This window comes from Corythoichthys intestinalis, chromosome 22 (assembly GCF_030265065.1).
Source record: "Corythoichthys intestinalis isolate RoL2023-P3 chromosome 22, ASM3026506v1, whole genome shotgun sequence".
Lineage (NCBI taxonomy): Eukaryota > Metazoa > Chordata > Actinopteri > Syngnathiformes > Syngnathidae > Corythoichthys > Corythoichthys intestinalis.
In genome coordinates, this window is record NC_080416.1 from 28,825,166 (window position 1) to 28,969,344 (window position 144,179).

The following is a 144,179-nucleotide window of genomic DNA, read 5'->3' on the forward strand; positions in this document are numbered from 1 at the left end:
TAGCCATTAATATCTAAAGCCCTGGCAACAAAAGTGAGTACACCGCATAGAAACTACGTACGTCCCTAAATGTCAAAATTCAGTACTCCTTGTTATTTTCCCTCCAAAATATCATGTGACTCGTTACAGGAGTGCCGTCAGCCTGTGGGGGGTCAGGCTGTTAGTGCTCAGACCATATGCCGCACTCTACATCAAATTGGTGTGCATGGCTGTCACCCCAGAAGGAAGCCTCTTCTGAAGACGGTACACAAGAAAGCCCATCTCATCAGACCATAGGACATGGTTCCAGTAATCCGACATGGTTCCAGTAATCTATGTGCTTTGTTGACATGTCTTCAGCAAACTGTTTGCGGGCTTTGTTGTGTACCGTCTGCAGAAGAGGCTTCCTCCTGGGGTGACAGCCATGCACCGTCTCGAGAAATAGTGCAGGCGGTGAACAAATGAAAAGGTGACGCTTACCATTGAAATGAAGAAGGAAATAATACAGGGTGACCCAAAAAAAAGTTTACACTCAGTTGACTGCTTGTTTAAAAGCCATTGAAACATATCTAAATAGGTTGTCATGCTTAAGTGATTCATCAAGGTCACTCAATGCAGCTGGTAATCTCTCGTCTCTACAATTCCTGTGCTTCTGCTGAAAATGAAGAAAACTTTAGCTGTACCTGAATTGCTGCGTGCCGGTCTGACACCTACTGAGATTGCAGCAAATCTGAGAATATACAGATGTGCAGTCTACAAAGTTAAAAAGAAGCTGAAAGATACTGGAACAGCCTCACGAAAACCTGGGTCTGAAAGTGCCCGATCTGTGGGGACCAAAAAGTTGATTGACAAGGTGATATGTGGCCACCCAGAGTCCAGATCTCAATCCCCTGGATTATAGCATATGGGCAACTGTGGAGGACAGTGCCTGTAAGAAGCCACAAACTTCTGTGGCAGCCTTGGAGAGGTCCATTGTTAGATCTTGGGAAAAGATGACAGCATCCTACATAAAGAAGACCTGTCAAGCGTTCTGCAGGCGCCTGGAGGCTGTTGTGACACTTAAGAGAGGACACATTGAAAAATAGAGTGTACTGTACATGTTCTTTACAATAATGTATAATTTGTGATTAAATTCTAATTCTAAGATGAATAAACATGGCATTTAAGTTGTATTATGGCAGTGTAAACTTGTTTTTGGGTCACCCTGTAGAAATATATGAGTGTGGTGGGCGTGAGTGAACTGGCTCGACAATATGGCCAGTTTCCTCCGACCCCAGTTCGCCAGTCTCTATAAGTTAAGGTGACAAGAATGATTTTTTATTTCCGATTCATGATTATTATTGCTATTACTGTAACATCGGCAAGGAAGTTGCCAGCTTCGTCAGGCTTCAGCATTAATCATTTATTTCAGAACTTGTGCAGCACAACACGACGCCAACAACAACATAAAATAAAAACTTCCCACTCTAACGCTCCTCTCACGGCAGTCATACTGCGCGTTCAAGAACAGCATGCAAAACACAACCGCTGTATTAGAACCAGAGTCGTTACATTATTATTTATATTATTATTAGTCCGATTCGTAATTTTAATGTAATTCTTTTGCTATCGGTAATTGCAATTTGTAATTGTACCAGCAGTATTTACTAAGGATTTAGCATAGGTTTTTAGGCTGTGGGATGAAATGTTTGAATTATGATGTATTCTTATGTGAAACTCCAGCTTGACGTACGAGCATTTTGACTTCCAAACCAGGAACGAATTAAATTTGTATGTCGCGGTACCAATGTACATATAAGTAAATGTAACAATTATCCACAACTAAATGAATTAGAATAATACTGAATAAAAATTGTGTTTAAAATTGTGCAACACAAATTATTGCTTAAATATCCTAAACAAAGTAAAACTGACCCTTTTGCCACTGGGAGAATGAGGTACGCTTTGTGCTAAAACATCCCCCTTCATAGCCTTTCGGGGAATATCATTAGCAGTAACTTTATCTTGTATTTTCTACTTCTCACTGGAATTCACAAAAAGCACCAGAGATCGTCGTACTTTTTTGGTTGACGCGGCCACTTAGCTGCTGCTTAGTAACCAGATAGGTTAATAGCATAATGGCAGCTCTCCCTTTTAGACTCATTGAAAAAAAAGGGGGGGAAAAATCAGCATCTGAGTACAAAGAGGAGGAGTGAGGAAAAAGGGGAAAAAAATCAACAGATGTTGCATGCATCTGCAGTTTTATGCTGTGTCAGTGAATTTTACATCCCAATTGTGGGCTGCTTGAAACCAAATGTATGTGCGCGCGTGTCAAGGCGGGTTAACGCTAGAAAGTTAATGTGATATCAGAAAGTTTTCAACTCCTCCTGCCACAAAGTCGCAAACGTGAGCGAAAGCGTTAAAAGCCAACGGACCATCACATCCATCACGGTGTCCGCATCCATCCACAAATGACTTCCTCTTGCTTAACTTTCAGCAGAAATTGATAACACATTTAGCCCACGGCTGCTTTAGGTTACATGGTAAACATCTCAAGAGTTGCGTGTTCAAATCTGTAATTACAGCGCAGTTAGCTACACGTAAAGAAAACAGTTTTTGTTTAGATTCGAAGATAGGAGCTTGTTGCCTCCCAGGGAAATCTGGAAATGTTTGTTTCCGACATTTTTTCCCTAGTCTTTCAAACACTGCTTGTAAATTACACATTGTATATTTCACCAAATAGGCTAACTAGCTAATAATTCTATTAGCTTAATGCCAACACATATCCTTACCACATTAGGCGGGTTATTAATTAGTTTCCATGAAGAAAGACTACAATTAAAGAATATTAATGAGGTGCTACGAGTTTTTTTATGAGGTGTAATCCCTAATTCCTAAAGTAACATTTCTACATAAAGAAGGGAAAAACATTTTTGATGTTTGACAAATACGTGGCGTTTGTCTCAATCTAGTGGTTAAACGGTAACACTGCGGGTTGTGAATTGACAGAAAGCAATATTTAGATCAACAACTTCATCATTTATGAGTGAATAAAAGATTTTTTTAAAAAGTTGCCACTTGTATCCATATTGAATGATAGCAGTCAAATTATGTAAAATCCCTCCATGGTACGTTTTTGTCCATATAAAAAAACAAGTTTGCGTTTGTCAAAAACATCCGTCGAAAATCTGGTGTCTGTCTCCATCTAGTGGGCAATTGATGACCCATGCGCCAAAACTGGGAGAACTTCAAAACCAGTACGGTTTCTAAACCTCTGTGAAGTTGGACTCCCATCAGACGCAAATTTTGAATGAGGAGCAGAAGTATTTGCACCCCTTGTGATTTTGCAAGTTCACCCACTTAGAAAATAGGTAGAGATCTGAAATTTCAATCATAGATGCATTTGCAATTATAGAGACAATCTATAATTTTTTTTCTTTTTTAATAAATCCGGAACTCACATTGTATGATTTTTCTATATTTTATTTGTGATTTACTGGGGTTCATAAGTATTTGTACCCCTGAGAAAATCAGTGCTAATATTTAGCGCAGAAGCCTTTGTTTGCAATTACAGAGGTCAGACGCTTTCTGTAGTTCTTCATCAGATTTTAAACCATTGCACCGTAGTGTGCTACTGACAGTAGCCTTTGAAACTGTGCATCCAGCTCTCTTCAAGTCATTGACCAGCTCCTGCCATGTAATTCTACACTGAGCCCTCACTTTTCTCATAATGAGTGATACCCCGCGAGGGGAGATTTTACATTGAGCCCCAGTCCGAGGTAGATTATCAGTCTTGTTTAGCCTTTTCCATTTTCCTAATAATTGCTGCATCTGTTGATTGATTCTCACTAAGCTGCTTTCCAATTGTCCCATAGCCTTTTCCAACTTTATGGAGCTCCACAATTTTTTCTCTGGGTTCTTTCGAAAGCTCTATGGTCTTGCCCATGGTAGCAGTTGGATTATGACTGACTGAGGTGCACAGGTGACAATATTGAGCTCCAACAGGTGGTGGGTAGGAGGTTCCTCATGGGGTAAAGGTGGACTTTAAGGTAGACTGACAACTCTTTGTCATAATTATTGCTGATTCTCGGGGGTACAAATGCTTATGAACCCCAGTAAATTACAAATAAATTATTTTTAAAATCATACAATGTGATTTCTGGATTTTTTTTTTTTTTTTTTTGTATGGGGGTGGGTCAGTGATGCTGTAAGGCTGTTTCGCTTCCAAAGGCCCTGGGAACCTTGTTAGGGTGCATGGCATCATGAATGCTTTGAAATACCAGGACATTTTAAATCAAAATCTGTTGCCCTCTGCCCGAAAGCTGAAGATGGGTCGTCACTGGGTCTTTCAGCAAAACAATGACCCTAAACATATGGCCAAATCTACACAGAAATGGTTCACCAGACACAAAATCAAGCTCCTCCCATGGCCATCTCAGTCCCCAGACCTCAACCCCATTGAAAACCTGTGGGGTGAGCTGAAGAGGAGAGTACAGAGGAGAGGACCCAGGTCTCTGGATGATTTAGAGAGATTCTGCAAAGAGGAATGCTGAAGATCCCTCTTTCTGTCTTTTCCCATCTTGTGAAACATTATAGGAGAAGATTAGGTGCTGTTTTGTTGGCAAAAGGGGGTTGTACAAAGTATTAACACCAGGGGTGCTAATAGTTGTGACACACATTATTTGATGTCAAATAATTATTTCTTTATGTGGAATTTTTTATCCCCACTGAATAAATGCACTTGTATTGAAGGTTGGATTTTTCTCTTTTTTTCCATCAAGGTCCCATATTATTTAGAAAAAAAATATTAGAAACTAAAAAACACATAATTATTATAAATCCAATAATTATGGAGGGCACTGTACAACATTTTTTACACCACTTACAAGCACAAATCTAGCACAAACGACTGAAACAGATTTTAGCCATTTTTAAACAAAATGGGGGCCTGGTTGACCTCAGATCACCATCACTCGAAATGAATATCGCAATATCGATACAACGATAGCAGCGCATACAAAATGTTTTACAGCACAAACAAGCACAAACCTAGCACAAACGACTGAAACAGTTTTTAGGCATTTTTAATCAAAATGGGGGCCCGGTTGACCTCAGATTGACCTATTAAAGGATTGTAAATATTTAAAAAACGACAGCAGCACAAACTAAACTTTATACAGCACAAACAAATGACGTCATTTTTATATAAATTTGCGTCTAACAAGGGACCAACTTCACGGATGTTGTTTACTAACCTTTCATGGAACAGTGGTCACTACAGTGGACAGCTCATCAAAAGTTGACACTTTGACCTTTAACCCTTTTTTATGGCACATGACCATTTTTGGTCATTTAAAAAACTTAAATGTTAGCAATTCTGATTCTTTCAGTGCCACTGACAGGAGGGTATGACTTCCAATCCATTATTGTTGGGAGGAGTTACCCTGTCAAATGGATAGGATGTCTAGCGCCGTCAATGGAAACCAATGACATGAAATGAAAATGAGTGCTCTATAATGGGTTATAATATATACATAAAATATAATGTGCATGAAATGGGCAATATATCAATTTTTATTTCGTCTTGAATGGAAAACAGCATAATTAGCAGCGACACATTTTGAATTCGCAGTGCGGGACATAACAAAAAAGCATGACAATATTCCACCAGAGATCCCGACATGACAGCACAGGAATGAACTTAAAGATTGAATACACGATATGTGCGAGCAGAAACGCCAACGCAGGGTCCGTCCGCGAATGATAAAACTCATTCCAGACGACAATGATTGCACTTTGTGTAAAAATAACACTTAAAAATGTATATAAAAAGTATAAAAATGACACTCGATGAGCTTCGGATTGAAGTGCATACTCCCTCTATATGGCCGTTTTGTTTCGTGACAAGATCCTTTTAACCTTTATTTGTGCTCGTTCTGTTCAAGTAATCCCAAAGAGTCTCAGTGGAAAAAAAATGTCTGATTGCTCCAATGGTTCACTGACCTTGATATCCAGTGGTGAGGAGTTGCGTCAGTAAAAAAAAAAAAAAAAAAAAAAACTGAAAAGATGGTGATAAGATGGCCTTTGTATGGGTCTCAGGAGGCAAGTTTGGAGTAGCTCGACGGAGAGAATTTTCGCTTCAGGTACTTGATGATATACAGCGGTAGGCAGCTGACCAGCGTGATGGCTGACACCTTCCACAGGAAAGGCCACGTGATGATGAAGGCCAAATCTGACGGTACACAACAACAAAAACTCAACACTTAAACAATAGTTAACAAGCATAATGTGATGTGAAACATTATTTAGTGTTGAAATGTTGCAGCTTCAAACATGAAATTTATCAAAATGCATTTCTGCATAGTAGTCAAAAGCAGATGGAAGGAATGTGAACGCAAGCTCGTGCCTTTTAGCAAGCTTTGTGTGCCACCTAGAGGATAGAAGAAATACTGCATGTAACAGCAGGAGGACGCACATCATGGTTGGTACAGAAGGCTTACGTATAAATGTTTTTTTTTTTATTTTTTTAAATTACTTTAATATTGCGAATATATAATATTTTGCAAATAAAAATGATTATGAGATGCAAATTATTAAAAAAAAAACGTTGAAAAGTCCTAAAAATAAAAAGGAAATGTATTCCTAAAATAGCATTGGGATTATATAAAGAATTACCGTACATTGAAAATAAAATACTGAAAACAATTAACCCTTTCATGAATGAATTATTGTTATTTTTCATTATGTTTAAGAAAACATTACATTAGGCTACTATCAGGACCTAAGGTACTATTTAAAAAATCTCCACATCACACATCAACATTAAAAAAAACAAAAGCAAATAATATATAAAAAAAAAAACAAAAGCAAATAATAGACAGTGGTACCTCTAATTACGAAACTGTTTCTAGAAGTAGTTTCGTGAACTGAAAATTCCGTAAGTAGACATGCTTTTTCCATGTAAATGCCCTAATCCAGGGGTGAGCAACTTTAGATACTCAAAGAGCCATTTTGACCATCTCCCGCCAAAATGAAAATACCAGGAGCCACAAAGGCCCTTTGACAGCTAACATTTTAATGAGCTGCAACAAATTATTTTTTTTTGTAGTTCATCTATAGTTTGCTTATAGTCTGCACCATCACAATTAAATTTAGAATTAGGTTTGAAAACTGTACAATCCAATTTGAATCCAAATAAAATACTCGTTAGCTCATTGGTTGCCACTGACGGTGAAAGGTGTCCAACCGAGTTGAAATGGATTGGATGTCTACTAGTGTTTAACTCATTTCAATTCATGGCAGAAGCAAGAAAAGACCTTTCACTGCCCCTCGACATTCCCATCAAAGTCAATGCATTGACGTTAAAATGAAGTTATAACTAGCTTATTGCTCAACCGATTATTTTATCAATGTTTTACTTAGTGCCTGCCATTGATGGCATTAAACGTCCAATCCATTTGATTTTAGCAATGTTTTTTGATGAAGAATGATCTGTAGAGCTGCTGAGATTGACCCCTGCGGAATGCCACAGCTCATAACCCATTCCCAGTTGAAATACACTGGACATCTACTAGTGAAGAACTCATTGAACTACACAGCGGAAGGATGATTGGGCGTCTAACATTGTCATTGGCCCTGTAAAAGTTCACTGCCATAGTCACGAAGAGCCACAGCAAAAGAATAAAAGGGCCACATGCGGCTCTGGAGCCACAGGTTGCAGACCCCTGCCCTAATCCGTTCCAAGGCGCCCAAAATTCAGACATAAATCTTTTATGAAGATAAAAACAATGCATTCACGTAAAGCTGTCGGAACACCTCATGGTTTCAGGAGTAAATGAAGAGGCCGCTGGGATACACATATACACATACAGTAGAGGTCCCGCTTAGCCAATTGGATGTCAGGAAGATGCTAGGCAATAGCCAATAGCCGAGCAGCTGTAAGAACGTTACATTAAGTAAACTCTGGGAGCTGCGAGTAGCATCCAATCTTCTGTTTTTGCCTCTCCTAACCTGAAATTTATTACGAAAACAATACGAGGCAATATTTTCCTATTGAGGCGTGCTGCAACCTAAAAATTCCGTATGTAGAGATGTTTGTAAGTAGAGGTACCACTGTATGAAGTTTTTTTCCCTTTTCCAGAACAACTCAAAACACTGAGCTTCCTCATCACCTGAACAGCAACAGTGACATGAGACAGGAAGTGAAGCTAAATCGTCTACCTTGGCGGAGGTAAAACAAGCAACAGGATGGATGAGAACGCAAAACAGATGCTGGGACGTCAAATGAAAAACGACGTGCAAACGTCACACAGTACAAAAAAAAACAATGGATGACTTGACGAACATCAGACGACCTACCAAGAAAAGCTCCAAGGGACACTCTGCCTATGCCTGACGCAAGCCAGAGAAGAGCAGCACGTCAAGATAAGCCGCCAACAGAACACATGCAAACGTATACAAATAAAAGAACGTAAGGTCTCTAACCAAAGTACTCGTTGAGGAAGGCGAGAGAGGCCAGGTAGCAGCCCAGGCTGAGAAACTCGGCCACCACCATCAGCCAGTGCCACGTGCGCACCGTCAGCGCCACCATCAGGAGCTCGGTCAGGATGAGTGCTGTGAAGGAGATTGCCACCACGTGCAAGAACTCAGACTCGAACAGAAGCAGCGCCCCGTACATCAGGATGCCCCCTGGTGGTCGCACAGATTGAAGGGGAAAAGTCAAAGGCCAAGGAACAAGTCCATAAAAAAAATATAAAAATAAAATGGTTAAAAAAAAAAAATGTTTTAATCTAAACTAACAAAATGCAGTATGAATAAATTTGGGTGTAAATACAAAATAAAACAATCATATGCACATTTTAAAATTAAATCTAAAAATAAAACGGAATGACATCATGAAATAAAAATCATATACACTAGTAAAAATATAACATTTTAGAAACTACCAGAGGTGGGTAGAGTAGCAAAAAATTTTACTCAAGAGTAGCGTTACTCAAAAATAATATTACTCAAGTAAGGGTAGTCATCCAAAATTGTACTCAAGTACAAGTAAAAAAAGTACCCAGTGAAATGAATACTCAAGTAATGAGTAACATTTTGAGTAACTGCTTATTTTTTTAATGATTTTTTTAGATGGTATTTTTTTTCCCTCTCAGCTTATCTATATGAACTGTTGCTATAATGATACTGTACAGTGACCCAAAATCCTAAGCCAAAGAAATACAAACATATATATCATTAAAGAGAGGGGGAAAAAAACCTTTAATGAGCATTTTTCGACAAAGAGCATGAGTGCCCTGCCCTCTAGTGGAGAAAAGTTTCTAGTTTGAAATGTGAATGCTGTAGTGCACAGGTGTCAAACCGGTCCTTAACTCATTTACTCCCAGCCATTTTCACCAGAGCAAGGCCCTTCGCTCCTGGCCGTTTTTCTGGATTTTGACTGATTTTGCAAGGCCCACAGAAAATTCTGTTTTATTGCTATATAAACATGGAAGCCACCAAAAGAAAGATTAGACTCTCTTCTTTCAGCAGAAAAAAAGTAAGTTCATATCTTTTTCCATTCTTTAGAAATCAGCATTAGAAAATAGCTTAGTTTGAAAAATTTTCCAATTTCTGATGAAAAAACGGAGAAAATTAGCTTTTTGTAAACGCATACATTTCAAACTTTAACACAGCTATTTTTTGCATTAGTTACATGCCAAACATCTGAATAATGTTTTTCTTTTACAAAATATCATAATGAACAAGACAAATAGAGCTTTTGATAGCAAAGTAACAATTTGTTTACACATGACTACTGAGAGATGACGCCTGTTGTCGCCGTATCTGCCTTGTAAACTTTTCCCTCATCGTTGTACGTCTCACAAAAATTGATTATTTTTTCATCTGTGCGGGGTCTGCTTGGCGAGCCCGCTGCACGGTGGTCTGTCGTTTTGCTCCATGGTCCAGCGCCTGGCATTCCAGGCGTCCTCTCGGTTGTTTTGTTCGGACGTCCGCCGCCTGGCATGCTGCCGCCAGCACTCCGACCGTGCTGCCCGGCCTTTCATTGCTGTTGAATCGGGTTGCGGGTCTTTACAAAATGCGCTACTGCCCTCCAGTGGCCAGTTTTATTACTTTAAAATGGGTTTGGAGCCTTGTTTTTTGTTTCTCAGATAGCTAGCTAGCAAGCTATAGATTCTTCTCGTACAAAAAAAAAAAAAAAAAAAAAAAAAAACCGCAAAAGACGTATAAATACGTTTTTGGGACAAAGAAGCATTTAAAAATAGAATGTATTTATACGTTTCTGGGAGCAAATGAGTTAAAGGGCCGCAGTGGGTACTGGATTTCATTCCAATCAAACGAGATGAATACCTTTTCACCAATCTGGTGTATTACAAGTGTAATCAGTTGATGGCAGTCAGGTGCTGCTTATTTTAGCAGAAACCTCATTGGTTGAACTGTCTGTGCTGGATCTATTGGAACAAAGACCAGGACCCACTGCGGCCCTTTGTGGAATCGGTTTGACACCCCTGCTGTAGTGCCTTCATAGTTACTATTATGAAATAAAAAGGATCCTATCTCCGGTTTTCCGAGGTCAATTGGTGCCAAATAAAAACTGGGAGAGTTTTTTAAATCCGCGCTTTCGATTCATGTTAAGGGCAGCGCTATATGTAAAATACTTCATTTATTACGGTGCTTTAAAGACGCGTGATTGAACAGGCTTGCGTGATAATAGAAAAGCAAGCTTGCATCTGATTGGTGTAATGGAGTCATGTGATTATTGTTGCGACATCTCACTGGTGAAATTAGTAGTGCTACTCTTGGCAATAACGTCGCTAGCAAAAAAATAACAAATTTAATATGTACAAAAAAAAGAGGAAAAATGTAACGACTCTTGTGTAGCCCAAAGTAGCGGAGTAAGAGTAGTGTTATTTATTCATAAATCTGCTCAAATAAAAGTAAAAAGTATGGCTTAGTAAAAGTACTCTTAGAAGTATATTTTTCTCAAAACATTACTTAAGTAACGCATTACTACCCACCTCTGGAAACTATACACTAAAATATACAACTAAACAAATGATAACAAATATAAAGTTAAGGAAAATTAAAATAAAAAAAAAAAACCGCAGCAATCCATTCTCTGAAACCTAAGATGAAATTACAATAATGTAAAATAATTGTGCTGCAACGATTAATCGATTTAACTCGAGTATTTGATGAGAAAAAAAGATTCGAATTAAATTTTGCTGCTTCGAGTATTCGTTTAATTAAAGTGGCGTTGTAATGGTATATTTTGAAAGTGTTTGCATTGAGTTTTATTGATCTGGGTGGATATACTTCCCTCTAGATGGCCTCATTTCACATGGCTAAATCATCGGTTCATCGATTAATCGACTACTAAAATAATCGATAGCTGTTGCCCTAAAAATAATAATAAAAAGGTCAAATACAGATATGGATACGTGCATATATATAAAATAAAACAATAACATACCTTTAAATACATGATGTAATATATTGAATTAGGAATAAAACTTAAATAATTTAATTGAATTTAAATAATTTCAAACTAAATAAATATTGAAATTTGAAAATAATCAAATACAAATAGTATTACCTGAAAAAAAAAATACAGTAACAAAAAAATTGAGTACATTAAAAATATGTAGTACGCATTTTATTTTCAAGTATTAGATAGACTATTATAATTTTATTAGGAATGACCTTTGAAATAAGCACAAATGACTACAAATGATTACATTAGGAAACAAACCGTGCATTTGCCAAGAATAGAAAGGTTCTACACAATAAAAAGCTCCATATTTGAAATAGTATTTCACAAAAAGGACATTGAAATTCAAGCGATTACACACTCAACTTGTCAATAACTTTTCATTTAGCCACAACACAAAACGCAGCTAAAAGCCTCCACCTGATTAAATAATCACTTCAGCAAACAGTGCATTCCTGCTGGTCAATCTTTGTAACAAATTGCGGTAGTATAATATTTTCCCTTCGCGATCTCATATCATCTTCAAATCCAGCCTTCGTTTGTGGCCTTTAATTAAAAAGGCCGAGCTGTCAGGAAGTCACGCCTGAGTGGAATCGCAGAGCTTTCCCACTGGCTGCACGGCTTAGCCATTACAGAACTATCCTTTTACACGCATTGTACAACGGATGGCGGCTGGAAACTTAAGACACTGAGAAAGGGAGCGTCTGAGAGGGGCCTCGGGGGATTCCGAGAAATTTTATGTTTCCTTATTCTTTTACCTTGATAGACGCTGATCAAAACCCAAATCAGGAAGGTCTTGAAGGAGAGCGAACGGCCCTTGGTGAGGTCCTTGTAGAGCTCCGGGTAGAGGAGCGCCATGTCTGGCTTCACGTCCTGATCCAACACTAACGAGAACACCGGGAACATGGTGTAGATGGTGGCGTAACTGCATGGAAAGTAATAAAGTGTCATGACTCAAGTTTCATTCGTTCCGTGACCAAACTCATTAGGCAACTCGATTGAACTATTTGCTTGCATTTGCCACTTTTTTGTTTCAGTTCAATGAACATTGTGCTGCTCCTTCTGTTTTCTGCACATTGGCCACAAGAGGGCAGTAATGTAAGGGAACAAAGATTGTAAACGACTAATGTAGACTAATTGTATTAATTGTTTTTCACAGAGGATAATAAATTTTAATTTAACTTCATTGCCTTCTTAAAATGTTTAAAGATTAGTAAATTTAAGACCAATTTTTTAGAACCAACAGAAACTTTGATACTTTACTACACCCGTAAATTTCAAACTATAATGCACAACACCCACTGAATTTGACACGAAAATGGCATTTGTTCATAGATAAACCGCACCAGACTTTAGCCGCAGCTGCCCTCACTGTAATATGGGATATTTACACTGAAAGATACTAACCAGTAACACTTTATTTGACAGCGGTGTCATATGACTGTCATAAGACCGTCATAATTATGACATGACACGGTCATGAGCATTAATGAACGCTTATGACATTAGTTTTTCAGTGTCACCTGGCTAATTATCTCACTTTTGAATGGATATAAAAGAACTGAGCTGGACATAAATGGAATTAAGTGACAACATTTGGGTGGCACTTAATGACATCTGTCATAAGCATTCATTAATGCCCATGACAGTGTCATGTCATAATTATGACTGTCTTATGATGTCACTTTCAAAATAAAGTGTTACCTATTAACACAAACAAATAAACAGATAAGCCGCATTGGACTATATGCCGCCAGATTCAAAATGAGGGAAAAATGGTGGCTTAGAGTATGAAAATTACAGTACATTACTCTATCTTGGCGAGGGACTTAGTCTTAAGTCTTCCTCATTTGTCTATATTAGACTGCCTCATTAGTGGCCAAGGCAATGGGAAACAAAATACTCGCTTTCCAATGCAGATTTTATCAACTTGACAGGGATTTCGTCAATACACAAAATTGGTTCCACGCAAAAATTCCAATGTCACAATATAACACATTTAATACAACCCCTAGCAAAAAGTATGGAATCACCCGTCTCGGACGAGCACTCACTCAGACATTTTATTATGTAGAACAAACTTGGATGAAAAACTCGAAAAAATAATGAATTAGTTAAAAAGTGCAACTCCTTGGCATTCAGAAACACTAAAAGAAATTAACAAAAACATTGTGGTGGTCAGTAAATGTTACTTTTACAGAGCAAGTGCAGGGAAATACAGTATGCTCCATAATTATTGGATTTATAATAATTATGTGTTTTTTAGCTTCTAATATTTTTTTTTTTCTTCTAAATAATATGGGACCTTAATGGAAAAAAAGAGAAAAATCCAACCTTCAATACAAGTGCATTTATTCAGTGGGGGAAAAAATCCCACATAAAGAAATAATTATTTGACATCAAATAATGTGTGTCACAATTATTAGCACCCCTGGTGTTAATACTTTGTACAACCCCATTTTGCCAACAAAACAGCACCTAATCTTCTCCTATAATGTTTCACAATATGGGAAAAGACAGAAAGAGGGATGTTCAGCCATTCTTCTTTGCAGAATCTCTCTAAATCATCCAGAGACCTGGGTCCTCTCCTCTTCAGCTCACCCCACAGGTTTTCAATGGGGTTGAGGTCTGGGGACTGAGATGGCCATGGGAGGAGCTTGATTTTGTGCACTTTTGAACTAATTCATTACTCTTTCAAGCTTTTTGTCAGAGTTTGTTCTACATAATAAAATGTCTGAGTGAGTGCTCGTCCGGAACTGGTGATTCCATACTTTTTGCTAGGGGTTATATGCTTAGAAAAGTGGAAAAAGGACACATACCCAACCATGAGGAATCCCTGATATAAGGGAACAGAAGCGAAGTAGAATATAGACGAGAAGACTGCCTGATAAGGATGAAAAGATGAAATAAAAATTAATAAAATAAAATAAAAAAGACTTTTAAATTCTTTGTAAAAACAATCTATGAAAAGGTAGAATTAAAAACCTACCTGCATAACCGAGATGATCATGCCACGGTGCATGACAAACTGTCCCAGGGCTGCCGAACGCTTGTAGCTGTTCCTGCCGTGCACCATGAGGAGACGGCCGATGTGCTTGAATTGCGTGATGGAGAAGTCGGCCGCCAAAGATGCCTGTTTTCCTTCCTGTTGTAACCAGAGAGAAAGAAGTCAAACCAAAATGGCTCAAATGGCTACAGGGTCTCAGATGACATTTACCTTTCCTTCGATTCCAATACCACAGTCGGCAGCCTGGATCATGCTGACATCATTCCCACCATCCCCTGTCACACAAAACAGATAACGGTATACAGTAGTAGTATGGATTTGTTAGGCATGGTCACATTTAAATGTGATTAAAAAAACAAACAAAAAAAACCCTTGTAATTTAAAAAATATATATATCCATGAAGTACAAATCAATTACCCAAGTGAACCAATTTTAAGAAAAATGTAGAATCTTTCATTTTAGTATTTTAGCTTGCATATGATCTGCTTATGCTGATAAAGTTTGGTCTAAATTGATGCGACCAAAATTTAAAAAATAAAGTACAGTGATCCCTCACTACACAGCTTTTGCACCCTCAGTGCATGGCGGATTATCAAATCTTGGTATAGGTATCTTTTTTAAGGATAATGGAGTTCTAAAAACATATCTATGTACACTTTAATTCATCAACATCTGTATGTACACTTACACATACACACATATGAGAGTGAGAGAATAAATCTACAGTACGTATTTATAGATTATTTTATGTATGTTATTATATTAATATTTTATTGTTTACATACAGTGGGGCAAATAAGTATTTAGTCAACCACCAATTGTGCAAGTTCTCCAACTTGAAAAGATTAGAGAGGCCTGTAATTGTCAACATGGGTAAACCTCAACCATGAGAGACAGAATGTGGAAAAAAACAACAGAAATCACATTGTTTGATTTTTAAAGAATTTATTTCCAAATTAGAGTGGAAAATAAGTATTTGGTCACCTACAAACAAGCAAGATTTCTGGCGGTCAAAGAGATCTTCTTCTAACGAGGTCTAACGAGGCTCCATTAATGGCACCTGTTTTAAATAAATAATACTACGGTATAAAAGACACCTGTCCACAACCTCAGTCAGTCACACTCCAAACTCCACTATGGCCAAGACCAAAGAGCTGTCGAAGGACACCAGAGACCAAATTGAAGACCTGCACCAGGCTGGGAAGACTGAATCTGCAATAGGTAAAACGCTTGATGTAAAAAAAAATCAACTGTGGGAGCAATTATTAGAAAATGGAAGACATACAAGACCACTGATAATCTCCCTCGATCTGGGGCTCCATGCAAGATCTCACCCCGTGGCGTCAAAACAATAACAAGAACGGTGAGCAAAAATCTCAGAACCACACGGAGGGACCTAGTGAATGACCTACAGAGAGCTGGGACCACAGTAACAAAGGCTACGATCAGTAACACAATGCACCGCCAGGGACTCAAATCCTTCACTGCCAGACGTGTCCCCCTGCTGAAGCCAGTACACGTCCAGGCCCGTCTGTGGTTCGCTAGAGAGCGCTTGGATGATCCAGAAGAGGACTGGGAGAATGTGTTATGGTCAGATGAAACCAAAATAGAACTTTTTGGTAGAAGCACAGGTACTCGTGTTTGGAGGAGAAAGAATACTCAATTGCATCCGAAGAACACCATACCCACTGTGAAGCATGGGGGAGGAAACATCATGCTTTGGGGCTGTTTTTCTGCAAAGGGACCAGGACGACTGATCTGTGTGAAGGAAAAAAATGAATGGGGCCATGTATTGAGAGATTTTGAGTGAAAATCTCCTTCCATCAGCAAGGGCATTGAAGAGGAGACGTGGCTGGGTCTTTCAGCATGACAATGATCCCAAACACAGCCAGGATAACAAAGGAGTGGCTTCGCAAGAAGCATTTCAAGGTCCTGGAGCGGCCTAGCCAGTCTCCAGATCTCAACCCCATAGAAAATCTATGGAGGGAGTTAAAAGTCCATGTTGCCCAACAACAGTCCCAAAACATCGCTGCTCTAGAGGAGAACTGCATGGAGGAATAGGCCAAAATACCAGCAACAGTGTGTGAAAAGCTTGTGAAGAGTTACAGAAAACATTTGGCCTCCGTTATTGCCACCAAAGTATTGAGATGAACTTCTGGTATTGACCAAATACTTATTTTGCACCTGGATTTGCAAATAAATTCTTTAAAAATCAAACAATGTGATTTTCTGTTTTTTTTCCACATTCTGTCTCTCATGGTCGAGGTTTACCCATGTTGACAATTACAGGCCTATCAAATATTTTCAAGTGGAAGAACTTGCACAGTTAGTGGTTGACTAAATACTTATTTGCCCCACTGTATTGCAAATTATTCTTTAATGTTCTATGATAACATGCATTTACAGTAAATGGTTGTATATACACAAAAAAATATATGTTAAAGGGCAGATGAAGTGTTTTTCGGATTTCGGTGTAATTTGACGAATTTAGACTTGAGACGAGTTCGTAGATTTCTAACGCATAAATCAGAAAAGAATGCGTTTTTTTGTTTGTTTTTTTTTTTTAAGTTTTTTAGCACGACGTCAATTCTTCCTTCCCAAACCCGGAAGTGTGACGCCATTTACAGAAGGTAATAGAAGACATGGCAGACTTTATCCATAGCAGCACCAGCGATAGTGATATTTCCAGCGAAAGTACCTGTTCAGATCGCTTTTTTCATGCCATTAGCGATGACGAGGGCTTCCAGGAAAGATGATCTACACTTAATCCTTACATGTTTGAACCTGACGCGTCATATGACGACGATTTACTCGGCACAGCAGACTGTGGCGATGACGCCGATTGGCGGCTCGACACTTTGTGAAAGGAAGAGTGGTAAGCCTATGTCTAGTAGGGTAGTAGGGTTATGATGCATTCAATACAATTTAACTGAGTAAAGAGCTCAACAATTGAACTCTTCATCTGCCCTTTAAAAATTAGTGGGGTTGACACTAATTCATGGTTTTTCACTTTATGCAACCAGTTCTGGTCCCCATTAACCCTTTAACACCTAAGCCTATTTTGGCCGAATTTGCATGCATTTGATGTTGCCTTTATATTTCAAAGAAAAAATTGTTCACAATGGCCAAGTTGGGTCCCTTTTTTCAGGACACCTTGAACTTCATGTCCAAACTGTTGTTTTCTTCACTGACCAATTTTAATCCACATTTTGGACCCCAAAAAAACAAAAAAATCCCAAAATCTTTTTTCAAAATTTGTAATGTTGACGTCCCACTGACAACCAAACATGCTCGAACAACCGTTTTGAAGCTTGATCATATTTATTCAAGTCGTTAGGATAAACATTCAATAGAAAAAAATAAGATTGAATAGTTTTATGTTTGACAATTCAACACAAACAGCAGGTATGGTCATAGGCGTTTTTGGCCTTTACACATACTATGGTCAAAACAGGTTATATACAGTGCAAAATAGTGAGAAAAAAAATTATATATATCATCTAACACAAAAAGGGTTTGGAGGATATCTCTTTGTGAAGTTAGGTGTTGTACCCATCACATTATCAAAAGTATATACCTACATGCAATCAAGCTTCTCGAACACACATCTACATAAAAATTGAAAAGATTATAGATATATAGAAAAAATATATATAACATCAAAAAAAAGTATTTTAAAAAATATTGACAAGTAGTTCAGTTCAATTCAAAATTTGCAGGCATGTGACCCAATAAAGTTTTTTTTTTTTTTTGCGCAATCAATAAAGCTTGAACAGGTCACGGAGCTGCGTCACACACAACGTCACACAGCCTACTCTAGTCTTTCGCCGTTTGCGCGCTGCCGTCACTTCTATTCGCCGAGACGCCGAGTCATGCAAAGAAAAAGACGACAAATACAGCTCATCTTCCTCCTTGAGTTAATGAAATAATGCATTCGCTTGTGCTAAATGTAGTTTTATATTCATTCTGCACGTTTCAAAGTCGCTGGTTCAAACCAACCGGCCGTTCCTTTCGTCGCATGCCTCCCTTTCATTAGTTGGCGCCTCGTTCGGAAATTTATTAAAAATGATCACATTCGGTTCGTCCTTCTTGACATCAGAATGGCTCTTGGAATATGTAGTCTTTTGTGCTGCGTTTGGTTTTGAAAAAGGACAAGAAATGATGGAAATATGGAGATCGATACATGGTCCATGCAGCGTTTGAATGCATATTTATGAGTGCAATAAAACTATAAAACTCAAATGACATTATCTCCCGTTTTTCTTGGTCGAGTGACTTCAAATAAAAACTGGTGTGAACATCAACTTTCGCACTTTCGAATGAGACCAACCAGCGGCACGTGGGTGACGTAATTACAGCGTGACGAAGCTTCAAAGACGATATGCGTAAACGCGTCGCTGCCGACGGGTTCGGTGTTAAAGGGTTAACAGCGATAAGTAAGGGATCAATACTAAATAGGCTGGATTAAAACAGGGTGCCAGTCTAGTGTGGCTGATCTAGTTACTCAATCTTTGTTTATCTAATTAAAATGGAGCAAGATTGTGTTACAGGTAAATCTGTGTGGCCTGACTCACCTATGGCACAGGTCCTCTTGGCGGTGTGCTGTTGAAGCAGCGTGACAATCTGGGCCTTCTGCGTGGGGGAGCAGCGACAGCACACCACGGCGGGGCACTGGCACGCCAGCTCCACAAACTCGTGCTCATAGTAGCGTAGACACACCTCCAGGGAGTCGCCGGAGATGACCAGGGCGCAGTCATGCTTCCTCCTGAAGGCGTTAAGCTCCAGATGGGCTTCTCCTCGGTTCGTCACCTGAATATTAACAAGCACGGACGGAGTTAAAGGGCTTTACGGGCGAACATGAATTGTATCAGTTTTATGTCCAATTTTTCCATCTTCTCTAGCTTGTAATATGAGGAGAAATTGTGTCTGAATGCTTTCATGCTAGCGGATAAACTGTTGTGTTTGGGTCTCTTGATTGTTGGCCGATTCAAAGTCATATCATGTCAACCTTGGGTAACTTCCTGTTGATTGTATGGCATTCTTGCATCATTTCCTATTGATTTTGCTAACTTACTGTTGGTTTTTAGGCATTTCTGGGTCACTGACTTGATTTTGGGGCATTCCCTGGTCACTTCCTTTTAATTTAGTCACTTTCTGCTGATTTCATATAGTTGAGTTCCCCCAGGACTTCATTGATCTTCTCTCGAAGGTTTGCTGCTCTCTCATTCTCTTCCGCTGCTCTTGCTTGGTACCCAATCTGGATGTTGGGGGGGTGATGATGAAATCACCCCCCACTTGACCTGGCGTCCTGGCTCCCCCTTGCCGTAGCATATTTGTACCTTGGATGAGACACATTGTGCCTCATCAATCTCTAACTGTTATAGGTACCGTTGGAACGCCACAGCCTACCTGAGTATTGTTGCTGACCATGTCCATCCCTTTATGACCACAATGTACCCAACTTCTGATGGCTACTTTCAGCAGGATAATGCACCATGTCATAAAGCTGGAATCATCTCAGACTGGTTTCTTGAACATGACAATGAGTTCACTGTACTCAAATGGCCTCCACAGTCACCAGATCTCAATCCAATAGAGCATCTTTGGGATGTGTTGGAACGGGAGATTCGCATCATGGATGTGCAGCCGACAAATCTGCACCAACTGTGTGATGCCATCATGTCAATATGGCCCAAACTCTCTGAGGAATGCACCCAGTACCTTGTTGAATCCATGCCACGAAGAATTGAGGCAGTTCTGAAGGCAAAAGGGGGTCCAACCCGTTACTAGCACGGTGTACCTAATAAACCGCCAAAAGAGGTACACAGGAGAAGTAGAGGCCAGGAGAATAAACACTGTTTTCCAATAATCCAGCTAAGGTCTACTCTGAGTGGCAGGGTACCAAGACCACAGCAGACCCACCCAGGGCTGAGACTGAACAATACTGGAAGAGTATCTGGGAAAAAGACGCGTCTCACAACACTAACGCCCAATGGCTGGCAGACCTGCAGTCAGAACATCGCAACATCCCAGAACAAGACCCAGTACTCATCACAACAGCAGACATCCAGACAAGACTGTCCAAGATGAAGAACTGGACAGCTCCAGGGCCCGACAAGATTCATGCCTACTGGCTTAAGAAGCTAACTGCACTCCATGAACGCCTAGCAGCACAAATGAACCAGCTGCTGAGGTCGGGGACCTACCCAGAGTGGTTAACCCAAGGTCGGACAGTCCTCATCATGACCCCCAGAAGGGGACAGTACCATCCAACTACCGGCCTATCACCTGCCTCAGCACCACATGGAAGCTCCTATCAGGCATCACAGCAGCTAAAATGAGCAGGCACATGGAGCAATATATGCACAGGGCACAGAAAGGGATTGGCAATAACACCAGGGGAGCCAAGCACCAACTACTGGTGGACAGGGCAGTCGCCAGGGACTGCAAAGCTAGGAACACCAACCTGTGCACTGCCTGGATTGACTACAAGAAAGCCTAAGACTCAATGCCACACACATGGATACTGGAATGCTTGAAACTGTATAACATCAACAGGACACTAAGGACCTTCCTCCAGAACTCGATGGGGCTGTGGAAGACAACTCTAGAAGCCAACTCGAAGCCAGTTGCACATGTGAGCATCAAATGCGGTATTTACCTAGGAGATGATCTGTCACCCCTGCTGTTCTCCATAGGCCTAAACCCCCTCAGCCAGATCATCACTAAGAGTGGTTTCGGGTACCGGTTCCGAAGTGGAACAACCATCAGTCACCTCCTTTACATGGATGACATCAAGCTGTGTGCCAAGAACGAGCGTGACATCGACTCCCTGATCCACCTCACGAGAATATACAGCAGCTACATCGGGATGTCATTCGGACTAGATAAGTGTGGGCAAATGGTATCCAAAAGAGGGAAGGTGATCTCAACTGAAGGGGCTGAACTACCTGAAGGCAACATAACAGATGTGCAGGACAGCTACAAGTACCTAGGGATCCCACAGGCAAATGGAAACCATGAGGAAGCGACTAGAAGGTCTGCCATAACCAAATACCTACAGAGGGTGAGCCAGGTCCTCAAGAGTCAGCTGAATGGAAAGAGTAAGATCCAGGCCATTAACAGCTATGCCCTACCACTAATCAGATACCCTGCTGGCATCGTATCCTGGCCACTGGAAGAGATGCAGGCTACCGACATCAAGACAAGGAAGCTCCTTACAATGCACGGAGGGTTTCAGCTTAAGTCCAGCATCCTGAGGCTCTACACAAAGCGGAAAGAAGGAGGCCGAGGACTAGTGAGCATCAGAGCCACGATCCAGGAGGAAACTACATCCCCTCAAAGAATACATCATGAAAATGGCCCCCAGTGATGACCTGCTCGGTGAATGCCTCAGGCAACAGAAGCCCAATAAGGAGGAGGACCCTGAGGAGCTATCATGGATGGACAAGCCCCTGCATGGTGTGTACCACTGACAAATTGAGGAGGTAGCTGACATGGGAAAAACATACCAGTGGCTGGAAAAGGCCGGACTGAAAGACAACACGGAGGCACTGATCATGGCAGCACAAGAACAGGCCCTTAACACAAGAGCAATAGAGGCTGGGGTCTATCACACCAGACAGGACCCCAGGTGCAAGCTATGCAAAGAAGCCCCTGAGACAGTCCAGCACATCACAGCAGGGTGTAAGATGCTAGCAGGCAAGGCATACATGGAACGACATAACCAGGTAGCAGGCATAGTGTACAGGAACATCTGTGCCGAGTACGGACTGGAGACCCCGGAGTCAAGGTGGGCGACACCTCCGAAGGTGGTCGAGAACAACTGAGCCAAGATCCTGTGGGACTTCCAGATCCAGACAGACAAACTGGTGATGGCCAACCTGCCTGACATAGTGGTGGTGGATAAACATCAGAAGACAGCAGTAGTGATAGATGTAGCAATCCCGAGCGATAGCAACATCAGGAAAAAAGAACATGAAAAGCTGGAGAAATTTCAAGGGTTGAAGGAAGAGTTGGAAAAAATATTTGGAGTGAAGGCAAGAGTGGTGCCAGTAGTGATCGGGACACTAGGGGCAGTAACCCCCAAGCTGGGTGCATGGCTCCAACAGATACCAGGAACAACGTCCGACGTCTCCATTCAGAAGAGCACAATCCTAGGGACAGCTAAGATCCTGCGCAGGACCCTCAAGCTCCCAGGCCTCTGGTAGAGAGCTTGAAAAGAGAGACCATACCGCCAGGGTGGGCGAGACAACAATTTTTTTATTTTTTTATATCTACACACATATATATCTACACACATGTATGTGTATATATATATATATACACACATATATATACATATATATATTTTTTTAAAAACGAGTTTTGGGGGGAACTGAACTTTTAGGCTAATGAAAATACAACCCTGCGTCGTGTAAATTTTTGGTTAGAACATTTTGGCATTGGAATGGAGAATATTGGGTGTGCAATGTGGGGAAGAAAAATGTGCCATAGTTTGGACAAGTAAAAAACACGGAGAAATAACTTACTAACTAACTGATTGAACTCTACCATAAAGATAGGGTGACCGAACGTGCGCTTTTGCCCGGACACGTCTTTTTACATCCTACCCGGTGCATCCGGCGGGGTATTATAAATTCATGAAAATGTTTGGTTTTCATTATTTTTCACGAGACCAATTTGTGTGTGTTGAAACTGATGCCTTGCACAGAATACTATAGTACTGTGCTGCCTGTGACGCGTTCCTACGTACTATTAATTCGATATTTATGCCCGAGGTAATAAGACTTTTTTTCCACGTACTATTACTACGAGAATAGAAAATCGGATTATAAAGTAGGGCTAATGTAGCTGAAAAAGCAGCTACGTACTTCACCTAGCGCGTTGCCGCCTCTGTTAAAATCAACAATATTGAATTTGAAGGCATCTTGTGTTTTAGAATCCGATTTACAAATGAGGAAATCCTTAATATATTGGCTCACCTATATAAAATTATTATCCATAGAATGATTTATCATAGACTTCATAACCTATTGACCTGACACTTAGTCATTCTTTGCTTCACGCTTTACCATTGGGGGCCGAGCTTGAAGCTTCATTTAGTAATAGTCAGCCGAAGACGGCACACGGTCATGTCAAAGCCGGGTTTAAGCTTGGATTTTTGAAGAACTACGAAAGCTGTACCTCAAACAAACAGGAAGGATTGTCTCAGGAGTGATTTGCTTGAGGATTCAATGTAAATATTACATTTTTCGTACCATGCATGCATTTTGAAACTCTGGGGGAAAAAAAATAAAATGGGAGAATGGCTACGGCATTGGCGTTATTCTTCGACATATATACGTTAAATAGATGCCTAATTGCCCAATTTTTAGCTCTTTTAACAAAGAATCAAGACAGTTTTACGCCCATATGTATAAAGAATTCAATGATTGAAGTAAAAAGCTCTTTGCTGTGGACTTGATGTAAGGCGGCACCACAGTGAACTTAAAGACGAGCCGCTTATTCGCCATATTTACGCAAAATACATGTTAACTGCAAGCTTTCTTTTGCTTTTAACCAAGAATGTTTTACGTCCATATCTATAAAGAATTCAGGGATTTAAGCATTTATTCAGAAGCATTTCAACGTAAAAACCTCATTGTTTTGCTATGGCGGCCATGTTGGATTTTGTATCTCTAGATTTTATTTTAGACATTTCTGCGTGCATATTAAAAAACAATCAGCTTTTACGTGTTTTTTATATGTAATATTTCAATCTAAAAACTTTCTGTGAAACACCCTGGTCCTACTCCAATGACAACAAGCAGATCTTCGTCTTTGACCCCATGCACCTTTGGAAGAACATCTACAGCAGCTTCCACAACAACGGCTGTATGGTGCTGGCCAGGTGTCCTGGGGCTGAAGTAAGTGGCCAGCATTATTCACTTTATAAAAAAGATTAATCAAAACACCTATCTTTCTAAGACAAACATGTTTTTTTAGGAGCCTGAGAGGATGAGGACGGCCCGATTCTCGAGCCAGAAGGTGCTGGCCAGGTGGGAGAACTACAAGTCTGTCAAAGCCGGCTACAAGTTGACACAGAAGGTGCTGGCGCGCACTTCGATCGAGAAGCAGAGAGTCGGGCTCATCATGGTGGTCGTAAACCCCAACATGGCCGCACAGGCAAGGAGGAACACAGCGACACACAGAGATGTTACAGAGAACAAGGGAGACCTGGAGACGGGCCAGGCGGTCCTCAAGTGGCCATCTCTCCCCATGGCCCACATGGCGAGGAACAGGTCGAGGTGACCAGAAAACGCAAGGCATAGAAAAAGGCTATGTGATGGTTGAAAGACGAGGTCACATCCTGGTAACACCACATACTAATACTTTGTTGTAATTGTCCCCTAAAGTGCTAAAACTAAACAAAAAAAATTAAAGGCTAAAGTGACTTATTTGTTAAATTAGTATTGTTGTGAGGCAACAGTTTGGTTTGCATTATTTTACTGGAAAAAGCTTTTTGTTACAAGCTGGATTTTCTACAGAAAAGGTATTATTTAGAACATTATTTCAGATGATTTGTACAATAAGAATTGGAAAGACAGCTATTATTTTATTCAAGGATGATTCACTAATACAGAAGTCTTTTTTTTTTTTAATCAAAATATGTTCACCCTATGTAAAGACGTGTATCCTTTAAGCTTTCTTTCTGATAAAAAAGGAGCGAAAGCACTTACCGGTCGGAAAACATGGATGTCCTGGTTTCTGGAGACTAAATGAGAGCTTTTGGCGATACACGTGGCCGTTTCCAGTTTGTCCCCAGTCAACATCCAGATCTAATTAAGCAAAATCAACAATATTTTACGCTTTCTGCGCCATTTCAACTGGCCAAAGTCACCATCTCGTGGCCCACCTTGATGCCAGCATTCCTGAGCAGTTCCAGCGTGGGCCTGACGTCAGTCTGCAGCTGGTCCTCCACGCCGGTCAGACAGAGAAGCTCCATCTCCCGCTCCAGGCTCTCAACCACCGCTGCCACCTTAAGGGTCCGGTCGTGGATGCTCAGCTTGGCTTGGTTGTAGCGACCCTGTGGAGGAAGTCCGCAGGAATCATGTTATGATGTGAAACAAAAGTGTGATGACTTGTCCACTTGTACCTCAAAGTCCTGGTACTGCTCCTCAGAAAGCGACTTCTTAGCCACTACCAGCGTTCTCAAACCTTCTCTGGCCATGTTGCCACACTGACAGAAAATAAAGGTTAATTTTGGGTTATTCCAGAATTTTTACTTCAAAATTATTTAAAAATAAACGTTTACAGCTCGGGTTCTGTGGTATTCATCAATATTAGCTAATAAACTAGCAAAGACTTGATTCGTTTAGATGAATGCTAACATTTTTATGACACGATTTATGTGATATTTAAAATATTTGGCAAAATTACATTAACAGGATTGCAAATCTATACTCATGTTCGAATTCTCTCTGGAGTACTGTAGAAGCTAGCTGTCATTGCTGAACAAGAGGACACAATTATATAAATAAGAATAAAATAGTCTTGTTTTGATCATATGAGTAACGGGGTTGCATGAGGTAGAGTGAGACATTCAATTAAGGCAAGCTATTTTACAGAAATATGGAGAATAGAAGAAGGGGCATAAATTTGCTCTGCCAGTGCTTTGGAAAACTGATGTCAAGTGTCCATTTAATTCACTTCTACCAAGATAAAAAAAAGGTTATGGTAACAGGGTTGCGTGCATACTGTATTGTGGGAAACGTTGGTATTTTAAATAAAAGATTATCCTAAACACACCCTTCTTCCTGCCCACGGCCCGCCCCGCGGGAGCCCTAAAGAGGACAATGTTTAACTATGCGTTGTCATTTTTCTCGGGAACTTTTTGTTGACTTGTGATATGGTGACCTTTGATCACGCCTGGGTCCTTTTGTGCCGTTTGATCGCTGTCGACCTGAATAAATTGTCAACTTGTGCTTTGAAGCCTTTTTCCAGCTTTCAAAATGGAGTCAGTACAAGGGGTTAAGACTAAGGCGAATGCGTGGAGTTTGGCCTTTTGGCCGGGTTGTCGGAAACTCGCCCACCCAGGTCGCTGGAGCTGCGCCAGCGCGGGTCCGGCGGTTCAGCTGGCGCGATTCCGGCAATCTGGCTAAAGGGTCAGATTCCTTAAATTTGTTGCATTGAACCATATTACTTTAGACTGTATTATCTCTGCTTTTACACTCAAAATTTCAAACTGAAGCAATACAAAATCGAATTATAGTAATGTTCCCAACACTGCAATGAATCAATGGACAATAAAATAGCTGCCGGTACAATGCAGAGGACACAGTAAAACAAAAGGAGACGGATGCCGCTTTCTTTTTTGATATGAGGGCTTGATTGGTTATTGACGAGCAAGCCTGACGGGACATCGTTAGCAGCTGTTGTTTGAGAATATGACATACTGTAATTACTCACTATCTGGGTCACTAATTAAATCAAAAGTCGCCCCCGGTGGTATACGACTCAATAATGCCAATATGATTATTATGAACATCGACCTTCGACCGGGTGTCGACTCGGCCTGTTGATCTCTCGATGAACGTCCTGATTAGCAGAGGATATTGACGTCCCGTCAGGGGAAAATAATAGTTTGTTCATGCATTCTTTAGGTCTGAGATCTCTATTCAAGGAATAATTACCTCCTCTTCCAGCCAATCGTTGTACTGCACTATGCTGGACATGGCAACGTCGGCGCCCTTCATGTAGAATGTGATGTCTCCTGTCGACTCCTCCTGGATGGAAAAATTAAGGGGGCGAAAAGTCAACAATAATTCTTAATGATATTATAGCAACTTTAACAATGTTGCTTTTGTTAAGAAAAATAAGTGTCTGACCCTGACAATGATGCCCATACGCTTGCTCTCTGAGGTGAACGGGAAGATCTCAAGGATATTGTAGGACAGGATCTGCCCGCCGGGCGTCTTCAACTGAAGGGAGGCCAGGTCTCTGTTAACCAGGGTGAGGCCCACACTCTCCGTCCACTGCACCAGCGCCACCTGTGGGTACAAAAGCAGATCAAAAACACATTTTGTTAACATTTTTGGTCATATTTTATTTGACAGTGGCGTCATAAGACTGTCACGAGACAGTCATAATTATGACATGACACTAGCATGAGCATTAATGAATACTTATAACAGATGACATTAAGTCTAGGTTCATACCGCAGGTCATTAGGCTAAATCCGATTTTTCTTCATATCTGTTCTTTGGTGTGTTTGTCCAGACTGCCTTTTTCCATTGAGCCTGTAAATGTAGTACGCATGTGCACTAACTCGCAGTCCGACCCACCCTGAACAAACTGACCTACATGCGCAGAAGCATCAAAACAAATGCCTACACATGCTGGTTGTACGTCATTGTAAGGCGATCATACTTTGATTTCCAAAAACAGGACACAAATATCAGATGTAAATAATCCCAGTTTAGTCTTATATTCAAAGTTTGTATGGATTGATAGAACGCATGCACGCACTGTGCGTGCATGACGCACACACATATGGGCAGTTTGCACAGACTCTCGGCCATGTAAGCAATATTAAAATATTGCTCATTTGCCGCACAGAAAGAAAACCAAGCATTCTCAGGTTTATCCTTCCCCAAGTCCCATTTTATTATTATTTTTATGACTGTTGGTATGCCCGCCTCTTCCCTAAAAGCTGAGTTCAAGCTAGGCGCAAACACTAATGCACAGCTCCATCGCTTTGTAGCTCCCTGCCTCTCGCTCTTTGCTGACGTAATTGTTGTATGAATTCCGATTTGGGAGACTTGAAATTTCAAACCGCACACGAAAGTGACATAGATCGAATTTCAAATGGTCCACTTTTATGCGATCTGTCCCGGTCAGACCATCAAGTTAGTCCCTCACTCGAGTTGGAAAAACACAATAAAATTGAATTTGTGCATTAAAACCTATGGTATGAACCTAGCCTAAGTGTTATCTGGCAAATTATGTCATTTAGAATAGATGTAAAAGATGCGGACAGGACATAAATGGAGTTAGTGATAAAATTTGCCGGATGACTCTTGATGACATCTGTCATAAGCATTCATTAATGTTAATGGCAGTGTTGTGTCATAATTATGACGTTTTATGACAGTTTTATGATGCCACAGTAAAATAAAGTGTTAAGACATTTTTTAACTCTGCTGGGACTGTGCTTTTGTTAGCCTGAAACGCTATGAGGGTCATTCCATACGAATTTCAAGTTTGTAATTTGCAAGGCCAAAAGGGGTCTAACCCAAAACCACTTGGAGTGTAGAATTTTGCAAGTGTCAATTTCTCATATAGATGCATCTCTAAAATAAATCTGAGCCATATTAGAGTTCTATAGTTTAATTTTACTACACAGTGAGTCTGAATTTAATGCTGTTTATTCATGGTTTTGAGTAATGCTGCAACGATTAATTGATTAACCCGAGTAATTCGATTAGAAAAAGGATTCGAATTAAAATTTTGATGCTTCGAGTATTCTTTTAACTAAAGTGGCAATGAAATTTGAAAGTGTTTGCCTTTAGTCTTATTGATTTGGGTTGATACACTGCCCTCTAGTGGCAACAGTGAATATGACATAACTCATTTCACACGGCTGAATCCAGATGTTCCCTGCTAAGACCAACGTAGGTTTTTGAGCTACTGTTTTTTAATGCATTCGTAATTTATTTTATATGTATATTTAGGCGCTTTTTGCGGGAATATGTGTTTGAACCATTTTTTAAGTGGATTGTTAAAAAATCCTTTAAAAAGTTAGCATTATAGCATTTAAGCTAGTGGACTTCTGCAAGCCATTTGTTCTTCTGTTGTACTTAGATCCTCATTTATTTATGTTTTTATACCGTTTGAGGCTCAGCTTGGCTATTTTTTATCTTCCTTATCTGATTACTCGATTATTCGAACTAACCAGTTCATCGATTAATCGACAACTAAAATAATCGATAGCGGCAGCCCCAGTTTTGAGTAATTATCACCAAGTTAGAAACAAATCATTCAAGGTGCTATGAAATGGTAACTATGTCAAAACTTAAAATGACTGCATTAATGTAATTTACATTTGGTATTGAATTTGGCACTCAAATCTGGCTTTTTCTTTATCATTTCATAGTTATTCCATCCAAAATAATGCATTGCGGCCACTTTTTTTCTCTGCAATTCTGGTTGTGACACCACTACCAGAATTGATGATCATTTTTAGCTACGCAGTGCTGCGTTAGCTTGCATATGTTGACGGAACACTTAAACAGCAACAAGAGAATAGAAAAACTATTTAAAGCATGCTCGCACATTGCAAAAATCTGAAGCTCATTCTGGGTTTGACATCTTCTGCTTGATATTTTTAGGGGTCGTGGCCAAGGCAACTGAGAAAGGAAGACTATTTAGGATCGAATTTCATAATTAAGGCTTTTCTGTCAGTTTTGTAGAAGGACTTGTGTCCAAAATATGCTCCATTATCATTTTAAAGTCACTTGCAGTCGTATTTTATCGCAACTTTAACAGACTTTCATGTCTTAAAGGGTTTATGTCTGATTGTTAAACAAATCGAGAGAAAACCCTCTGTACGGCGATATCAAAGCGATCAAGGCTGTCCATCCATCGTCTCTCATTGAGCGCCAGATAAGTGCTTTCCTGTCCCCCCCACCCTTCGCTCCATCCTCTATCTCCCCTCGGCAGGAACTGCAAGCCCCCACCAAAGCCCTGGAGCGAGTGTTCAGCTGCACACGACTCAACTCTCAATGGCTTCATTTTCAATTTTGCTCACTCAAAGGTTGTTATTATACTCTGACCTACAAATTGGGACTTCCTGTTAATACCCAGTCATCCATCCCACCCCACTCACACATACACACCCAACCCTTTGAGCTGTCTTCCTTACTCAACACATGTGAATCATTATCCGGTGTGTGAGTATACATGGCTGCAAACTTTCACTGCCGTTGACGATGACAGACGTCCAATCACCTGGCTCATTTTAATCTTCTGCTGCGAAAGATTTTATACTAGCCGACGTCCAATCCATTTGAAGAGGGAGGGTTGCCAGTAGGGAGGGGAACCTCTAGGCACCACACGATACGATACTATTTGCGAGACAAAGCTCACGATCACGATCTCACGATATGGCGATTCAACGATTATGGATATATTGTTCAGGAAATCATTCTACAAAACAACTAAAAAACAGGAAAAACAGGGTATCTTAACCCTTCTGCTGTAAGTGTATCACTAGTAGATGTCCAATCTATTTGAACTCAGAGGGTGGCAGCAAATGAACCCCTCCCACTTCACACAGGCCCCTCCCACTTCTATCGCCGTTGTGGCGAGCCAATGTCAGGCAACGACGCAATGTTGGCCATTTCAATCATTCCCTGTTGATTTTCAGTCAATTCCTGTTGATTTTGGGGCATTTGAGGATCACTTTGTGTCAATTTTATGAATCAATTCCAGTTTATTTTGGGTTACAGAAACAGGAAGTGACCTGGGAATTAAAAGGATGTGACTCAAAGTAAACAGGAGGTGACCTGTAAATGCCCTAAAAAGAACAAAGTAAATGCTCCAAAAATCGGAAAGCATGACTCTGGTTTCGAATGAACGAACGTTCATTCGCCCTCCCCGGTTTTAATGAACTGGCCGTCGAGCGCCATCAATGGTAGCTATAGAGTTAACTACTCTATTATGGTGGAAGATTTTGGTAGCAACTTGTTTCCTTTTTTTTTTTTTTCACCTTTTAAAGCAATATAAACATTGACACCTTTTTAAAGCGATACGTATTAGGGATGTGACAAAATATCGAAATGGTGATATATCGTGATACTTTGTATCCCAAAAGGTTAGCGATATGCTCTTTCCAAGAACCGAGATGTCGTTTTAAAAAGGTGTCAATGTTTGTTTAAAAAACAAAAAACAAAAAAAAGGAACCAACAAGTTGCTACCAAAATTTTCCATCATAATAGTGTCTCAGTTGACTCTAAGGCTGCCATTGACGGTGCTCAAAGCCCAATCCATTTTGACTGGGCACGTTCGTTCATTCGAAACCAGAGCATTCACAGTCATTCTGTCTGATTTTCAGGGCATTTACAGGATACTCGCTGTTCATTTTATGGCATTTACAGGTCATATTCTGTTGAGTTTGAGTCACTGCCTATTCATTTGGGTGATTCCCAGGTCACTCCCTGTTTTGTAACTCATAATAAACAGGAAGTGACCCATAAAATGCCCCAAAATCAACAGGAAGTAACTGAAAATCAACAGGTAAATCACCGTAAATGGCCCAAAATTACCTCATTGGCTGCCACTGACGCCCATAGACGTTCAATCCATTTGAAGTGGGAGGGTGGTTCAAATGGATTGGATGTCTACGAGTGATAAACTCATTCCAATTCACAGCAGAAGCTTGTTTTTCTGTTTATTAGTTGTTTGTAGAATATCCTAGAATGATTTCCTGACCGATGTCTCGATAATCGTTGTATCATCAGATCATCGTTATCGTGAGCTTTGTAGCGCAAATCATATCCAGGCATGAAAATGGGTCAGGGGTTAAAAAGGTGAGAAGGGTGTGGAGGAAATATGTTCCAGTACACTGTACACCCCAACAAAATATTGAGCTCTGTCAACCCACACTGTGTTTCAGCAGGGCCGTGCAGAGACCGGTGGAGGGGCGGGTGCTTGTAGATCAAAAGGGGCACATAAACAAGTATTTAATACACCTTAAAACAACATCACTTCAATTTTAACCAGCTTTAGATAATAATTGGCTGCGACTGTGACATACTTTAATTGGGAGGGGGCAACAGAGAATAGAAATCAAAACTGTCATCAACACTTTCTGCTGTGACTCAGTCAGTCTGCCTCTTTTCTTCCTTCAACCTCTGCATCAAAAACTTCAACTTGTTCATCTGAGAACAAACCACATCAGATGGTCACTGAGCCACCAACAGCAGTTTTCTCAAAACTATTACATACTTAACAACTCTAGCACCTAATGATTAATAAAGCAATGACATAAAATCTTATAGAAAAATAACATTGTAATTGTGTTTATAATTGTTCTTAATACCCGACTATCCTTGCAAACTTGTTCTTACCAGGTCTGCTATTCACCCAGCTGATGAGGTATCCACTGCCTTGAGCAGCCTCATCCAACTCCTTTTTTTATCCCTCAATCTCCTTTCCCTACGAGGCATGTCTATGTAATGAAATATAAATATTAAAAAAAAAAAAAAAAAAAAAAAAAAAACAGACTCCCCGGTGGCTTTTAGTTTTAAAGCTTTCTTAATTTCTTTCTCTCTCAATAACGATGGAGGTAGATTTGTGTTTTTATTATTCAATCAAAAAACAAAGTTACTTCTATCAAAAACAAAGTTGCTTCAATCAAAATACAGTATATACTTTTAATCCCAAAAAAGTCACTTCAATTAAAAAAAAAAAAGTTTTTGATTGCAAAAATAAATTTGAGACAAAAAAAAGCATTTGAAAACTATTTTTCTTGATTGAAACAAATTTTTCCATTGAAGTAATGTTTTGCGTTTGGGCCACATTTTGGCTAGGACATTTATGTCTTTATTATTCAATCAAATAAGTTGCTTCAAACAAAAAAATATATATAAAAAGAAAAACTTTGCACATGTGTCAATCACCGTTTAACAAAGCCTGAGAGGGTTTGGGTAGACTCACTATGAAGCATTTAATAAAGCCAAGCATTTTTTACTACTTTATTCTTGTTTAAAAATAATTCGGTGGGGCAGTAACATGTTTAAAACATCATAATTCTTACATTTTGAAGTGCTTGAAAACCATTTATAAATGATACTTTGGTGAAAAAAAGTGAAAAAACATGTCTTATATATATGTATCTTTTTTCCAATGTAAAATCTGAATAAATACATTGAACACGCACAAAAAAATGGGGGGGGGGGGGGGGCGCTACTTCGCGGTTTTCACTTATTGCGGCGGGTTCTGGTCCCCATTAACCGCGAAAAACGAGGGATCCCTGTATTTCTGAAAAGCTTTAAGAGTCATTCCCACCACTCGTCGGCCCGGTGTTGTGCCGACACCGGCCGTCAGCTCAAGTTCCAGCCGAAAATAACGCGTCTCAGGTGGACGACGGGAGCGATACGAGGCGCCCCCCTCCATCCGAGAGCATGCCGCTTAATTTGACTCAACAGTGTGTTTCTTCGTTTATATTACCGCTAAATACACAAGCTTGACGCCAATTTAACGGGTGCTATTTTTTTTCATGGGAGATTTGGCTAGCTCTGGCAGTGTTCAACGCAAGCTGCAACGAATGACAGTAACTTTTTTATATCGCAAAATGTGAAAACGATTGAAACCATTACTCACCAAATTCAATCTGCTGGCAAATACAGGCAAGTGTGTATGCTGCGCTCTGGTCTGCCCCGGTGTGGATCAGGCCTGCTTTTTGTTTTCGCAGCTTTGCAATGCAACCAAAGGCTCTCCGAGCACTCCCATGTACACACGGAAGGAGTGCGCGCGTTTGGAATAATGGAACGCAGCTTGGGCCGATGATTGGTTCTTGTCAGCGAAGCATCTAGAAGGATTTGCCGACTGTCCAAGTGTCATTTTTCTAAAGAACCGATTTCTCAAGTGCTCAGTTTACGTACTAAGTTAATTACATGATGATGATAATAATAATTTTAAAAAATCTCCCGAACCCCCCCACCCTCCCAAAAATAATTTCTCCTCGGATCTACGCAATTCACGTAGGTCCCCCTTTCCGACTTCAAAACGGCGAATTTCGCCGAAAGGTGAGAGATTGTCATGCCTGCATATCGTATCGTGACGTACCAAGAGGTTCCCACTCCTAATATGTATCTCAATTTTTGGCATGAACATATCGATAACCTCTTGGGATGCAAAGTATCACGAGTATCACCATTTCGATATTTTGTCACACACGGAATGAAGCAACTTTCATTCGCTACCACCCTTCCATTCAGCAGACCCTATCGCGGTAGGATGGCAGCCAATAGACATGTGCCGTCGGGATGGTATGAACTATTTTTTTAAGTCCCAAAAATGCATGGAAAAATCCCTCGCTTGCAGCTGCAAGGCTTGACCCTCCCCCACCGGTTATTGCTCAGTGTCAGTGAGTCAGCTGTGCTACACGATGGCTGGAGGAGGGTAAACTCCTGAACTTTGTCGCCTATCGAAGAAAACGAAATCGCCGGCTACAGAAAAGTTACAGACGGGCGCGGAGGAGGAGGGCCAACCGACATGTAAAAATGTTAGCGGAGGGTGGCTGCTGAGGAGGCAATACCTCCAATATGATTTCACATTTATACAAAAATAAAGGTTAGTAAACACTGTCATGAACGTTTCCCACCAGCTACGAGAGTTAACCCCAGCGTGTTTAGTGTCTAGTGGTGGTAAAACTTGGTGTTATTTTCTCTCTGGCAACTGTGTTGAGAAAGAGTGTGTGTATAATGTAAACATGATACGAGTCATACACATGTGATTTTTATGGAAAATAATTCAATTGTTTTTGTACTGAAGGTAATAGTGTTGGCTGCGGGTTTAGGCTCAGATAAAGGCCTGCATGTATTGTAATTTCATTTAGAATTTTTTTTTTTTTTAACATTAATTTTTACTTAACTTTATACTTATGATCTAATTTGCTAATAATTAAAAAAAATAAAAATAAAAATCGTGTTCGATGGAAAAACTTTTTTTTTTAAACCCAGATATCTCAAAGGAACACATTTTAGAACTGTAACTGCAATACCGTGATACCGGGAAACCGTGATATTTTGGCTTAAGGTTGTCATACCGTCAAAATCTCATACAGGCACATGCCTAGCAGCCAACGGGTGAAAAGCCTTGATTTTAATTAGGGATGTCCCTGATCCAATCACTTGATTAATTAACAAAATAATCCAGAAATACAATGACATTGCCAAAAGAAACAAAAATATATACATTTTATACTCCGCAACACTCCCGGAAAAAGCAGAAGAGCAAGTACTGTAAAGAGTACAGTACAGTAACATGTTTGCAACTTTTGTTCAAATTAAAGAAAAAAAAACAATGCACTTTCTTTCCTTTAAACAAGACATGGAACAACTTATACATGCATTCCTCTTTAGTAAATTGGACTATTGCATCGGTATATTTACAGGTTTTAACTTAAAAAAAAATAAAGTCAGGAAGCTGCAGCTAGTACAGAATGATGCTGCCAGAGTCCTTACAAATAAAAGGAAACTGGACAATATTACACCGGTTCTGAAATCGTTTCACTTGCTTCCAGTGAGTTTAAGGATAGACTATAAAATACTATAACTTCTTGGACCAAAATACATGCTTGATTTGTTTGAGCCCTACGAAGCGCAGGGGGAGGCAGCATTTAGTTATTATGCTCCTCACCTCTGGAACAAGGTACCTGAAGGTCTGAAGTGTGCTAAAACTGTTAGCTCCTTTAAATCAGGGCTAAAAACGCTATTGTTTACCACAGCATATATTCATAACTGTCTATATATTTCAAATTTCAAGTTATTTGATTTTTATTCTTTTTTGTTTGTTTTATTTCCTTTTACGATTTCAATTATTTTTGAATTCACTTGATGATTTAATGTACTTTTTACGTGTATTTCCTGTTTCAATTGTCTTTGCTTTTAATTTTCTTTTTGATTTAATGGGATTTTCACGAATCATTTCATCTCTGTGGATCTTCATGTGATGTGAAGCACTTTGAATTGCCTTGGGTTGAATTGTGCTATACAAAAAAAATTGCCTTGCCTTTCTTTTTGGTATCTGATCGGGACTCTGTATCGGCAGATTCTCAAAATTAGGTGACTCGGACACAGGTGCAAATATATGCGAACGGGACATCCCTAATTTAAATGCTTAGATTGGGGTTTCTCAAACCTTTATGGTCCAGGAAGCAATAATAAGATAAACATATTACTTATGTTCAATTGGTGTTAAACCCTAAATGGCATGGGGAGTTTTTTTGCGGGGTAAAAGTTGTAATGTTATGAAAATAAAAGTACTTTTAAGGGGGGGACAGGTGTTCACATGAGCAGAGACACAATTTGCCAGGATATAAAGCTGTACCCTTACATGAATTATTCTTTTTCCAAGTCATAATGTTAAGATATTAATTCAGTTCCAGTGACATGAAAAGTCAAAAAACCATTAAACAAATAAATAAAGGTTTTAAGGAAACCAACTTATGTTTCACTGCCGATTCTTAATGTATTTTTTCTGTTGAAAGTCTGAGTTTACATAGTCATAATACAATATTGTGTAGACCTGAAGATATCAAAGTGCTCTAAATCGGCTGACACTTAAGTAAATCTACAAAACTGTAAAGTATTTTTCCTCTAAAGAAATCAAATGTATTCTATAATAGGATGTTACTGCTATAATATTATAAATTTTGTTTATAATACACCGCAATTACATAATAGCTTTTAAATGGGGATGTTGTTGGCACTAGCATTATTTACGATTGCAAAGGTCTTCCAATTGGAGAACTGAAGCGGATCATTAAGAGGTGATAGTACATTCAATGATCATGGAAAGACAAAGAAACAAAAAGAAGAACAAAAGACAACACTAGAAGGGGAAAAGGGGCCTCTTGTCACCTCTGGGAGTAAATTAAATATTGATCAATCCAAGTGAGTCAATGGATTTTAGGGGTGCGGCGGTGTGTGAGGGAATTGAAGTAAATATATACATCAGCAGAGACAGGTAGGCAAAATAACAGATTTTGCTTTCCCTTTATCTGCTTTTTGATTGGCGTTCTTGATAATAAAAAAAAAATAAAAATAAATAAAAAAAACCACCAACATCTTGGGATAGCCAATTCATAGACTATCTCAACTAATCAATAAGTCGTTCATATATGCATCCATGTTGAAAGGTACCGCTTCTATAAAAAAACAGCAAAAAGAAATGGCATTCCCTCTTAAATACATATGAACATTTTAATTGGAACCACAGCAAAAAATAAATGAATCAGGACGACGTAGAACATGCCTGATGATGCCTTTGGGGAAGAGTTTTCGTTTCCTTTGGCTGAGGTCATAAATTCTCAGAATGGCCTAGAGAGACCTTTAAATAGCTTAACCTCCTTCAGGAGCTCACAACCTTTTGGCTAGCTGCTCATAAAATGACAAATTGGCACTATTTAGATCATTTGGTAAGACTATACCATTAGATTGGAGGGGAGGTGTGGGTGTTACCTCATCAGGACTGGAGGCCTGGTAGGTGCGATTGTCGTCGCTAAAGTCTTGGTCGGCCTCCGCCGTATCAGTCTCGCCGGATGGCTCATAGACTGGGGTGACATTGTGGCACAACGCGATGGCTTTCACCGCCTCGTGAATGCGGCTGCTGACGCTCTTGCGGACTTTGGGGCCTGGAGTTTGGGATTTCTGGGAAACCGTGGTGGAGTCGCCAGTGCTCCCACTGGTAGAATTCTGACAAGAAATGACGGTCATACTTTGAAAACAATGCTATCATCATCATGATGCAATAATTACACAAAAGTGGGGCCCCATCCAATCAAAAATTCCTTGAAACAAAATGTCATTAACAATTTTCATTTCAATTTTGTATGCTTAATGCAGAAATTATACAAGTACTTGTTAGTATTATCTATAAATGAAGCTGCGTACCAACCATGTTTGGCGTACATGGAACTGCATTTCATAAAGCCGTGTGCCCGCCACCTTTTCTGTATTATAATATACAATTACAGTATTGTCATTTGTCACTGTATCATTTTTTAAAATTTAATAACCATTTGATGACTTTCATTGTCTTAGGTATACAACAATATTCAATATATATTCGAAAATACGTGGCGGCCACACAACTTCATGGAATGCAGTCCAGTGTACACCACACGGTGTTAGTGCACAACTAAAACTATAATTAAAAAAGTCATAAGTTTTGAGCAAAATTTAACGTGTTGCCACTGCAGTGTTGTTTTCGTCAACAATGACGATAGCGAAAATATTTCGGCGGACAATTTTTTTCATGACTATGACGTGACAATAACGAGCTAAAATCCTGGCTTGAAAGACGACAACATAATGAGACCAGAGGTGGGTAGTGAAGCCAAAAATCTTACCTCAAGTACAAGTAGTGTTCCTTCAAAATAATATTACTCAAGTAAAAGTAGTCATCCAAAAAATGTACTCAAGTACAAGTAAAAAAGTATTTTGTCAGAATACTCAAGTAATGAGTAACATTGTGAGTACGTGCTTACGCTTTTGATTTTTTTTTTTTTAAACAATGGTATTTTTTTCTCTCTGTGAACTGTTATTATTATACTATAACCTTTTAAATAACCACTTTAAGCCAAAGAAATACAAAAAAAAACCCCATTGAATTCCGGCGACAGAAAAAAAAATCTACAGAAATGAAGCATTATTCGTCCAAAGAGCATGAGTGCCCTCTAGTGGAGAAAACATATTTCCTGTTATAAAACTAAAAGTGTCATATCTCCGGTTTTCCGTGGTCAATTGGTGCCAAATAAAAACTAGGGGAAGAGATTAAACTGCGCTTTCGAGTTGACGGCGGCGCTCTTTGTCAAATACTTAATTTTTTACAGTGCTTTAAAGTCTCCATGTGATTGAACAGGCCGGCGTGATCATAGAACAGCAAGCTGCTTGAGTCCAATTGGTATAATGGAGTCATGCGATTATTGTTGGTTAAGCCAAAGTTGGTGTCTCTTGCAAGAAAAAAAATGTAAAAATCTAATATGTAGATTAAAAAGGAAAAATGTAACAACTAGTGTAGTCCAAAAGTAGAGGGGTATGAGTAGCGTTTCTTCTTCACAAATCTACTCAAGTAAAAAGTATGGCTTCGTAAAACTACATTTTTCTCAAAAAGTTACTCAAGTAAATGTAACGGAGTAAATGCAATGCGTTACAACCCACTTCTGAATGAGACTAATGCCAGTTTTCGTCTGACGAGACGACGACGAGACATAAATGAGACATGGTTTCTGTCACATGTCTACAATGCGTGACATTTTCATATTGTACGTGGAGTACGTCAGCTAGCATCGGAACAGTGTTTGGGTCGTTTCACTCATGTGCTGCGGCCGCTCCCTCACTCTCCTGACTAGGGGTTTAGGATGTGTTAAGCTAGGCTGTGCTACATCTTGCTAGTTTGGAAACATGGTAAGATTTGTTTTATCTTGGCAAGAGGGCATTTGCAATGTTACTTTAGCCTTTAAAGGTCTGTGCTGAGTGATCATCAGACGCTAAATGTAACGCATCGTGTTAGCGTGACATTTTAGTTAGCATTGGCTTCAGAATGGCGAGTGTCCTCCTAAAACACCGGCCAGTCTAAAGCAGAGCCACTTGGCTTTTCTGGTCAGTATAAGTATTATGGAGAGCCAGTTGGCAAAATTGCATTTATTAGATGTTACTAGTTTGTAGTTGCCTTCAGGAGGCTAATTGCTCATGGCTAGACTTTAAGCATAGCCAAAAAAAAAAGCCCAGACTTCCCAATGTTAAACGCTCGGACAACATTTATTTATTTATTACATACAGTTCGCGACTTCAAGGTGGGTTTAATTGAAAATAGTGTCCTGCTTTTCCTGCTGAGTCTGTATTACCATCACCAAGTTGGCGTTGTCCTTGTAGTTAATGGCTGCCAATGAGCTAACGGGTCTGACCTGAGCATAGGACTGGATGATATGACTCTGGATCTCATCCATGGTGTCGGTGCCATAGGATACAGTTCCAAGGTGCAGCCTCTTGAAGATCATCACGTTTTGTGTCAAAGTGCCTGCGGGCAACATGGATATCATTACAAACACACACATCACATCTAAATTATTTAATGTGAAGCAATATAATGACAAAATTATTGGGACACATTCAACCTGCAGCAACTGGAAAAGAATCTTTGCTGAAAATGCATCACATGACCCACATCCAAGCCTAATCTCATAGCTGATACATACAGCATGTCCTCTCTAATTACCGAACAAAACGCAAGCGAACTAAGTAAATGTACCTACAGGAGATGAGAGGGGGATGAGGACGATGGCGCTGTTTAATGGATGTTGCTGCCGGGATGTGCCACAGGGTTTAACTGGTTCTCTCTGATTGATTGCTTCTCATTCTATTAACCATCAACCTGGATAAATAGGCACTAAAATCTAATCCATCCCTACCTAGATCAGCGAGTTTTAGACAAAGCGAGCAGAGGGTGTTTATCAACCTGCAGATAAAAGAGGTGCCGTGTGCATTTTTGGTCTTTCTTGCCTGTTTTGTCGGTCAGCAGGTAGACCAGTCTGCCCAGTTCTTCCGGGATGGTGCTGGTCCTCACCACTGTGCCGGGAATGTTCTCATCCTTCATGATCATCCAGCCGTAGGCCGCTTTTCCCATGTCCAGATTCACCCGCAGGCTGCACCAGGAGGCAAATGAGCAGTTGTAAGTCATTACAAGAAAATGAGTATGAATGATTTTCTATCACTTAATTGGATGAAGATTTTCATAAAAATTTGAGAAATCATTTATCACCAATTTTTTTTTTTTTTTTGCATTTATCAAATACAGGTATTCCCGGATTACGAATGAGTTCCGTTCCTACGCTGGCGACGTAAATGAAATATTCGAGTAAGTCGGAATTAACCCTTCAAGTGCCCCAAAATAACTATCCAAAAAGTCGAAAAGTATTGTATTTTGTTTAATGATGGAGGATACCCTGCCCTCTGGTGGCCGCGTTGGGTCTGGCTGGACTGTCGCCTTATGACTGAGGAGCAGACTCTTGTCTGACATGGATAAAGGACAGCTGTGCTCTGGTTTGGCCCACATGAGGCTGTAAATTGTTTTATCTAATATATGTTCGTGTAGGCATTTGTAATTAAGTTTAAGCTACATTTTGTGGGGATACGTGTGAGCAACTTGCTATGAGAACTGTAAATACGTTAGAATCCTTAGAATTTAAGGTAGCTGGCTTTTGTTTGGCAAATTAAAATAATTTAATCCACTAAATTTACATATTGATCAAACTACATGGACATTTGAACTTGTTTTGTGTCAAGTGTTATATTGTAAAACTCGTGTCATTTTGAACATAAGTGTACGTATGTGTTTTACAGCTTTACAAATTGTCAAAAGTGAAGGATGTAAAAAGCTTCAAAGAGCACAATTGTCTTGTTTGATATCTGTAAAACTGAACAACTTCACTTTTAGTGAGGACAGAACACGTCATAAAATATGTAAAATGTAAAAAACGTAACGTAAAAAAGAAGATCATGTCAGGTACAATAAGGTACTGTTTATATGACTATAAAAATACGACTGGAGACGAAATGGCGGCTGAAATCGCTTAAGTCAAGTACGCTGGCGGGGACTTCCTGTATTGATGTTTAATTGGTATTAATAAAAATTTAACCAAATATTTTTTTTAACAAAATCATGCTAGAGGGAGCAATCGTGTACTATCCAAAAGTTTTTTGAAACTATTACGGTTGAGTTCAGACTGCAGGCATATCCGATTCAGATCGGATTTCTCCTCATATCAGATTTTTTGGGCTAGCTGTTCACACTACTTTTGGCAAGTGTCCAAATCGGATCCAGGCCTGTTCAGAAAGATCCAGATTATTGGCACACCTGACAGGTTGTTGTGGCAACGAAGGCATCGGGCAGCATAGTAAAGGGACGAACAGTCCAATCCCATTCGAGCTGTTCAGACTGAAGCATCATTGTCCATATCTGATATAAAACAACGTTCCGTATGTGGTGTCAATCAGTCTTGCAAAAATTTGATTTCTGTGCTTTGGAACTGTTCAGACTACAAAAGAGTCATCCAGTTTCAATCTAAATGGGCTAAAAATCTGATTTTAGCTTCCAGTCTGAACAAGGCTTAATAGACCTTTTTTATTTGACATTTAGTTCAACGGTTATTAGCTCAATAAACACTTCAGCATCCAAATATTTTTATGTTACTGGTTTGGTTCATACCATGTCAGAAAATAGGGGAAAACATTAAGCACCGTTTTCCAAAGACATTTATAAACATCTGTTTTTGCTTAATCTGATTGATTACAAGGATTATCAATCTGGTTGTGTTAACTATTTACCGTTGAATGAATTAAGAGGATTTTGAATAATACCCAACAATGGTTCTATCGATTATAGGAATATTTGTGGTGGTGGTGGTCCCCCTTTTTAAGAAGTTTTCCAACTATAAAGGAATCACACTCCTCACCCTACCCAGAAAAGTCTATTCAGGGGTGCTGGAGAGGAAGGTCCGTCGGGAAATCGAATCTTGGATTCAGGAGGAGCTGTGTGGTTTTGGTTCTGGCCGTGGAACAGTGGACCAGCTCTACCCCCTCGGCAGGGTCCTCGAGCTTGCATGGGAGCTTGCCCTGCCGGTCTACATGTGTTTTGTGGATTTGGAGAAGGTGTTCAACCGTGTCCCTCGGGGAGTCCTGTGGGGGGTGCGTCATCAGTATGGGGTACCGAGCCCCTTGGAAGGGGCTGTTCGGTCCCTGTCCGAACAGTGTCAAATGTTTGGGTGAGAGTTGCACTCCACCAAGGTTGCCCTTTGTCACTGATGCTGTTCATAAGTTATGTGGAAAGAATTTGTAGGCGCAGCGGAAGCGTAGATCGGGTCCGGTTTACTGGCCTCAGCATTGCATCATTGCGTTTTGCAGATTGTGTGGTGCTGCTGGCTTCATCAAGCCGTGATTGCCAACTCTCACTGGAGCGGTACGCAGCTGAGTGTGAAGCAGTTGGGATGAATATTAGCACCTCCAAATCTGAGACCATGATCCTCAGTCGGAAAAGGGTGGCGTGCCCTCTCCGGGTCGAGGATGAGACCTTGCCCCAAGTGGAGGAGTTTAAGTATCTTGGGGTCATGTTCACACGTGAGGGCAGGAGGGAGCGGGCGATCTATAGGCTGATCGGTGGAGTGTCTGCAGTGATGCGGACTCTGCACCGGTCCGTAGAGGTGAAGAAGGAGCTGAGCCAAAAGGCGAAGCTCTTGATTTACCAGTTGATCTACGCTCCTACCCTCACCTATGGTCATGAAAGGGGGTCGTGATCAAAAGAACCAGGTCCCATATACAGTGGGGAGAACAAGTATTTGATACACTGCCAAAGGGTTTTCCTATTAGCAGTGTATCAAATACTTGGGTTTTCCCATTGGCAATGTATGAAATACTTGTTCTCCCCACTGTACAAGGCAGAAAAGAGTTTCAGGGTGTCCGGGCTCTCCCTTAGAAATAGGGTGAGAAGCTCGGTCATCCGCGAGGGTCGAGCCGCTACTCCTCCGCGTTGACAAGAGCCAGCTGAAGTGGCTCAGGCATCTGGCCTGGATGCCTCCTAGACGCCTCCCTGGAGAGGTGTTCCGGGCATGTCCCACCGGCTGTAGGCCCCAGAGACAACCCACGACAGACCGGAGAGAGACTATGTATCTTGGCTGGCTTGGGAACGGCTTGGGATCCCGCCGGAGGAGCTGGTTGAAGTGGTTAGGGAGAGGAAGTCTGGCCTTCACTGCTAAAGCTTCTGCCCCCACGACCCACACGGTTTAAGCAGTAAATAATGGATGGATGGAAATTTGTCAAAAAAAAAAAAAAAAAAAAATTCATGAATCATAAGTTGTCGATTAATCGATTGGTTTTGACATCCTTAGAATGAATTAGCTTTTCTGTAGTACCTTATGGGGATGATGTAGGAGAAGAGGACAACAAAGCGAAAGAGGTTGCGGAACCAGGGGCCCACGAAGCCGTGCAGCGCTTCCATGACGATGGCCAGAACCAACTGGGCCAAAAACAGGGCCTTGGTCAGGCGATTTAGTTCCAAGTCAAGTAGGCCCACCTGTGGAAAGATGAGAGGAGGGGGAAAAAAACTATCACTGTATCAAAGATATCGTACATTGAGCATAATAATATGGAGATGAATGTGTGTGTATCACAGGTAATTCTGGTCCAAAAATAATTACATAAACAACAGTCACTGCATTATGACAGTACAGTATAACGTATCACGTGTAATAAAATAGATTATGGTCTAAATATGGGGTTTTAATGACAAAACAAGACTTTTTGCTATTTCCACCATTTATGTTTTTATTACAAAAAAAATTAAATCAATAAAGAGTTAAAGGGAGAATTAACAAACTTAAAGAATTTCTCCTGTTTAATTTTTTTGAATGTTGATAATACATATTTATACCACGACTAATAGAAAAACCTAAGCGTCATTTGCAAGTCATGCAAGGAAAACGTTTCGTATTATTTCCAAAAGACAACCAAAGAAAGCACTTCTTAGTTGCACGCTTTTGTCATGTAAACCACGTGTACAACATAAACGCAGTTATTGGCATTTTTTTTTTTTTTTTGCAAACTACATTGTCACCTTTGAATACGAACAGAGGTCACAGGAGTTCCCATATTGAGATGGCACTAGGGAGAAAAGGGACAAAAAAAAGGGGATGGGGAGTAGCGGGGTCAAAGTTGTCTTTTATTTTTCAAGTGCATCTCGCAGCCAATGGAGCATGTGGGAAAAAGATGTCAAATAAAGAAGCCGGCCGACCCATTTTTGGCAGCGTACACAGAGGGCTTTCATGTGACGCAGCGCTGACAAAAAAAAAAAGAAAAAAAAAAACACCAACATAACATTTCCCTGCGCTCAAGGAGCCACGATGAATAGAAAGCAAGCAGGGAGGGAGAAGGAGAATTCCTCCACTGCTACTGGACCCCCACCAAGCACATTTCCCCCCGAGGACCGGCTCGGGCCACAAGAACGGTGTGACTGATTTATCAGTGGATGTTAAAACTCCCAGTAGCTGAGCTCGGAGTGGGCGGGGGCCACAACTACAAGGTTCATGCTTGAGCTATTGAGAAAAATAGAAAAGGGGGGGCACTGTGGGATTAAAATGAAGAAAAATTAAGACAGAGCACACAGCTGAAAAGCAAAAGGATCGCCTTTAGCCAGAACAATGGCCGTTCTACGTTCTCCAGGCTTGGACGGGGATCGGATGAAGTCATTATACGGCCAGTTGAGACGGGTTGGGGGGGGGGGGGGGGGGGGGCATGAAGGGAAAGGGCTCAATTACCTCAACCTTAAAGATGTGATCAGTGAATAAAAGAACATATTTCACTTCAGTCGTCTAAACGCCATTAAAAGAGGAATGATTTGTCATGCCTTCGCAGCGCTTGGTTAAATGTGCGTGTGAAATCCGTGTTCCTAAAGTACTTGCGATTTATTTGGGTCATTTATGGTGGGAATTTAAGTTTTAGACAATACATGTGAACACAGGTACAGTATCTGGACTTTGTCAAAATAGGCTTGTTAGTTTTTTTCGGGTAAAAAATTTTAAAAAATAAAATCAGGTTTTCTAAATATATTTATCAGGGTCTGCATATTTTTAAACCAGAGTTAGAGTCACCTGATTTTGAGAATCTGCCGATACAAAGTCCCAATCCGATACCGGAATTTTTTTTTTTTTTTTTAAACAAAAGTTCCTCTTTTTCCGGTGTCGCAGAGGATAAAACGTATATATTTTTGTTTCTTTTGACAATGCCATTGTATTTCTGGATTATTATGTAGTTACTTTCTAGCTCTTAAAAAAAAAAAATATATATATATATATATATATATATATATATATATATATATGTATATAAATGTATTGCCCAAAACAGTGTGTTTCCTTGTGCACTGCCAAACAGCTAGCTAACATTGAATGTCTGCCAATAAAACTCAAAGCCTTTGTGAAACTGTGTTTCTTGTGTTTGTGAAACTGTGACAAAGAAACATGTACACATTCAACACAACTGTTAAATACGCGCCGGAACACAAATACCATGTAGACACCAAACTTCACTTGAGCTAAGAACTATAAATATACTGAGTGATCATGCTTCATTGCCACTAACGGCGATATATGTCCTATCTATTGCCGTCAATGGCAGCTAATGAATTAATAACCTACATTAAGGTTGTTTCACAGTTGTGGACCGGTGTCTCAACTGAGGCCGAATGGATATAATTGTAAGCCCTCTGCTTGACATCAGAGTTAGCATTAGCCAAAGCGAATTAGCAACATTAGTCACTTGCTTGTAATGTAATTTTTTAAGTAACACCAAGATAAAGAAGAACAGATACAGTGGTACCTTGAGATACGAACGCTTCGGTACATGAAAAATTCATTTTACGAAAAATTTCCAACGCTTTCTTTGCTTCATATTAAAATAAAAATAGAGATGTAACTGAAAATTCAGCGCCCAAAACCTTCTGCCGAAAATAGCTAAAATTGCATTTCGGTTTTCGGTTAAAAGACCGAACGTTTACCCCCTAATAGTGTAAAGAACAAAGAAAGCAATAAGCAAGCAACAAGAAAACAGTGAATCTTTTTTAAGGAATATGAGGGATTGTAATTGCCTCGTAATAAGCTTTACTAGTTTTGGCAAGAAGCGAATAGCATGTTGTTGTTGTGAACTACATTGAACAACTGGAGGCATGAGACCCATTTTTCGAGTGTCCCAAACTTCCAAGAAAGCGCATTCATCAAGGTTTCATCGGTCGTGAAGCCCATCAAACAGAATGCTACGACGACACCAGCTGTGGCGACCCCTGAAGGGCAAAGCCGAAAGGAAAAGAAGATTTTGCAATGAACTTGAGTAGTCATGTGATAACATCTGTAGAATGAGCTGGAACCTCACAAACCAGTTACACTGAAGCACCACTGGGGGGGGGGGAGCAAAGCATTACAAAGAAAAACAGACTATCAAAGGACATGATGGCAACCTGAATGTTTTTTAGCATAGCTTGGAACGAATTTGGCGATTTACATGTAAATCACGTTTCAATATCCGAAAATATCATGATATGAAAGCAACTCTGGAAAGATAAATGTTTATCTTGAGGCACCACTGTACTTGAAACGCTTTTTTTTGGGGTATTCCTGCTGCACCCCAGAATCACCTAAAGTACAGTGGGGCAAATAAGTATTTAGTCAACCACTAACTGTGCAAGTTCTCCCACTTGAAAATATTAGAGAGGCCTGTAATCGTCAACATGGGTAAACCTCAACCATGAGAGACAGATTGTGGGGAAAAAAAACGAAAATCACATTGTTTCATTTTTAAAGTATTTGCAAATCATGGTGGATAATAAGTATTTGGTCTATATCAAAATTCATCTCAATACTTTGTTATGTACTCTTTGTTGGCAATAACTGAGGCCAAACGTATTCTGTAACTCTTGTGTAACTCACAAGCTTTTCACACACTGTTGCTGGTATTTTGGCCCATTCCTCCATGCAGATCTCCTCTAGAACAGTGATGTTTTGTGGCTGTCTTTGGGAAACACGGACTTTCAGCTTCCTCCACAGATTTTCTATGGGGTTGAGATCTGGAGACTTTCTTCAGCAGAGGAACATGTCTGGCAGTGCAGGATTTGAGTCCCTAGCGGCGCATTGTGTTACTGATAGTAGCCTTTGTTACTGTGGTCCCAGCTCTCTGTAGGTCATTCACTAGGTCCCCTGTGTGGTTCTGGGATTTTTGCTCACCGTTCTTGTTAACATTTTGACGCCACGGGGTGAGTTCTTGCATGGAGCCCCAGATCGAGGGAGATTATCAGTGGTCTTGTATGTCTTCCATTTTCTAATAATTGCTCCCACAGTTGATTTCTTTATACCAAGCGTTTCACCTATTGCAGATTCAGTCTTCCCAGCCTAGTGCAGGTCTACAATTTTGTCTCTGGTGTCCTTCGAAAGCTGTTTGGTCTTGGCCATAGTGGAGTTTGGAGTGTGACTGACTGAGTTTGTGGACAGGTGTCTTGTATACCGATAATGAGTTAAAACAGGTGCCATTAATCCAGGTAACGAGTTGAGCCTCGTTAGAAGAAGTTAGACCTCTTTGACAGCCAGAAATCTTGCTTGTTTGTAGGTGAGCAAATACTTATTTTCCACTCTAATTTGGAAATAAATTCTTTAAAAATCAAACAATGTGATTTTCTTTTTTTTTCCCCCACATTCATTCTCTCATGGTTGAGGTTTACCCATGTTGAAAATTACAGGCCTCTCTAATCTTTTCAAGTAGGAGAACTTGCACAATTGGTGGTTGACTAAATACTTATTTGCCCCACTGTATGTCCTTTATTCGAACTGTTTGTAAGGATCGGATACAGCATATTGCTTTTAGCTTGAGATGTCACGCTACGTCGAAATTAACGGACATTGATTCCTAGCTTGTTCCACAATAACAGTTTGAGGGACGTGCCGCTTTTCGTGACAAAACAACATTGTTCTGAGAGGCCACATCTGACGATCACACACACAAAGAGACGATCCTCATCTGGCATCCCGTCAGGCAGATCATTGTTGAAACTCGATTATATGAGGCCAAAAACATTGTGCTGCGTGACTTTATCGACTTTACCGCCCCGCAATCTCCACTCACAGTATCGGCACTTGTGACATCATCTCCTTGAAATATTGAATTCCTCTCAGACTGGAGCCGGTTTACACAAAACACAAGGGTTTAAGTAACGTTTGGCTGGACTTAAATTGTTGGTGTGAGTGCACAATTCCCATTAAATGCATCCCCTTTTTTAATCTTACATTCAAAGTTACAGTAAATCCCATCCATATGTTTACATTAGAAAGCATGAAACAAATGACAAATAACTATAAAAGAAAAAAAAGGTGCACTCACAGCCAATAAAAACCTTGTTTTTAATCCACTTACAAAGAAGAATTGTGTCACTTGAACCACACCGTGTAAGTCTAACCTCCCGTAGCTGTAGATGCGACATTATTTACGTGCTAAAAAAATTATAAACATGACAGCCGAAACCTCCATCAACCGACCAGCGAAATCATTTTCATCAATCTCTGGGAACAAAACACTCGACGGGGGATTGTGCCGGATTAACTCCTCGCTAGAAAATGTCATTTAAATCCTCCCCTTAGTTAATTTCCCTTTTGGGTAATTAGCCAACGGCGCTGACCTTTTCCCCATTAACAAGAGAAGCTTTATCAGGAAAGTCAAGGTTACCACAAAAAAAAAGAAAAATGAAAAAATACCTTAAGTGTAGGAATTGATTGGTGATTTAGATTTACGGTTTAAACCGTCCAAACTCATTCAATTCGTTCACTGCCACGGACATATATTTTTCCACCAGAACCCAATACAGTAGTTTACTGCCACCTACGACAGTCATGTGAAAAAATTCGGACACCCCATTAAATATTCAGTTCGTGCTTAAGAATTGTTCACAGAAAGTGATTCAATTGCATATTCTAACTTAAGAAAAAGTTAGGACACCCTACCACCTAATAGCTAGTCTACCCCCTTAGGCTGAAATAACTTCAGTGAGACACTTTTTGTAACCATCTACCAGTCTTTGACATCAGTCTGAAGACAGTTTGCCCCACTCCTCAACGTAGAATACTATCAACAGTGACTGACTGTTGAAGTGAGAGAAAACACCATGGTGAGATCAAAGGAGCTGTCTGAGGCCTTCAGAAAGAATATTGTAGACACTTATTAGTCTGTTAAAGGATTTCAAAAGATCTCAAAAGAATATAAAATCAGCCATTCCACTGTCCGGAAAATGGTCTACAAATGGAGAAAATTCAAAACAACTGCCAACATGCCCAGGTCTGTCCGTCCAAGCAAGTTCACCCTGAGAACAGACTGGAAGATGCTAAAAGAACCAAAACCCCTCAAATGTAATTACGGTACCTAAAGCAGGCTCCTGCTACTGTTGATGTGAAAGTGCATGCCTCTACAATCAGAAAGAGACTTCACAAGTTTAACCTTCATGGGAGGTGTGCAAGGAGGAACCCTTTTATCTGCACCAAGAACATGAAGGCCAGACTGAAGTTTGCCAGAGTGAATGTAGAAAAAGACCAGGACTTCTGGAATAATGTTCTTTGGACAGATGAATCTATAATTGAATTATCTGGACACCAAAACAGGGGACATGTTTGGCGTAAACCCAATATAGCATTCCAGGGAAAGAACTTCATACCAACTGTGAAGCATGGAGTTGGAGGTGTCATGGTTTGGGGATGCTTTGCTTCAGCAGGACCTGGCCAGCTGACCATCATAGATTCCAACATGAATTCAATCGTGTATCAGAGGGTGCTTGAGGAACATGTGAGATCATCTGTGAGAAAATTAAAGCTATGCGAAAGTGGACCCTGCAATATGACAATGACCCAAAACATACCAGTAAATCCACCAAGGACTGGCTGAAAAGGAAGAAATGAGCCCTGGGAAGGTAGAGTCAAAGCCCAGATCTTAATCCCATTGAGATGCTGTGGGGTGACTTGAAATGGGCTGTACATGCAAGAAACCCCTCAAACATCTTACAGCTGAAAGTTTTTCTGCATTGAGGAGTGGTGCAAACTTTCTTCAGACCGGTGTCAAAGACTGGTAGATGGCTACAAAAAGCGTCTCGCTCAAGTTATTTCAGTCGTTGCTATTAGGTGGTAGGGTGTCCTAAGTTTTTCCTCAGTTAGAATATGCATTTTTGTTGATAAATTTGGTTTAATGAGTAAAACAATGTTAATTTTGGTTGTTTACTTGCTATTAGATCACTTTCTTTTCCAGAGATAAAGAAAAAACAAGATCAGAAATTGATCTGTGAACATTTCTTAATAAAGAGCTGAATATTTCATAGGGTGTCCTAATTTTTCCACATGAATGTATATGGGTCATTCCAGAATTGGCGGGCATTTTAAGTCCCACCCATCAAGTTTTTAATACTAAAACCTGAAGTTTCTAAATAAATTGACTTGTCCTGAGACCAGAAAGTTTGAAAAGAGTTTAAAAATACCAAAAATAATTCTGGGCTACCCCCTAAAATGCCATTTTTCTCTTGTCAGCAGAAACAGCTTGCTTGTACTTCTAACGAAAAGCTAGTATATGAGTACAGATTTGGAAAATCCAAAAACAACAATGCTCTGTAATGACCCATATACAGTGCCCTCCATAATTATTGGCACCCCTGAAAAAGTTTGGAAACTCTTTGAAAACGGCTGGCAGTGCATTCCAGTCTCTAAATTCCCTATAACTTGAAGACGAAAGAACCTTTACCTTATTTTTGGCGTATGACGTGTTGAGTACACTGCGAGTCTCCTTGCCGGTGTAGATCACCACGCCAATCACAGTCCCTGCCAAACAAACAAGAGGAGTAATGTTGCTCATTAGACCCCCACCACTAAATACACACACACTCATTTTGGTAAGATGAACTGCATGGATGAAACACAATAAGGGCATGGAAAGGTATTGTCACTCAAGTCAGGCGTTTAATACGTTCAGCGCTTTCACACAAACACTGTGTGGAAGCTCATAAAATCCAATCGATACTCCGCCATCTTTACTCGCCAATTCATTAAGGTGGCCTTAAAACAAAGGACTACAGGCTCATTAATATTAAATGAACCAGCAAAAGTTTAATGTGGGAACTAAAAAAGGCCTGAAAAGAAATAAAAAGTTTGAGAGGTGATCAATTGCTCCCCGTGAACAATGATGCTAAACAATTATGCATTAGTGTGAAAACCGATATAGGTTGTGAAATCAACCTAAATAGAGATAAATTTTTATCTTTTTTCTTACACATCAAGCATACAAAATGTTGAATACTTTAAACCAAACCTGATAAGAATAAAAAAATTCACACCAAACACAGTTTGACCTAAGCCAGGGGTCGGCAACCAAAAATGTAAAAAGTGCCATATTGGACCCCCCCCCACCCCCCCCAAAAAAAATTATATATATACATATATACTAGGGCTGTCAAACGATTAAAATTTTTAATCGAGTTAATTACAGCTTAAAAATTAATTAATCGTAATTAATCGCAATTAATCGCAATTCAAACCATCTATAAAATATGCCATATTTTTCTGTAAGTTATACATATATTCTGTAAAATAAATTGTTAGAATGGAAAGATAAGACACAAGATGGATATATACATTTAACATACGGTACATAAGGACTGTAGTGGGCATTTCACTCTACTGTCATTTAAATCTGTCTATGCTGTCCTCACTCCGAAGCGTCTACTTTTTCCAAAGCTAGACAGCTAGTGAACAACGCCTTAATAATCAGACTTCTTCCTTTTTCATCTGATTTATTAATAAAATGGCCTCAAACCATTGTCCTCTTTAGACCGTCGTAAAACTACAAAAAAAAAAAGTACACAAGCATTGCATTAGCAACAACGTTAGCTTAGCACGCTATACAGGTTCACTAAACATAAACAAAAAGCGTCTCATACAAAAAATATAACATTTCGCTTACTAACATAATATGCACATTCTTTACAACAACCATAATTACGGACAAATCTTGTCCAAGGATCATATAAGCACAACACTACAACGTGGGCGTCAGCCTGAGACGTCGTGCAGCCATATTGAACTGTCAGTGTCAAGAAAACAATAAACCATGTCGCAAAGCGACCACAAGAGTTCGCTGTGAGACAGCACAAAAAGCCTTGCTGTAAAACTTACCAAAAGGCAGAATACTGTCTGAGCGGGACATGTGCGTTAATTGCGTCAAATATTTTAACGTGATTAATTTAAAAAATTAATTACCGCGCATTAACGCGCTAATTTTGACAGCCCTAATATATACACACACACTCACCGGTCACTTTATTAGGTACACCTGTCCAACTGCTCGTTAATACTTAATTTCTAATCAGCCAATCACATGGCGGCAACTCAGTGCATTTAGGCATGTAGACATGATTTAAGACAATCTCCTGCAGTTCAAACCGAGCATCAGTATGGGGAAGAAAGGTGATTTGAGTGACTTTGAACGTGGCATGGTTGTTGGCAGTGTTGTTAATAACGGCATTAGAATATAACGGCGTTACTAATGGCGTTATTTTTTTCAGTAATGAGTAATCTAATTAATTAATTTTCTCATCTTGGCAACGCCGTTACCGTTACTGAGGCGGGAAAGGCGTGCGTTACTATGCGTTACTAAGTTGGTTGAATAAAAAAAGTCTGAGAGAAACGGACTCACGGAGACGAGAGAGCAGAGAAGGAGTGGAGAAGACGCGATGCTCGGTGGCTCCAATAATACCTGACTGTAGCCATAGCCGACAAACTACGCCCACATGACACGGTAGATATGATATTATAGAACTAGATGCAATTGACAGACACAGCTGCATTGGCAACATGTTTTAAAGACTACATGCGTTAGTAAACAGCCGCCATCTTAAAGCAGTAGACCTCTCAGGAAGGCTCTGATGTAGAGATCCTTCCTAGCGAACCTAAGTAACTTTAAAAAAAAAAAAAAAAAATTAATCTAAAATGCTCCTAAATCGGCAAAATCTTAACTTAAATCTATCTTTAAATGATGAAACAGTTATAAAACTTTTATGTTTAAAGTAGACAGAAGGGAACTATTGCAATAACGGGAACAATTTTAACAACTTTAATGGTTGATTTACAACTTTAAATGACTTCCACACATAGCAAAGGTTACTATCTAGTTATCGCAATATCGTTGTGTCTAGTTAAGTGGAAGGTAAAGAATTGGGCTAGGGCCAATTATCCCCCAAACCCTTTAAAATTCACATTGCGTGACCAGTTTTTTTTTGAGAAAAAAAAGAAAATTATCACTAGTTACTTTGCCAAGTAACTAATTACTCTTACATTCAGGTAACTGAGTTACTAACGCAATTACTTTTTGGGAGAAGTAATTTGTAACTGTAATTAATTACTTTTTTAAAGTAAAATTAACAACACTGGTTGTTGGTGCCAGAAGGGCTGGTCTGAGTATTTCAGAAACTGCTGATCTACTGGGATTTTCACGCACAACCATCTCTAGGGTTTACAGAGAATGGTCCGGATAAAAAAAAAAAATATCCAGTGAGCGACAGTTCTGTGGGCGGCATTCTGTAGGCATTTCCGCCTAGTTGATGCCAGAGGTCAGAGGAGAATGGCCAGACTGGTTCGAGCTGATAGAAAGGCAACAGTGACTCAAATAACCACCGTAGGCAGAAGAGCATCTCTGAACGCACAGTACGTCAAACTTTGAGGCAGATGGGCTACAGCAGCAGAAGACCACGCCAGGTGCCACTCCTTTCAGCTATAAACAGGAAACTGAGGCTACAATTTCCACAAGCTCATCAAAATTGGACAATAGAAGATTGGAAAAATGTTGCCTGGTCTGATGAGTCTCGATTTCTGCTGCAACATTTGGATGGTAGGGTCAGAATTTGACGTCAACAACATGAACGCATGGATCCATCCTGCCTTGTATCAACGGTTCAGGCTGGTGGTGGTGGTGGTGGTGTCATGGTGTGGGGAATATTTTCATGGCACTGATTGGGCCCCTTGGTACCAACTGAGCATCGTTGGAACGCCACAGCCTACCTGAGTATTGTTGCTGACCATGTCCATCCCTTTATGACCACAATGTACCCAACTTCTGATGGCTACTTTCAGCAGGATAATGCGCCATGTCATAAATCTGGAATCATCACAGACTGGTTTCTTGAACATGACAATGAGTTCACTGTACTCAAATGGCCTCCACAGACACCAGATCTCAATCCAATAGAGCATCTTTGGGATGTGGTGGAACGGGAGATTAGCATCATGGATGTGCAGCCGACAAATCTGCACCAACTGTGTGATGCCATCATGTCAATATGGACCAAACTCTCTGAGGAATGCTTCCAGCACCTTGTTGAATCTATGCCACGAAGAATTGAGGCAGTTCTGAAGGCAAAAGGGGGTCTAACCCGTTACTAGCATGGTGTACCCAATAAAGAGGCCGGTGATCGTATGTCTGGAGCCGCAAAAAATTAAGAGCCTTAAATAAGCCTAATAATGAATGCAAGACATACTGTATGTATCTGTATTAGCTATATTAGCCTGCTATCAGAATGACTAAGTCTGCTAAAAATACATAATGAGCTTTATGATTTAGTGTTTATTTTCCCTGCAGTGCATCCAACACGTGACTACTCCGTTGTATGATGCCACCTCAAGTTTAACTTCATTACAATATTAATGAATTGTTTCATTGCTTTTATTAAATTATAGAAATGTAATAAAGAAATCCGATTTTTGATGTCATTTTTATTTTGAGGTTTCAAAAAACAAAATGGAACATGCATAGCATGCCCCTTATTTGGGCATGTCTTTGATTTTCTTTATTATCTCGGTTTTTATAGTCTGCAAATAGGTTTTCTGATATGTTGATGAATGTCTCCTTCATGTACTCACCATCTGTGAACGGTTTTCCACGCTTTATTATCTCCTGGGTTGCAACAAAACATGCAGCAGTAATGGAGTTTGGCGATGCAATCCACTTCTTAAATCTCTTTTTTCACTCCTCTAAGTTCTTCAGAAGTAATTGAATCACACTTTTTCTCTCACTCCCAACTGGGTACTCCTGCCGGTTTGTTTATAATAGCCACCTGCCGGGCATCCTGCCCTCCTGATAGAAACGTGTGTCGAAGGCTATGACGCAAATCTTCGTTGACAGAAATGTTCAAATTTAATATTTATTCTACACATTTTTACAGTATTGAAAAACGTTAAGAAAGTTTGTGTCATTTTTGTCCTCAAACAGAAACCATATCAAAACAAAAAATATATTTCCCCTCAACCATCTTTTTCCATTTTTAAACATTTTTGAAAAAGCTCCGAGGAGCCACTTGGGCAGCGCTACAGAGCCGCATGCGGCTCTCAAAACATGCGTTGCAGACACCCGACCTAAGCAATTAGGTATTTTTGGTTGTTCAAGTATGCAATAAAAGTAAATATTTGGTGATATTTTACACCGATGCCAATATCTACTGTGACAGAAAACTATTCCAAACATTGGGAAATTAGAAAAGAAGTAGTACAGTCCATGAAAACGATCTATGTCATTACATCACGGTAAACAAGTAAAAATTATAAAAACAAATATAACGACAGACATCCAATTCACTTAAAATTGGAGTGCTGACTTTGGATGCTCATGTTTAAGTACTGTTGACGGTCTAACAACCTAAAATTCTATATTTTTTGACCCGGTGCCAATTGTCTTTATTATTAACATGTAATGGAAACATTTTGAAGTGAAGGGTAAAAATTGATTAATGGAATTTCCATTCATTTCAATGAGGAAAGTGGATTTGAGATGTGTCAAAAATGGTTTAATCATATGCTGTATGTGAAATTTGTTCATGAACGTTGCTATACTCCTTTTATGTCCCATCCCAGGGTTTCTACAGGTATCAGCGAATCTCATTTAATGCTTTTTAAAGCCACTTTAAACTAATTGAATGCCCTTGCACGACAGCAGATAGTTTTACACACACAAATTGTAAGTCGAGTTGTCCGATAATAACTTTTTAACCGATATTGTCCAACTCCAATAATCCGATACCAATATATGCGGTCGTGGACTTAACATTTTATGGCTAGCTGTATTGTGATGCCCCACTGGATACTTTAATAATGATAAATGTAATAACTTCAAGGTTTTCCTAGGGGCGTTCTGTGAGGAAAAATGAGAACTTCAACCGAAGTTATCGAAAAAGTGCCTATTTTGCACCTCTATATTTATTGTTGAAATCAAAATAATGCAAACATCAGTTTTTTTTGGATCAAGTGCCAGTGCAAGTGCGAAGTGCCAATAAGGCACTGTCACATAACATATGGCTCACACAGTGCTTCTGGCTGAAAATAACAGTCACACAGCCTCAGTACAGTGAATGAGGTATGTGGAGTTCATAATTCATTATTTTTCAATCCTTTATTGTTCATTTAATTTTTGCATCATGAATGCAAATGGTATGGTCACATAACAAACCCCAAGCATCTTAGTTAGGCGACATCTAATGCTCAATAAGCGTAACATTTGTGCTAAACTGTGACCAGCCCTTGTACAAAGCAAGAAGGCTTCTACCCAAAACCGATAATGAAAAACCAATGTCGACATTATCCGATATCATTTTAAAACTCTTTTTTTCGACCAATATTATCAGCTACCAGATAACATCAGACAACTCTATTATGTAAAAAAATATATATATCATGTTTACATATGTTTTAATGCCTGAAACATTTAGTTTAATACTTTTTAATGCCAGAATTTTGACAAAATCTATTTAAAGACTTTTAATGCTTTTTAATAATCCGCATAAACCCTGCATCTTGAGCCATCCACGGCAAACCTTTAAGTGCTTATCCTACGAGCAACAACGATGAAAAAGTCAAAGTCTCTTGTGTGTTTGTTCTTCTGGTCAAGGTCATGGCAGTGTAGAAAAGGCGGGGGCTATTGTGGTTGCGGGCAGGTCGCCACAAATCAATGGCGGGCGCAGGAGTCACAAACGCTCTCAACTGACACAAGGGACTTCAAATGGGGATCAAGAAAGCTTGAGAATGAGAACTTGAAAGACGCTCACCCGAGGCTACGACTGTGCTGGCCCACAGCGTGTTTTCAATGCTCAGGCTCTCGTGGACTTGAGGGTCGGCGTCTTCCTATAGGGATTGAGACACAGACAAAAAAAAATACATAAAAAAAAATCAAGACCACATAACACTTAAATGGGCAAAAAGTGTCAGGAGCTTATTAGACGAAGTAAAAATAGTTTCGGAAGAGATAAAACGCTGTCAAGTTCTCCTTTTATGGACATGTATGTATGATGGCAATAAACTAAACTCGAGTCCGGATAAACAACAGTCTGTAGATAATGACTAATTACTTAAAAAAAAAAAAAAAAAAAAAAAAAGATTGCTTTTAGCTATTTATTGGCACTCCAAGTTGAAGTTTACTGTCAGACTAAACAAAGACAATTACACTAAATGATTGAAAACAGTTTCACATAGCTTAATGCTAAAATAACAAACAGCATCTATGCGACGGTTTCAAAAAAGTTTTCATTACTAAATATTTGAATTCAAATGGTAATGCAACAAATGTAGACAGATAGATGATATATCTCTATTCACTTCTTTACCATTGAACGCCTACATTTGGCCTGAGGTGTGAAATTTCAATGTTATACTGCCCCCAAGTGGCCAAGAACCTGGTAGGACACCAGAAGGAGCAGCACAATGTCCATTGAATTGTAGTAAAAAATGTGACTTAAGTTTTTGTTCTTTATGTTCATTACTGTAATGCTGTATTATTTAAAGATGAGGAATGTTTATACCATTTTAAGTTGTATTTTCGATATCTTTTATCCATTTTAATGTAGAGCTGAAACGAATACTCGAGCAACTCTAGTTTAAATACTGATCCGAGTAATTTTATTCACCTCGAGGAATCGTTTAATCTTGCCAGCTCTAAACATCACATTTTGCCCGGACTACTTATAATGCGGGACAAGGCGCTGACGTCACGTGCGTAGAGGAAGAAGCAATAAAAAAAATAAAATGCCTTACTGCAGCCGACAGCCGCTAGCAGGTAGTGTCTGATGGATCTCAGATATCACATGTATGTAGAACTAGATGCGAAATGACCGACTCGGCGGCGTTAGTAAACAGCTGCCATCTTAAAAAAGTAGACTTCTCAGCGCTAATAAATAAGATTAACGTTACTGTCACTCGCTCATGTAACGATAGCCCTGCGGAGGGCTAGGTTTAATTATGACCACTGTCGATGCATAGCTAACGTGTCTTACATAGAGGCTTTATTTAATGGTAAATGCAAATGGCGTTATACTTGTATAGCGCTTTTCCACATTTCAAGGTGCTCAAAGCGCATTACACTACATTGTCATCTACCAACTGGTGGCGCAGCACCAGGAGCAATGCAGGGTTCAGTATCTTGCTCTAGGATATTGTGAAAACGTAGCGCTGTAGAGAGATGAGGGAGTAAAATAAAAACTTAAGAATACTAACTGTCAATTTTAGCTCAGTAGTCATTGCTGGATAAAACACCAAGTAGCACTGGTCCCTAATGTGCTCCAATACAGCAAGTATCATACATCTATTTTGAACACTGCAAAAACTCAAAATCCTATCAGGACTTACAGTTTAGACTAACTCAAAACTTAACTAGAACTTAAAATAGCTTGACACAAATGGAAATTCAATTGAAACACGAGGGAAAAACACCTAACTTTTAAGTGATGTGTTATCAAGTGTAATGACATTTTTAGGTAAGAAATATATATACAGTGGGGAGAACAAGTATTTGATACACAGTTAATGGGAAAACCCATTGGCAGTGTATCAAATACTTGTTCTCCCCACTGTATGTATGTATATATATATATATATATATATATATATATATATATATATATATATATATATATATATATATCTTATAAGATCTAGAAGTTTTTTTGAGTGAAAGCAGTGAATTAGTCTCTTTTTTTATTCTAGTCACATCTGAGATGCAATTGTTGGCTGTTTTCAACAATGTACATCGAAAATAAAGACATTGATTGACTGAAAATGGTTCAATATTAGATGAAATGTCTTGTTTTCTCATGTACATTTATAATTGCTCTTTACCTAAAAAAATATATGTTTTATCCGATTACTCGATTAATCTATACAATTTTCAGTCGATTACTCAATTACTAAAATATTTGACAGCTGCAGCCCTATTGTAATGTGAGAATGCATGAGAAAAATCTACTAAAAAGGTAAACAGGATGCCAAATTTTGACTTCTACAAGCAGCTGCCAAGAATTGCCACACAGTAGCACTTTCATCAATACTGTACTAATTAAAAACTAACCCAAAAAAGTATTAGCAAGGTCACATCAGTGAGATTTCACAGATAATTAAGGTTCCTTGTGAAGGGTAGTGGTGGTCTACTTTCACTGGTCTCTTAAATAAAAGCAAACACGTTAAAATGGTTGGCTCCGGCGTGCCGAGTGCAAGCTCAGCTCAAATGGTTGGCCTGATGTCATAATTATGATACCCAAGCAGCCACATCCTGTCATTCCTCACAAAGTGGTGAAGAAGTGCATGAAAAATAAATGGCGGGGAGGCCCGACGCTTGACCGCACTGACATTGTCATCGCGTCGCCGCGTCTCCATAAAGTGTAGGAAGAGGAGGGTGGAAAAAAGGACCTCTCGTAAATAGGTAAATTCATTTGCTTTAGGTCTGTGGGAACCCAATTTTTTTCTCCCCCCCGCATCCACCCACCCCACCATCCTGCTCTGACTCAAAGCACACGATATGCAAAGGAAGGCCGTGGAGGATGAATGAGTGGAGGAAGTGCTCGCTCACTAAGCCTGGTGTGTGGCCAAGAGTGAAGACAGACCACAAAGGCTGCCTTTGTAGTGAGACTCTCCTCTCTGTGGGGGCTGTGCTAATCTACTATTAATAAAAAAAAATTAAAAAAACTCAGAGCAACAAGCAAGCAAGACAGGATAGATGTGAGTTCCCTCGCTCGATAGCAGTGAGACCTGCATGTGATGTAAGAGGGACATTAAGACAAGACCCCCATTGTTGCCACTTTGTCAGCACAGCGGCAAATATCTGTTGAAGATTTATTTCGACAGGAAATTTATAAAACAAGTGTACCCGTGTGAAGTTTCCCTCAAAACTGTGGATGTCCAGCTGGGGCTTCTGAGCGTAGACAAAGGCGTTGATGGAGAAGAGATCCTAAGGAGGGACAAAGATCATTAGGAATGGGCAATTTGGCCACTTTTTTCCATAAACCATATGACTAACATTAGACAATAGATTAAAAAAAAGCCTAACATACCTGCTCTCAATTTTACCTTTCATGACCATTATCAGGCAATTTGGATGATATTTAAGAATTACAATCCAACTATTAGTGTATTATACAACTTTTTGCCACTATATTATGTCGCACTGGGAAATACAACTTTAATAAATTCTGTGACCAACCTGCAGAGGTGGGCAGAGGAGCAAAAGAATTTACTCAAGTAAGAGTAGAATTACTTCAAAATATTACTCAAGTTAAAGTAGTGAGCCAAAAAGAAACACTCAAGTACAAGTAAAAACTACTCGGTGAAAAGAATACTAAATTACTGAATAATTGCTGAGGTTTGATTTTATTGTTTTTTATGTAAATGGACTTAGTCAAAAAGAAAGTGCAAATTTTGGAATTCTTACACAAATTAACCCATTAAGGAAACATAAAGTCAACCATAAAATCTCATGTGACGGTTTTCTTACGTCTTGCTGGTATTATAGAGTCATGTGAGTTTTGTAACGACGGCTCATTAGTGAAACTGGTACTGTGACTGTGCAGGCAAAAAAAAAAAAAAAAGAAAACGTAATTTTCAGACTACAAGCCGCTACTTTTTTCCTTCATTTTAAATCCTGCGGCTTATAGTCCAGTGCAGCTTATTTTCCGGATGACACAATATGACATCTGTCATCAGCATTCATAACGCTCATGGCAGTTTCATGTCATAATTATTATGGTCTTATGACAGTCTTACGGCACCACTGTCAAATGTGTTAACAAAATACCATAACTAGCAATTAATGAAACTGGAACAGTAACTGAAGAAATAATTAGCATAGAACATGAATTTTGATTGTTATTTACATCTGTAGCACCGCAATGCATGCTAGGAGGCATGTTAGACGACAACAGTGTTAACAGCAGGTGGCAGCAGAGGTTGACTGTCTTCCCCAAGAGAGCAGTGATGGCCAAATGAAGCTTTTTCAAGCAATGAAACTTTGCAGCCAATTGGTTCAAGGTTTCATGGTGGTTCATTTGGTCTTATGACAGTCGTATAACGTCGCGGTAAAATTAAATATGACCAATTAATATCTTTTGGTGTAAATATCCCATAATACAGTGAGGACAGCTGCGGTTTATAGTCCAGTGTGGCTCATCTATGAACAAATGTCATTTTCTTGTCAAATTTGGTGAGTGGCAGCTTATAGTTAGGTGCGCCATATAGTGCGAAAATTACGGTAGTCAAGAGGAAAAAAGAAGGAAGGACGAGCATTTCTTCTCCAAAGATCTACTGAAGTAAAAAGTAAGGCGTGGTAAAACTACTCTTAGAGGTACATTTTTCTTGGAAGGTTACTCAAGTATATGTAATGGAGTAACTACTAGTATATCGAGTCACTACCCACCTCTGCCATAATGGTAACTCAAAGCACTCGTTGCAATGAATGGAAATGCCATTAATCTGTACTAGTCTCCCTGAATCCCTCGCAAAAAAGTTAGAATATGTTTTTAATAAGGAGAACGACATGTTTGAGACTGCTTTGTACAAAATATAGTCAGAACAATTATTATACAAGATAGACAGTGCAAAATGGCCACTGTTGGCAGTATAAAACAGACATTAATATAAATGTGTCAAACCCACTACTTGCTACTACTAAGTTACATACTAGGACTATTAACACCATTTATTAGCTCATTGAATGTGTTCTTGCTTTTTGTGTTAGCATTATTATTGAGTTCAATTGCCACCATATGGCACTTTTATCCCAGGTACTTGTTTCTATAATGGATGGCAGGAAAACGACATGCTGTGAAAATTTATCAAAATTTAAAACTGATAATTCGGGAAAATATTTACTCCATTTAAATTTTACACTTAATGGGTGAGCAGCGGGCACTTTAGAGAGACCCACCATCTCATACACAAACAAATAAAAAGTGAATTTTCACTTCAAAGTACCTTTAGACACCCTGTTAAACAAGCCCCATTATTTGTTTTATAAACATGCAGGCCCAATTTATTGTGTTTAAAGTTGAGAACTCGGCATATTTATAAGCCAATAATATGTTAAGTCTTTAGCTATAGTGGCTTATCTTTACCCCCACTGCTGGAAGGCGCTGTGAGCACCCCACGGCCACTTTCAGCTTCCAGTCAGTCTCGCCGTCCAGTTGGTCGGTCCTAATGTAGCACGCGCCTGGACCAAATAAGACAGAATGGTTAGTTGTTGTTCCATTTCTATGTGTTGCTGCCCTGTGTTTAAGTAGCAGTTTTTTAAATGCTAATAATTACTGAAACATTACTTTCAGCTTAGGCTGAGCAACTCTACGACTTCCGTGAAGTTGGCCCCCATCAGACGCAAATATATATAAAAATGATTAAGATCGTTTGTGCAGTAAAGTTTCATTTGTGCTGCTATCGTTTTTAAGATATTTACAATTCTTTTATAGGTCAATCTGAGGTCAACCAGCCCCCCCATTTTGATTAGTAATGGCTAAAAATTGTGTCAATCTTTTATGCTGCCATCGTTTTTGAGATATTGAGATATCAATTTCGAGTGATGCCGTAACGCATCCCCCTATCTACGGTGGCACGGAACCGCAATGGTACCATTCGCTTCTGTTAGGTTTGTGTTGTAAAAATTTTTGTCTGTGCTGCTATCGTTTAATTGATATTGAGATATTCATTTTGAGTGATGACGTCAATCAGAGCCCCTCCATCGCCGCTGATAACAGAGGAGTGTCCAAACTCGCAGCCCCCCATTTACTGCAAAATAGACCCGAGGGGTGCCATTCGTTTGTGCTACATTTGCGCCAGTTGTTTGGACACTCCTGTTATTTAGAGAGTTGGCATGCTCCATCAGCCGTGATGGAGGGTCTCCGATTGACGTCATCATTGAAAATTAATATCTCAATATCTTAGGGGCGTAACGGTACACAAAAATCTTGGTTCGGTACGTACTGTACCTTGGTTTTGAGGTCACGGTTCGGTTCATTTTTGGTTACAGTAAGAAAACAAAATGCAAAATATAAATGTGCTAGTAGTTTATTACACACTTTTGTGCTTTCAACAATGGGAACATTAGCCTATACAAAGCTAGAATTCTGCTCAAAAATAGAAAATACAATATTCTGAAATGTCGATAATTTGAAAAACAAAATAAAAATAAATAACATTGGCTAAGACTTTTTCTTTAAAAAAATATCTGATGTGCAAAATTGAACAGTTGCAACACTGAACAGTTTCAAGTTTCTCATATTAACTTTATGACTACAGCCTCGAAAAGTAAGGGTTATTAGGGCTGTCAAACGATTAAAATTTTTAATTGAGTTAATCACAGCTTAAAAATTAATTTATCGTAATTAATCGCAATTCAAACCATCTCTAAAATGTGTCATATTTTTTGGTAAATTATTTTTGGAACGGAAAGACAAGACACAAGACGGATATATACATTCAGCATAGTGTACATAAGTATTGTATTTGTTGATTATAACAATAAATCCAGAAGATAGCATTAACATTAACATTCTTTCTGTTGAAGACATTTTCGTTTTCTCTGCAAAAACAAACACACAACAGAGCCTTAGAACAGTAACAAAAACGGTATGATTTACAATGTGTGCAAAGTGTGTGTAGTGTACACATAAATGTGGCCCTCTTCCCTACTCATCCTCTAGCCAGTCGCTGAGGCAAACCAACTTATTTACATTTTCTGAGAGTTGTTTCATCTATATTCTTTTTTAATTTGAATTCCCCACCCAGAGGGCCAACGTGCTTTTCTTCCATGTTTACGTTTAACCGTTACCCACGCTGCTCACTGCACTTCTGAGTGGTGCGACGGCCCTGGCCGTTTAATTGTTATCCTTTTTGATACTGTCAGTCAGCTGATCGTCACGTCCGCCACCTGGCTGCTTCCCCTCCCAACGTGACGTACTCTGAAGCCGGACGGGCAGACGACGTCGCCGCCGCTGATGGGCCACCCGAGGAAGGGTGCCAACTTAAAAAACTAGCCGCTGTCTGTCATGTATCCATTGTGCAGCGCTTTGTTTACATTTGCGGCAATATCGACACTTGCTTTACTGCAGCTAAGCCGATACAAGGTAATACTATTAGGCCGTTGTTTGAGCTCGCATCCCCGCGTGTGTTGTATTGTGCCTGAGTCTTGTTAACCAAATAAAGGCAGCGTTAACAAAAGTAATCTGACCGCTCGTCATTTTACAGCCAACACTCTGAGAGTTCGCATTTGACAGCATATGTGCCGCGTACCTCCTCGCCAGCTGTTTGCTCGCCATTCATTCACCTGTGCATTTGATCGCTATTTTGTTACACTCCCGCTTTTTCGGTGAGGTATTTTGTGTTCATTCGTTATTGGATCGTTTTTGTTCACCACTGTAAATAAGAGCACCGCAGCAGCAGAGGTAAACTGCCGTTTTCGTTCAACCCGTTTTGTTTAGTGTAGAAGCCAAGGTAGTGACTGTCTTTTTGTTATTTCCTTTTTACGATCAGGGTTTACTTAGCCAGTGGGGTTTAAGTGTAGTTTCATTTTGTTTGTTGTTTTGGCCTGGGTTTACACTGAAGCCAGCTTCTTCCGCATTTTGTATATTTTGTTCATTGCGAGTTCAACATGGGAAACAGTGGGATTATGGGATGCATAAGCGGGCATTCCGCACTTGCGTTAAATGCGTCAACTATTTTAACGTGATTAATTCAAAAAATTAATTACCGCCCGTTAACGCGCTAAATTTGACAGCACTTTACATTACGTCAGAAACTCGTTCGGTACGCCTCCATTCCGAACCGAGCACCCAGTACCGAAACGGTTCAATACAAAATACATGTACCGTTACACCCTTAATATCTATTAAACGATAGCAGCGCAGTTTTTAAAGCACAAACGTAGCATAAACGAATGGCACAATTTCGAGTCCATTTTGCAATAAATGGGGGTTTGCATGATGTCATCACTCATAATTAATATCTCAAAAACAATAGGAACACAAACGAAGATTTTTAGATTACAAACGATTAACATTTTTATATAAATTTGAGTCTGATGGGGGGCCAACTTCAAGGCAGTAACTACGCATTTAACTGTTTTTGATTCTGTCATTGACTGCTCTAGATGTCCAATCAATCCCTTTTGACTGGGAAGGGTGAATAAACATTTGTTCATTTATTCACCGTACAGAACTTTGAAAGATTAAATATATATATGGCGGAAAACACACATAAGGCTGAAAAAGCAGTTTCTGCTCTTGCACCCCTCTTTAAAATAAACTGCTGTATTTTAAGGCAAAAGAACTTTTGTTTGATAGAACAATATGTCTATATGCTGCCAGTTTCATGGCGCAACATGCCCGCAGGCTACTTTTTATTTGTCTGTTTTACCCTGGAGACCCCCGTTTACAGAGACGGCGCAAATGCTTTTGTTTCAACGCAGCCATAAAAAGAAGGTAAGAAATTGTATTTATTATTCAAAATGTCTATCATTTTTAGCTTAGAATCATTAATTGATGTCCAATATTTAGGTTTTTTTTTTTAGAAAAATGACAATAAAATTATTCACTCGCATATTTCAAACTTTTAAACAAATAGCGTCACAATGAAAAAAATTGTGTCCGTAAATAGGTCACGGATATCTACCTCATAACTATGGCTTAATCTTATTTTTATTGTCACTGTCGTATTTTCCCTGATATGTTAGCTGATAAATAATCGATACAAAGAAAAATTGAAAAAAAAACTTTTAAAAGGGTAAATATATGATAAAGAACATCCCGACCACTCCTTGATGTCTGCGATTTCTGCATCGCGACCCTTGTTATAGACCCTACTCACGTGACGTCACAGCCACGCCCCCGCGCCATGTTGTCCGGATACTAGTCATGTTAATGCATTAGCGCTTCGTAAATTCCGGCGTGTTTTTCTGCTCGTTAACATTAATAATCAAAATGGTGAAGTCGTGTGTGGCGGTCGGTTGCAAAAACAGAGAAGATAGACGGAGAGACTTGAATTTTTACCGTATTCCAAGAGACCTGAAGAGGAGACAGAGATTGACTGCTGCAATTCGACGAGAAAACTGGGCTCCAAACGACTACCACAGATTATGTAGTAGTCATTTTATATCTGGTAAGATGCATTTAATATATATTTAGAGGGTTTTGGGCTGACAACCACAATTAAGATCATTGCTAGGCTAATCGCCGACAACATACACTCAGACGTTGTGAATGAACTACCTGAAAATATATAATTATAAGGGGATAATCAGACAGTTGTCATACAATTAATTTACAATTTCACTATTGAGGTCAAAAGCCAAAAAATAAATTCAACTAGGGACAATCTGGAGTAGTGCTATCGCACTTCATATTTATTACGTATTATATATGTATATAGTGAGAGTGCTATCGCTAAACCATATAAACATTAAAAGCCCTAGCTCCATTGACAAATGACATGAAATACATTAGACTTGACAGTGGATGTTAGCAAGAACAAAAGATTTTGAATTGAAAATTTCGTAACTCACCTTCCGAGCACAAGATTCCTGCCGAATTTTCGTGTACGAGGACATGTTTCACCCAACCAGCAACGTAGCATTTATAAGCCTCCAAGCTCTTAAAGTTTTTCAAACTTTCGTGAGAATAGGCTGATTTTGTGTGGACAAGATAGTTGTAAATATCAGGATATCAGATGTCAGGCGAAGCCAGCGGGTCGAAAAACATCGATTTAGGCATCAAATACGGATCTGGCGAATGGATAAACTGAAGCTTTTCCACGTAACGCCTTTTATGCAACGGATCCAATGAGTTTACAGCGTCAGATAACACCGGGGCTTCCATGAATTGCTCTATAACTTGCTTGACTAATTGAAAACAATGAGAATAGGTCTGAAAAAGAGGTACAATATGGCGGCCGGAAACAGCGACACGCCCATTTTGTGACGTAGGTGAGTAGGGTCTATATTACGGTGTTTCATCCATAAAATCCCCAAAAAGTTCAGTTGTGGACATTCACAGCTGTGTCTTGACATACGGTGAGACATGCTGCGCAGAGTTTTTGGATTGAAACAAGGCAATTATGCGACAATATCTCGTTTAAATCATGGTGTCTTTAATTATGCTCTCTCATCCTGTCACCTCGAGTTAGGGTTTAAAATGTTTTATTTTTGTTTTAAATGCCCTCCTGTTCAAATTTTTTTCCCTCAGAAAATTGAGATTTTAAACTTTCCAATGATGTATCACACATGCACATGGGACAATTTTAAAATTTGGCCAAATTAGGAGTCTCAGAGTTGAACTTCAAGTCATCTGAGTATTTTCCACCATATACAGTATATGCAACTTGAGTCTGGTCACACTTATCTCATGGCACCACAAGATTTATGAAAATATTATGTAAGGACATCAACTATGCCAACAACGAAGCTCCTTATCAATCTCGAACAGCAGGGGTTAAACATACACGAGTGTCATTTCCTGCGTCACTAAACAGAAAGCCTTGTTGCTCTCATGTTATTCTTCCGTGCTCATAAAGACGTTAATAAACGGACCGGATGGACAGGGCGGCGTAAGATTTCGACCTGCATTAATCTTGGGTAATATTACATATGAAACTGATGGATGTGGGCCACTATCTGACAGGCAGGCTAGAGGGGGGACATAAAGTGTCCCCTGAGGGTTAACTATGATGGAGAGCAAGAGGAGGATTCATGATCCTCGGTAGTTCGGCGTGCGAAAGACAAATATGTGCTTATGCGCCACGCGTGTCAAAGACATAAATATGTCAAACACTCCCCGGCCGAGCGTATTATTGTTATTGTTATATGGATTAACGGGGACGGCGTCCTCAGGAACATTTCCCCTCGGACCCCGCCCTCTCTGATCGGACATGGCTCATTGATTCATTCGCTTCATTCGTCACTCCAACAATGTGACATAAATCATATGAATGGCTCATCCAATCATGTCGACGGCGCAAGAGGGGGTCGGAAGTCACATTTTGAAGCCGACACACTTTGTTAGGAAGCCACAAAAGGTGCCTAAAAGTTCAACAGGATGCCGTTCGTTCCGTCCCTTGCAGATTTATCTCAGTATTGGTTGGAATGACCGAAGGTTCTCAACTCACCGTTCCTCTCTGAAGTCCTCAGGAATATCATGTCTGCAGGAATCCTTTGGTTCTAGGATGAAGAAAAAGGTGGAGGGTTACCGATTGCTACTGCAAATATCGCTGAAATCTTAATTAAATTAAACAAGGTCTCCAGTTGGAGGCTGATGACTGACTTGGGGGAAACTTTCTAGTAATTATTTCACATTCACAGGGGGGAAAATAACTCACTCACTGCCTGCAGTAGTGGATGAAGTAGTCACTTTTTTTACTTAGTAAAAGTACAGATATAGGTGCAAAAAATTACTTAACTAAGAAAAAAATGACTCAACTACTAAAGTGCTTGCTTTATATTTTACAAGTAAAAAGTATAAGTTTTTTCTTCCGATGCAAAAATGTAATATACGTATTTTATATATATATGGCGGAAAACATACACAAGGCTGAAAAGCAGTTTCTGCCCCCCCCCCCCCCCCCCTTTTAAATAAACTGCTGTTAGCCAAAAGAACTGTTGTGCTTGATAGAACAATATGTCCATCCATACACTGCCATAGCAGTTTCATGGCGCAACATGCACCCGGACTACTTTTTATTTGTCAGTTTTACCCCGGAGACCCCTGTTTACGAACACATCGCAACCGCTTTTGTTTCAACCTAGCCACAAAAAGAAAGTAAGTAATTATATTTATTATTTGAATTGTCTATCACTTATAGCCAGGGGTGAAAGTGGGCCAGAACGGTCAGGAACGCAGTTCCGGTATAAGATTCAGGGCCAGAACGCAGTTCCGGGATAAGATTCAGGGCCGGAATGCTGTTCCGGTATAAGATTCAGGGCTGGAATGCTGCTCCGGTAAATGGTGCTCTGATTCTGCAAATATGACGCTGTCAAAACGCTATGTAAAAAAAAAAAAAAAAAAATGCTAAGCTGCCACACATGAATTTCATCTCCAAGAAGAAAACAATCTACCAACATCAGATTTACCTACACAAGTGTTAACAACAAGGATAATAAATTGCTTGTGTAGCGTCATCCGTTTACATCAATATTTATTATTTATTTTATTCCACGGACGGCATGGAGGTTTTCCCAGCTGCTGCAGTTATCTGAGTCTGACAATGATGAGTCACGTCAACGTGCGAATGCGCCTGGACTCATTTATCCGTTGAATTGGCTGACATACTGACATGTGATCAGCAGTGATAGTCAGCTCTGATTGGTTCAAATGTGCATGTTTTATGGAACAGCAAAAAAAAAAAAAAAAGGGTTGTTGATTTGATGCGACAAAAAAGGGCAATGCAACATAAAATGGATCAAATCTTTAAGAGCAACGAAAGAGTTGAGGAGGCTTACTTTTCATATTTAGTTTTATTTGCTCTGATGGGGAGGTTCAGGACATCTTAGCTGTCAATGTGCACTTTGGACTTATATTTGTTCATTTATGTTAGGCAACTTATTCATTTCCTTATGATTTTAAAAAGTCAATGTTTGCGCGATCTTCAAAATACATTAAATTTCACTCTCCATAATATAAGTCATTTGTACTTATTTTTCTGAATGTCTGTTACTTATATCTTTATTCATTCACAGCTGTGTCTTTACACTGGGTGATACATGCTACACAGAGCTTTTGAATAGAAATAAGGTATGTACGCGATAATTAAAATCAGTGTGTCTTTAATGATGCTCGTTCATCCTCACACCTCGATTTACCGGAAATGTAGCGCAAGCCACAAAAAAGTCGTACATTGCAGTCGAACGCTAGCGCGAGAATTTTGGACACAGCAGGCTAACTGACTAGCGTGCAATCCATTATCTTTTCGACCAGTGTTGCCGTTTGGATTGCTTATTATGGGATAATATAGATGTATTAAATACATTGGATGCTTAAATCATAAAGCCTAGGTCCTTAGCTTCAAGGCTAAACACAATTGGATAGGAAGTGTTATGTTCTACCATATACTAGTATATGTTGTTACCTTTATGCATATGGAGCCTTTTATTCTCAGTCAAAGCAGTCACGTATTCACATTCTTTAATCATAATCATAATTTAAAAATATATATACAGTACTGTGCAAAAGTTTTAGGCAGGTGTGTGCACAGTACTGTATATATATTTTTTTAATTATTAAATTTATTAGGATCATGGAAGCTTCCACTTGGGGAAAATATATACATACAGTATATCCTGTATATACATAATATAATAAAAATATACAGTACTGTGCAAAAGTTTTAGGCAGATGTCCTGCCTAAAACTTTTGCACAGTACTGTATATATATTAAAGACCCACTTGCAAAAAATATTATTATTAAAATCCCCTGAAAATTTTTTTTTGGGGGGGGGCACAGATTCAAATGAAGCCAAATTTTTAAAAAATGTATGCAGCAAAGTTATTACCTATACAGCTAACTCCTTGTTTAGCCATGTTTATTTACAAAATAAAACACAGGGCTTGATGAAATCTACATTTACTCAAACACCAATTTCCTTTAAGTCTGTACGTCCACCCACATATCTTAGTGCATGCATATTAATTATCAAAGACTCATCTTGAAGTGTGTGTTATTTATTATTTACCAGGATGGGAGTCCAAAACCTTTTATGAAATGAGAAACTTTCAAAGGTCTCAAAAATGTCTACTTTTCACTCACCTAATTTGACCAACTTTTAAGGTGTCAAAAATGCCGTCCTATTCAAAATTTTCCCCCCCAGAAAATAAAAAAAATTTAAGCTTTTCAATGATGTATCACACATGCATATAGGAAAATTTTGAAGATCGGCCAAATTGGAGGTCTCAGAGCAGAACTTCAAGTCACCGGATTGTTTTCCGCACATATATAAGTACCGTAATTTCCCGAATATAGGGCGCACCAAATTTACTTGTAAAATCTAGGGGAAATTATTGTACCCGTTTATAATGCGCACCTTAATTTTAGCACCAATAAATAGAAGAATACAAGAAAACAGAGCTTGTGTACAGATACAAAAATGTCATTTTACTGACTGGTGAAACACAGCACAGGCATAGCACATTGGTAGTTCAAAACATTACCTTAAACTGACAATATGCACGGTAATAATATGATCTGACAACTTCTCCAACTTACCAAAATCCAGGAGAAAACAAAACAGATGCGACTTCTCTTTTAAAGGCTGCTGTATAACTTGATCGTTTCATCATGATGAATAAATGTTTCCTCCATGGATTGATACGGTAAAATGAAAGTGAGAACGCAAGTAAGAAATCCGAGAGCGCTCATCGCTGTCGACGTGACAGTAACAATAGGAACTATTGTTATTTGGGTTTGAGTTTCCCGAGGAATGGATATAGTTGACGGACACACACAGGAAGTCTGTGTTGTTACGTTTGTTATAGTCCGAGTTGCGGAGTTTTTTTTTTTTTTTAAATATATTTACAAACAGATAGATCCGAGTCAATATTCACAGAAAGAACAAAAAAAGTCATTGACTGCTCAGTTTGATTTTAAACTGTGCAAAATGGAAAAAATCAAGCCAAAACAAGAAAATAAAACAGAAGCTTAACACGCTCAAAAACTCCGAAACAGTTTAATGGTGGATTGCAAGCAACTATCAGGTGCATACCACCACCTACTGGACAAAAGTGTGCAGTACCCATCTGGAGGCGCGCCGCTCTCACTGTTGGTTTTTATTGGTCAATATCTTGTTCACCTGCCTACTCTTGCTTGTACTCGTGTTGTTGCCACTAGCGCTCAATTACGGTATAGTTGCACGGGGCTTATTAATTGCGCAGAGTCACAAAAATGAAACTATCAATTCACAATAGGTGGGTGACAAAAGTAACGTGAAACGCAGGCAACAATATGAAAAGTTGTGGAGTAAAAAGTACAGATACAGTACGTACTCAAGTAAAGTACAGATACACAAAAATGTATTTAACTACAGTAACGAAGTAAAAGTACTTCGTTACATTCCACCACTGACTGCCAGTCAAGTTATAGTATTCACAGAGTGTGTGTTGTGGTAGTTAGGAAAAAGAAAAAACAGTATAGAGGGATCCCTCAATTACTGCTGTTAATGGGGCCCAGAATCGAACGATCATAAAGTGGAAAAAACGCAAAGTACTGTCAACCCCACAGCGACATTTACACTTAACTTTTTGGTAAACTTTAATTCTCTTAGAACTGTTTTCAAAAATGTATATGCTCACCTTCTCAACAATAATCAGGTCTCCCACTTGGATGTCTGAGCTTTTCACCTGGATTTTGCCTACAGGAAGAAAAAAAAACAAGTCAACTCCTAAAATGACTGCACATAAATCTGAGCGGTGTCTTCACTTTTAATAGATGTGATCTATTGATTTGTAGCATTTTGCGCTTGTTTTCCCGTCAACTTGCGAGAGATTGATACTCTGTTTGCGTGATGACGTAACTGCCTATTTTCACGACTCGATAACTCTCATATTTATCACCTCCATATCCTCTGCAAAGTCTCGCACCGGGCAGCATAAGAGGTGTGACGGCAAAACGGCACAGATATCACACGAGGGGATTGGGGGAGCAGACCATCTTTAGCGGCGTCTAAAAATCGATGCAATTACGGCGAGAGGGACGACTTGTGTTACGTGGGTAATTGCATGGGGAGGGCTCGCTGATAGAGGGGAGTATCCGCTATCATCGTGTCAGCAAACAGTCACTCGCTCATTCACTTACCGCGCAGCGTCAGCTTGCTGTACAGCTGCGAGTTCATCTCCTTGTCCCGCTGGTGGCGCCGTACCTCATCCACGGCCTCCCGTACCATTGTGACAGCCATCACAAAACCCTGGAACATGCATGAGACTTTGAATTCAAATAAACACAAAAAATTGGGTTTAGCAAAAACATTGATTCATCAAATAATCTGATAAAAATGTATTTGGTACTTTTAAAACAAAGTATCCGTGAGTTGTAGATAAGAACGCAGTTATCATTGTCGGCACTTTCCAGACTTCCATGCAATACTAAAATATGTGACTGAGTGTGTGTGTGTGGTGACATGGGAGTCAACAAGCGAGAATGTCCAAATCACTACCGAATCTGTTAAAGTCTTCATCTTCAATATCATGACTGAACAATTCTGGAATGGTGTACCGCACGCATGCTATTTTTAGACTGTGACGTCGTATCGTAAAGCGGAAGTAAAGCCGAAGTGGGACATTGTAGACCCGCATAGAAACAACGTAATTTGTGCTACTTTTCGCCGGTAATCTTTCAAAAACGAACATGGCGATCACGCATTGCTTTTTTGGAACTTGTAGAAACGACTCTAGACATTACGACACATGAAGGATGTTTTCTTCATACGTTTCCGGAAACCAAAAACTCGGGAGGAAAAAATGTGAAGACCGAAGCAACTTGCGCAGACTTAACACCAGCTCGGTGAATCCATTCACATTTCATATGCAGTAAACATTTTGTTGGGTTGGCATGGTCTTTCAGAGGACAAAGAGGTAAGCATTTTTTATTTTTTATTTTTTTAGCGTAACATTGTGCCATACTGCTTCTGTCTGACAATGAATGACCTGAAAAGAATTACAATGATATCTGACTGTTACCGTTTCTATTTATATATATATATATATATATATATATATATATATATATATATATATATATATATGTATATATATATATATATATATATATATATATATATATATATAACAACTTTAGTAAGGGGTAAGTGTAAATAAATTATAGAATTAAGATTTGTTATCAATAAAAAAATTAAAAGTGTTCGTTGGCTGTCACTGAGTAGTATTTGTGATCGCTACACAAAGCTAACTAAATTACCCCCAAGAACGGTCAGAGATGTAGGAAAACCAGAGAATATATAAGAAAGACAGGGCTGATGGTAAAAGATAGCTTGTTGAAACAGGAGAATGTCATTGTCAGTCGCGTCGATAAAAAAAGCTAAGGTTATGCTCAGGTCGGCTCATTTTTTTCGTCTTTTTCGGCCTTCGACACTCAAGCCATCTCTTGAACTGAACATTTATATGTTCTTCCACATCTTTGCCAGTGAATTTGGCAGCAGGCACATCATTTTCGGAGAGAATTGTTAGGTTTAGCTCTGTAAACATCTCCTTCTTACACGATTTCCATTCATTTCCTATTAGGGACAAACGGTCGCTTGTCCCTACTTATCAACAGTAGCTAATGTCATGAATATTAATGAGCGGAAGTGACGTGTTGCTTGCGGTACGCCATTAGAGGGAACACATAGAACGACCTTGATATGGATGTCAGTATGGAAAAAAAACCTATATAAGGCTAGGTTCATACCACAAGTTTTAAAGAGCAGGTGAAGACTTCAATTCATGAGCGCTATACTCTGTTAATTTATATTGAACGCATCATTCGCCGTCTCAAAGCTCACTTTACCAAAAAATGTTTTTAATTGACCGCATAGTTTTTGAGTTACTGCTATAGCAACACCTTAGCAATGAGGGACGCGCCTCGCTGCCGGCCACTACCTGATGACGTCAATTTCTGAAGACCTCGCCAGAACTCCAATATGAAAGAATAGCACCACGCTATCCGCGCCATATATCGAGACAAAATGGGGACGGTCTTTTCATTTTCCTGTTTGGACCCCTTCGCTTCAACGAAGCCTCAATATTTTCAATATTTTTCATCAGGCACCTGAACACGTCTTAAAGTGTGTACGACACGAGAAAAAATAGGATTATTATGTGAATTAGAATCATATTTTGAGAGGATTCGACTATATACAACAATTTAGCAAAGCGCAAATGACGAGAAATTAGTCTTTTAACCTGCCGGTTAGCCACGCCTACCATGATAGGGCTCAAGCGTCCCCAACAGGTGGATGACGTCAGCGGAGTCACGATTTCTTGTGATTTTCATCTGATTTAGTATGGATCCCTTCGCTTCAACGAAACCTCAATATTTTCAATATTTTTCATCAGGTACGAGAAAAAAAAAAAAAGTCTTAAAATAGGATTATTATGTGAATTAGAATCATATTTTGAGTCGATACGTCTATATACAACAATTTAGCAAAGCGCAGATGACGAGAAATTAGTCTTTTAATCTGCCGGTTAGCCACGCCTACCATTATAGGGCTCTTGCGTCCCCAACAGGTGGATGACATCAGCGGAGTCACGATTTCATCTGATTTAGTATGCAGCCCATTGAGGGGGAATTATTCAGAACGAGGAAAACGTGACGAAGAGCGCCACAAAATGTCATTGTTTCAGATATTTTTTATCCAGGTATTTTTCCCCAATAGCTAAATAAATGGCATGATCCTGACAAAAAACAGTCTTGTGCTAAATGGAATATGAAATAATAAAAATCCATTTATTCAAGACGACATGGCAAAATTACTCCATAATGGTCAAAACTGTCGACTTCACCTTAACTGTCGCACCTCCCGAACGATATTTTATGCCACCTAAATCGGGCTTATGTCATTTCCCTTCCCCGGCTTTGGAGAATGTAAACAAACCAAGAGGCGTGACAGCTAGCCGACATGCTAACCCGTACAGAGTGATGTTTCAAAGTCTTCAAAGCGGAAAATCATACATACAGTGCTGCTCGAAAGTTTGTGAACCCCACAGCGATGGTCAGATTTTTTGTAAAAAAAACTAAAATAACCTTATTAAATGTTAAGTTATACCCAAATCCACAATACTGACATTCCAAATAATGGACTGAAACAAAAGAAATAGTTATATTGTCATTCTTTATTTAACAAAAGTGGTTGATTTAAGAAAAACTCAGATATCATGTGTGCAAAAGTATGTGAACCCCTTCAGTTAATAGGATATTGCGCCTCCTTTTGCAGAGATTACCTCAACCAAACGGTTTCTGTAGTGACTAATCAGCCTCTCACATCTACTTTGGGGGATTTTTGCCCATTCTTCCTTGCAGAACGCAGTCAGTTGAGAGAGGTTTGATGGGCGTCTGGCATGAACTGCTCGCTTCAGGTCCCGCCACAGCATTTCAATGGGATTTAGGTCAGGACTTTGACTGGGCCAGTCCAGAACACGAATCTTCTTCTTTTTCAGCCATTCCTTGGTTGTATTGCTGGAATGCTTTGGATCATTATCATGTTGCATGATCCACCTTCTGCCAAGCTTTAACTTCAAAACAGATGGCGTCAGGTTATGTTCTAGGATTTGACAATATTCCTCAGAATTCATGATTCCCTGGACTATGTGGAGTTGTCCAGGTCCTGAGGATGAAAAGCAAGCCCAGATCTTGACATTCCCACCTCCATGCTTCACTGTTGGGAGAAGGTTCTTTTGGTGGTATGCAGTGTTGACTTTTCGCCAGACATGGCGGTTTTGGTTGTGACCAAACAGTTCAATTTTGCACCTACATCAGTTGATGAAAACTCTTTTTAATTTAGTCTCGACAACACAACTGTTAAAAAAAAAAAAAACTACTGAATTGATTGATTAGGAAATCAGGTTGAAATAATAGAAAATTCCAAAATGTTGAGGGGGTTCACAAACTTTTGAGCAGCACTGTAACTACCCCGGATAATTTCACACGACGACTGGGTTGTCGATTGTCTTCGCCGATCGGCAAACCGCCCGGTGGAGAGTATTTTACAGCTAGTTCCTAGCTACTACGGATAGGGGAGCTCGCCGGGGAAGCAGCTGGACAATGACAGCTGCCAATTAATGACAATGACATGCCAATCCATGATCAAACGTAAGTAGTCCTTTATTTAAAGAAAGTTTGGACTGTTTACTTTGTAATCGCTGTGTTTGCGGCATTTTTTAAATCAAAGTCGCAATTTCTGATCGGTCGGAAAATTTGACAGAACACCGAACTTGAATGAAGAGAATGTAGCCGAGTATAACAGTAGTGCTCTCCCGGCGGGGGGATGTGCGACAAGCCGCCGGTCGTCGGCCTCTCCTTCCTACAGTAAGATTTTTCTGCAGCCGCTTGGCTGGCGTGATGCGAAAAATAAACGTATTAATCCGCAAAATTTGCTGAATCCTTAGTCCTCATACAACAGTACGGCTGTACAGTGAAGAGGACTCCTTCCTCCGTACACGTCACAGCGCCCTCTTTCTCAACTTGACACTGTTGCCGGAAGTCACTCATTTTCATGGCGCGGGATTTAAAAAAACTAAATAAATATAGCGATCGCTTCCACACACATCCAAGCGGTCCATTTCATTCAGGAGCATAAAATATCGCGTGTATGATGAAATAAACATGCTTTTTCGTGTCACAGGCACTTTAAGGCTCCCCTGATGCAGGTTTGAGGTCAACTGATTTTTTTCCCTTGGAGGAGGAGCCTGTCTCGTTTAAAAAAAAAAAAAAAAAAAAAAAAAAAGCTTTTGCTGTTCGCACTAGGGGGTACCAGGCCTAATAGGTAATATTTCAATGCAGTGATGTTCAGGCCCGGACACCTAATACATGTCAGATATGAAAAAGACTGCACCTTGTAACAGGGAGTTATTAGTCATTTACTGAATTTGGCATGTTGCCGACTTTGGTACCCCGCCCAGGTCAGGCTCGTGAATGAAAACTCACCATTTTGATTGATAACTTAAGATTTCATATGCCTCATGAGCAGTCTCACCAATTTGAGCAGGATCCAACTAAATCCCTAGGCAACAAGGTCTCCCTGTAAATTGATAAACATTTCACATTCGATCCAAAATACCCGATTTCCCATTGGTTTTGAAATATGGGTGCAAGACACATTTTAGAGCAGTTTTGCATAATGTATCGACTCCCCAAATTTTATTGCTCCACGTTGAAAAAACATATTAGGAGAGGCCTTTTGGAAAAATTTAAGGGGGCGCCACTGAGCCATTTTGTTACATTTTTTCGCAAGGTTACAAAACTATCAAAATTTATGCGAGGCTGCATGTATTTGCAAATTTTGTTTTGTTTTCGAGCATGTTCAGGCCTCCAAATTGGCCATTTTCATTTGCCCTAAAAAAAAAAAAAATTTAATCATTTTCATTACAATAGGGCTCTTGCGCAAGTTGGTGCTCAGGCCCTAATTAACATCATCAGCTGTCGCTCGAATTTAGATTTGGGAGACTTGAGAGTTCAGACCCCACCCACATTATGGAAAAAATTATCCCAGATGGGATTAAAAACCACATATGAAAGTGACCTAGATCGGACTGGAAATATTCCATTTCTCAATGCAACTTGTCCGGTTCAGACCGTCAAGTTAATGCCTCACTCGAAAAAAATTGGATTTGTGCATTAAGAACTGCGGTATGAACCTAGCCTAAGTTGCACCTGAGCATAAGTCCCAGACCCAGCTAAATTATACGGGAAAAAATGCAACTTTTCGTCCAGAAATTACCGTAATTAAATAGAATATTTCCATATTGCGGATTTCACTCGTTGCATGAGTTTTCTGGAACATAACCAATTGAGAGGCAATTACTCCATTTGATTAGTAATTTCAATTCCATATATTTGTTAATTCTGTTTCGTGGATTCTACTTTGTAATGTGAGTGGCTTCTAACATTGTATCCTAAAGACCAGAATGTGAAGGTAAAATGGGTTTACCAGAGGAGCCCAGTACGTGTACAGGAATCCGATCTTCAGCGAAGGCACAAACTGTGAGCAGGCCAATACCAGGAAATAGAGGTTGAGGAAGAACTTGAACTGCTGGTACAAAACCTGAGGAAAACAATATCAACAACTGATTGCATTTGTGGGTTTAAGGTATACTTTACAAGACATCACACGTAGCAAATCTCTCGCTAATGGGCTCTAAGGTCATACTTTGAATAATGCTTGTAATAATGAGATTGCGGCGTCCGGTCGGATCAATAGGCGCTTAATGAACCCCCTGACCTTTAGGGCGGCGGAGGGAACGCACACTAAACTCAATTTGCACGTGTTTAATAATTCAAAGCGTAGGGAGACAAATGGCACATTTGTTCAGAATATGGACATCGCCAATGGACAGGTGACATTTTATGGCTGGTGAAGTGAGTGAGCCTCTTAATTACGGAGCCATTCGCTTTTTAATAAGTAAGCTTGATCACGACTGTCCCCTGCAGTGTGAACGCTCAGTGAGAAGACACTATGGCTAGGTTCATACTGCAGGTCTTAATGCACGAATCCGATTTTTTCGTTTTTTTCTGACACGAGAGAGGCAGTAACTTGACGGCATGAACGGGACACGTCGCATAGAAGTGGACCATTTTAAATCCGATCTGGGTCATTTTCGTATGTGGTTTAAATCCAATCTGGGCCACATTTTTCCAGAATGTCGCAGCGGTCTGAACTGTCAAGTCTCCCAAATTGGAATTCATGCAGCAAATACGTCATCAAAGAAGAGAGAGCTATGGTAGCGATGCAGCTATGCGTTAGCGCCTAGCTCGCTTTGAACACGGCTTTTGGAAAGGGTAGGGCTTGACGACAGTCATAAAAACATAAGATAAGTTGAGGATAAGCCTGAGAATGTTATTTGTGTCTCTTTTTGGAAAACAAAATACGATCTCCCTGGAATGACAGCTAGCATGTGTAGTCATTTGTTTTGATGCTTCAGTGCATGAAGGTCTTATTGCTCAGCGCGTCTCGGACTGCGAATTAGTGCGCGTGCTTAATACTTGAACGTGCTCAATAGACGAAGGCAGTCTGAACGGGCACGCCAAAAAAAACAAAAAATCGGAATTGTGCATTAAAACCCGCAGTATGAACATAGCCTAAGTAGCATGATGAGTCGGTGATGTCACCAACTTTTCAACTTTTAGAAATAGTTATCCAATTTTAGAACATAGTTTAATGTCTTTAACACAGTGATTCTCAAATATTTTACAATATCAACGCACTGAAGTGGATTAAAAACAATTTTTTTGAACAGTTAATTCAGTCAATCTTTTGCACACCACTAGAGCAGAGATGTCAAAGTCATTCTGTCCCGGTCTTGTTGTATTTACGGTTTCTCTCGGAGGGCCTTCATGACAGAGGAGCCAAATGTATGAATGAAACAAATTATTACATTCAAAATTAAATGAATGAGTTTGAAAACAGAAGCCAGTAAAGGAGGAAGACGTATCTATTTTGCCTGTGAGGGCGAACAGTGTCAATAAATTCAACATGTCAAAGGAGTTCCACAGGGCTTAATCTTAGAACCCCTGTTGGTCATGTTTGTCTATTACCACTAATGGGACTGAATGAGTTAAAAGTGACCCCAAAAAAGTATTAAACAGTAGTCAAGCCATTACCCCTGGCACAAAGGTGAAGATGTTGTACTTCTGGTTGTGGATAGAGTTTTTGGGGAACTTCTCCTCACACTTCTCAGGATGGCCGAGCCACACAGTGCGGGCCTTCAGTTCCTTCTTTCGGCGACACATTCGGACGAGGCAATCGCAGCAGCTGCGAATGACACAATTCACAATTATATCTTAAATCCATGCATGATGACCAAACAACAACAGCTGTTGTTTGTAATCATCTAACTTTAAAGATTGAAATGACATGCTAAGAAGATTGTTACAGGCCTGTTCTTTAATTAGTTATTTTTTCATTGCAGAAATGTTCTTAGTTTGGAGTACAGTACTTTCTTACCTACAAAAAAAAAAATTAGATTTTTTTGTTTCCAAGGATATTATGTAATCATACAAAAACAGTGCTGTTATTTGAGAAGCAGATCAGAGTTACTATTTTTTATTTAATTTTAAAACGATACATTTTTTGGTTTTCTTGGGGAAAAAAAAAAAAAAAAGAGAAGCAGCACAATTAAACTATTCTCTCAGTGTCACGCCGCATCCATCACTGTTGATGTTATTACAAATACTTGGTGTTAATTCAATCTGGAGTGCTCCATTTTGACAAACTTCTTTTTTTATGTTCCGCGTGAGGGGAATTTGGTACGGTGAGGTGAAAAGGTTAGAGTCTTCGCCGGGGAGGAAACGTTCACGGCTCAATTTACCCCGTGAAGGCCGGCAAGACAAAAACACACACTGTGGTAGCATCTCGAGACACATTCATCCTTGTTTGCCGTGAGCAGACCGTCGCTAACATGCGCGGACACACACCCATCCCCGCCGACAACGACAAGATTGAGTTATTACAGTGATGGAAAAAAAAAAAAAAAATTGGTTTGACTTTGTATCCACCTGCCAATAATGAAAGCGAGGCTTATCTGCTGCATTAAATATAAATTGTGTATGTCGCCATGTGTGATATATAAAGTTTTTTGCTAAATAAAAAGGTTGAATAAAAAGTTGTATTCAATTTTAAATTTTAACTCATTGGCTGCCATTGACGGCGATAGACGTCCAGTCGATTTTGACTGGGAGAGCTGACAGCAATCGTTCCATCGCTCCCAGCCTCCCCAATTAAATTGGATTGGACGTTTATTGCCGTCAATTGCAGTGAAACATGATCACCCAATGCCACCCTACCCTTTGAAATGGATTGGGTGTCTATAACTGTCACTGGCAGTGAATGATTTAAGAGTGACAAGCAGTGGCGGAAAAAATATGAACAGGGTCCGGGTGCGATGACCATAACCGAGACACATCAAGTGGACCGTCCAAGCAAGTGGAAATGTTTTTGCGGGTCCCTCCAGACAACCGCTCAAGCAACTGGAAGATATTTTTTGAGCACTTTAAGAAACACTAAGGAAGTTTCAGTTTTGGTCGATTTTAGGGTAGCGGTAGTGTTTTGCATGAAGGAAGACTGCACTTCCCATGAGGACCAGTGCACAGTGTAGTAAAATCCTATCTCCCGGTCCCCTGCCGTTGGATTGAACATTTCTGTTTCCAGCGGCTGTGTAAAGGATGAATAGTCAATGAGGTAATGAATAGAGTTGTGGCTAAACAATATCATAAGAATGGGGAAAGGGGGAAGTGACATAGGCCTTAAAGCAGTCAGTAAATTTGTAGTTTTTTTGTATGGCGTGGTTCCTGCCACCCCCCTCAATGTTAATACAATTAGTGCCAGTGAAAGTGATACAGGCTCCTTCAGGCCATAACAGAGGTGTCATTAAACTAGCTGTAAGTCGACATATCATCACAAATGTTGTGATTGGTCGCGCTCGGGTGGGGGGTCCTGTTGCCGGGATAGGCGTTGGGGCAGCGTAGGGTCTGTTGCCAATGGGCTTACACTCACAAGGGATTCACACAATTACTGGGTTCTAGATCACAGTGATGATTTGTGTACACTCTACACCTCCCAATCACTTAGGTTATAGTCTCCCCCAAACCCCTCCCCTTCTTTCCCTGGTCAGCAGGCCCCCCCACATGATGTAAATCGGAAATACATCTAGCTGACGATAGCACCAACATATTAATAGTTAGTGTAGACATTCAATGTGTTTCTTGTTGTTGCTTTCCTTCTTTCTTGTGTTTCTTTTTTTCCTGTTCCCCCATAACCCCTTCCAGTTTGCTGCTTTGTCAAAATAAATGAGGTATGTTGAGTGATCACAATGGGAGTATGTCAAACTCTCAATGTGAAACATTAAAACTGTTCAGACCAACCAGACACTTAGACTTCCATTCTCAGTGTCAAACAGCTGAACGGGACAGTTTTTTTTTTTTTTTTTTTTTTTTTTTTTTTTTAAAAAAGGAAGGCACATTAAATCCGGGGAAGGAAAACTAAGCAAAGGGGGAATCTGGCTGGGACACAACATGGACAAATCAAGGTGAGCATTAAGAAATGTGCAACTATAATTTTTCTTAATCATAATTGTATTGTTTTAACCTCAGTTACGATCTTGAAGAAGTTTCATTGTCTATAAATTGGCATATTCCTTATCCAAAAAAAATTACAAAACAGATGGCGAAATAAGTTTTTCATCTCATTGAAACAAATCATTATTATTTTAATATCAGTTTGCACTAGGGAATAACTTTAAAACAATCTGAAAAGTAACTCCCATAAAGACACTTCAGTTTTAACTTAAATTGAATTTACTTAATGTAATCTGTGATAACGTGGGATTAAAACAGTGAATTCCTAATGGCTAATCCATTGTATGTTTCAGAATATGGACAAGGTCAGCATGATGGCATCACTGTCTGATGAATAGGGAGGGTTGTACCCTTGCTTGAGCCAATGGTCAGCCATTGCGTTGACAGTGCACATCTCAACAGTGATTTGTGAGATTTCTCTGGAATGAACACAGTATGACATTTGGTTAACTGTACAATGTACAAAATTGTACAATATCAGTCAGAGATGTTTGTATTCCTAGATCTTTTTTTTAATTTTGTGTAGGTTAAGACAGACCTGAGGAACCAGCTCCAGGGGGACTGGAAGCATGCCTCACATTGACTTTAAATGTGAACACAGATTGCCGATTTCCCTTATGAAAGAGCCCTCAAATTGTTTTTAAAAAAATCCAGGAAAATCACGTGCAGGTAGGATGCAAGCTTTGCAAATAGGTCTTCGTTATTGTTCTTCTTGGAAAAAATAAATGTTGAAAAAAAAAAAAAAAATATCCGTCATGATCTGAAACAATTTCGCCGCGGCACGCCGTCCGACTCCACTGCAGCCCACCACCACCACAACAGCTTCAAAAAATTCTAGGGGAAACCCTGGACATTTCCAATAATAAACATATTTATTTCTTTTTATGGCTGGGTTGAAACAAAAGCTGTCGCGCGGTGTCCGTAAACAAGGGGTAAAATGGACAAATTACAAATAGTTCGGGGGCTTAATGCGCCATGAAACTGCTATGGCAACTTATAAACATATTGTTCTATCAAACACAACAGTTGTTTTGGCTTAAAATACAGCAGTTTATTTCAAAGAGGAGTGCAAGAGCAGAAACTTAAACAAGACTTAACAATGTTACCCTGTTCAAATATGGTTGCTTAGCCAACGAGGCATTATAAATAGTAGATTGCCATGCGCAGATTTGCGCGTTTACACTCTGTACTGTATATTGTACTGTCAGTCAACACACAATACAAACATGTTTTATACATAAAGTACCGTGCACAAAGTAAAACTGAGCTTGAGAAAAGTACGGATAAACAGATAAACAATTGATAACTTTCTTCACCAAAAGTTGCTCCTCCTCTTGCGCCATTGCTCCTAACCTTTTCTCTAAACCTCTGTGGAAGTTTTATTGTCCTGGACGACCGTCTTGCTGGCATTTCCTCGCAAAAAAATAATAAAACCTGTCATTCTTCGCTGTTTTTTTGTTTTTGTTTTTTAAGCGCTCTCCTGATTTCTCTTCTTCTGCGTGTCTATTGCGGTAGTTCAATCGGTCGCATGCGTAAATGCGCCACTGCCAGCACGTCGGAGAATAAAAGGAGCTGATTCGCTGGTTTCCTGGCGGTAGGACAGTATGATTACAGCAATGATACCCATTTGGCTATCAAGCACAACCGCTCAGCTTTTAGGAAGCGTTGAAATTTTTTCGGTAGCATAAAGCGTTTAGGAGTTACAGTAGTTCAAAGTACACATGAGTAAATGTCGCCGCCGACACATCCGCCGTTAAAGGGTTAACCGAGTAAAACGCTCATGAATTGAAGTCTTCAGATGCCCTTTAAGCAACCTTAGAATACAGGGTTACAGGTGCTAGTTCTGTTTGACTAGGGTTAGGATATTATTAAAAAAAAACATCCCTCCTGTAAATTGCCCTTGAACCCAAAAAGTTTGCAACCCCTGACATGATGTACTCAAAGAGTCACCTCAGCGTAAATCGTCATGGCGATTGACTTGGCTTTTCCACCTTTTAAGCAACAACAAAAAAATAAAATAAACTTTGGCGGTGACAACTTTTGGCCGTGTTTGCGTTTTGGTGGCGCTCCGCCTCGGTGCGCTCAGCGTCCAGATTCATACGGCAGATTATTTGAGCAAATGAATGCTATTTAAATAATGCCTCCATTTGAACAGCGGCGGCTTAGTCGGCTACTGAATTATTTGCCTTTTATAATCCCGCGCAGTGCACACACAAAATTACTGGAAAGCATCAAACTGGTCAGCTGTGAAAAATCCAATTTGTTCATTAGCGAGGGGGTGCGCAGGAGCGAAGGGTGCGATCGATTCGGCTGGAGACGCACCGCTGGCGACAAACTAACGCCGAGTGCTCTTTCTAACTTCCTCATAGCTGCGTGAAAACCTTCTTTCGGGGATCAAACGCTGTCCGATGAATGCCGAAAATAGCGACCTTGTTTGGGACTTTGCACTTCACGCTCAGTAACTAGAGCGTTAGAAATCCTAACTGGCACTTTCATGTACATGTATGCAATTCTTATGCCAAGCCTAACATTTACAGAATGACAGAAAAGTCACAAAAATGTGATGAGAGTTAGATAAGGGTCACAGAATCCTAAAACGGACTGAAAAAAAAAATCTGAGTTATCACAAAAAAAGGCAACAATAGTTTGTAACTGCCTTCAACTACTTTTCTGTTTGTTTTGCAATTTTTAATGTATTTCATGTGAATAATCAGCAAAGGACAACAGATATGCATTAACACGCAACAATTTTACAAAATGAACTTCACAAATTAAACAGTGTAAATAAAAACCAATTCACAGTGACAAAAAGATAATAGAGGCTTTCCTGGATTCTAATTAGTGCTGTCAAATTTATCGCGTTAACGGGCGGTAATCAATTTTTTAAATTAATCACGTTAAAATATTTGACGCATTTAACGCATGCGCGCAATGACCCACTCATGGATTGCGACAGATTACAATGATGCGGTTTTTTGCACATTGAGAGCTAAGAGGCAAAGAAAGGCGAGTGACCACAGGCATTCATTGGACCGCGCCGTTTATTGGCATAAGCTTCGGCAACTCCTTCACAACAAACATAAGTATCATTCAGTGAAAGCACAACAAAAATAATATTCCTATCTCTCAAAAAAATTATAATAATAATGTTCACAAATAGAAAAGCTGGCATTCCCAATCAAAATAGCTATGCAAAATACACAAAACTTACTCAGACTTTGGTCAATCTCTGTTCAAACTTTTCGTTGAGCTCAACAAATACACTGGACGGCAATATTTAGTCACAATATACAAACTATCAGAGGTCTCGTATGTTGTGAAGCCAGCACTCAAATGACCGTGAAGTACAAAGGATGGGAACTACGGCATCAGTCGAGGGACAAAACACACTCATTGGCTTGAATTCTAAGTAATTTAAAGCTCGCCATTGACACCTTGTGGGGTATTTCCATCACTACCTTACGAAGTTAAACACACTGTGGATGAACAGCAGGGAGCCCGTGTGACATCACCGCTCGGCGACGTCAACAATGTCGAGCTATTAGTTTATTTTTTGATTGAAAATTGTACAAATTTTATTAAAACGAAAACATTAAGAGGGGTTTTAAAATAAAATTACTATAACTTGTACTAACATTTATCTTTTATGAACTACAAGTCAATCTATCCGTGGATCCCTTTAACAGAAAGAATCTTAATAATGTTAATGCCATCTTGTGGATTTATTGTTATAATAAATAAATACAGTACATATGTACATTATGTTGAACGTATATATCCGTCTTGTGTCTTATCTTTCCACACCAACAATAATTTACAGAAAAATATGGCATATTTTAGATATGGTTTGAATTGCAATTAATTACGATTAATTAATTTTTAAGTTGTGATTAACTCGATTAAACATTTTAATCGTTTGACAGCCTTAATTCTAATATATCATCCATTAATATGTGATCCATATGAATCAGGTCTAATAAGTTGGCTGGCAAATTGTCAAACAATTCAAACATAAATGGGAGTAAGCCCATAACTGAGTCATTGTTTAACTCATTTTTGATGCATGATATGACGATATACTGTATAGTGACAAAAAAAAAAAAATAATTTATCATCATAAATTCCTTCTATTGTCGCTTTTAATAGCTTATTATTAAAAAATACACTGTACTCAAGTCTACAGGGCTGAAATTTTGTAAATCCATGATGTGGAACGACAACTAGAAGTCCCTGTACAGGCAATCCAAGGTTGTGATAAGTCACCACACAGCACAAACATATGGTGCATAAATCAGGTAACTCATTGTCTGCCACTGAAGCTAACAGACATCCAATACATTTTAACTGGGATGGCTGACAGTGGGAGTTGTCTCCCTCTTCAAATGGATTGGACGTCTATCCCTGTCAATTGCAGGGAATAATGACATGGCACTACATTATCAGAATATAAAATAGCTCATATCAGTGTTTTTGACAGTACTTTAAATTTTCGTCAGTCTTTTGGACAAAAATACTTATTAGTCTTGGTCATATTTTAGTCATTTCAAAATGTGTTCGTCTTCATCTAGTTTTTAGTCGAGAGTTTAGTCGACAGACAAGAGTTTAAGATAACACTCACTGCGCTGAATGCTAATGCTAACGCTACAAGTTACATTTTGTGTGTGATGATCACTCAGCACAGACCTTTAAAAGCTAAAATCTAGCCAAAATAAGAAAACAATACTTCCCAAGAAGCAGCTGACACGGAGAGGTCACCGGTGAGTAAGCGTGTGTGTGTGTTTGTTGGGTGGGATGCAGCACAACCAAACACTGCTACGATGCGTGCTAACTACACATACGATAAGAAAATGTCACACATTGTGAATTTATGACAGAAACTATATCAAATTTTCATTTCGTCAGATGTAAACTGGCATTTGTCTCATTATGTTTTAGCCTCCCAAGACACGTTTTTAATCATCATTTTAAAAAAATTGTTCGTTGACAAAATATTTACATTATCGTCATCGTTGACGAAAACAACACTGGCTCATATCTTGATTTGTTTTTATCTTTATATATTGCCCGGCGCTACTTATCCGCTGACTAAACACGTTCCCACACATTTTAACCCTTTCAGGGACAGTGGTCACTTCAGTGGACAGCTATTCAAAAGCGGACACTTAAAACCTTTAACCTGGGCAGACTGTCTATGAATGCTCATACAGTGCCAATGACGCACTAGACCTCCAATCAATTTTGACTGGGAACGACGTTCATTTAAAAAAATAAAAAATAAAAAAAATACATAATTCATGCACGATAGGGTGACATAAACAGAAGACAACATAAAATCAATTTTGACTGGGAGGGCTGGCAGCGTCAATGAGTAAAAGACGTCAAAGGAGGTCCACAGGGCTCAATCTTTAAACCCCTGTTGGTTGTGTTTGACTAGCACCATTAATGTGACTGAATGAGTTAAAAGTGACCCCAAAAAGGTATTTAATAGTAGTCAAGCCAATACCCCTGGCACAGTGATATAAGCACTCCCTGTAGCAATAATGCTAATTTTAATATCAACAGAAACTTTGTAAGGTACAGTATACAGCACGATACCTTCCACAGAGGACCCTCCACCCGCCGAGGAGGAACCAGCCGATGCCCTGCTGTCTGCGGTTGGCTCTCGCCCGTGGTAACGTTTGGTAGTCGCTCTCGTCGTTCTCGAAGGCCTCGTCGGACATCATCAGCGGCATCTCGTCCAGGCTCGACGGCTCATCGTCGACGGAGAATCTGCCAGGATTGAACATGTACTTGAGGGATGGAACACTCGAGCGCAAGTCATCATCAGCAGTGTTTGGTTTGTAGCTTCAGGTAAATAGACTTGGAGTGTACTTAAGAAACCTGTTATGTCAAGTTTGGGACTATGAATAATGGAACATGAACATGACTCGTGCTGACTGCCATTTAACACAAGTTTGAATGTGATTAGTTAGTGCTGACTGCCATTTAACACAAGTTTGAATGTGATTAGTTCATTCAGAATTTCTAAAGCTGGCATTTGTGAAGTCTTTTGTAAATGCACCAGAGGGAATCGTCAGATGGTTTGGAGGCATGATGACAGGGCAATGGAGTTTAAAAAAAAAAAAAAACTGCTCCCCTTTTGCCGCTTTTGAGTTGGTTAATCATGGGATTTATAATATGGACACCAGCAACTTATATAGATCAGCGACCGTCTGCACAAAATTCTTTTTGTGTTCAAATTTAGTGCGTGCAGCCTATATTTAGGTGCGCTCAACCGTATAAGCATTATATTTTATATAGATACGTATTGGTGCTACACACAAGATGTGGTAATTTATCGTGGTAAAACATGCCAAGTGTCAGTTTCGCATGAAGCAAAACAAAATTATGCAATACATTCCGGTAAATCTTTTTAAACAACTGGCATAGTTTATTCATGACATTATTATTCAGTAGAAAGGAAGAGTAGGTTGTAGATAACAGAGGTAATACATCGAACTGAATCGATAACTGGATTGTCCAAAGAATGAATATCATACAGTCATGAAATTGTTGATTTACAGCCCTAGTTAACGATACGTCGATCAGCTTAACAACAATAAAAATGTATCTAAATTCAAAACATTGTTCAATTGTATCATTTAGATTTAGCGCCTTGTCAAAAACAATTGCTTCCATTCAGGCATCTGAAAATTTTCACAACAAACTAATCAAAAAAATGTAAATTGCTTTGTATTTTTTATTGCTTTTACCGGTAGTTGAAATGAACTTATTGTGTTAAATGTATACTAGGGATGGCCCGATCGCATAACTTTGCACCCAATTTTGATAATTTTCCAATACAGAGCCCCGAGCCGATAAAGATTTTTTTGGGAAGGTTCCGAACATGTTACAGTACTGTTCTGTTTACAGTACTTCCTCTTCTTCTGCTTTTTCCTGGGAGTCTTGCGGGGTATAAAACGTATATATTTTCGTTTCTTTTGGCAATGCCATTGTATTTCTGTATTTTTTCGTTACTTTTTAGCAGAGATAAATCGATTATTGTCCGGAACAATTATTGGCGCAGATGTTTGGAAATTAGACGTATAACGGTATCAGCCGATATGACAAAAATCAATTTAAAACTAAGTTATAGGGCTGCAGCTATCGATTATTTTAGTCGTCGATTAATCGATGAACTAGTTCATTCGAATAACAGAGTTATCGGATGAGGAACATCAAAAATTTAAAATACCTGAACTGAGCCTCAAACGGTATAAAAAGTACATTAAAAGAACAATTCACTAACCTACATGGCAAAAGTCCGCTAGCTTAAGTGCTATATATTTTTTTAATCCTTTTATTTTACAATACTCTTAACAAATGGTTCAAACACATATTGCCAAAAATAACGGCTAAATATACCTTTAAACTAAATTACGAATGCATTAAAAAAAAAAACATTCGTTCAAACAAAAACTTAGCTTATGTTGGTCTTAACAGGGAGCGGCTGAATTCAGCCATATGAAATGAGTTATGTCATATTCACTGTTGCCACTAGAGGGCAGTGTATCCACCCAAATCAATAAAACTAAATGCAAACACTTTCAAAACAAACCATGACAACACCACTTGAATTAAACGAATACTCGAAGCAACAAAATTTAATTCGAATCTTTTTTCCAATTAAATTACTCGAGTTAATTGATTAATTGTTGCAGCACTACTAGGTTAGGGTTAGGGCTAGGTTATTTTGGCTCAGATGCAGCCACGCCACCCTCTCCTGCTTGCTGTCTCCTGCACTAGTATTCACCCCGTCCTCTGATTGGTGAATAGTAATGGTAAATGGAGTTAAACTTGTGTTGCGCCTTTCACCCTTTTTATGGCCCTCAAAGCACTTCACACTATATTCTCATCTACCTACTGGTGACACGGCACCAGGAGCAACATGGGGTTTAGCATCTTGCTCAAGGATACTTAGACAAAGTCATCAGGGCTTTCTTTTCTGTGGAAAAAATTCAGAGCGCTATTTATTTTACCTTTTATTTTATTTTATGAGAATTTTTCTGAGTAGAAAATTCAGGCACTTCTGGAATTATTTTCTATTTGTGTGACTCAATAAACATGCTTTAGGCATTTCGATAAAGTTCAGTGTTTGGATTTCCCAATTTTCACACTTTTACTGCAACTGAACATCGGCTCCAAAAATCCTTTATTGGTCCTGAAAAACCCATAATGGTCAAACTCTACTTTTTAACCCTTGATTTAAAAAAAATAATAATAATAACAATAAATTAAAACCCCAATACTTTTTACCCGATTCCAATCCTCGGAAAAAATGGCACGATCGGCCTAATTTCTGATCACGTGATCGGATTGGGACATCCCTAATGTATACATATTTTATTAAATACATCAGAGGCTCTTGAATTAAATCGTGACATAATATCGGCAAACATAGTATAATTATCCGAAGAATCTACAGTATATCTTAACATAAAAATTTGAATTACTCTTTCAGTGCCATTGACGATGATAGACGTCCAATCATTCTTGGGAACCTCTTGGTACCTCAATAACGATCTCACGATATGACGATACAACGATTATCGATATATTGGTCAGGAATTTTTTCTAGGATATTCTACAAAACAACTAATAAACAGAAAAACAAGCTATGTTCATCCTTTTGCTGTAAATTTATCATTAGTAGTAGTGATGCACGATAATACATTTTTCAACCGATATCGATAACCGATAATTTCCTGCCCCTTCCATCCGATAACCGATAATGTCACGCTGATAATTCTATTCAAATATGTATGTAAAATTTTTAAAGTATACAAAGATCAAATGTTACTGTGCAAAAATGTAATTTAGTGCTATTTTTTTCCACATCATCTGTGAACAAGTAAATTCCAACATCTAAACAATAGCAATGACATTGTGTAATGGTAAGCTTTTGGCAACAATTACTTAGAGAGTAAACACCCAAGTTTCACAAAAATGCCTTTAAAAGTAAGCCATTCCTAACATATATCACATTACTACACTGCAAAAACACCTCCTTAAAACTAGCAGAATAGGACAAAACCTGTTGATTGCGCACATTTGGAGGCTAAATCAAGTATATACTGTAATTATCAGATTGCATTATCGGTTGAATTTCGTTTTATCTGGATTATCTGTGTGACGTCATAATTGCCATTATCGGCCGATAATTATCGGTGACCGATATTATCGTGCATCTCTAATTAGTAGACGTCCAATCCATTTGAACTGGGAGGGTGGCTGCGTCGTTCATTCGCTGCAATCCCTCCCGCTCCAAATGGATTGGACATCTTTGGGGGTCAATGGCAAGCAATAAGTTTAATTTGGAGGCATTTCAGGTCATTTGATGTTGATTTTAAGTCATTTCCTGTTGATTTTAGGTTACAGAACAAGAAGTGACCTGGGAATCTCCCCAATTGATTAGCCAGTGACTCACATTCATCAGAAAGTGACCTGTAAATGCCTCAAAAATGGGGAAGACTGGCTGCAAATGCTCTGGTTTCGAATGAACTAACGATCATTCGCCCCTCCAAGTCTAAATGGATTGGGCGTCTAGGGCCGTCACTGGCGGCTATAGAGTTAACAGAGACACTGATATGGTGGCAGATTTCGGTAGCCTCTTGTTTTTTTTTTTGTTTTTTTTTTTTTAATAAAAATTGACATCTTTTTAAAACGATATATCGATTATGGGAAGGAGCATATCGATAATCTTTTGGGATACAAAGTGTCACGGTTAGCGCATTGCTTGTTTTGCCATATGTTTACGTAATATTCGACACTCTAGAACCTGTAATGCATCGCGTTTCAATTCAGTTCCACAATTCGCTCCCGTAAGGTTCTATTCACGGAAGCTAGTGTCCAGCAGTAATTACCTGTCATGTGTCTTTAAATGTCGGACGCAGCACAGCTGACACAACAGGAAGATTAGTGCAGCGGGAGGCACAGGGGCTTTAACTTTTACTTTACGGTCGATAAAATAATTTTTAAAACCTACGAGCGAATAAAAGGTAGCTTTTAATTGCCGCTAGCAGGTTGTCACCTGCATTCAAAAGCGAAACCAAATTGGGCGGAAGTCGACAAGGATACCCGGCTAGCCGCCCGTGCTAACAGCTCGCCACAGTAAACACACGCATAAATCCGCTCCTAGATGCAGCCGAGAAGAATAGCTTAGCGTTTTAACACTTTATTTTGTCACTCGACCGTGGGAATAGTAGTGAAAATAGGACAAATACCTCGCTTGTCTGACAGACTGGTAGAAATAGTTGCTCCTCCTCAAGCTCTTCCGTATCGGATCTAACGGGATGCTGTCAGCCATTTTGGCTAGGAAGTTCATAAGGTGACGTCACTCCATCCGGTTGCCAGGATTTAAAGACGCGTTCAACAAATCGTGGCTAATCAACTTTCCGTCCACGAACTGTTTTCCTTGTGCGTAAAATAGTTATATTTACCTGGGTCTTTCCCAAAGGGAAAGCCAAGGTAATGCTGTTCTGCGACTTTATTACCTTGGGCTTTCCGAAGGAAAGAACAAGGTATTGTTATTCTACAACTTTATTATTATTACCTGGGTCTTTGCTTTGGAAAGGCCAAGGTAATGCTGTTCTGCAACTTTATTGTACTTATTATTTTTTTTATTATTATTATTTTTCATCTTATTCTCCGCGTTTTTTTGAGCCAACGCACAGCCCAAACCGTAGCACCGATCGGCACCGTTCAAGTATCGGCACGACCGGAATTTTCGTGTCATTTTCAATAGCAAAAACAAAAAAATGTCCCCAAATCAGTAGGAAATCACTAGATATCAATAGGACCTTTACCCCAAATGTCCCCAACTGCATTGACGCTTATGGAGGGTGATGCCATTGACATCTATGGACGTCCAAACTTTGCATTCCTTTCAAATGGCATTTCATCATGTTTTTTCATTTTATTGATGCCAATGTACTTAGATTCCATTGACGCCTATGTAAGTGGATACCATTGACGTCCATGGACGTCCAAATTTTTTCCCATTCATTTTCAATGGGAAATTCAGCCCCCCCCCCCAAAAAACAACAGAAAATGACTAGATATCAATAGGACGTGTCCCCCAAACTTCCCCAATTCCATTGACGCTTATGAAGGGTGCCGCCATTGATGGCCATAGACGTCCAAATTTCCCATTCATTTTTAATGGCATTTAACCATGTTTTTTCATTCTATTGATGCCAATGTACTTGGATTTTATTGACGCCTATGTAAGTTGATACCATTGACGTCCATGGACGTCCAAATTTTTTCCCATTCATTTTCAATGGGAATTCCCCCCCCCCCCCAAATCAACAAGAAATGACCAGATATCAATAGAATGTGTACCCCAAATGTCCCCGATTGCATTAACGCTTATGGAGGGTGCTGCCATTGACGGACATGGACGTCCAATTCTCCCAATAATTTCTAATGGCGTTTACTTTAATTCCTTTGACTGGCATTATTGTCCATTCTATTGCTACACCTGAGTGGGGCTAAGATCTGTATCTCCACTGAGGAAAGACCCAGGTGTAATTTCTCCCGAAATTGCAGTTTCTAGTTCAATTAACAAGTACACATTCGGTGTTGTTATGGATAAAACTTCATTTGAAATGGTAACATTTTATGGAAGGCCGTTTGAGCGAACATACAGTTCTGACAATTCCGAGGTCTTCAAAGGCGACACGTCTACTGCAGTGAATTAGTACACCACGCGCACAAAAACCTAATTTGCAACCACAAAGTACTTATTTGTCGCCACAAAATACGATGATTCTTTTTTTAATGACAATTGCCTTTCCCCCAACCAATAGCTCCATAAGTTCCTGTTAAACACATAACTTTTAAGCTTTGATAAGACCTGAAAGTCAAAGGTTTTTTGCAGACTACAACATTACAGGTCCTTCAAAAAAATTTGCATATTGTGATAAAGTTCATTGTTTTTTGTAATTTACAGATAAACATTAGACTTTCATATATTTTAGATTCATTACACACAACTGAAGTAGTTCAAGCCTTGTATTGTTTTAATATTAATTATTTTGGCAAAAAAAGTCAAGAAAAAACAAAAATCCCTATCTCAAAAAATTAGCATATCAATCAATCAATCAACTTTATTTGTATAGCAAATTTAAACATCCACCAAGGAGACCAAAGTGCTTTACATACCATAAAACAGCAAACTAAGTTAACTTTCAAAGATAAAACAAACACTAAAATAAACAGTCATTGCACATTAAAAGCTGAAGAAAAATAAAATGTTTTTATATCATGAAAAGGTACTCAAAAGAAGCTACTTACCTTATCATCTGAATCAACTAATTAACTCAGAACACCTGCGAAAGATTCCTGAGGCTTTTAAAAACTCCCAGCCTGGTTCATTACTCAAAACCACAATCATGGACAAGACGGCTGACCTGACTGCCATCCAGAAGGCCATCATTGACAACCTCAAGCAAAACGCTAAGACACAGAAAGAAATTCCTGTGCGAATAGGCTGTTCCCAGAGTGCTGTATCATAGCAACTCAGTGGGAAGTCTGTGGGAAGGAAAAAGTGTAGCAGGAAACGCTGCACGACCAGAAGAGGTGAGAAGGGGCGATTCTACAGTAGACCTTGGGGGATCTGTAGAAACAGTGGACTGAGTCTGGAGTAGAAACATCCAGAGCCACCGTGCACAGGCGTGTGCTGGAGATGGGCTGCAGGTGCCGCATTCCCCAGGTCAAACCACTTTTGAACCTGAAACAGCGGCAGAAGCGCCTGACCTGGGATACAGGGAAGCAGCACTGGACTGTTGCTCCGTGGTCCAAAGTACTTTTTTCAGATGAAAGCAAATTTTGCATGTCATTCGGAAATCAAGGTGCCAGAGTTTGAAGGAAGACTGGGGAGAAGGAAATGCCAAAATGCCTCAAGTCCAGTGTCAAGTACTCACTGTCAGTGATGGTCTGGGGTGCCATGTCAGCTGCTGGTGTTGGTCTACTGTGTTTTATCAAGGGCAGGGTCAATGCAGCTAGCTATCAGGAGATTTTGGAGCTCTTCATGCTTCCATCTACTGAAAAGCTTTATGGAGATGATAATTTCATTTTTCAGCACGACCTGGCACCTGCTCACAGTGCCAAAACCACTGGTAAATGGTTTACTGACAATGGCATTACTGTGCTCAATTGACCTGCCAACTCTCCTGACCTGAACCCCATAGAGAATCTGTGGGATATTGTAAAGAGGAAGTTGAGAGACACCAGACCCAACACTATGGATTAGCCTAAGGCCACTATCGAAGCATCCTGGGCCTCCGTAACCTCAGCAGTGCCACAGGCTGATTGCCTCCATGCCACGTCGCATTGAAGCAGTCATTTGAGCAAAAGTATTCCCAACCTAGTATTGGGTGCATAGCTGATATAATTAACTGAAGGTTGACTTTTTTTGTATTAAAAAACACTTTTTTTGTATTGGTCGGATGAAATATGCTAATTTTTTGAGATAGGGATTTTTGGTTTTTATGGGACTTTTTTGCCAAAATCATCAATATTAAAACAATAAAAGGCTTGAACTACTTCAGTTGTGTGTAATGAATCTAAAATATATGAAAGTCTAATGTTTATCAGTACATTACAGAAAATGATGAACTTCATCACAATATGCAAATTTTTTGAGAAGGACTTGTATAATATTCATTTATAAACAAGTGGTGGCAATAGTACATGACTCTACATAGCGTTACAAAGTAGTGACTTTTTTATTTTACAGAGGAGACTGCCAGCCCCTCAATGTTCAAATGGATTGAACGTCTCTCACTGTCAATGGCATTAAAAGCTTTATTGGCTCGACAAGCCGTTTGAATTTAAATGCTTCCTCAAAAGTCTTTACAATTTACGGAGAAAAAAAAACAACAGATAAATTGGTCAGATTTTGACCTTTTGCATTATTTATTTGAACGTGAAATAACCAACCAATTAAACATATTAGTTTCAGTGTACTTTCATAGGATTAAATGTTTAAAGCATGTGTGATGGGTAAAATATATATACTGTATATTTTTTTGTTTTCTTACGTATTCCCCGCCATAAACAGAGATTCACTGCATATAAAAAAGAAACCAGCTGTTTTACAAATACTTTAATGTCCACAATAGATTGCATCAGTTGATTCCAATTTATTTACTGTCATCAATCAGCATAGAAAAATGTCTGTTGTTCCCCAGTTCAACACTGTTCTTGGACAGGTTTGCGATCGTCCTTGCCGCACCGTTCACTCTGTCCATGCCGGCTATAGAGCGCAGAGGCGTTGCACCTCGGTTCTGGATCACCGATATCTCGTTGTTCTTCATGGCCAGGCTGCTGGTGATGGCGCTGGCGTAGCGGCTCCAAAATCCTGCGTCCACGTGCATGGCCCGGGCGGCTAGGTCAAACTTGACGGCGTCGGAGCCCAACAGGGCCATGGGGTTGTCCACCGACAGGCGTCGGCCCCGTCTGGCTGGCGCATTGTTCCACATGTGCGTGCCCATGTGAACCTGCAAAGGGATAGAGGGTAAACTGTGATTATCAAAACAAAAGACATGATCATCAGAAAGTTAGCAACTGTTAGGTGACAAATGCTCAAGGCCTGCAAACCCATTCTATCCATTTACACACATGTTGTGAAACACTCTTTTATAGTATTTCTAAGCACCTGCTTTCACGCTCTTGCCTCCACGCTCTTGCCTCCAAGAAAAGGCAGACTACGGTACAACAACAGTTGCGGAAATGAAAGGTTTCACACGCGCACTTCTCATAATAATTAGCAAAGCATTCTGACTTCAAGACCTATTTTTTCCTTACCAGAGTTTCAACTTCACTTAAAAACTGACAAGTGAAACAAAACCAAACATGGTATTTCACTTAGCAAATGTTCATTCAAATCATAATTTTGCATTATGAAAGTTAACTTCACGCTAATATAATGTGAAACACTATAGGTCTGCTAACAGAAATTAGCATTAATGTTACTATATTATACGAGGCTTTATGACAAATTTTACACTAATTCACATACAGAAAACTGAAGCAGATATATGAAAAGAAAAAAAATCAAATTATATTTAAACAGAAAAATGTTCAACACAACCAGGAATGTCATTTTGTCTAGCGAAAGTCAGGCCATGTAACATGCTATAGACAAGCTTATGGAAATTTTCATTAGCATTCTGTTAATTACTGTATAAACATTTTCAAAAGATTTTTGAAGGATCCTCCTTTTCAAAAATAGGAGAATTAAACTATCTAGACACCATACAACCAAATCATCCATCCCTAAATTTAGAGCTTGCATACGCATTGTCATGTGATGGTGTGAAGAAATTCCACAGACCACTCTAGCCACATGCCTAGTCCATAAACAAACACAGCGCCGGGTTCAGTCTCTTGCAAGCTTTTCAAATGGAGCCAAAAGCAATAATACAAACTTTTGATGTGCTACGTTCCCAAAAGAAAATAGTTCAACTGATGTTGTTGTATTTAAAGCAGTAAATCTGTTCGCAGTTTTGAGCATACTGTTACACCATTAGCAATTATACATTTCCGTGGTTTACACATTATAACCAGGCCCATGAGGGGAGACCGTAAATACTATGTGGCCTGTGATGAAAACAAGTTTGACACCCCTGGATTAAGCCTACCTTCAGGTTGCCCTTGGTGGTGAAGGCTCGGCCGCAGACAGAGCAGACGAAGGGCTTCTCGCCGGTGTGAGTGCGCTCGTGGATCTGAAGGGCGCTGGCAGAAGAGAAATTCTTTCCGCAGGCGCTGCAGTTGTGCTGCTTTGGCGCCCGACGAGGAGGTGGTGGTCCCAGCAGGGCGGCTATTCCTTGGCCGGTGACGGACGGGTAGCTGGCTGACAAGTTGATGCCGAACGCCGGGTATGGTTCCGTGTAACCGTTCACCTCTGTCTTTATCGATTTAGTTGACCCACTGGTCACCAAATGGGGGTTTCCATGGGTTCCTTTCAGTTCTAGGGCAACAAAGGCAGATGGTTCTACTTGTTCGTTCTTTACAGACGTTGGGCAAAGTTCTCGAACCTCAGTACTTTGTGCAGGCGATAGAGGCGGTGTCGCAGGGGGGCTGGTGGTTCCCAGACTTTCCATCTCTTTCTCAGTTAAAGAGCATTCAATCTGTAACTGGTCATCATAGCCATTTGTGATAAATGTATTGCTTAAAGAGCAGAGCTTCATTGTGGAGTCATTCAGATGGTTCTCCGGCAAAGATTTAGAAGGACTTTCCAGATTTTCTACCTCCTGTCCTTCTTCTATATCATCCTCTTCAAAGGAGACATCATCTGCGAGATCATTACTACTGGGACTGTCTAAGTTCTTCTCGCTCTCGGCCTCCATCTCCTGAAACCGATCCAGCACAGCCGAGTCTGGGATTTGCCCAACCATATGCATGCGGATGTGTTGCTGAAGGATGACGGCATTGGTGAATCTCTTCTGGCAAATGGGACATGAGTGTTGGACCTGTACTGGCGGGTTCTCCCTATGAACGCCCACGTGGGTCTTCAGGTTGCCCTTGGTGGTGAAGGCCCGGCCACACACCTTGCACTTGAAGGGCCTCTCACCTGTGTGAATGCGGTAGTGCATCTTCAACGCGCTCGGGCAGCTGAGGACTCGCTTGCACAAGGTGCACTGGTTGGCATCGCTTATCTGTTTGTCAATGTTCTCCACCAGCTGCTGTAGCTTTGAGGTTTCTGAGGTTTGCATAGAGTCCAAGAGGCCACCGGGGGAAATGTTTCCCGACTTTACTGGGAGAGGTGAGGAGGGAGTGGACGAGGGAGATGCTAATGTCACAGGTTCAGGTGTGATAGCAATAGATGTTTTGCTGGTTGTCTGTGTTACGGGAGTACTTCTCAGGCTCTGAATGCAGCTTAGCGGCGGGTTCACTTCTTCAGTCTTCATATTGCTAGACTGTAGCTCCTGGTCAGTGTCGGGAACTGGAGATAATCGAGCCTCACCGCCACTTTGGCATGGTGACGCACATTCACCAGAAGCCGGCTGGTACAAGGCTTGACCAGATGGCGTTACACTTAAAACCTCACTGGAAGCCTCAATGCTGGTTCTAGTGGAGGATAGTGGGAGTGCCACCGTTGCTGGCAGGGTTGCTAAGACAGGCTTGCTATCCAGCCATGAAGAGACAGCTTTTTCAGGTGGCACAGTCATTCCATAGGGAATCCCCGAGCTTGTTGGGACGTTGTCCAGATACTCTGGCACAGGGTAAGGGTTCATTTGAACTTGAGGATACTTGTCTTTGTGCCTCTGGAAGTGCACCTTCAAGTTGCCCTTGGTGGAGAAGCGGTTACCGCAGATGTTGCATTTGAAGGGCCGCTCTCCAGTGTGGGAGCGCAGGTGGATCTGCAGAGCGCTGTCGCTGCCAAACACTTTGGCACAGAAGCGACATTTATGCTTGAAGAAGGGCTCGTCGGGGCTGGGCTTTGTTTCAAATAACGATACGCCAGGCGGCTTCCCTTTCCGGTGCTTCATCATGGCTGCCAGTGGGTCAAGCGCATTGGCCGTGGCGGCGATGCTGGCTAAAGGATTAGGGAAAATGACGCTGCTGGGGGGGCTTTGAGGCAGGAGGGGTAGGCTGGCCTGCCCCAGGGCGAGAGGACCTGGGGAGCTCAGAGCCTGAGAAGTGATTGGATGGGAGCCAGAGTATGAAGGCATTAATGCAGAGATGCCGCTACAACTAGAGAGGGATTGATTTGAGTTTTCTGAGGAAGAAGCTGAAGTACAAACAACATCTCTAAAGACAGGCAGCCTGCATACAGTATGTGAGGGAAGATTTTGTGACTTTTCGGGAATAGCAGCCTGACTTTTGACGTTAGAAGGTGTATTTCCAGGAGGGGGGTATGGATTTGGCATGAGGGGCACGACTCTTGGCGGCGTGTTCAAGGTCTCCTTGTTCGGCTGCTTGTTCATGGTGGCCACTTGGCTGCAGATCTGCTCGATGAGGTGCAGCTGGTGGACTTGTTGCTGTTGCAAAGCCAGCAGGTGCTCCAGAATGACCGGGATGGCAGCTGTGGCTGACCGCCCTCCCGTGCCGCCACCCAGCCCTTGGGTGAATTGAGCAACGGCCACCCTGGTGCTGTGTAAAATCTCCAAAGTCACGTTGGTGCTCGGCAGAGCCTGCGACGTCTCTGAGGAATCTGGTGGCGGCGGGCTGGAGGCATATTGTTCCTGCGGCCCAAGTTCTACCTCCATAGCCTCGTCCAAGCTGTCGCTATCGGTGGCAGCCGACTCTCCTGCTGATTCTCCCACCAAGGAGTCATTGAATTCCACGCTGGGGACCGGCGAGGGTCCCGTCGGGGACTTGGCGGCATCGCCTTCACCGTCCCTCACAATTAATACGGAGCAATCCTCGCCGCAGGATTTCCGGTGCTCGCTCAACTCGCTCCAAGTGTAGAACTCGGCGCAGCATTGGTGGCAAACATGCGTGTCCTCACCGCAGGGAGAACTTCCTGTCCCGCTGGGGTTGTCTCTCTCCATGCCTTCCAAGGAGTCTGGCAGACAGATGAACGTCACGGGTTAAGTTATTTGTCACACTATGTGTGTGCCGAATCACAGCAATTGGCCCATTTTTCAGAAAATACCATACACGGTGCTCTCAGCTCCTTAAGACCTCATTTCTATTCCACGGGTTCCCAGACTTTTTGGGTCAGAGAAACCCTTACAGGGGAGAAATATTACCAACAATACCCTCATAACTAATCATGCCTTATTTTTTCAAGTGTTTTTTTTGTTTTTTTTTATCACACTGGCTGCAATTGACGACACTAGACGTCCAATCCATTTTGATTGCTAGCCCTCCCAGTTGAAATGAAAGCTGAAATGAATGGCACTGAAGCATGATCTTTCACTACTATTCCTTTAAATGTATTAGACGTCTATCCATATCAGTGGCAGGCAATTAGTTAATAAATGTTTCTAAGTGATAAAAATGAATGATTGATTTTGATCAAGAACATAAAATTGCTATCATCAGATGTATTTTGTCTAGATGAGACTAAAATTATATTTATTTATAGTGAACGTTTAGCAATCAAACAAATTCAAATTTTAACAAATTTACAAAATATTATTACTGTACGATTATGTGATATATACTATACTACGGTACTATTGTAATTGTGGCACCTATATTTTAGAGTGACAATGATTAATTAAATACATGTGGTCCCCGTGTTACGTCTTGTCCGCCATTTTGTCTCCAGTGTTGTTTTTTGTTTGTTTGTTTGTTTTTCAAGTCGTGTAAACAGTACCTTTTATACCTCATAGTATCTTATTTTTTATTCATTTATTTTATTAATATGACTGTTTTTCCTTTTTGGAAATGTGTATTTGATTATAATGTTGACTTTTGTTTTGTGATACATGCTTCTAATTTGGCGCAGGAGGTGTAGAGCAGGTTATACTTCCGCATACTAGTAAGAGCGCACGTACAAACAAAGAAGAATGTATTTGTGCGCATGAAGGAAAGCGCATTTGCTCCCACGAAAAAGCCGAGTGAGAGAAAGAGGGGAATGCTTATGGCTTAGCTCGCTGTCTTGCTAAGATTTAGCTCCAACGTCTTGGCGCGGACAATACAATGACGTATAATACATGTTTTTGGATAGTTATTTCGAGATTTAGGGAGTATTTCAGGGTATTTAAAGGGCTAATTCTGACGTACGCGGAAATTCGGGTTAAGTTGCTAGCATTGGAACTGAACTAAAGTTTGACGTTAAATTCGAAAAAACAAAAATTATCCGATGACTCAATTAACTGATGGGATAATCTGTAGGATATTTAATTCTAAAAATATTTGACAGCATATAATTTTGAGGACTCCCAAACTACAGCCTACTGACTCCTAAGGGTCCGTGCGCCACAGTTTGAGAACCCTTATAATCAACGATACCACTCTAACACACTTACACTGACACACACGCTTGTCCTCAGATGTTATTGATCTGCCGGAAAACACAATCAGATTCAATTACGCTATTTGACATCTCATTTGTAAATTGGGACAGATAATTAACATTGATTTCACTACTTTTTTGTTTCATTCAGTTGGAAAAACACAAAAGGAGGGCATTTTTTAACTGGAGTTTTAATAACAATTGCTTTGACCTCGACATTTCACAATTGCTAATCGACGACTTTTTGGACTTAACACTTTCTCGTATTCAATCTGTTTCGGCTTCGCGCCATTAGGAAAGCAGGCAGCAAAAAAAACAAACAAAAAAAAAACCAGCAGATGGAAAGACACAACTTGAGCTTTGCCGCACCAGCTTGTGTCCGGAAGATAAATATGAATAGATCCAAACTTGGGGATTTGGGGTATCGAAACATGCTTATTTGAATGAAAATGAAATATGTCTGCCATTTGTAGTATAATTCACACTGCCCTCCTCCTGAATTTGCACTGGGAACAGCTTGAAAAACAAAGTTCAAAGTTAATAAACTTAGCGTGCGAGTGTCCTTCCACACATGATGTGCATTGCCATGCCGGATCAGTTGGACTAACCGTTCCGCCGCTTGGAAAACGTCATTAACATAAAGCTAAATAAATAAATAAAAAGCTAAATCAATATATTCATAAGTGGGTCAGTGTGCATCCTAATGTGTTAATTATCCAGCACGGAGGTGAGATTCAAACTGAGAGTTTGACATTGTGAGGCAGATTTCTGGGTCTCTGCAGGTTTTAACAAGCCAAATTTAAGACTTTTTAAGACCATAATAAATCCAGTTCAAAGTATAAAAGACTTGTTGGAAAATTGAAAGCTCTGAATTACTTGCAAAGCATATGAATTTATTTCTCTGTTGTGAATCGAGACTTGTAAACTCTACAGCCAATGGCCGTTGGTCTCTTACCCATGGATGCAAGTTTTGTAATTCAGTTCTGTTTAAAGTTGCCTCCGCTGCTATGCTAACTAAGCTGTCAAATCACAACTGCGCGTGCACACACTGCAAATTTATAACATCATACCGGTACATAAACTTCATAATTGTATTGACGGGTCACCTCCGTCAGCCACTGCACAACGCCTTCAAGTAGGTGGCCGTCCTACAGTCCGCTTCAGTTATTCGCAGTCGGTCGCAGTTAGTCAACACATTCTGCGATCCAACGCCGGATTTAGGTTGAAAAAGTACGAAAGTTGTACCGCATACAAACAGGAAGGATTGTCTCAGGAGTGATTTGTTCGAGGATTCAAGGTAATTATTATATTTTTTGTACCATGCATGCATTTTGAAACGTGAAAAAAATCATTGGGAGAAATTAACCGCTACAGACTCATTCTTCTACATATTTACGTAAAATAAATGTTAACTGCACAGTTTTTCTGCTTTTAACCAAGAATCGAGACTGTTTTACGTCCATATCTATAAAGAATTCAGGGATTTAAGCATTTATTCACAATAATTTTCCCCGGAAAAGCTCTGTTTACATATGGCGGCCGCCACATTGACTGACAGACTAGCATCGTACTTCGTCATATTTACATATAATAAATGCAACTGCACGTTTTTTTTTGTTGCTTTTAACCAAGAATCAAGACTGTTTTATGTCCATATCAATCAAGAATTCAGGGATTTAAGCATTTATTCAGAAGAATTTTCACCAGAAAAGCTGTTTACATATGGCGGCCGCCAAATTGACTGACAGACTAGCATCGTACTTCGTCATATTTACATAAAATAAATGCGAACTGCACTTTTTTTTTGCTTTTAACCAAGAATCGAGACTGATTTATGTCCATATCTATAAAGAATTCAGGGATTTAAGTATTTATTCACAAGAATTTTCACCGGAAAAGCTCTGTTTACATATGGCGGCCGCCACATTGACTGACAGACTAGCATCGTACTTCGTCATATTTAGGTAAAATAAATGCTAACAGCCCGTTTTTTTTTTTTTTTTGCTTTTAACCAAGAATAGAGACTGTTTTATGTCCATATCTATAAAGAATTCAGGGATTTAAGCATTTATTTACAAGAATTTTCACCAGGAAAGCTATGTTTACATATGGCGGCCGCCACATTGACTGACAGACTAGCATCGTACTTCGTGATATTAACGTAAAATAAATGCTAACTGCACAGTTTTTTTTTTGCTTTTAACCAAAAAATCTAGACTATTTTTACGGCCATATCCATAAAGAATTCAGGGATTTAAGCATTAATTCACAAGAATTTTCACCGGAAAAAGCTCTTTGTCTGTGATTCCACTCGGTCAGCTTTGACGGCCACGCCAACAATGCAGGCCCCCTATTAATCGGCACCGTGCCCCGTGTCCCGTCAATATCATTATGAAGTCTACACATCTTAATTATTTTTCTTCAATCTAGTCAAATCGTTTTCTCGATTTTGTTTTCAGTGTTTAAGACTAGTTAACAGATTAACTCGTCAGATTATTCCACTTACTTTAAGTAAATATTACTATTTGTTCTTATTAAGCCCATACAAGTAAAAGTTGGTCATCATTTTTTTTTTACTTAAATCAAGAAAAAATTGCCTTAAAATCATGTTTTGAACAATACCTATTCTTGAACTAAGAACATCTGACATTTCAAAGCTTTTTTTAAGATTAATTCATTGCTCTAAATAAGTATTAAGCTTATTTTCAGCTAGCTATTTCTCATATTTCAAGAAATCTGAGTAAAATTTACTTGAAGCACTGGCAGATAATTTTACTTATTTCGAGTAAATTTACGCTGAAAAAAAAAAGGAATTCAACTAGTTTTAAGGAGGTGTGTTTTTGCAGTGCTGCATCAGCTCGCGGTGTTCGATAAATTCTGACCGGGCAGCACAGGTAGTTCCACTTTGTAGTTACGTTACAGTCTCCCCAAAAATCGAAACATTTAAAACCGATACTGGAGTTTATGCATGTTCTAAATAAAAGTAAAGTCAATAGATTTTAAAGACTTTTCACGGTCGTAATTAAGACCTTTTATGAGATTTTAGGAGAATTTTAGACATTGTAAGGTCTTAAATCACAACGTTTCATATAGTGAGGTGCGCCCCCCTGTGACCTCAGGGAACTTACTTTTTTGCCGTACTAGAATAAACTGTCATTGCACATCCACTCAGTGGGTGGCTGCGGCATTCTCATTTTCAGCAAGGCGCAGTATTCTTGAACGAAACAAGAGCATATGAAGAGCTAAGACAAGGAAATATGACGAGGCGTATGTAGCGTTTGGCTTTGACTTTTACTACAGTGCGAGACGAGGAAAGACCAGTCTGTTTACTGTGTCTAAAAATGTTTGCAACGGACAGCAGGAAGTCAAATCAATTAAGACTTAAAGACATAAGACCCCAATCACATTGTTAAGCCGAAAACGTGCCGAATATGGCCAACAATCGTCCCGCTTTGTCAGTGTTACATTAGTAAACCAGCGAGCACTGTTAGCATCATATAAGGTGGCATACCAAGTTGCTCAGTGCAAAAAAGCCCCACGCCATAGGAAAGGAGTTGATACTGCCTGCAGCTAAAAAAACACAGTCGTTTTTGTTCTAGTAATTTTGTTTATTTTGGTCAAATTATTTGACATATCGCGCTTATGAGTTAATGTTGCTAATCAATTTGAATGTAATATTATTTATTGATTTCATTAAATCTTATTTTTCAGTATTAAATGGTCAAAAAAAGTACCTCGAGTGTATTTTTATAGTTTAGATGTGATTTTTTTTTTTTGATTCAGGCAAATTGATGCGCATTAAGTACTTTTCTTATACAAACAAAACAATGTTAATAAGGTGATATTTTTTGCAAGTTGATTTATATATTTTTTCTTTAATATTAAAAAGGACAAAGCGTTATGCAGAGGTGTACTAGGGCTGTCAAGGTGTAATAATAATAGTTTTATTGACAAACTAGAAAATGCAATTTCTGGAGATGGTAGCTTTGCTTTCGCAGGTAGGGGTCATGTCCTCCTGATTTCAGGTCACTTCCTGTTGATTTGGGGACATTTCAGGGTTACTTCCTGTTGATTTGGGGACCTTTAAGAGTCACCTCCTGTTGATATTAGGTTATTTCCTGTTGATATTTTGACGTACATGGCCGTCAATGGCATCGACTTACATATGCGTCAATGGAATTCAAGTACATTGGCATATATAAAATCGACATATATGGCAGTCATTGGCATGGATGCACAAGGCCCTCAATGGCATCGACATACATGGCCGTCATTGGCAAGGACGTACATGGCTGTCAATGGCATGGACTTACTTGGGCGCCAGTTGAATGTGAATGTGCTGTAATGGAGGTTTTTCGTCAAAAATCCCAACCACCCATGTTTTTCTGCCATTGAAAATGAAGGGGAAATTTTGGCCATTAGAAATGAATGGAACGACGTACATAGCAACGGTATCCCATTAGAAACGAATGGGAACGTTTTTTAGCGAATTTCGGGGGAACCATAGAGTTTTGGAAAATTCTGTATACAACTTTTATGCCTCTTAGCTTCCTGAAACTTTGATGTATGATTTATGTGAATTACCGTAATTTTCGGACTATAAAGCGCACCTGACTATATGCCACCACCCACCAAATTTGACACAAGAATGGCATTTGTTCATAGATAAGCCGCAATGGACTATAAGCCGCAGCTGTCCTCACTGTATCATGGGATGTTTACACCAAAAGATATTAACCGGTAACACTTCATTTGACAGCGGCATCATAAGACTGTCATAGGCTAAATGAACCCCATGAAGCTTTGAACCAATTGGCTGCAAAAGTTAATTGCTTCAAGAACCTTCATTTGGCCATTACTACTCCCTTGGGGGAGACAGTCAACCTCTGCTGCCACCTGCTGTCAACATTGTTGTCGTCCAACATGCCTCCTGGCATGCACTGCAGCGCTACAGATGTAAATTGCAATCAAAATTCATGTTCTGTGCTAATTTTTTCTTCAGTTACTGTTCTGGTTATTTCAATAATTGCTAGTTATGGTATTTAGTAACACCTTATTTGACAGTGACACCATAAGACCATCATAACAATGAAATGACACTGCCATGAGCATAAATGAATGCTTATGACAGATGTCATTTTGTGTCATCAGGCAAATAATCTCACTTTTGAATGGATGAAAAAGATCCGAGTTGGACATAACTGAAGTTAGTGACATAATTTACCGGATGACACAAAATGACAACGGTCATAAGCATTTATTAATGCTCATGATAGTCTCATGTCATAATTATGACGGTCTTTTGGCTATTATAACGCCGCTGTCAAATAAAGTGTTACTTATTAACCCAAATAAATCAACAAATAAGCCAGACTGGACTATAAACCGCGGGATTCAAAAAAGGGAAAGAAGTAGTGGCTTATAGGCCGAAAATTATGGTAGATAAAAATTGTAGGGCTACATTTTGGGATTTTTTTTTTTTTAAAAAGACCCTAATTTGGCACGAACTGTCATTTTTGAGGGGTCATTCAAAAGATTCCCTCCCTCACACAAGAATTCCGGTCATTTCGGTATTTGAACAGTGTCGGTGGGACAAACGAATTTGGGATGTGAAAGTAAATAATTGACAAACACTGCCTTAAATTCAAATGATTGGGTTTAAGACTTTTTTATACTTTTTAAGACCCCGCGGATACCCTTGATTTACTAAACACGACTCCAGTATGCTGAAACATTTGAAATTGAGATGTGCAGCATATCAAAGTTTTACATGCCCTCCTGCAGTATTTTTCATGAAAAAAAAAAAAAAAACGAAAAAATTTTGAGTTAAGTAAAACTTTGGAGTTGTCTGTTTTTTAACATTTTTTGGTGAAATTACATGAAAGACCCTTCATAGACTTCACCATCAGTTGACAAGACAGCTCCCACAAACATCGCGCCACGCCTTCCCGTTGGGGGCCGACCCAGGCAGAGCATTTCGCTTTTACTGAGATAAACTCAAACACGCTGCGTTCAAACGCCGGATTTAGGTGGAAAAAGGACAAAGTTTTATGGCATACAAGCAGGCAGGAGTGTCTCAAGAGTGATTTGGTCGAGGATTCAAGGTAATTATTATATGAAATAGCCCCATGCATGCACTTTGAAATTTTGTGAAAAAAATGCATGGAAAAAAAGCTGTGTAACTTTAGCTCGAAAAAGATACGTAAAATGAATGATAACTGCCTGTTGTTTTTTGCTTTTAACCAAGAACCTAGACTGTTCTATGCTCATATCTACAGATATTCCGGGATGTGCGCATTTATTTACAAGAATTTTCTACTTAAAAAGCAACGTTGTATCCATTCACAATAGCATAAGTTTACATTCAAATGATCAGGTAATTTTCGGCCAACTGCCCGTTTTTGAGCAAAAAAGTAGTAAATTAGAAATTTCTGTGTCCATACAAAAAAAAATGGCCTTTTACGTGTTATATTTTATGTAATATTTCAATCTAAAAACGACGAGGGCCAGATAGCCAGCAAGACGTGCCTCCATGCTGAGGCAATAGTAACATCGGAATTCAACCTACAGTAAATAAGTTGTGATTGTATACAGAAAAATGCAAATTTTGCTTTTGTTGAGTAAAATTAAGATGATTCTGCATGCTTTCCTCAAGTATAAAGTTTCTGATGTGAAACTGATCTGATTTATTAGCTGTTGAAAACTTGCACTAAATAAAAAAAAAAGGTCGCTATTTCGGGCAAAAACTTATAAGTTACAAGGACGGAGGTTTTGTCTCAACATTGGTAGGGAAGATATAACAGCATAACCTGCAATGTACACTTTTTGCTGGGGACGGGACATTAATTAGACCAAACAGATTGGGTACATTTCTCAAAAATAGCTAGTTCCTACTTAAAAATTGGAAGAAAAAAAAATCATGGGCGAATGTCATTTTTCAAAATGCTTGTTCCATATAAAGTACATTTACAGTGGTTGTGGTTTTTTTTTGTTTTTTTTAAGGGAGGGGGTTAAAAAATAGGCTGCAAATAAAACCATTTTTTAAAATGATGTAGGAAATACATTTTAATTAGGGTACAAATTCACAAAATGCACAACTGAATTAACGTTAAGAGTAGAAAACGTACGGAAAGACCTCTTTAAGCAACTTTCTACTCAGGTTTTACAGGTCAGCAAGTTCACGCAGTTCAATGTAATGCTAACTCTTTCAATAGTTAATTAGTGGTGTGTTCCCCACCTCCACAACATTGACGTCTTTTTATATTACTTACAGTGGCTGCTGCTGCTGGCCGGAAAAATAAAAACTTCTAATATCCTTCTTCTTCAAAGGGGGTAGAGGAGGCGGCATATCGACATGTATTTCTGCCGGTGTTGTGTGAGTGGAGGTTCTAGTCATCATCCAATCAAACGTGTGTTTAAGGGGGAAAAAATGGACTGGCACATTCAGCAAGTGAAAAGGGTTAAATGTAAGTCCGAACATATAGAAAGTAATACATTTAATAATGGTAGGGTCAATTCTATCCTTACAACTTATGGGAAGACAATTTAAATTACCTACTGTATATAACTGAAATCCTTATATAATGCAAATAAGGTTGCTAAAAAGTCGGTGTGGACAATTTGAGCATCCTTAAAAGGAGGTGTTATGTCCCTACCGTCCCTATGCAAACCTATGCCCTTGATATGATATGTTGAATATTGCTATTGATCCTGAAAATATAGGTGATTATCTCTGCATTTAGCAATTTTTGTGCATCTAGCGTAAAATTTGAAAATTTTATAGCCATTTTTTTTTTTATAGCCAAGTTTTGTTATGCTCGCATAAAAAAGAATCAATCAGAATTTAATTGGGAACGATTTTTTATTTTTTGATGTAGCTGCTCATGGAGACTCATATATGTCTAAGTGAGGTGCCTGTTTTGTTTTGTTTTTAAGTCGCTAGCGGTTTTGATTTTGAAAACATTCGAATTTTAAGTTTTTGAAAATAGGCCCCTATACGGATCGGCCCCGTGTCCCGTCAACTGTTAGTGGAGTCTTTGGACCCTTTGAATGGAAGTTTTTCTTTTCCAAAAACAGCCTCTTAATTGCTTTTTTAATTTAAAAAAAATTGGAATATTAGAACTTTTAAAAAATGTAAACATACAAAATCCTTTTTTTTATCATTTCATCAAAAAATGCAGACATCTGCTCTTGCATTTGAATTCTTCAACTTTTCACTTCAGAACCATTGAACTAAGATTCAAACTCGGTACCTCTAGAATGTGAGGTGCCGCTGCATTCCCCATTAAACATTTCCACTCAAAAATAGCTTGAAAACGGCTTTTAAAAAGCCAATAAAGCATCCTATATGTTGCTAAACCATTAACCACTTTGCGTTTACATTTACATTTACACATTCAGCTGCTAAACCCTTGTTGACACAAGCAAATGATACACATCGATAAATCCTCCTCCAAACACCATTTGTTTGCGTTGACAAACGTTCAAAAAATAAAAAATAAAAAGACGGCTTTCCACTTTTTAAGCCTGACAATACAAGTACGCAATTAGCGGCGAGTGAAGGGAATCCATGCCAAAGTAGGGCCCTGTCAGAGGTAAACCATCAGCAGCTCACCAAGTGGGTGGTCTCAGGCAAAAAAAAAAAAAAAAAAAAACTCAACTAAAAAGGCGCTTCTTTAGGCTCACTTTGAACGATTTACTTCCAGGGAAAACAAAGGCGAGGAGATTTTTTATTTCCAGCTTTGAAATATTTATCCAAATATAATAAGACGCGTGAATGTATCGTGACCATTTCCAGCGCTGTAATTCACTCCGTAATGCAGGACAGCAGATTTATGGCTGTGTGCGGTTTTAAAAGAGGGGGCGACAGAACTATGGACAGGCTTTTCTCGGCCTCGCCGCCTGACCTTTGAACCTCTGATGTACTAAGTGTATTATGATGCGAACGACGGGGTCAAGTCACAGGCCAGCGGCACGTAAATAATAGTGGTCAACTAAAAATGAAGACATTAAAACCACAAAAGAAACTTAATGTCCTGAAATGGGTCTTATTACATTACATTTTATTTACTCAGTATTAATTCAATCCTGGCAGCGTGAAAAGGTTCAAACAACATCTGCTCGCCTCGTAGATGAATAGAATTATACGGCAATTAGAAAATAGGCGTGAGATAAAATAGGCAAGCAGCTCTGCTTATGAATATTGTTATTATTATGAGGATAATAGTGGTCATTATTATATGGAGGTCGTGAGGCAGTGTTTGTTTTGAGGACGACTCTTCACATTTATGCTCAGTTTGTAAAATGAATGAGAAAATTCAAATATGTAAATATGATAGAGAGAAGGGACAAAGGAGGGACATTTAAGCTTAACCCTCCTTTAAGTCATTGGGTGCCATTGACGGTGCTAGACGTCTAATCCGTTTTGACGTCTATCTCCGTGAATGGAAACTGAAACATGTGCGTTAGCAAAGTTTTCCCGGTTTAAATGAATTGGACATCTATCACCATTGATAGCGTGCAATGAGTTAAATAGGTTGAAAAGATCATAGAGGTCACATGACCAGTTTTTGTTCTTTTTTAAATTTAACTCATTTGATTTTAACATTGTATCAATTAATGTATTTGTAATTGAATATTTAAAAAATATGATAAGGATTAATAATTTTGAGTATAATAATTGCTAATGCGTTTTTTTTTTAAATGACCAAAAATAGTCACTCGCTACTGAAGGGTTAAAGGTCGTGTCAACTTTTACATTATTAAGTGAAGTTTATATGTCATAAAATATACTTCTTCTTTTTTTTTTTTTGAGCATAAAGTTAGCAATGTTAATTTTGAATATTTTTTTCAGAACGTTTTTTCCCCCCTCTCACTTTTGTGTAGCAAGTTAGCTAAACTTTTTCAAATTTTGGGCAAATATGTACTGTATATCTGATAAATTTACATTCCTAAGCAAACACAGAGAGAATATTATTTAATTTTTAGTTGTTTTTAGTAAATACACTGCGAGTTTAACATACATTTTAAAAAAAGATACACTACAACGGTTTATATACTGGAAATAAATAGCACGTTGCTACTACTAATATACCAAAGTAGTATTAGGGAACAAAATTAGCATAAATGTCTTATTATTATTCCAAATAGTAACTCTAATAGTTGGACTTTTTTTTGAGTAACGTACCGTCATGGCGGAGGAGGTAGAGGCCGCTCCGGGGTTCGTCCGGTCCGGCCCGGAGGTGCTGCGGCTTGGCTTGCTTGCGCCGGGACATGTCGCCGTGAGCTCGCCGCCGCCTGGGCAGCCGTCGTCGGCTCGCAGCGACTGGGAGCCGCCGAATGGGTGCGAGCGGCTTGAAATAAGCGCACACCGAAGCTGCGGAGTGGATGCCCCCCGGTGTCGATTGCGCATGTCAGTGTGATTATGAGGATGATGATAGAAAAGGGGGTGGGGGTTCCATGCTTTTAGGACCCACGCTCAGGGGGGATTGGCTACTTGTATATATGGAAATGAGGGATGACGTTCAATAACTTCCCGTTGAAAGCGAGGGTGGGCGATCAGCTGCTTTTACGCACAACTCCGAGCCAGTCCAAACGGGACGTCCTAGGGGTCCATCCGTGCCTGTAATCCGACTTTCGCGCACCTTCGTCGGAGGGAAAAGACGCTGAGGTGGCATAGTTGGAGGTCCGGAATGCTTGTCAAACTTCGATGCGAGGTTGCTGGTGTCAGGCGGCTGACTGAGCTCTCTCCTCGGCCGGTGCTTCCTCCTCCGAGGCTGTAGCATCAGTGATAGGCTGGAGGTGTGCTCGTGCTCGACCTCCCACACTTTCAGAGCCATATACACTAGGAAAGAAAGTGGAGAAACCTTGATGGGACTGCTATGAGACGAGCTTTTCACTTTGGAATTCAACGTGTTTTTATGGTTACAATCGTGTTGTCTTTCAGCATTTGTACACATCTGTGTGAATGCTGAGATAAGTATTCAAACTATGCAGCAGGTGCATCAACATATTGTTAGATGGATGGGGGAGAACGGGGTTGGTTGTCATAATTTGTACTTTTTCCAATATGAATCTTACCATCAACACGTCTTAGAATACCATAATTTTCGGACTATGAACCGCTACTTTTTTCCTTCATTTTGAGTCCTGACACTTATAATCCAATGCGGCTTATTCGTTGATTTATTTGGGTTAATAGGTAACACTTCATTTGACAGCGGCATCATAAAACTGTCATAAGACATGACATGACACTATCATGGGCATTACTGAATGCTTATGACAAAGGTCATTAAGTGCCATCTGGCAAATTATGTCACCAACTCCATTTATGTCCAGCTCGGATATTTTACATCCATTCAAAAGTGAGATAATTTGCCGGATAACACTAAATGACATTCGTGATGAGCATTCATTAATGCTCATGACAGTATCATGTCATAATTTCAGTATAATTGTCTAATGACAGTCTTATGGTGCCACTGTCAAACAAAGTGTTACCAAATACCATACCTTACAATTAATGAAACAACTGTACCAGTAACGGAATAAATAATTAGTACAGAACATGAATGTCGATTGTTATTTACATCAATAGTGCTGCAATGCATGCTAGGGGGCATGTTGAACAACAACAGCGTTGACAGCAGGTGGCAGCAGAGGTTGACTGTCTCCCCCAAAGGAGCACTGATGGCAAAATGAAGCTTCTTGAAGCAATGAAGATTCGCAGCCAATTGGTTCAAAGCTTCATGAAGATTCATTTGGTCTTATGACAGTCGTATGATGCCGCTGTCAAATAAAGTGTTACCCGATATCTTTTGGTGTAAATATACCATAATACAGTGAGAACAGCTGCGGCTTATAGTCCAGTGTGGCTTATCTATGAACAAATGCCGTTTTCGTGTCTAATTTGGTGGGTGGCGGCCAGGGCCGTGCAGATACCCATGTAGGGGCAGGAGCTCATAGATTAAAAGGGGCACATGAACAAAAATGTAATACATCTTACAACAACATAACTTCCAGTTTAACTAGCTTTACAGTATAATTGGCTGTGACTGTGACAGACTTTAATTCGGAAGGGGAACAGTGAATAGAAATCAACACTGTCATCAACACTTTCTGGCTGTGACTCAGTTTCTCTTTTCTTCCTTCAACCTCTATATCAAAACTTCCTTACTCAACTTGTTCATCTGAAAACAAACCAAATTAGATGTTCACTGAGCCACCATTAGCACAGTTTTTTTCAAAACTATTATTTCACTATTAGATAACTTGAAGATATCTTTCCAGATAATGTTGAGAAGAGAACGGACAAATATGGTTGCCTATTGAGAGTAGAGACACACGGGTCAAAACAGCCTTGGAGTGGGGGGTAATTCATTAGTAAAGTAGAAAACTATATAAGAGAAAATTACATTTTTTTTTAAATTGCCACAATAAACCTCATGTAAGAATTTTCACTACAGTATTTACTCGAATACGGTTTAATAGGGTAACACCGTTTGTTTTCATCCACCAGATGTCCTGAGACTCCTCACCACACACCCAGGTAACAGAGGAACAGTGTGCGGGGGAGTTATGCACCGGCTTAGCGGCTCACAGACGGCATTTATTCATTTGTTTAAAGGTGTTTTCGGTGTTCAAGTACTCGGCGGTGTGCCTGCACAGTCGGCCAGCACACACATACGGAAAAAAACAAAAAAAGCCCACTCAAAAAGGCCACTTTGGGCATGTCGGGGCAAAGGGGCAGGTGCTCAAGCACCCTCTGCCCCCCCCTTGCAAGTGCCAGGTGGCGGCTTATAGTCAGGTGCGCTTTATCGTCCGAAAATTACGGTAGTCATTCTTTTATTTGAGGGAAGCTTAACACATTGGCTGAGAGAGATAGATGTTCAATTCATTTCAAGTGGGAGTGTTCGTTAATTTGTTGACTTCCCACTACAAATGGATTGGACATCTAGTATCGTCACGTCAGTGGCAGACAATGAATTAAGTGGTATTCGACCAAACGATGATAGCAATTGCTTTACATTCAAGTGAGTATGCAGTCATTTAGAATTAAGTTTTTAGTTTTTAAAAAATGACAACTGTATTTGTTATAAAAAAAATATATATATATTTTTTTTAAAGTGGTATCGGTACAGTATCGGCATCGGCCAATACCACAGAGCCAGGTATCTTAATCGGTACAGGGAGGCCAAAAATGGTATTGGTGCAACCTGAGTAAAAATAATGGAGATTTTTTTTTTTTTTTTTTTAAATAATACGGATACTGAACACCGCTCTCTTGTAGTCAAGTTATAGCAAGTGCGATAGCCAACCCGTGTGACAACCGACCCCATTCACCCCTGCTAAAAGTAAAACCCTCTCTCTATGGTACACAAAGATATCACAGAATTAAATCTACTTACTTTGCAGAAAATTTGAAGGGCCTTCTACTTTCTTTAAAATACAATCAAGTACATTTGTTAAACTGATTTTCAGTGTGGTACATTTGGAATCATTACTTACCAGTCACAATACTCAAGTTTGCACTAAAATGTCACTGTCATTGCACTGCTAATGCCACAACATTGTCATAATTATCTCACTAAATAATGTTCTAAGACACGTGTCTCAATCAGGCTACTGCATTTGCGATCATTGCACAGTTACATGATACCAATTTTGCACTATTACATCAACATCTATGCACAAACTGTCATATCAAGTCAGCTTCTGCCTCGTAGTCTATTTACTGTAAATGTTCATATACGCATTGTTATACAGTGGGGCAAATAAGTATTTAGTCAACCACTAATTGTGCAAGTTCTCCCACTTGAAAATATTACAGAGGCCTGTGATCGTCAACATGGGTAAACCTCAACCATGAGAGACAGAATGTGGGGGGAAAAAAACAAAATCACATTGTTTGATTTTTAAAGAATTTATTTGAAAATCATGGTGGAAAATAAGTATTTGGTCAATACCAAAAGTTCATCTCAATACTTTGTTATGTACCCTTTGTTGGCAATAACGGAGGCCAAACGTTTTCTGTAACTCTTCACAAGCTTTTCACACACTGTTGCCGGTATTTTGGCCCGTTCCTCCATGCAGATCTCCTCTAGAGCAGTGATGTTTTGGGGCTGTCGTTGGGAAACATGGACTTTCAACTCCCTCCACAAATTTTCTATGGGGTTGAGATCTGGAGACTGGCTAGGCCACTCCAGGACCTTGAAATGCATCTCACGAAGCCACTCCTTTGTTGCCCTGGCTGTGTGTTTGGGATCATTGTCATGCTGAAAGACCCAGCCACGTCTCATCTTCAATGCCCTTGCTGATGGAAGGAGATTTTCACTCAAAGGCTACGTTCATACTACAGGTCTTAATGCACGAATCCGATTTTTTGTCATATCCGTTTTTTTGGCGTGCCCGTTCAGACTGCCTTTATCCATTGAGACCGTTCAAGTATTATGCATGCGCACTAATTCGCAGTCCGACACCCGCTAAGCAAGAAGACCCGCATGCGCAGAACCATCAAAACAAATGACAGACGTCATCCGTCATTCCAGGGATATCATATTTTGCTTTTCAAAAGGTCGACACAAATATCATACATAAATAATCCCCGTTTAGGCAAATATTCAAAGTTTATATGGATCGATAGTATGCACGCACTGTCCGTGCACGTCACACACACATACGGGCAGTTTGTCCCGACTCTCGGCCATGGAGGCAATGTTGAAATATTGCTCACTTGGAACAGAGAGAAAACTGAGCATTCTCAGGCTTATCCTCAACCCATTTTTATTTTTTATGACTGTTGTCAAGCTCAGCTCTTCCTCAAAAGCCGTGTTCACTGCAAGCTAGGCGCTAATAACGCACAGGTGCATCGCTACGGGAACGACTCTCTCGCTATTTGATGACGTAATTGCTGCATTAAATCCGATTTGCGGGACTGGACAGTACAGACCGCCGCGACAGTCTGGAAAAATGTAGCCCAGATCGGATTTAGACCACATACGAAAGTGACCCAGATCGGATTTGAAATGGTCCCGTTCTATGCGACTTGTCACGTTCAGACCGTCAAGTTAATGCCTCACTCGAGTCGGAAAAACACGAAAAAATCGGATTCGTGCATTAAGACCTGTAGTATGAACGTAGCCAAAATCTCTTGATAATGGCCCCATTCATTCTTTCTTTTACACAGATCAGTCGTCCTGGTCCCTTTAGAGAAAAACAGCCCCCAAGCATGATGTTTCCACCCCCGTGCTTCACAGTGGGTATGGTGTTCTTCGGAGGCAATTCAGTATTCTTTCTCCTCCAAACACGAGAACCTGTGTTTCTACCAAAAAGTTCTATTTTGGTTTCATCTGACCATAACACATTCTCCCAGTCCTCTTCTGGATCATCCAAGCGCTCTCTAGCGAACCGCAGACGGGCCTGGACATGTACTGGCTTCAGCAGGGGGACACGTCTGGCAGTGCAGGATTTGAGTCCCTGGCGGCGCATTGTGTTACTAATAGTAGCCTTTGTTACTGTGGTCCCAGCTCTCTGGAGGTCATTCACTAGGTCCCCCCGTGTAGTTCTGGGATTTTTGCTCACTGTTCTTGTTAATCATTTTGACGCCACGGGCTGAGATCTTGCATGGAGCCCCAGATCGAGGGAGATTATCAGTGGTCTTGTATGTCTTCCATTTTGTAATAATTGCTCCCACAGTTGATTTCTTTACACCAAGCGTTTTACCTATTGCAGATTCAGTCTTTCCAGCCTGGTGCAGGTCTATAATTTTGTCTCCGGTGTCCTTCGACAGCTCTTTGGTCTTGGCCATATTGGAGTTTACAGTGTGACTGAATGAGTTTGTGGACAGGTGTCTTTTATACCGATGATGAGTTAAAACAGGTGGCCTTAATACAGGTAACGAGTGGAGCCTCGTTAGAACTCGTTAGAAGAAGTTAGACCTCTTTGACAGCCAGAAATCTTTCTTGTTTGTAGGTGACCAAATACTTATTTTCCACTCTAATTTTTAAATAAATTCTTTAAAAATCAAACAATGTGATTTTCTGTTTGGTTTTTTTTCCCACATTCTGTCCCTCATGTCGACAATTACAGGTCTCTCTAATCTTTTCAAGTAGGAGAACTTGCACAATTGGTGGTTGATTAAATACTTATTTGCCCCACTGTATTACCACTACATCACCACTTGCTCCTAAGCTTTTGTTCACTTTATTCCCAATCTGTGTACATCTTAACTTTTTATTTATTTATTTAAAAAAAAATTTTTTTTTTAGCCTTATTCTACTTTTGTTTTATGTGGTGCATGTTATGGTGAAGCTTCAAGTCTCGGTGTATTCTGTACAATGACAATAACGGCATTCTATTCTATTTTTAAGAATGGGGCCCGGAGTGTGTGTTCCAATTATAGAGGGAACACACTCTTCAGCCTCCCTGATAAAGTCTATTCGGAAGTGATGGAGGGGAGGGTCCGTCGGAAGGTCAGATCTCGGATTCAGGAGGAGTAGTGTGGTTTTAGTCCCGGCCGTGGAACAGTGGACCAGCGCTACACCCTCGGCAGGGTCCTCAAGGGTGCATGGGAGTTCGCCCAACCGGTCTACATGTGTTTTATGGATTTGGAGAAGGTGTTTGACCGTGTCCCTCAAGGAGTCCTGTGGGGGTTGCTTCAGGAGTACGGGATACCAAGCTCCCTAGTAAGGCTTGTTCGGTCCCAGTACGACCGTTGCCAGAGTTTGGTCCGCATTGCCGGCAGTAAGGCAGATTCATTCCTAGTGAGGGTTGGACTCTGCCTAGGTTGTCATTTTGTCACTGATCCTGTTCAAAACTTTTAGGGAGAGAATTTCTAGGTGCAGCCGAGGCGTGCAGGGAGTCCAGTTTGTTGGCCTCAGCATTGCATCCCTACTTTTTCCAGATGATGTGGTGCTGTTGGCTTCATCAATCCGTGATCTCCAACTCTCATTGGAGCGGTTCGCAGCCGAGTGTGAAGCAGTATAGGATAAAGATCAGCACCTCCAAATCCAAGACCATGGTCCTCAGTCGGTAAAGGGTGGCGTGCCCTCTCCGGGTCTAGATGAGATCCTGCCCCAAGTGGAGGAGTTCAAGTATCTTAGGGTCTTGTTCAGGAGTGAGGGTAGGGGGGCGCGGGAGATCGACAGGCGGATCGGTGCAGTGTCTGCAGTGACGCAAACTATATACAGGTCCGTTGTGGTGAAGAAAGAACTGAGCCAAAAGGCGAAGCTCTCGATTTACCAGTCTATCTACGTTCCTACCCTCACCTATGGTCACGAGCTGTGTGTCGTGACTGAAAGAAAAAGATTTCAGATATAAGCGGCTGAAATTAGTTTGCTCCGCAGGGTGTCCCGGCTCTCCCTTAGTGATAGGGTGAGAAGCTTGGTCATCTGGGAGGGACTCAGGTCAGGGTTGAGCCCCTACTGCCGAGGTAACTCGGGCATCTGGTTCGGATTCTTCCTGGACGCCTCACTGGAGAGGTGTTCCGTGCATGTCCCACTGATGGGAGGCCCCTGGGACGACCCATGACACGCTGGAAAGACTACGGGGCAGTTTACATGGCGACTCTGCGACACGAAGATGCAATGAGTGTTTTGCGGAGTAGCCTCGCATTCGTATGGTGTCGGCGAAGACAGAAGGCAAAGACGCAAACCTTGGAATCCTGCCTCCAAAGTGGAAGAATTCGATTGCATGGGCTTGAGAGGGGCTTGCTCCGCATGCATATCAAAAACTCCCGCTGTGCCGCGCCGATAACGTCAGCACTCGTACACGTCACATTGGGCATGCGCAGCGGTCCTACTAAACATTAAAAACAGCATATATGGCGGAACGTCGGCTTTAATTTACTGTTTTTAATAATATTTTTAATTTAAATATGTTGAATGTTTCCATTTTTGTGCCTATTTGAACAAAGGAAAATGCCATTGCTTGGAGTGGGCGGGCATGTTGTCTTCCAGGCTGAGGAGGTCAAAGTGCATCGTTCGCTGTCGCCTTGTAAATCTGCACTGCCCCTTAGGGCCTGGCATGAATATTACATCGTTTTCATGCGGAATTGCGACATTGTTTGAATGAAGACGGAACCATATAAATGCAATCATGAAATTTTTCATCTTCTCGGAGAGTCATCATGTAAAGGGCCACAAAGTCTCTCAGCTGGCTGGGAACGCCTTGAGATCCCGCCGGAGGAGCTGGTTGAAGTGGCTGGGGAGAGGGAAGTCTGGGCTTCCCTGCTAAAACTGCTGCCCCCGCGACCCGACCCCGAATTAAGCGGTAGACAATGGAGGGATGAATGGATAGTCTATTTTATTCGACTCAATTCGATTCAGTACATTTTGTATTTTCCTGTATTCACATCAGGAAGTGTAGATCAATGTTGGTCATCCTGGTTTTATTTTCAAAATACTTTGTTGTTGATTATGTGAAATTATGCAAATGTTGGGACATACTTTCAACTGTAAACTAAATGTGTTTTTTATGTGTGAATGCTGAGACTCAAAGGTACTTGAAACATATACAAAATTAAAAAAAAAAAAAAAAAGTAATTTTTAACAGGTTAAATGCTGAGACATGCATGCACATAAGCCATCAAAAACCTCTGTTCTATTGATAGGTATGGACCAAAAAAAATTCAGAACAATTTTTGGCATGTACCAGAATAACAGGAGAGCTGATAAAGTGACATCTTTAGGTATTAGAGAGTGAGTTAAGAGCACTCCCTTTCACAAACAAAGCGGTAATCCTCCTTTTCAACCAAAGATGTGGCCGAACTTGTAATCATGTGCTGTGAAAAGATGTACTTTGGCGAGGTTGGAAACTGAATCAGCTGTTGATAATTGCAAGTACTTCACACAAGCGGTCGCTATTGATCGGTGCGTCGTCTTCTATTGCGCTGCTACGCGGAGATAAGCTCTCCTCGCCGGCATATCATTTCTTCGGGAAACCATCAAGTTTACTTATGATGAATGGCCCGACGCTTATCAGGACACTCCAGCATTCCTTGATTTGATATTGATTCCCGCTAATCGGTGTCATCCCGTCTACCTGGTTGCGACTTGACCGTGATCTCCCAATGCGATGCTGACTGTCGGCTCCGCTTAAATTCTATCATTTTGTCCGTTTGCGGGATGGACGGTGGTGTCTTACGAGTTAAATTAAGTGATCGCGCTTGTAACTTGAACGGCAAATTATCTCTATTCAAAGGAATGGATACCCATTCCTCTGCTCCAGCCAATCTAAAATAGTTTTACTTTATGGAAAACTACAATGCAACAGAATGAAAACATTCGTGCGTTGCCATTTTATGTTTTCATTCGAAACAAAAGTACAATAATGCTAATATAAAATCACATGTTACAGTGTACACAAAGAATGAAGTGAATATGTGACGAGCAACAAGTGGTGATTAGGTTGTAATATAGCAGAGTTTATATGACAATTTACAGTACTTAGACTAGAAGGCAGATTACTGACTTGATGGCTGACATTAGTGAAGTAGGCCCCCCATCATATGCAAATTTATATATAAATTATGTCATGGGTTTGTGCTACGTTTGTGCTTGTTTGTGCTGTAAAAAGTTTCATATACCCTGCTATTGTTTTTGAGATATCTAAAATTCTTTTATAGGTCAATCTGAGGTCAACCATCCCCCATTTTGTTTCAATATTATGGCTAAAAATGATGTCGATCGTTTGTGCTGGTTTGTGCTGTACAAATGTTTGTCTGTGCTGCAAAGATTTTGTAGATACGTATTAAGCTTTTAATTTTTAGTGATGAAGTCATGCAGCCCCCCGCCCATCTACAGTGGTATGAAAAAGTATCTGAACCTTTTGGAATTTCTCACAGTTTTGCATAAAATCACCATCAAATTTGATCTAATCTTTGTCAAAATCACACCGATGAAAAAACAGTGTCCGCTTTAAATAAAACCACCTAAACATTTATAGATTTTCATATTTTAATGAGGATAGTATGCAAACAATGTCAGAAGGGGGAAAAATAAATAAGTGAACCATAACATTTAATATTTTGTGGCCCCCCTCCTTTGGCAGCAATAACTTAACCAGACACTTCCTGTAGCTGCAGATCAGTCTGGCACATCGATAAATACTAATCTTGGCCCATTCTTCTCCACAAAACTGCTGTAGTTCAGTCAGATTCCTGGGATGTCAGCATGAATCGCATTCTTTTGGTTTTACAACAGCATCTCAATGGGGTTCAACTTTGGACTTTCACTTGGCCACTCCATACTGTGTATTTAGTTCTTCTGAAACCATTCTGAAGTTGATTTACATCTGTGTTTTGGATCATTGTCATGTTGCAGCATCCATCCTCTTTTTAGCTTCAACTGTCTGATAGATGGCCTCAGGTTTTCCTGCAAAACATCCTGATAACTTTTGAATTCATTCTTCCGTTAATGACTGCAAGTTGTCCAGGCCCTTAGGCAGTAAAACAGCCCCAAATCATGATGCTCCCTCCACCATGCTTCACGATGGGGATGAGGTGTTGATGTTGGTGAGCTGTTCCATTTTTCCTCCACACATGATGTTGTGTGTTACTCCCAAACAATTCAACTTTGGTTTCATCAGTCAACAAAATATTTTGCCAAAACGTCTGTGACGTGTCCAAGTGCCTTTTTTCGAACATTAAACGAGCAACAATGTTTTTTTTTTAGACAGCAGTGGCTTCCTCCATGAAGTCCTCCCATGAACACTATTCTTGGCCATAGTTTTACATATAATTGATGTGTGCACAGAGATATTGGACTGTGGCAGTGATTTCTGTAAGTCTTTAGCAGACACTCTATGGTTCTTTTTTTACCTCTCTGAGTATTCTGCACTGAACTCTTGCCGTCATCTTTGGTGGACGGCCACTCCTTGGGAGAGAAGCCACAGTCCCAAAGTCTCTCCATTTGTAGACAACTTCTCTGACTGTCGATTGATGAACATCGAGACTTTTAGAGATGGTTTTGTATCCTTTCCCAGGCAACAGTGCCAAACTCTCTCCATCTGTAGGCAACCTCTCTGACTGTCGATTGAGGAACATCCAGACTTTTAGAGATGGTTTTGTATCCTTTCCCAGCTTTATACAAATCAACAATCCTTGATCGCAGGTCTTCAGACAGCTCTTTTGACCGAGTCATGAGGCACATCAGACAATGCTTCTCATCACGACAATTCTTACCTGGTATGTGTTTTACAACCCCTAGCAAAAAGTATGGCATCACCAGTCTCAGACGAGCACTCACTCAGACATTTTATCATGTAGAACAAACTGAGATGAAAAGCTTGAAAAAAATAATGAATTAGTTCAAAAGTGCAACTCTTTGTAAATCTCACTGGAACAGAGCCAAACAAAAGTTCCAGCATCATCACCTTGTCATGAGTCAAGAATATGCATTGGACTGGAACAGAACCAAACAAAAGTTCCAGCATCATCACCTTGTCATGAGTCAAGAATATGCATTGGACAAGGTGATGATGCTGGAACTTTTGTTTGGTTCTGTTCCAGTGAGATTTACAAAGAGTTGCACTTTTGAACTAATTCAATATTTTTTCAAGCTTTTCATCCGAGTTTGTTCTACATGATAAAATGTCTGAGTGAATGCTCGTCCGAGACTGGTGATTCCGAACCAAACAAAAGTTCCAGCATCATCACCTTGTTCAATACATATTCTTGACTCATGACAAGGTGATGATGCTGGAACGTTTGTTTGGTGCTGTTCCAGTGAGATTTACAAAGATGACTGCCTGAAGAAGACATCAAAATCCCCTCAGTCCTTGATGATATGGGGCTGCATGTCAGGCAAAGACACTGGGGAGATGGCTGTGGTTAAATCTTCAATAAATGCACAAGTTCACATTGAAATTTTAGACAGCTTTCTAATCCCTTCAATTGAAAATATGTTTGTCATTTTCGAAGATGACAATGCATCACGCCACAGAGCTAAAACTGTTAAAGCATTCCTTGGAGAAAGACTCATCCAGTCAAAGTCATGGCCTGCAAATAGCCCAGATCTCAACCCCATTGATAACCTGTGGTGGAAATTGAAAAAAATTGTCAACAGCAAGGCTCCGACCAGCAAGAATGATCTGGCAGCCCTGAATACTTGTTTTTCTACGTTCACAAGTATAAATAAACAGGTCGTCTGAGAAAGCATGATGCTAAATCTCTCAAAATGATGTAGAGAACACTTTTACCAGTGTTGGAAATTAGTTCTTCCAATACTTTTCTGCATGCCTGCCATCAAGTCCCCCCACCCCAAAAAATTGTTCTGAACATAACGGAATAATTGCAAAATCAAAAGAAGGCCATAATACAAACAAGGATGTCTACTGTGCAGGAAGCGTCCACAGCTTGTAAATTCCAGGCATGTGAAGTCCGCCTGTTCCTGTGATTTACTTTTCAATGAAAGTCGCTGGATCATAACAACATTTAGCAGAACATTCGTCTCCTTTGAGGGTGTCTCGCCTGGGTGGCAGGCCTGCCTGGTTTAGTCCTTCGGCAAAAGAGATCTAAAAGAATTACACACACTCAGCCTCTGTTTCCTCATACAATCACACCCAAGAGATATTTTATTTGTGTGTGTGAAAATGATCATAAATCACCAGCGGGATCAATAGGCCGGGCCCTGGCTGCAGTGGCCTGATAACACAATCAATACGGCCTATTTGGATTTTAATTAATACATGACAGCCAGTCGAGTCTGAAACAGTAAAATATGACCCCGAGCCCTTTTTAACTGCGGCCCGTTCGAATGACAAAGTCAGAGTTTTTGCGTGAGTGACATGGTAGATCCTTGTGAAATTTGGGGAAAATTGGCTAAAAAGGACACTGAGTACGCTTTGTGTAAACACTCACGTCCTGTGAGTCACAGCCTGGAGTACCCAGCAAATTTCATCCACTTATCAGGAAAACATTTCCCACAATCAGGCTCTTCCATCTTTTTCTCTATGATGTGCACGCATTCACGGCTGACAATAATGATGATATATGTAGCCAGACCGATAGTAAATTATTATCATAAATTCCTTCTATTATGATCAATTTTAATAAGATAGCTAGGAATACACTGTACTCAACTCTAATGTGCTGATACAGGTAGTTCCCGGGTTACGAGCGAGTTCCGTTGCTACGCTGGCGACATAACAGCGTAATTTCCGTGTAAATCGAAATTAACCCCTAAATAACTCCTAAATCTCAAAATAACAATCCAAAAACATTTATCATACGTAGAGGTCGACCGATATGTGATTTTCAAATGGTGATGGCAATATCTAAAAAAAAATTCAGCCGATATCCAAAGGCGATTTTGTAGACTTTTTTTAAGCACGTAAAATATGAAAGGCAATTTTTTTAAAGATTGCTTCAACAGCTTCAAATTTACATTGATGATTTAAGACTTAAAGGATTAATCCGGTTTAGTGCTAACTAACCAATGAACGCAACACTTCTTTATATGATTATACACACTCAGCAAGAATAATACATTATTTTCAAATAATTAAACCCACCAGGACATGGCGAGTTAAAAGGATGCTTGCCATGGTAAAGCTAATGCTAACACGAATGCTGCGCTAAAGCTACAAGTTACATTTAGAGTGCGAGGATCACTCAATAAACGTCTTAAAAGGCTAAAGCAACATTGCATATTCCCTCATGCAAGATTATAAATAAATATTTTTACAATATTTACAGTAAATTTCCTGTAGCCTGCCTTCAAGCTGCTGCAGGGTCCTTCAGGGGTCCTACCATCAGTCAGCGGTGGCTACCGTTGCCCGCACAGATGCCTGATCAAAATCTTTTTTTTTTTTTTTTTTTTTTTTAGCCCGGCCAATAAAAAAATTAAATACAAATACATCGCCCGGCCGATATATTGGTCGACCTTTAATCATACGTCATTTCACTGTCCTCACCAAGACGTTAAGCTAAATCCTAGTTTGGCTGTAATCTTTCGCCTCTCTCTCTCACTTGGCTGCACAACTTCTTCATGGAAGCAAATGCGCTCTTCCTCGCGTGTGCGTGCGCTCTTCTTCGTGTGTACATGCCTTCTTACTCACGTGCGTAAGTACTTCCTGCTCTATGCTGCCTCCGCCATAATAAAAGCATGCATCACAAAACTAAAGTCAACATTATAATCAAATACACATTTCGCCAAAAGGCAGTACAGTCAATAAATAAAATAAAGTAAAAAATACTAGATACTGTAAGGTACAATAAGGTACTGTTTATGTGGGTGGAGGGACTCCATCGTCAAAAAGTCGAAATCACGTCGGGTACGTCGTAACCCGGGTACTATAAATCAATAAACTGTACTTTTTAATATTGTTACGGACATGGAACGAAATTGGTTTTCAGGCAAAAACTTTTAATGATTTTTTATAGAGCATTTCTATGGTATTGCGTGTATTTACACCTGCCAGTTACCAACATGTACAGTACTGTACTTTGATGTGTGATAAAATCATTAATTGCAGAAACATTCTAGCTGTCCCAAGCAATGTTGTTAATCTTGCTTTAAAAAAGTAATTAGTTACAGTTGCAAATTACTTATACCAAAAACGAATTGAGTTAGTAACTCAGTTACCTCAGTGTAAAAGTAATTAGTTACTTGGCAAAGTAACAGACGTTACTTTTCATGCTCAACACATTATTACATGATCCATTCTATAACACCTTTCACATAAAATATCTTTATTTTAATTGATTAAATTGAACTGTCTTTTTTATTTGAAAAAAAAAAAATACATAGGTCACACTTTTCACATTTTTGAAAAAATATTCCCCATTCAAATGCTGTTAGGAAAAGCGTGTGTACCGTCACACCCCTAATATGTATGATATATTTTTCAATTCATAGGTGAGGCCCTGAATTTCTTCCATCTCCTATCTTTGCTCTAGTTGTTTTGATTATTAAAAAAAAAAAAAAAAAAAGAAGAATCACACAAGGTTTATGGATACGTCATTCAAGAAAAGTTTAAGGTAGGTGACTATTTTTGGTAATAAAAAACAATAATTATTATTTTATTGTAGCATCTACAAGGACGACACCCACTTGGTGATGATAATGCATACTGAATAGGAAAACAGTCCATTATTTTCAATTAATTGTACCACCTGAACGCCACGAACTGTATGTAAAAAAAAAAAAAAGTTGCCCCAGAGTTTAAGATGACGCTCGCCACGCTAAATTCTAATGCTAGCGAGAATGCGAATGCTTTGCTAGCGCTTCGAGCCACCTAGCATCAATCACATTTGCAATGCCGTCACAACTCCATTCCCACCTTCCCCCTGCCGCTCTGCTCTCTCCGTGTCTCCCGCGTCATTCAACCAAATTGTAGTAACGTGCACCTTCACATCCTCAGTAAGGTAACGGTGTTGCAAAGATGGAAAAAGTAATTCATTAGATTATTCACTACTGACAAAACTAACGCCATTAGTAATGCCGTTATTAACAACACTGGTCCCAAGTGTTATGAAAGGTCAGTGGTTTAAAATTGTTCAGTTTGATTTCACTATAGTACATATTCTTTTAATGTGGCTCTTAAAAGACAGTGTGCAATCAAGTGTCACTCCAGTGTACTTGAATTCAGAGACAATTTGTAGTTCCTGTCCTCCCAAAAATACACCTGAATGTTTGATGTCCAAAGGTTGCTCTGTGAACATCATGCAGTTTTAGTTGTGTTTTTTAGTAGTAGGCAAGATATGTAAAGCCATTAATTTATAGGACCCATCACTAATGTGAGAGCAGAGGCTGCTTTTTGAATGTTTTTGCACTAGTGAAGATGACAGCATCATCAGCGTACATTTAAAATTCAACATTTACACATTAATTTGGCAAGTCATTGATATACATACAGTGGGGCAAATAAGTATTTAGTCAACCACCAATTGTGCAAGTTCTCCTACTTGAAAAGATTAGAGAGGTCTGTAATTGCCAACATGGGTAAACCTCAACCATGAGAGACAGAATGTGGGGAAAAAAATTGAAAATGACATTGTTTGATTTTTAAAGAATTTATTTCCAAATTAGAGTGGAAAATAAGTATTTGGTCACCTACAAACAAGCAAGATTTCTGGCTGTCAAAGAGGTCTAACTTCTTCTAACGAGGTCTAACGAGGCTCCACTCGTTACATGTATTAATGGCACCTGTTTTAACTCATTATTGGTATAAAAGACACCTGTCCACAACTTCAGTCATCCACACTCCAAACTACACTATGGCCAAGACCAAAGAGCTGTCGAAAGACAACAGAGACAAAATTGTAGACCTGCACCAGGCTGGGAAGACTGATTCTGCAATAGGTAAAACGCTTGGTGTAAAGAAATCAACCGTGGGAGCAATTATTAGAAAATGGAAGACATACACTGATAATCTCCCTCGATCTGGGGCTCCATGCAAGATCTCAGCCCGTGGCGTCAAAATGATAACAAGAACGGTGAGCAAAAATCCCAGAAGCACACGGGGGACCTATTGAATGACCTACAGAGCGCTGGGACCACAGTAACAAAGACTACTTTCAGTAACACAATGCGCCGCCAGGGACTCTAATCCTGCTCTGCCAGATGTGTCCCCCTGCTGAAGAAAGTACACGTCCAGGCCCGTCTGCGGTTCGCTAGAGAGCATTTGAATGATCCAGAAGAGGACTGAGAGAATGTGTTATGGTCAGATGAAACCAAAATAGAACTTTTTGGTATAAACACAGGTTCTCGTGTTTGGTGGAGAAAGAATACTGAATTGCATCCGAAGAACACCATACCCTCTGTGAAGCATGGGGGTGGAAACATCATGCTTTGGGGCTGTTTTTCTGCAAAGGGACCAGGACGACTGACCTGTGTAAAGGAAAGAATGAATGGGGCCATGTATCGAGAGATTTTGAGTGAAAATCTCCTTCCATCAGCAAGGGCATTGAAGATGAGACGTGGCTGGGTCTTTCAGCATGACAATGATCCCAAACACACAGCCAGGGCAACAAAGGAGTGGCTTCGTAAGAAGCATTTCAAGGTCCTGGAGTGGCCTAGCCAGTCTCCAGATCTCAACCACATAGAAAATCTGTGGAGGGAGTTGAAAGTCCGTGTTGCCCAACACAGCCCCAAAACATCACTGCTCTAGAGGAGATCTGCATGGAGGAATGGGCCAAAATACTAGCACCAGTGTGTGAAAAGCTTGTGAAGAGTTACATAAAACGTTTGGCCTACGTTATTGCCAACAAAGGGTACATAACAAAGTATTGAGATGAACTTTTGGTTTTGACCAAATACTTATTTTCCACCATGATTTTCAAATAAATTCTTTAAAAATCAAACAATGTGATTTTCAGTTGTTTTTCCCCACATTCTGTCTCTCATGGTTGAGGTTTACCCATGTTGACAATTACAGGCCTCTCTAATATTTTGAAGTGGGAGAACTTGCACAATTAATGGTTGCCTAAATAATTATTTGCCCAACTGTACATAGAAAATAATAGTGGGCCAAGCAGGCCAACAGGGACATCTAGAAATATTGATTTGACACTGTTAATGCAGACACGCTGTTTGCTGAATTCTAAATATTTTAATATGCACACATTCACAGCAAACAACAAGGCGCTCTAAAATAAACTTTCAGTTTATTTTCCTCCCATGAAGCTGGCATGAAGTACATTATAATTTTTCTGAATATGTGAATCTGTTTCAGTCCCTGGCCAAAAAGTCTAGGACAGCAGGCGCAGGTTCCGGATAAATACACAGTCATGATCCGCACTGTTTATTTAATGGCGCTGTAACACGATGGGAAAATGTTTCTGAGTCAGATTATGATCATTGACTGCCTTTACAGACAGTCAAATTACACAAGGTAGAGCGCTGACAAAATGTGCGGTCATGCTTTGTGTTTGGGTTACGTCTGACCGAGATGACGCGCGTCATGTCCCGGCAGAATTAGGATGAATAAGGAGGGGTAGATGGATAACATGTACATTAGAGTTACTTTAAATCTGGGGTGTCAAAATCAAAGTTATGTTTTCCCTCATAAATCCAGGGTTCTTGAACCCTTTTAAAAGTCAAATTTAAAGCTTTTTAAAGGGGAAGTTCAGAATTATTGACATCTGGCTTAATCTTTTATTTAGCGAGGGTTTTATTAGTTGGTAGAGTTGATTTCAACAAATTCCATGTAGTTTGTTAGTTATTTTTTAGTTTCAGGGCTCCAGAGTGGCTAAGCTAGCGCGAGTCTATTGGGCTGACTTAGCATGCCAGTAAAAAACAACATATGCACACATAAAAATTAGGGTTGTTCCGATCATGTTTTTTTTTTTCTCCCGATCTGATCCCGATCGTTTTAGTTTGAGTATCTGCCGATCCCGATATTTCCCGATCCGATTGCTTTTTTTTTTGCTCCCGATTCAATTCCAATCATTCCCGATAATTTTTCCCGATCATATACATTTTGGCAATGCATTAAGAAAAAAATGAATAAAACTCGGACGAATATATACATTCAACATACAGTACTGTATTTGTTTATTATGACAATCAATCCTCAAGATGGCATTTACATTATTAACATTCTTTCTGTGGAGGGATCCACGGATAGAAAGACTTGTGACTTTGTATATTGTGACTAAATATTGCCATCTAGTGTATTTGTTGAGCTTTCAGTAAATGATACTGTAGCCATGCCCAAGGGAATGATGGGAAGTGGAGCCATGACTGTGCGTAGTGCTACCAATTGATATATCCTCTCTGCGTTGGGAAATAACATAAGGTGTTAAGAAAAAGATCAATTGCTACCTTGCTTCCCCACATTGCTTCCCATGATATTTCTAAATTCGGAATTGACTACTACGGATTCGGAATCGACTACTTTAACTTGGGTAAACTCTTTTTGAAGTAAAGCGACTCTTACGTGACTAAAATTTTTGGCTACTCTACCCACCTCTAACGGTAAGTACCAGGGCCGGAGTGGGACTCATTTTCGGCCCTGGAATTTCATGCCTCAGACCGGCCCACTCATTTAAAATTATGTCATTATGCATACACGTGTTAAGTTCAGTGTTCTCTAAAGCCGTGTACTGTAATTCTGTGTATTCCAATTCAGTGCAGGTCATGGTTGTTTAACAAGGTGGCTTTATTTTAACAAGTGCAACACAACATATTTTGAGCAAATTTAAAAATGGATTTAAAAAAAAACTATATTAAATGATACATTTGAAAAATAAATTAGGCCTGTCAAATGATTAAAATTTTTGATCGAGTTAATTACAGCTTAAAAATTAATCGTAATTAATCGCAATTCAAACCATCTATAAAATATGCCATATTTTTCTGTAAATTATTGTTGGAATGGAAAGATGAGACACAAGATGGATATATACATTCAACATAAGGTACATAAGGACTGTATTTGTTTATTATAACAATAAATCCACAAGATGGCATTAACATTATTAACATTCTGTTAAAGCGATCCATGGATAGAAAGACTTGTAGTTCTTAAAAGATAAATGTTAGTACAAGTTATAGAAATTTTATATTAAAACCCCTCTTAATGTTTTCGTTTTAATAAAATTTGTAAAATTTTCAATCAAAAAATAAACTAGTAGCCCGCCATTGTTGATGTCAATAATTACTTACACAATGCTCATGGGTGCTGAAGCCTATAAAATCAGTCGCACCCAAACGCCAGCGGAGGGCGGCAAAACTCCATAAAGCACAATTAACAAGTGGGCATGTCATTGTACTGTCATTTAAATCTGTCTGAGCAGGGCATGTGCGTTAATTGCGTCAAATATTTTAACGTGATTCATTTAAAAAATTAATTACCGCCCGTTAACGCGATAATTTTGGCAGCCCCAAAATAAATGAATAAATAAGACCTTTTCTGCAACATCAAATATTAACAAAATGAGTGCTTACAGATAAAACAAACATAGCAACATAACAATATGAAAAATAAAGAATACGTATTGCACATTGTAACAACTTCTAATGATACTATTATCCATTTTCCATTTCCACTTTAAAAACGCCACGTAATTGATTATATTAATTCTAATGTTCACTCGCTGAACGACATGGCAATCCTACCTTCCAGCTCTGCACCTGTGGTGTGTTCATTATGGCTAATGCTTGCTGCTACATATCCCTTGTGAGGTGCTACAAGAAGCCAAAGTTTCCACAATTACATATTGTCGTATCACACGGTGCAAGTTGCATTTTATTCGCCATGTGGCCTTACCACTTTCGTTGTAATCCTCTGTAGTTTGAGGCAGCAAGGTCGTTGCATGAAAAAAATTAGCTATTTTCGCGCATTTTGCCGATTCTTTCACGAGTGCTTTTCTCTTTTTAATTCTTATTTTTCAGCGCCACCCTTGCTCTTTTTATCCATCCGAGCACCGAGATAGCAGCTAATTTGGCTCAATACAGACTACAATTAGGGGGCGGAGCTGCATGCTGTATTTTTCGTCTGCACACGTGAGGATGAGTCTGGAAAAAAAAATAATACTGTTTTTATTTTTTTTATTTTTTTTAAGACGGCCCACAGGGACAGCGGTAACAGAATGTAAGTTATACTCAGTGACACTGTCATAAATAAATACCAAACAAAAAATGATAACAGTGTAATTTTTTTTTTTTTTTTTAATAAAACGCGGACCGGCCCATCTGGCCGGCCGGCCCTTCTGGAATCGTCCAGAAGCTCCCGATTAGTCACTCCGGGCCTGGTAAGTACCCTAAAATTACAAGGAAGTGATGCAAAATGAACTCATTTTCTGCCATTGAAAACGATAGATGTCCAATTTATTTAGACAAGGAGGACTGGCTGTGAATGCTCCTCATTCAGTGTCATTGAAGGTGCTCGACATCCAATCCATTTTGACTGACTGACTAAACGTTAACGCAAACATTAACAGTGATAGTTAAACATGACCAACAGGGGTTCTAAGATTGAGCCCTGTGGAACTCCATTAAAATGTTTAACTCCGACTAGGCATTAGTGTTGTATCGGTCGCGAACGATTCGTTCTTTTTGAACAAATTGTTTGGGTGAACGAGACCGAACTAATCACCATCTGCACTGATTCGTTCTATGAAGTTGGTGCTTGTTCGCTGCGTGGGAGGGCGTTGAGCAAGCGGCAGCGTCTTCTGACATCACACACGACCAATCAGACGCCAGCCTCATCGCGGGCAGGGGAGGGAGCGGAAACAGAATCAGGGCGTCTGTCACTCACTTCCACGTGTGGCCAATAAGCAGCCAGCGTGCAGGCAGGAGGGCAAGACTGAGTTTTGTCACTTCCCGTTCAGTGACTCGGTCCTCCGGTTCCTGACCTAGCTTGCTGCTAACTTGACTTTCCAATAATGACTATGCGATGAACGAGTCAAAAAAATGAAAGGAAATGACTTTGTCACATATTTGTTAACGTGGAGCCTATCAAATGCTGCTCAAACAGACAAAAACACCACACAAATCTAGCGAGCATGGTATAGTGTACTACTTATCTCAACAGACTCGGGACTACCTATGACGACATACTATCAAATTTACAGTAATTTAAAACACGGGTAGCTACGAGGCAAGCAAAAGCTGAGCTGCGGTCGCGTGACGGCAGTGAAGGGGGCAGAGAACTGTCACTATATGGAGGCTTCATGGCAGCGATATTTACCTCATATGTGCACAACGTGGAGCCTATCAAATGCTGCCAAACAGACAAAAACACCACACAAATCTAGCGAGCATGGTTTAGTGTACTACTTTTCTCAACAGACTCGGGACTACCTATGACGACATACTATCAAATTTACAGTAGTTTAAAACACGGGCAGCTACGAGGCAAGCAAAAGTGAGCTGCGGTCGCGTGACGGCAGTGAAGGGGGCAGAGAACTGTCACTATATGGAGGCTTCATGGCAGCGATATTTACCTCATATGTGCACAGAAAAAAAGAATATTTAGTATGATCACCATAATACTGATTTGCAATGAAACTGTATTTATACATGTCAATTTTTTCCGACTGTTTTATTTTATTTTTTTCGTGTCAGAGCGTGTCGTGTGTTGGTTGATTTGACAAATTATGTCCATCCGTCCACCATGTGCTACTCAAGCGCCCAAAAACAACGCACGCGGACACGGGAAATGTCGCAATATGTCTACATTTTTCTTAACAGACTAATGAGAGTAGAAAGGCGACATCGTAAAGAGCAAACCATTATTTCTCGTCAGCATTGGACGATCTGAGATGAGGGGACGACAGGGGAGCTGACCGGATTATTTTATTTGTTAATACCAGTGCAAAAATTCAATACGATCATCTTAATACTGATTTGCAATTAAACTGTCAAATATCAAAATGTAGTATTGTTTTTTTCAGAGCAGCACATTTGACAACTAGCTATTTACACTTTAGTTTTAACAATAGTGACCAAAAATAATAGTGATGAGCATAAAAACTAAAATACAACAGAGCGAGAGGTAAATATGATGTGTTGGTCGTTCCATATTTAGAAATTAAACTTTCGATTTATTTTTATTTTCGTGGCAGCAAGCATGCCGCGTTAGCTGGTAGCAGCAGCATTGTATATGTGATCAAGATCATGCTAAAGAAAGTCCGTGCGCCCCCGACCCCAAACCCCCACTCCCCCCACAAAAGGAAAATGTTTAACCGTGTTCTTAATCGAAATGCAAGCACGAGCCATGACTTTGATCCCATTGAACTAGGACAGACGACGCAGAAGTTCTCCCTCGCTTTTGCAGCGGCGGGAGGGAGACGAGGCTGTGTGTGAAAGCAGAATGATATCGCCTGTCACTCATTTCTGAAACTACGATGAGTGGTCAATGAGGAGCCTGTGTGCAAGAGAGGGAGGGACCAAGCAATGTCACTTCCCGTTCAGTTATAGACCCTACTCACGTGACGTCACAGCCACGCCCCCGCGCGATGTTGTCCGGATACTCGTCATGTTAATGCATTAGCGCTTCGTAAATTCCTCCTATTATGGCGTGTTTTTCTGCTCGTTAACATTAATAATCAAAATGGTGAAGTCGTGTGTGGCGGTCGGTTGCAAAAACAGAGAAGATAGACGGAGAGACTTGAAGTTTTACCGTATTCCGGAGACCCGGAGAGGATAGCGAGATTGAATGCTGCAATTCGACGAGAAAACTGGGCTCCAAACGACTACCACAGATTATGTAGTAGTCATTTTATATCTGGTAAGATGCATTTAATATATATTTAGAGGGTTTTGGGCTGACAACCACAATTAAGATCATTGCTTGGCTAATCGCCGACAACATACACTCAGACGTTGTGAATGAACTACCTGAAAATATATAATTATAAGGGGATAATAAGACAGTTGTCATACAATTAATTTACAATTTCACTGTTGAGGTCAAAAGCCAAAAAATAAATTCAACTAGGGACAATCTGGAGTAGTGCTATCGCACTTCATATTTATTACATATTACATATGCATGTAGTGAGAGTGCTATCGCTAAACCATATAAACATTAAAAGCCCTAGCTCCACTGACAAATGACATGAAATACATTAGACTTGACAGTGGATGATAGCAAGAACAAAAGATTTTGAATTGAAAATTTCGTAACTCACCTTCCCGAGCACAAGATTCCGGCCGAATTTTCGTGTACGAGGACCTGTTTCACCCAACCAGCAACGTAGCATTTATAAGCCTCCAAGCACTTAAAGTTTTTCAAACTTTCGTGAGAATAGGCTGATTTTGTGTGGACAAGATAGTTGTAAATATCAGGGTCAGGCAAAGACGGCGAAGACAGCGGGTCGAAAAACATCGATTTAGGCATCAAATATGGATCTGGCGAATGGATAAACTGAAGCTTTTCCACATAACGCCTTTTATGCAACGCATCCAATGAGTTTACGGCGTCAGATAACACCGGGGCTTCCATGAATTGCTCTATAACTTGCACGACTAATTGAAAACAATGAGAATAGGTCTAAAAAATACGGACAATATGGTGGCCGGATACAGCGACACGTCATTTTGTGACGTAGGTGAGTAGGGTCTATACTGCGAAGCGGTCTTTGGTGATTCGTTCGGCAACGTCACTTCCCGTTCACTAACGAACGATTCATTTGGGCGGGGAGGGAGATGAGGGGGGCGAACGATTCGTTGAACGATTTGTTTGAACGAATCTTTTTACTGAACGAACCGGAATGGATTCGTTTACTCAAGTGAACGACAGATCCCGTCACTACTAGGCATTTGGCAGTATGAGATTCTGATGGTATGATAACATTAAGCCAAAATTTCACGGTTTCACGCTCTAAAATGTATTACTTTGATATGTCTTGGTCAAAAAAAAAAAAAAAAAAAGGCTTTTTTCCATTGAACAGGATTTTTATTTTTCAAAACATATTAGCAAATTGGAACAAAAGTATAATGTTAAGTTAAAATAGTTTAAAAAAATAATTGAAATATTCTATATAAAATCGAAATAAATGCAGTCCTTTAGGTGAGCCTAAACCCACAGCCACAGCTCAACATTATTACCACCAGAACAAAAATAATTGATTTATTTTCCATAAAAAGCACGTGTGTATGACTCATATGATGTTTACATTATACACACACTCTCTTTCTCAACACAGACAGTTGCCATAGAGAAAAAAACTGTACGTTTTACCACCACTACATACACTAAACACGCTGGAGTTAACTCTCGTAGCTGGTGGGAAACATTCATGAGAGTGTTTACTAGATGCGTGTGAAATTTCCGATTCTTAGATTATTTGCGATTCGGTCGTGGAAGATTCGAGAATGATTCACAAACATCCAATTTCCGATTATTGAAATATGCCAAATAAAGTGGAACTAAAACACAGTCAGCGCGGTCTTTGGGACGCAATGAGGAACTGATCGACAACCTATGCCGCTAGATAAAAAAAACAGTCATACCTGATTGCGGCCGACAGTCGCTTCAAACAACGTCCACGTTGCTACGTCCACATAATGCTACGGTAGATATCACATGTATATAGAACTAGATGCGAAATGTTTCGGCGGCGTTAGCAAATGTATAAAGAACAAGATGCGAAATGACACTTGCCAGCGTTAGTAAACAGCCGACATCTTAAACCAGTAGACTTCTCTGAAAGGCTGTTGTAGCGAGCCTACGAGCGAACCTAATTAACTTTTCATTTAAAATACTCCTAAATCGGCAAAATCTAGACTTGAATCTATCTTTAAATGATGAAACAATTTAAAAACTTTCCCATGTCGAAAGTAGACAGAAGGGAAATTATGAAATAACGGGAGCAATTTTAACAACTTTAACGGTTGATTCACAAAAATAAATTAATTGAAAGTAGTTTAAAGCTGAACAGAATGGGGACTTGAGTTTTCAATTTACTGTTTCGAACTGTTAACTTGATAGTGAAATAGTAGTTTATTTAAGCTTGAGCGGAATTTTGTACAATTTTTGTAGCTAATGTACGAAACATAAACTCATTCACTCCCAGCCATTTTCACCGGTGCAACCCCCTTCGCTCCTGGCCATTTTACTGGATTTTGACTGATTTTGCAAGGCCCACAGAAAATTCTGCTCTATTGCTATATAAACATGAAACCCACCAAAAGAAAGATTATACTCTCTTCTTTCAGCAGGAAAAAAGTAAGTTCATGTTATCCATTCTTTAGAAATCAGCATTAGAAAATAGCTTAGTTTGAGCAATTTCTGATGAAAAAAACTGAGAAATTGAGCTTTTTGTGAAAGCATACATTTCAAACATAACTTTGACCTTAACACAGCTATTTTTTGCTTTAGTTACATCCCAAACATCTAAATTATGTTTTCCTTTTACAAAATAACATAAACAACAAGACAAATAAAAATTTTGATAGCAAAGAAGCAATTTATTTACACATAACTAACTGAGAGATGACGCTGTTCTCGCCGCGACAGCCGGGTAAACTTTTCCCTCATCGCAGCCTGTCTCATAAAGATGGATTTTTTTTTTTTTGTCTCTGCGGGGTCTGTCGGGCGAGCAGCACGGACTCAACGGCATCGTCCGCTGCACTGGTGGTCCTGGTCGTTCTGCTTGGTTGTCCAGCGCCTGGCATCCTGGGCGTCCTACTGGTTGTTCTGCTCGGTTGTCCGCCGCCTGGCATCCATTCCGTTGTCTTGGCCAGCGCGTAGCCGTGTGGCTTGCCCATTCGTTGCCGTTTAATCGGGTTGTGGGTCTTACCAAATGCGCTACTGCCCTCCAGTGACCAGTTTTATTGCTTTAAAATGGATATTCAGCTTTGTGCTTTGGAGCTAAATTAAATCACGACCCAGAGATGTCTTTTTGAAAAAAAAAAAAAAAAAACGTAAAAGAAGTATACAGTGCCTTGCAAAAGTATTCGGCCCCCTTGAACCTTGCAACCTTTCGCCACATTTCAGGCTTCAAACATAAAGATATAAAATTTTAATTTTTTGTCAAGAATCAACAACAAGTGGGACACAATCGTGAAGTGGAACAAAATTTATTGGATAATTTAAACTTTTTTAACAAATAAAAAACTGAAAAGTGGGGCGTGCAATATTATTCGGCCCCCTTGCGTTAATACTTTGTAGCGCCACCTTTTGCTCCTATTACAGCTGCAAGTCGCTTGGGGTATGTTTCTATCAGTTTTGCACATCGAGAGACTGACATTCTTGCCCATTCTTTCTTGCAATCAATGAATGGATGTGCCAGAACTTTCTCCAGTTAAATGTGCAGAAGACAGAGGTGATCATTTTTGGGCCAAAAAAGGAAAGGTCAAAGATAAGCAGCCAACTTAGCACAATGTCACTTACAGCTACAAATCAAGTCAGAAACCTTGGCGTAATTATTGATTCGGACCTAAAATTTGATAGCCATTTAAAGTCCGTCACTAAATCCGCTTATTACCACCTAAAAAATATAACCAGAATTAAGGGGCTTCTGACTCAACAAGACATGGAAAAACTTTTTCAGCAGATTGGACTATTGCAACGGTATATTTACAGGTCTTGATAAAAAATCAGTCAGGAAGTTGCAGCTGGTACAGAATGCTGCAGCCAGAGTCCTCACAAATACAAGGAAGCTGGACGACATTACACCAGTTTTGAAATCGCTACACTGGCTTCCAGCAAGTCAAAGGATAGACTATAAAATACTACTGCTCGTCTACAAAACACTTAATGGCCTTGGACCAAAATACATGCTTGACTTGTTAGAGTCCTATGAGACATCTAGACCCCTAAGGTCGTCTGGAACCGGTCTTCTGCATGTTCCAAGAACAAGAACCAAGCAGGGTGAGGCAGCATTTAGTTATTATGCTCCTCACCTCTGGAACAAGTTACCCGAACGTCTGAAGTATGCTCAAACTGTTAGCTCTTTTAAATCAGGGCTAAAAACGCTTTTGTTTAGCACTGCATATCTATAACTGTCTATATATTTCAATCTACCTGCTTTCTATTCCTCTTGTTTTTATCTCCATTGCTGATTTCAATTATTATTAGTAGTAGTACTTTTTGTTTTATTTTTATTTTATCTATTTATTTTTATTCTGTGATTAAATGCGATCTTTTGTCTTCGTTTCTACGCTGTGTTGATTTAAATGTGATTTTTATGATCTTCATGTGATGTAAAGCACTTTGAATTGCCTTGTGTTGAATTGTGCTATATAAATAAATTTGCCTTGCCTTGCCTTGTCTTGCAAAACAGCTCGAGCTCAGTGAGGTTGGATGAAGAGTGTTTGTGAACAGCAGTCTTCAGCTCTTTCCACAGATTCTCGATTGGATTCAGGTCTGGACTTTGACTTGGCCATTCTAACACCTGGATACGTTGATTTTTGAACCATTCCATTGTAGATTTGGCTTTATGTTTTGAAACATTGTCCTGTTGGAAGATAAATCTCCGTCCCAGTCTCAGGTCTTGTGCAGATACCAACAGGTTTTCTTCCAGAATGTTCCTGTATTTGGCTGCATCCATCTTCCCGTCAATTTTAACCATCTTCCCTGTCCCTGCTGAAGAAAAGCAGGCCCAAACCATGATGCTGCCACCACCATGTTTGACAGTGGGGATGGTGTGTTCAGGGTGATGAGCTGTGTTGCTTTTACGCCAAACATATCGTTTTGCATTGTGGCCAAAAAGTTCAATTTTGGTTTCATCTGACCAGAGCACCTTCTTCCACATGTTTGGTGTGTCTCCCAGGTGGCTTGTGGCAAACTTTAAACGAGACTTTTTATGGATATCTTTGAGAAATGGCTTTCTTCTTGCCACTCTTCCATAAAGGCCAGATTTGGGCAGTGTACGACTGATTGTTGTCCTATGGACAGACTCCCCCACCTCAGCTGTAGATCTCTGCAGTTCATCCAGTGATCATGGGCCTCTTCGCTGCATCGCTGATCAGTTTTCTCCTTGTTTGAGAAGAAAGTTTGGAAGGATGGCTGGGTCTTGGTAGATTTGCAGTGGTCTGATGCTCCTTCCATTTCAATATGATGGCTTGCACAGTGCTCCTTGAGATGTTTAAAGCTTGGGAAATCTTTTTGTATCCAAATCCGGCTTTAAACTTCTCCACAACAGTATCTCGGACCTGCCTGGTGTGTTCCTTGGTTTTCATAATGCTCTCTGCACTTTAAACAGAACCCTGAGACTATCACAGAGCAGGTGCATTTATACGGAGACTTGATTACACACAGGTGGATTCTATTTATCATCATCATCGGTCATTTAGGACAACATTGGATCATTCAGAGATCCTCACTGAACTTCTGGAGTGAGTTTGCTGCACTGAAAGTAAAGGGGCCGAATAATATTGCACGCCCCACTTTTCAGTTTTTTATTTGTTAAAAAAGTTTAAATCATCCAATAAATGTTCTTCCACTTCACGATTATGTCCCACTTGTTGTTGATTCTTGACAAAAAAATTAAATTTCATATCTTTATGTTTGAAGCCTGAAATGTGGCGAAAGGTTGCAAGATTCAAGGGGGCCGAATACTTTTGCAAGGCACTGTAAATACCTCTTTGGGACACTGAAACAAAAATAGAAAGTATTTATACATTTTTGGGAGCAAATGAGTTAATGTTCCTCTCGGGTTCAAATTGAGAGGGCTGAACAGATGACATGTTTATGTCACTAGAGTCATACTCTGAAAGCCCGGTAGCGTAACCCAGTGACGTCACCGCCCTGCGACTTCAACAACAATGGCGACCTACTAGTTATACTAATTTTACAAATTGTATACAAACAAAAACATAGTGAGGAGTTTTAATATCAAAATCATTTTAACTCATAATAACGTTTATGTTTTAAGAACTACAAGTCTTTCTATCCGTGGTTCCCTTTAACAGTCATTGATAAACATGACCAACAGAGGTTCTAAGATTGAGCCCTGTGGAACTCCATTGATGTGTTTAACTCTAACGTTAACTGCCCTTCCAGTCAAAATGGATTGGACATCAAGCACCTTTAGTGGCAGTCAGTGAGTTAACTTATTTGGTCAAAAAATAAACATGAGATCTAGCCGCCATGAATGTGGACCGTGAACCAAACTGAGTTAGATGATGGGAGTTTTTTTATTTCAGCAACAGACGTTTTTTCTCAGGACGCTTTTAAGAAAATGACAAAGAATAAGAATGGGGGAGAAAAGAAAAAAAAAGATTTTCCATTTGGGAAAACTTTGGCTCACCCTTAAGAATATTCTCCAACAGTTGTGGAGCAACAACAAACTAAGCAAGGCTTGACATCTGTGAGTTTTAGGAAACAAAGCTTTGTTTGTGAGCCTCCGTCAAAAGCGGACACTCTATTTGAAAAACTCTGTGTTTGTGTCTGAGCCACTAAAGCGACATCCTGGTATAAATTTGCAATACAGGGCCGATTGTGCGCGACGGACACGCGGGACGCATACAAATAGAATCCCGGCTGACTAACGTACAATAAATCAACAAAAGCCGTCTTCAGTCATTTTATCTTATTTTACTGTATTTAATTGGAACTTTTTCCCCCGGTAACGGGACACCGGCGCTTTCAAAATCTTAAGAGGAGCTGGATAAGAATTTCTCCTGCTTCCTCCCAGCAGCTTTTTGGCGACGGGGAGACTAAAGTTACAAGTGCGTGGCATTTACTAGGGAACGGGAAGGTAATTGGAGGCTGCGGGGGGACGGATAAGGACAGGCTGGGAAAGCGGGAAGTTGGCAAGCGGCCGCGGGTCAGCGGCGCGCCTCCGCCGCCCGAACCCGCTGCACCAGGTGTCCACTTAATTCAAATGATACTATTATTCATAGACAGAGGAAGAGCAGTGAAGCCCCCCCGCCCTCGCCTCCCTAACTCCCACCAATGATTTGCAAGTGAATGCAGATATAATCCTGGAAATATAAG

At 39.8% G+C, this 144,179-nt stretch overlaps 2 protein-coding genes across 4 annotated transcripts; both read right to left on the bottom strand.

The window, feature by feature from the left end:
* Positions 1–5,999: 5,999 nt before the first annotated feature.
* On the bottom strand, positions 6,000–94,271 carry atp9b (ATPase phospholipid transporting 9B). Of its 3 annotated transcripts, none has more exons than XM_057827889.1 (28): positions 94,150–94,271; positions 89,483–89,656; positions 81,416–81,566; positions 79,746–79,859; positions 73,898–74,006; positions 73,396–73,454; positions 69,224–69,275; positions 63,193–63,287; positions 60,954–61,034; positions 57,868–57,943; positions 51,528–51,604; positions 44,132–44,292; positions 40,728–40,870; positions 40,133–40,245; positions 37,686–37,919; positions 27,327–27,488; positions 27,132–27,224; positions 25,595–25,678; positions 25,355–25,525; positions 25,179–25,277; positions 19,032–19,266; positions 14,667–14,731; positions 14,439–14,594; positions 14,269–14,333; positions 12,208–12,374; positions 8,443–8,646; positions 8,317–8,349; positions 6,000–6,190 (listed from the first exon to the last, which is right to left on the bottom strand). In XM_057827889.1, the coding sequence occupies exons 1-28, from the start codon at positions 94,248–94,250 to the stop codon at positions 6,054–6,056; spliced, it is 3,411 nt and encodes a 1,136-aa protein (XP_057683872.1). In that variant the 5' UTR covers positions 94,251–94,271; the 3' UTR covers positions 6,000–6,053. The 3 variants fall into 3 exon arrangements, with proteins under 3 accessions (XP_057683872.1, XP_057683874.1, XP_057683873.1); XM_057827891.1 differs by lacking the exon at positions 94,150–94,271 and adding an exon at positions 93,790–94,065; XM_057827890.1 differs by lacking the exon at positions 8,317–8,349.
* Positions 94,272–97,868: 3,597 nt separating this feature from the next.
* sall3b (spalt-like transcription factor 3b) lies at positions 97,869–114,586 on the bottom strand. Its single transcript, XM_057828764.1, has 3 exons — positions 114,031–114,586; positions 99,574–102,443; positions 97,869–98,430 (listed from the first exon to the last, which is right to left on the bottom strand). Exons 1-3 carry the CDS (start codon positions 114,116–114,118, stop codon positions 98,074–98,076), a joined length of 3,315 nt encoding a protein of 1,104 aa, XP_057684747.1. The 5' UTR covers positions 114,119–114,586; the 3' UTR covers positions 97,869–98,073.
* Positions 114,587–144,179: the final 29,593 nt, after the last annotated feature.

Excerpts from the sequence above, each read along its gene's own strand:
- sall3b (XM_057828764.1), bottom strand. The coding sequence starts at position 114,118 with ATGTCCCGGCGCAAGCAAGCCAAGCCGCAGCACCTCCGGGCCGGACCG. Across the intron at positions 102,444-114,030 it reads CTACCTCCTCCGCCATGACG|ACTCCTTGGAAGGCATGGAG; the intron begins GTACGTTACTCA and ends TCTGTCTGCCAG. Across the intron at positions 98,431-99,573 it reads CCACCAAGGGCAACCTGAAG|GTTCACATGGGCACGCACAT; the intron begins GTAGGCTTAATC and ends ATCCCTTTGCAG.
- atp9b (XM_057827889.1), bottom strand. The coding sequence starts at position 94,250 with ATGAACTTCCTAGCCAAAATGGCTGACAGCATCCCGTTAGATCCGATA. Across the intron at positions 51,605-57,867 it reads CAGCACAGTCGTAGCCTCGG|GGACTGTGATTGGCGTGGTG; the intron begins GTGAGCGTCTTT and ends TTTGTTTGGCAG. Across the intron at positions 44,293-51,527 it reads CGTCATACGCCAAAAATAAG|GTGGGCCTACTTGACTTGGA; the intron begins GTAAAGGTTCTT and ends ATCTTTCCACAG.